This window comes from Perognathus longimembris, chromosome 6 (genome assembly GCF_023159225.1).
Source record: "Perognathus longimembris pacificus isolate PPM17 chromosome 6, ASM2315922v1, whole genome shotgun sequence".
NCBI lineage: Eukaryota > Metazoa > Chordata > Mammalia > Rodentia > Heteromyidae > Perognathus > Perognathus longimembris.
Window position 1 is genome coordinate 1746038 of NC_063166.1, and position 144179 is coordinate 1890216.

The following is a 144179-nucleotide window of genomic DNA, read 5'->3' on the forward strand; positions in this document are numbered from 1 at the left end:
TCCGGGGCGGGCAGTGGGGGGCTCTCGGAGCCCACGGAAAATGGACTTGTTGTGTGACGATCAGACAAACCCAAATGCTTCATCACCGGAAGGCACTGGTATCTTACCATCGCTCTGCATGGCAGGAAAGCCCAGCCCCTCCTGTCATTACAACCATTGGCACTATTTACAATTGTAAATCGGGGGCACTGGTCAATCAAAATGTGAAAATACCACTTGAAAGGAAGGTACAAATGGATCTCCTAGGTTTTCAGTAGTTACGTCAGAAACACGAATAGACCTAGATATTAGACTGGATGTCCAGAATGTACACAGAACTGGCATGTTAAAGTTAGTCATCTGTACATACATCAGAAGCAAGCTGTGGGTATACAAAGGAAGATTTTATGTGAACGTGGCTGTTTTCTGATCGTAGTTGTGTTTGTAGCCAGATGTAAAATTTTAGAAACCATTCGCACAGTATTTTCTCTATGATGTCTCTACTACTTCTGCTATAGGTATAAATACCAAATGACCCATTACCTGCAGCATGGGTAGTTATAAATAGTTACATAATATACTTCATAGATGGATTCATGCAATTTACATGCACTAGACGTAAAAGTTATAATTTTATAAAAACTTTATGATCTTACTGTTCACATTTCAATCTGACCATGTTCCCTAAGTAAAGCTTTAACTCTCTTATTTTAAAAGCCTATGCCCTGTCCTGCAATAATTACAGACCACTGTAGTACGTATCTGTATTAAGGCTGTGTTTATTGCAATGGACTATCTGCAGAGGGAACTTTGTAGAGGCTCATTCAATGACGTAAAGTTTTGGGGTGCAGCCGGTATGGTCTGAACACACCCTGAAACCCAGAGGAGGCACTCGGAGTACCCTGAGCAGCTCTGGTACAGGGAGAATGTCAGCTCAACGTTCTTAGCAACGCGAGAGGGAAACGATTGGCCATTTTACAAGAGGACACATGGCATTTAAAGTGGCACAGTCATCTTTTTGCCCATCTGCCCTTTAGATTGTATCCTGGGGTTTGTGGACCTCACCGTTATGACTGTTCTAAAAAAGAAAGGAAGGAAGACATCTGTTTACCCTGGAAATAACTCGTATTCATTTCACCGTCCATGGCAGTCAGTAGGACGCCTGTGTTAATGGGGCCCCTGTCTCTTCCTAAAGGGGAGGGGCCCCGGCACCGGGAGAGCCTCAGAGCCCCCGCGCGCCTTCCGTCCCCACGGTCCTTCCCCCGACGTGACAGCGCAGGGCTCTGCCCCCGGCCTGGGGAGGAGGCAGTACCGGGGATTCCATGGGGGAAGCCCGTCGGGGCCCCTTCCACGGAGGGGCCTTCGTGAGCTCTGCCACCCAGCAATCCCGGTGCCCCGCCCTCCCCCGCGCCGTTCCACGGAGCTCGATCCCACGTGCCATCGGCCCGACGCGGGGTCCGGCCGACGCCCAGGCCGCGTGTGGCGTCTGGGAATCGCGCGGTCCCGAGCTGGAGTCGACGCCCGTCAGGGGCCCCGGGAAGCAGGGCAGCCTCCTGGCCCAGCGAGGAGCAGAGCTCAGTCTCCATGCGGGGAGGGTTTGTGCCGTGGGGGGCGGCTGTGGGGAGAACCACAGGGGGCAGCGCCAAGGAAACCTCTCCTGGCTGCCAGAGAAGAGATTCCCGGGGGGAAAGGCCACGCGGGTAGAAACCACGGAGAGGAACGTGGGCCCAGGAGGACCTCACAAGGGGGGGTGGGGTCCATCCGCCACAGTCGGCCGTGGCCGAGACTGGCTGGAAACCAGAGCAGCCGGAGGGGCACCAAGGCCGCCTCATCGGACGCCGCTGTCGCCACTCGGGCTTCTGTATTTGAAAAACTGTACTCCGGCCATCCGACGGGGAAAGGTTTATTCCAGTCACCCGACCGGGTTGTCTACGTTAGCCGCTCTGGGTGACACGCCAGCGGTAGCAAATGTATGAACTGAAATGTGGCGAACTCGGGGGGGGGGGGGGGTTCTAACACTATAATTCCTTAGAAAGGCAAAGTAAAAGGTTTGGAAGAATAAAACACCAGGAAGCGGGTGGGGTGGGGTCAAGGGGGAAGAGGGGGAGGAGAGAGGAGGAGAAGGGGGAAGGAAGTCAAGAATCCAGTGTATCGCCTACCACATGGGGAAGAGGGGGGGGAAGGGGCGGGGAGGGGGAGAGAGGGGAGAGAGGGTGGAAACAGTGACGCGATCGAGACAGAGCGCATCTGTAATTTGCTTTGTAAAATGGCAACTCCTTTGCACAACTACTCAAAGATAATTTTTTTAAAAAAAGAACATCTGGGGGCTGGGGATATAGCCTAGTGGCAAGAGTGCCTGCCTCGGATACACGAGGCGAGGCCCTAGGTTCGATTCCCCAGCACCACATATACAGAAAACGGCCAGAAGTGGCGCTGTGGCTCCAGTGGCAGAGTGCTAGCCTTGAGCAAAAGGAAGCCAGGGACAGTGCTCAGGCCCTGAGTCCAAGGCCCAGGACTGGCCAAAAAAAAAAAAAAGAACATCTGTGCCATTAGGTCATAGTTTGTGTCTTTAGGGGAAGGTTCCTCTCCACACTGCTGGGCAGGGCCCCGGGGGTTCAGAGCCCCCCGCCCCAGGGGCCGGCACTCGGGGGGCCTCCACCAGAGTCTCCTATCAAACAAAGCATCCCTGTGGATAACAGGCCTGGCAATGAAAACGTTCAAAGACAACGTAAAGTCACCGAAATGACAACTGTGCTTTCTGCGACTCTCTAACCCCAATAGTATTCACACCAGGCCCAAACTCACTGTATATAAAATGGTAATGAACGTATTTTATTATTGTAGAGGCTCATAAAATGCTAGGGGAAAAAAATCACAAGTAGAGTGTTACTGCAGTGTAATTACCCTTTTGCGGGCAGGAAGATCGCAGATTACCAAAGTAAAATTCAAAAGCATTCAAATTTGAGGATGTGAAGATGTCATTTTATTTCTAAGACTCATGGTCTAACCAAACATGCTGAGAAATGTAAAATCTATGATAATAATTTAACCAATATTTTGAAAATACAAAAAAAAACGTGCAACCATGCTGAATATCTTTATTCATGTTCTTAGGGAAAGTTCATGGAAACCTACATCGTATGACGTTACAAGTAGTTAATATTATATATATATAGCTATGGTATTCAAAGCAAAAGGTAAGTTTGGGTAACACTTTTAGCCATTCTGGGAAATTTAATTCTCAACTCATCCAAGGTACCAGATGTTTTCCTTCAATATCCTATTAAGGAAAATAAATCTGAGTCCATCATACCCTATTGCTATTCTCCTATTAAGATACGCAGTGATTCGCTGTTTGTCGCTGTCCTTGTTCAGATGACGTGCTGTTCTGTGGAGCGACTACAGAAGGAGTCCCTGGTGGCTGACAGCCCTGGGTCCGTGGAGGTCTCCTCCGGGGCGTTGGGCGGGTGGGGAAGTTCTCTTCCGCACGGAGGGCCTGGAAACACATATGCAAATTGTATCCTTGACTGAAGACCAACCCTCAGGCCGTGAGCGGAGCCTGAGGCCGTCAGGAGCCCCCCTCCCCCCCTCCCTCCCCCCCTCCCTCCCTCCCGCTCGCTCTCTCTCCAGATGCGGGTACCGTGGGTTCCGTGGATGAGGCTCATGTTTCCTTTTGCCATGTCCATGATGGCTTTTGCGTTTCCCTTTCCCTAACCATGGCTCTGGAAGGGACATGGCGCTGCACACACGATTCTCAACTGTCTGGAAACTAACGGGCTTCGCAATGTGAGTGGTTTGCCTCCACGCCGTCTCGCTTTCCTACGGAGTGCCGGCGTGCAGGGCGGAGGCGGGAGCCGCCCGCTCACGGGGCCGCGTGCCCAGCCGTGCGTGCACCCCGGGGGCAGCCTCGTCTGTGAAGGCTCAGCGGCTGGAGGTGAACTGCACACACGCTGCACACACGCTGCACACACACTGCACGCACACTGCACGCACACTGCACACACACTGCACGTGGAGCCCAGAGCAGAGCTGCAAAGCTAACGGACTTTCCAGGCCAGAAAATGGCGTTTCTCTAGAACAATGGGTTTGTCCTGTCCGAGCTCGGCAAGCTGGGTAACTGAGCTGTGCTCTCAAATACGTTAAAAAAAACGCACCCCAAAACAAAGGAACAGTGTAATACATTCCAAATGCGATTTTCCTCCCTTAGAAATGGACTCTTCTTGGCCTTCAAACCGCCTGCTGGAGCGCAGGGATAATTTCCCATGCAGATATAAATTTTAAAGCCTTGGAGAACACGCAGCTTGTTTTGGTACTGGGTTTGGTAAATGTCAAATTAAATGTTTAGATGGGTGGGAGCCAGCAAGGGGATATGTTTTCTTTAGCTCTGCTGCATTTAACAATAAACAGAATCGAATGTCCTCCGGCAGGGAACACCCTCGCCGGCCCGCGGCCCCTGGCTCGGGCCTCGGCCTCTCCGCCGCCATCTTGTGTGCCTTCTGCCCGGTTTCAAGGCCCGCCGGGCTGGCCTTTCTCCGGCCGGCCCTGCAGGCACGCTGTGCACACACACACCAGCCGGTGGACCCAGGCTGCTCACTGAGCTGACACAATCGGCCACCCAGGCTGCTCACTGAGCTGACACAATCGGCGTTCTCCTGCCTGCCCCCCAGCGTCCTGGTCTCAGAGAAATGGGCGCTGCTCAGCGTCGACCTTCACCAAGAAGAACCGTGTGGGTACACTCACGCCCGCGTGCGTGTCTGTCCCGAGACACGTCTTCATCTTGGTGACCGCGGTGGCGTGTCTACACAGCCGTGGTAGGAGGGATCGAGTGGATGTGCTCGGTATTCGAATGTGAGGTCGTGTTCACGCTGAAAACCATTTTGTATCTATTCATCCTTCCCACGCACGTGAAGACAGACAGAGCCCCTGGCGCGTGGAGACGGACGGGCTGGCGTGTCTCAGATCGTCACGCCGCAGCGCGTGCGAGCCCCAGCAAGGCGTGGCGCGTGGGTCACGTCGACACGCAGACACTCCCGGACCATCGGCACGCCTCCCTCCTAACCCCCCCCCCCCCCGCGTGGCGCGGCCGCACTCCCTGCCGTGGGAAGCCAGGAATCAGGCATCAGAGCCCCGTCCCCCGTCACGGGCGACCGGGGAGGAGGACGGGGACCCCGCCCTCCGCAGACCGTCTCTCCCAGACGCTGGTGAAGCTTGGAAGATGGCGGCCCTCCCCCCCCCCCCCAGCTCCCGCAGTTACCTCAGCTTGATGATGAGAAGCAAGGCGAGTGCGCCGCAGGGCGCCAGCACGCACAGGGCGGCGTACAGCGCTTCTCCTGCCAAGAAACCGCCAGGAGCACGCTGGGTTTAATCGAGAAGGGGCAGTGGGCATCTTAGCCGGAAGTGACTTGCTTACTGACCCCCGAAGGCGGGACGGGCTCCGGAGGGAGGGACTTCCTTCGCCTGGCGTCTGTCCTGGGGGGTCGTGCCTTTCCTGCGCGAGGGGGCGGAGTAGTCTGAAAAACAACCATGAAATGAGAGCAGAAGGGTTTTTTTTTTTTTAATATTATCAGGTATTTTAACTAAACACTTTGTAATTTGTTTAAAAGACAGTCGATTGTTTTTATTTAGTTTTTCCTAGCGTATTGCCGTTGTACAGTTGAGCCCCTTCTGCTTGCAGCTGGACTCCAGTCTCCACTCTTGAGACCTTTCCTCCTTTTCTCTCGAAGGGCGAAGGCCGGCCGCCCTTGGGCCCTGATCTCTTCAGCCAGCTCTGAAAAACACACGTGTGTAAATGAGCTCCTAACACTCCACAAAGCATACTTCAGGGAAGCCAGATCACTCCGTGTTGCTGGCTCACGCCCGTAATCCCAGCCACTCAAGGAGGCTGAGATCTGAGGGTCACAGGTCCAGGCCAGCCCAGGTATAAAAGTACGTAAGGCTCTTATCTCCAATAGACAACTCAAAAATGTATATGTGTACTCAAAAACAACGTAAGCCAAGAAGACTGGAGGCATGGCCAAAGTAGTAGAGCGCCTGCCTAAACATGGAGACCCCAATTGACATCCCAATACGGGAGGGGGGGGTAGAGGAAGGAGAATGAGGAAGAGGGAGGAGGAGGAGGAGGAGGAAGAAGGAGGAAGAAGAGGAGGAGGAGGAGGAGGAAGAGGGAGGAAGAAGAGGAGGAGGAGGAGGAGGAGGAGGAAAAGGAGCAGGAGGAGGAGGAGGAGGAGGAGGAAGAGGAGGAGGAGTCCCTTTCTAGAAGACTTGATCAAATTGAGGTTTGGCTTCTTATTATATTCTACAGGGTTCTGTGCTGCTTTAGGCAATTTCATAGCCTGAGTGTAAATACATAATTTACAAAGGCTGACGCAACATTCAAATGATGTTTTGGTTTCCCTTTAAGACTTCCCTAGATACACAGGGCCTGAGCACAATTTCATTCATCTTTCCATAAGGAAACACATTGTTATAGGGTGAGTTTACCTAGCTTTGCGTAGTTAACTGTTCACCTGCTACTCCCCTCACAGAACAGAGCGAGAGTCAATTCCTTGACTGGGTTTCACTCATACGGAACTCATTACCAAAGTCCTAATAGATCAGTGACAGAAGTGCTCGGCAAGGATCCCAGTGAAGATCTAAATGTGTCTAGCAGTCACTTCACCATCTTAAATGTTGCGCTGGGGGAGGAAACCAGGATCAGCAGGAGAGACAAACACTGCCGAGGACTTGGCTACCGAAGCCCAGTGGAGATCCTGACTTGTGGAAATGGTGAGGTGTACAGTGTTTCATGACCATGGAAGTAAGGTCAGCAGCGTTGATAATGAACCCCAGTCCCTTCCCACCGGCTGGATTCACCGATAAACACTGTCAGTGACTTGTTTGTTTCAACTTCTACCCTAGAGGTATCAAACATGACTATGAACTATATAATAAAATCCCTGTGCATTTGATAGGAAATCAAGATTAATTTCAATGTGGTGTTATGAAAAAATTTAAATAATATTCTCTCCCAGTTATAATGGCTTCTATTTCTTTGTCATTGAAAGTCTCTTGTTCAACTTAATTGAGAGATGATGGAGACTGAAAGTTTATTTGTTATGTTTTTATGAACTTACAAACGTCCTGTAATAGACATGGTAAATATAGATGAGACCCAGAAAAGTAATTGAAAAATTGGCACAACATATTTGAAAAATAATTTTTCAAAATAGAAATTGAAGATATCACAGACTGTAAATTTGTTAAGCCTTTCATTTTGTCTCATTTTAATTAGAACATAACTTAGAAAGGCCATCATGGACACATATCCAGACAAAGAAATGTCCCCCATATTGAACAGTAAGTTCTCCAATGAAATGATATACGAGCACTGGGAAGTGCATGTTAAAGAAGATAAACGTAAGATAAGAATAGGACGCATTTGCACTGTATCTGGAACTTCGTATTTCATACTAAAGCACACAAATGTTTTCAATAAAAAGTATGTAAGTGACAGTCCTAATGATCGTCCAAATATGTTTCTGATATCTTCATTTGAAATTGAATGATTCACTAATGAATACCCTTTGGGAAATGCGTAAGGTTTTCTCTGCTGGCTTACATTAGGTTGGATACACTGATTGGAAACATCAGGGCAAGAGAATAAGGAATAAAGAATGAAGAAGATAAAGAACTTCAATACATGCCATTTGAAGGGGCAGGATGATCTAGTAGGTTTTGTTGCATAGAGTGTTTTGATTAGAGAAGTATGTTTTGATAGTGGTGACAATCAGCATCAATTATGAAGCGCTTAGGATGACTAAGTCCTCGTACGGGGGAGTGATTTGCTTAGTAGGCCCAGGAGGAGGTGGAGATGAAGTCCCGGGCATGTGTAAATTCCCTCTGCAGACCCTCCGAGACCAGGCAGGATGAAGAACCACTGGGACCGAATGGACAGTGGTGTTCTCGAAAGGAGAAATCAGATTGTAAGCCATGTTCTGGTGGGTCAGGTAATAACACAGAAGCTCTTAGTGACAGAGAGGAAGAGAGAAAGGAGAGGCTGGCAAATAGGATGAATATATCTATCAAAATATGCGATCGATGGGCAATGACTAGGTACGAAGCTTCACAGCTAGTCTTGCCGATGAAAAAACAACCACCGTGTAGCTTTTGGATCGGTAAGGGATGCTACCACTTTAAAAGTTCCCTTACAGCAAGCTACCTGGCAGTATTCAAAGAGCAAAAACCATTAGGAGCAACAATCGTTCCAGTGTCGGGTCAGGGTGCTGGAATGGAAACGTGGGCCAAGGAATGGTGGGAGAAAAAGTCGAAGCAGCCACGAGGAAGTGTTGGAGCAGCTCTTAGGGGTGTAGACATACGCGTCAGTGTATCCTGTCAAGGTAATAACTACCACATGTGGTTTAAACAAAACACCATTGTGTAAGGTTTAGTCTGCCTGTTAGACTGAGCCCTGTGAATGAAGAGCCCTGCGGGTACTGAGTTACAGCTGCCCTGGGTACTGAAAGCACCAGCACCACGGCCTTCTGCAGACCCCAGGAACACCCCACAGCCCACCACCAGCCGACGGTGGGAATCCAAGCCCTGGGCGCCCACCTCTCAGAGAGGCTGTCCCAAAGCCCATGTTCTAGCAGGACCCAAGGCAAGGTCGCCGGGCCGGAGCACCTCCGGCAACCGCCCGCTTTCTGGAGTTTCTCCCCGGCCTACCCAGGCGGCTGGGCCACGCGTGCAGGAGAACCCGAGGCCCAGAGCCACAACACGCTGGGAGCGCGGGGGTGCTCGTGAAGACACCAGCAACCCGGGACGGCCCGTGGACACCTTCGCCCCGGAAGCAGAAACAGGAACAGGAAGAGACGAGGGGAAACAGACCCTGCCAGGAGGCCGCAGCCTCGGGGCGTTTTTGCAAGCTCCCCCCGGGGTGAAGAGACGGCTTTTGTGGACCTCACGCTGTTTCCTCCAGTTCCGAAACAAGCTGAGTTGCTGAGCCGGAAACCCCAAGCCTTTGAAAATGAGAGCACTGAGTAAGAGGAGTGCACACCGTGCCACACGCCTCCATGGCTCAGTGGATGGCAACGGGGTTCAAGGCAACCTTGCCACCTTCAGACAGAATAGATACTCAGGCCCGCCACGTGTCCCGGAACCCACGAGAAGACGCGCTGTCCCATTCTGACAGAGACAAGCGAAGCGTCGCCGTCACCAGTGGCTTCCTAGCAGGTCTTCACTGGTGGGTCACCCACCTCCTCCTGGGACTTCCTGTGTCTGCATCAAACGTTCTTTGCCCCCTCCCCGCTCCCCTGCCCCCCCCCCCCCCGCCAACCCCAGGACAGGGTACCTCAGCAGATCGGTGCCAGGGCAGAAACCGCCCACATCTGGCATTTTATGGGGAAAACATCTGATGCTATTATATTGTTGTCACAAGAAGAGGTTGGCTCTTTTAGCCAGGACTACACATGCTCATAATAAATGACTTTTATGACTTCACATACACAGCCATGATGCACAAGACGTGTATGGGAATGACTGCTTGTTTTATGTGGGCTTGGCGCTGACTCCTTCCCCAATTACAGGCAACAAGGGGCTTTCAGGAGGCCAAAGAAAGCAGAAGGGCGGGAAGTGGAAAAGATAGAGCAATCCCTTCACATCTGAAAGCCTGCTATTGTTCAAACGGTGACCATGTGGTCTTGGGGTGCTCACTTCCAGACCCTTCTCCACAGATGCCGAAATGTGCCTTGTCTCGCCCATCCGTGGCGACTCGAATCCTCCCTCCCTGGCGTAGAAGGGAGTCGTGGATCGTTCAGATGACATTTCGTGCTCAGTGGCCGACACCCCCATCCCCCCACCTTGACCATCCCCAAGCCTCGACGAGCGGAGCTGGGAGAAAGTGGACGGAAGGGGCTGCGGTTGCGTTGTCTCTGTGGAAGGCTGGGTGTTTCGGTACTTCCAGATTCCTGCCATGTGAAACCTTTACTACAAACTAGGAAGTCCAGCCAGCATTTGCTGGGCTTCAGGTCTGCAGACGAAATGCGAAGCAGCTGGCCTTTCTGGGGAACTTGGGTGTGCAAGGAAACACGGTGGTGAAACCCGAGCGCACATTTCTACCCCCAGTGTGGCAATTCGTGAGGGCCGGCTCAGACCTCCCTTCTCTGGAGACGAGTCTGAACTTTGGAAGGATGGAAGACCCAGCGGGGCTGGATGAACCCTGAGAACGTGTGCCTAGGTTCTAAGCCGACAAAGGTGGGAGACGCAGGCGGATGTAACACATCTGTCAGTGGAGATTTCAGAGAGCTAAGAGGAAACTTGGTCTCTCTCTGCCAGCTAAATTACCTGTACAAATGGATTTTAAAAAGTGAGCGCCAATGGACACACATTCGCTTGACTCAGACTCGCACACCACAGGGTCCCGTCAACGCGCAGAACGGCCAACTCATCGGATTTGCACACGGCCAAATTCTACTCGTACCCTGAGGATGCTCTAGACGGAAATCGTGTGTGTTCTTTATTGAACGCGTCCGCGGCTTTAGAGATTTAACTCTGTGAAGAGCAGGAGCAAAGAGAATCTGCTCCAGGATGAGCCTGCAATTCCTTATTCCCGATCTTCTCACGACTCGGAGAGCCAGCACTGAAAGCTAAAGCAGTACGAGGAAATCCCAGCGCGATACCTGGAAGCGCGAGTCTCTTTCTAAGGACAGAGAAGTGATGCCGGCTTGCGTAGACGTGTGGTATCAACCTCGGGAGGAAAAAGCACTCGGCTGTTTTCCCAGGTGGAGCGTTGGGGTTGCAGGTCTCAACGGCCAGGGCCGAGGTGTTTGCCGGAGTCACGGCCGTTACGGGGGAACGTGACCTGCTGAAACAGGCCCAGGTTTCCTTTTCTTTACCGATAAGTCCAAACAGGCAAGCCCGCCTCTGACGAGCGCGCTTCCCTCAGGCCTGACTTCATCCCGGCGGCCATCCGCCCTGAAGGTGGTGAGCCACACGATAAACCCAGCGGTGACACCTTTATGACACTTTCTGGCTCCAAACTTTTATCCGTGCTGTCAGTGGTTAGCCATGTGGACGTTTCCACGCTTAAACACGCGGGAGTTTTAATGCAAACACACACTGGATGCATCAATCACTTACTGGTACCTAAGAAACGCGCACGCCAGCTCCCTTTAATTAAAACCAGCATACCTCTTCCTGTTGCATGTGGAGATGTGTTCTTGTCTTGGGATAAATGCTCCACTGACCGGTAAACAAATGTGAGAATAATGAAGGACCGACCGTGGCTCTGGAGCTGGTACCGCAAAGCCGTCAGTACCAGAGCGCCTCCCATGACCCACCGCGCATGCGTCCACGGAGACCCCAGAGAACGTTTGTAGGCTTGGGCTGGCTTCCAGGAAAGAACCCATATGTCCGTTAAGCCAGGGCTTCTAGAGGTTGTGCTGGCCCATTTGGAAACTCGTTAGAAATGCAAATGTTCCTAGGCCCATCGAAGTCAGAAACTCTGGGGGAGGGGGTGGAGGTTGGATAAAATCATTCAATGCTTATTGTTATTGTTAAGTAGTTGTACAAAGGGGTTACAGCTCCTTAGTACAATGCTTCTTGGACCTCGTCACCTCTTTCTTGGTTTTCCCCATTGCACGCCCATCCCTCGATTCTGATGTAGCGACAATCGAGGCCCGCCACTCTCGGCTGAAATCCCAAGCGTTTTAGGAAGCTTTAAGATCCTGAGTTCTTTCCTGGCACGGGGACAACCGATGCGCATGGAAAAGCAGATTGCCAGGCCATCACCCTACAGCCCGTCAGCCAGGCTGGTGTAGTCTTCAGTACTAAAGAAGTCATTCCACATATTAAATACCCTCTCACCGGTGTGTGATCATCCCCCCCCGCCCCGGCCCCAGAGGCCCACGGAGCTTGCATAGGTCCTGGCTACCCTCAGAGGGCTTCCCTAAGCCCGCAGCAGCCTGAAACGAGAGCCTCAGACCCCTCCCCGGCCTTCTGAACCCAAATCCATACGTAAAACCATTTCTAAAACCCGCGGGGTTCTCGCGCACCGCGAAGCTTGTGATGGATGGCCCTGGTCGAGCGTTTGCCGTGACGTCATTCAAAGTTCAGTCACTTACCCTGGGGGATTACAGCACCTTCACTCCTCCAGAAAGTTCCGTCTTCCCACAGCATCTGTAACACTGTATCAACTATGCGAAACCTCCCGATCTCCCGGATTCCCCAAAATACCTCAACATCTACAGCAAGAGCAGCACTTCCTTCCACTGAGCTTTACTATGTCGCAGACACTGTCCATCCATTAGCTGCATAATCTTTGCACCAGCACTCTGGATTAGAGATGATTATAATTTCCATCTCAGGCACACTAGTGGTACACTGCCTGTCCAGAGTGCCATTCTCTAAGAAGGCCTATCGACACTTCCAAACACGGCATTTTGACTGTTAGAGCAGCTTGGTTAATCTGATTTTTAATCAAAATTCAAACGTTGGCCGAGGGAGTGGAAGAGGAGGCTCTGTTTATATTTTAGATTTGGAAGCTAATAAAGGTTAAATACAGTGATTTATCCCAGAGGACCAACCCTAAAGAAATATCCAGAATTCTAAGTCAATAAATTAAAGAGCATGAAAGCCAAAAGCAACATAACTTACCCTGGATGTGCAGTTCTCCATCGCATGGTAACTAAACTCACTTTAAATAGATGGTTTATTTGTTTTTATTATTCTTTTTATTGTTAACTTAAAATGCACATGCCTGCTCTCTAAAGAATTCCAAAGAGTTTGCAAATAATGAAAAGCAAGATCCTAAAGGAGCAATCACTGACTTCTGAAAGGTAAAACATACATTTATAAGTGAGTGTCTACGAATTTGATGGTCTACAAATTCACCCTGGAGCCAGGTTAATCCAGAAAACACAAAATACTGGACAGTTTAGAGGCTACATTATAAATATGAATACAGAGTAGAGAATGCTGTTGAATGTTCCTTGGAAAACCAGGAGACGATTTTAGCACCTGGACTGAATTTGAAGGAAACTAGACTTGAATTAAAGTTTTGTGTAGAAACCAAGAAAGAGTCAGTGGTTTTGGCTAGATGAAGTGATTTATTTAAAGCCAAAACTTAACATAAAGCTCCTGGAACACTAGCATATGAGTTGGCTAAAAGAAAAGGTTTCGTGTGCGCGTGTGTGTGTGTGTGTGTCACAGAAAGAGAGAGAGAGAGAGAGAGAGAGAGAGACAGAGACAGAGACAGGAGTTTTGCAGTGGAAATTCCTCTCACTTTTATTTATAGTTTATAATAATCCTTTCTCAGGCAGCCAGCGATCAGAGGATGACGAAAATTAAGAAAAAAAATGTGAAAAAAAGATAGCTTGAGCTTATATTAGCTCTTTTCCGCCTTTAAATTATTTGCTAAAAATAGACGTAAGATTTCATACAGATTAGAAAAAATGACAGAATGTGATGCGCTGTCATACCTACGTGGGTGTGTTTAAGACGTCCTATAAAAACACTCACGAACGGAATGCTGTTTCAGATCCAGGCTTTCGCTGGGAATAGACAGATGAAATGCTGTAAGGCCAGATGAAATGCAGCCAAATAAATCAACCGTCCTCTGAGTGCCGGCAAGTGAGATGAACAGAACAGTCTTGCTGGCATCTTGGTGTCTGCCACGCGGGACTGGTAGACGAGCAAGCACAGAGCAGGAGGAGCGACAGGCAAGCGGAAAGCGGGCGGCGGGGCCACGCAGGAGCCGCGAGCTCTCCCCTAAGACGGAACCCATGTCAGACGTGGGCACATTCGCTAGCTCCCCGCCGGGGTGGCGGGCGCGGCCTTCCGTCCGCCTCGCACCAGGGGAAGGAGATGCCCTGCCGCTTCCCTACCACCGAGTCCAGACACGTGGGGGCGGGGGGGGGGGGCGGGGAGGGAATGCAGGGAGACCTGAGGGCGGTCGCTCACTTGCAGCATCGACGCTGCTCCGTGGCGACCTCAGAACTCCCAAAAGCCCAGCCATACAAGGAAACGCGTCAGAAGATAAAGGGAGCTCAGAATGCCCCCTCCTGTGAACTTCTGGCTCTTGTGGTTAAATAAATTGGGAATTCCAGTGTGTGTGGAAACATGAAAGACTGAAATGTATACTCAAGAGGCTGTATTATTATTATTATTATTATCATTATTGTTATAGAGCTCTAACAAAAGAAAGAAACACCATTGTACTATATTCAAGGACAGTGCTGACACCGAGAGAAATGTTAAATATTCCTCGCTCTCCTTCTCCCTCCCACTTCTCCGTGTGTCTGAATCTCTCTCTCTCTCTCTCTCTCTCTCTCTCTCTCTCTCTCTCTCTCATTGACCAGCTAACGTCCACCCCTCATTTCCTGGGAGCACTGGGGTCCCACAGGCCACGAGAGAGCCTCATGGCCTTGCTTTCTCTGAGGGGGGAAGTTCCTCACCCCCTGCAAGGCGAGAGTGAAAAGAGACTTTGGGCCAAAGCCTGGTGATGGTCTCGCTCACATGTGGATTTGAGAGAGCATGCTTCCCCAACTTGGCTAGCATTGCAAGCAGATGGGTCGTTTTTTTAAAATGCAGATTTCTGAGCTCTGTCCCAGCCAACAGAGTCAGAGTTCTGAGAGAGACACAGAGAGATTCTAATATAGAGTTTCTGCTATATATAGTATCTAATATACACATACGTCTGTGACTATCTCTCTAAATTATTTGGGCTTGAGAAGCAGAGGTCCCCCCTGCATGGCTTGGGCTTGGTGCTGGGGTCCCAGGCCTCTCATTTGTAACAGAAGACCATTCTGAGTAGAACTGGATAAACAGCTGGCTCTTGAGGAAGCTTCCCAGAATTTCCTTAGGAATACGCAGAGTCTGCATCGAGCATAGAAGTCAAACATGAAGCCAGACACACAGCAGAGACCCGGGGCCACGGGCGGCCCCTGGAGTCGCGCTGGGTAAGTGATGTCTGGGTCAGGTTCCTGCCTGGTAGCAGAGGGTCTCCGTCACAGACAGCCAGCAAGAACAGAGGCCCCAGAGGGGCGGCAAGGGTCTCTGCCGAGCCGCCCCGCACTTGTGCAGTGAAAACGCCCCTCTGGCTCTGCTCACGATCCGCACTGCTCGCGCGGAAGGGAGAATCCCCCGCCATCGCAAAGACACAGGCGCAGCCCGCACTCGGGCAGACGAGCCACGGGCTGCGGTCACCGTATGACCTGTTGACCTTGAGACAGTCACCGACGCCTCCGACAGGCGTTTGCCCTGCTCTGGACAGGGATTTGTCTTCTTCTCTGACCAACACATGCCTCCTATAGCATCCAATCCCACCCATCTTTGCGTGGACGCTCCTCACCAAGGAAACACTTCCGCGCTGCTGACGTCTCAACCACCCAGCACGCACCACACACAACCTCCACAAATCAAGTTCCTGGGGCTCCTGCGGGAGGAGGAGGCCAACCTGCAACTCGCCGTGCTTTGTCCTTCCTTGTCCTGTGAAGAAGCATCTCACCAAGCATCCTAGAAGGATCCCAAAGGAGGCCGCTCGGCCCCAGAGGTGGAAGAAACCTCCACCCAGAACAGCACAGTTGTCATCCACACAGCAGCCTCTGCTCCTCCTTCAAAATGGCTCCCACCTGAGAAGCTAGGCGCGAGCCCCGGTCCATTCCCTGCATTATGACTCAGAAAGGACACTTATTCGGAGACAAGTTTAAGTGTTCCAGCATATGCTCAGCCCCGGTGTTCATTCCATAGGAGGAGTTTTAGAGAGCCAGCACTTTATATGTACTAGTGCCAGGGACTGACTTGCTATGCGTCAAAGACAATCCCCTTCCTACCGGACACCGCGTCCCAGGGTCCCAGTGCCACTAGCAAGGGGGTAGAAATGGAAGTGATTTATGATCCACTCGCCACTGGCTCATGGAAGGATCCAGTGCGGCCGATTATTCTGCACATGCAGGATAGGAGAACCCATGAACTCACAGGAGGGCACGGCAACACAGGGAGAGACTCTGAAATCACGAAGCAGCTATGCGAATTTAGCGTTCCAGTCTCACCCTAATTCCTCCCTCACACCTATGTTTATGTCGTGGGTGAGTCTACTGAGAGCAGACTGTATGTCCCTCGTGTCTATCCTCAGCCGGTGTAAGAATGTGTACCTTGAGGTGCGGGTGACACACACAGGATTAGGGGGCGGGCCCGGTGTTCCTGGGGGGCTGGCAGGGCGGCGGACCGGACAATGTGCAGGGAGGTCGGGCTGCTCAAGCCTGCGGCATCGTGTGAGGCCGTTTGGAGCAGCAGGCGGATCCCGTGGGATCAGACAACACTGCGCGAGAGCTTTGGCCGTAAGACAAGCTTGAGACGGAAAAAAAATGATTTGTTTGTTCAAGCAGAGATGGGAAAGATTAAAATGAGGACTCTCTCATGCTACCAGGGCTATTGCTGCATGCCAAGCAGGGAGAGATAAAAGGAAATATTATTTCTGATCATAAGAGGCCCAAGTACACAGACAGACTCAACGCGGTAGCTAAATCCAGATGGAAGGTGTACTTCTCACTCACGCTGACCGTTTGGGTGATTGTGTGCCCATCCTCACTGCTGTGAGCTGTGCCCCCTCCTTCCTCCTCATTTCAGAGTTGATGGCCAGCAGGCTATGCCGACAGGTCCACCGTGGGTAAGTGGGGGGGGGGGGGGGGGGGAGCTGGGCCTTTGTGTTGACTGCTAAGACAGCAAGCGGTCTTTAATTCGCAGGTTGCTGGTCTCCTCCGGAGCCCTGGGTCATCTAGTTTGCAAATTGCATGGGATCCTGCCTTGAGACTGGATGAGAATTTGGAAGAGTTTAGTAGACACTTGACAGCCCTGCTCTTTCGGGCCTAGCTACAAGAGATTCTCTGTCATGTAGGAGTCTCAGGGCGGATGACTCGAAGGGTCCGGGCCAGAGAGCGTGGCTGCCCAGCCGTGAGGCTGCCGGGGCCAGGCTGGACCCTCCGGTCTGGGTCGAAGCCCCGGACGGCCGGCCCCACGAGGGGTCCAAACCCCACCCACGGAATGACGGGTCCAGTAAGCACATCTTCCGCATCGGCTACCGGTCGTGTAGGTAACAGGCATCTTACATACTCTGCTCTCTGACAAGTGACATGTCTTGTGCTTTTGGTACCCAAAGCAACAAACGATATTTGGTATTGCTCTAAGGCAGCACTGGCTGTCAGGTGAGCAAGTCATCAGCCACACAGAACATAAGGAGAGGAGAGCAAATGCACGTGGGGTTGCGAAGCAGTTCTCTGGGTTAGATGACCAGTGGGCGATCAATAGTCAGTCACAAGCAGACAGGAAGAGAGGAAGGAAGATGGGTGGGCAGGTAGATGGAGACACAGGTGGATGGATGGATGGATGGGTTGGGTGGGTGACAGACAGGCAGATACACGGTTGACAGACAGACAGAGATGGCAGTCTTTCCTGGAGGACTCACTGAAGCACGACGTCCTCTGAAGCAGGTGCTGGAAGGTCCTACACGCGGCCTCTTCACTCTGCGCCGCGGCCCGGCAGGTGCACTGCTCTTGAAGGACCGTGCCCAGCGTCCCCACGAAGGCGGCTTTGCACGCGTCATTTCCGGAGCAACGCAGGTCCTGTTTGCTCAACAGACCGATGCAAGCCTCGTCCTCCTGGCACTTCCCCGCCACCTGGGGCCAGCACGCCGACTGAAATGCCTGATAGCGCCCTCTGCAGGAAGAGTGAAGGAATGCAATTAGCCTCAGAGCCCTTTAAATCGTCTTTTCCCTTGTGTTGGGCCTCGGGCCTGGGAGCTGTCCCTGAACTGTTTTTGCTCAAGGCTTGGTGCCCTGTCACTTGAGCCACAGCTTCACTTCCAGCTCTTTTGGGTGCTTAAAGTCTCCCAGACCCCCAGATCTCAGCCTCCTGACTTGCTAGGACTGCAGGCGTGAGCCACTGGCTCTGAGTAGTAGTATTTCACATTAATATGGGAGGACCATTCCCCTCAATGAAAGACAGGTGTACAGGAAGATAGACCCCGATACCCGTGCATAGCAGCAAACTAAGGAGCACAGGCAGAAAAGAAACATCTGGAGAGTGCCTGAAGCTGTGAGTGAAAGATAAGGGCCTGTTCCGGAAGGATTTTCCCTCATTGCTAATTTTGCTTCAGTGAGCGATTTACACTAAAATGCTCGAGAGATTTATTAGCACTTTTGAAGCCACATAAACAGAAAATGCCAGAAGTGGCGCTGTGGCTCAAGAGGTAGAGTGCTCACCTTGAGCAAAAAGAAGCCAGGGACAGTGCTCAGGCCCTGAGTCCAAGCCCCAGGACTGGCCAAAAAATAAGACACAAAAGCAAAAACCAAGCACCCTGATCTTCTGTAGAAAGAAGTGATAAGGGGTTTTTCATTTTTATCCTTATTGTCATCTGAATTACAGTAACAACAATTTAATATGAATGCTGGAAACGCCCCTGAGGCAAAATTTGCTCAGGATTTATCCTTTCGTGTTGAGTACTCATATTGTATAATATTTTCATCACTTCTATAAAAGAAAGTACATATCATTAAGGAAGTATTTGCACGAAGTGAAAGGAAATTGGAGTCACACGGCCCTGAACTCATCTAGGAAGGACAGAAATTACACAAAAGAAATGTGTATTTGTACATAAAATAGAAAATGTAGAGAGCACGGGTTTAACATCATTAGAGAGCCGGTGGCCCTTGGGCCCCTGCACCAAACGCTTCGGAGAGGAAGTTCATCCTCACCGTGAATACGTCCGGATGTTACCAGGTACAGCAAGTGCACATCTTAGGATGGTGAAATGCAGTATTTTACTAATGACGACTTTGGAGTTGGTAAATGCATTTGAAAAGTGTAAATTGACGCACAAAACTGTTTTCAACGTTGCTTTGATTGTTCACTCAGAGGAATTAAGCCATATGCTCTAAAATAATGGAGGTGAGGCTGTGCATTCGCACAAGAAGACTCCACCATTAAACTCCTCTGAGAACCTTGGTCTACTCGACCTTCTTGACGCAATGAATCCATCAAAGTTTCACTATTGTGCCGGGAGTTTTCCCCACTCCCTCATAGCATATGGCCAACAGGGAAGAGTTTATCTTACGGCACAAGTGTGTGTCAGGTCTGAAACCATTTTGCAAGTTAAAATGGAGACAATCAGCTAGATGGAAGCAGCTGACATCACATAATTGTTCAGTCTTCGGCCGGCGGTGGACCGCAAGGTGAGAGTGTAGCAAGCTCTGTCTCCCTAAACCCCCAGGGTGCTCCTTGCTCTTTGTTTGATAAAAGTGTTTGTGTTAGTACAAGGGGGTGGAGTAGGGAGATTTCATGTAACACTTCCACACATCTGACACACCTGATCAAAAGCCAAAGCATGCGTGTTTTCACTCATCAGGGAATCCAGGCCTGCCGGGCACCTTTACACACGTTTACGTAAGCATGGAGCCAACGGGGAGGTACCTGGGCCGGCTGGGGCGGAGGAGGTTGAAGGGAATGGAGGGGGTGAACACACACAGAGATGGGGTTCCTGCATGAGGACACGCAGTGAACAGTGCCGGAGGGGAGGAGACAGGGTGGTGGATGACAGCGAGCTGACCCAGCCATACTAGTTCTGAGTCCTGGTCACTGATGGCTAGGGTCACAGTACATGCTTCATCAGTGTATTTTTTGGATGGACTGCCCCAGGTCAGTTACTAAGTGCTCCACCCCGGGTGGGAAGAGGGAGTCGGGGTGCCCGGTGCTGGAATCATGGCAGACACAGGGGCAGGCCATGTGCCCCCTACACCCAAGCTGCCCAGGCCTTCACCACACCCAGCCCCGGGCAGAAAGGACGGCCGCCGGGGATCCCTGGGCCGCCTCACAGCCGGTGTCATTGCCCCGGGCAGGGCAGAAAGCGCCAAGGAAACCCCGAGTGCACCTGGAACGCATGATTTCACGGCAGTCGTCCCTGGCTGCCAAACCTTGACATCCCGAAAGGCTGCGTTCCAGATTCCTGCGCTCCATTTGCATTTCAGAAAAATAAAAGGAGAGGAGCGCACATGCGTGGCAGATGTGGAGACGAGCGGCCTGGCTCGGCCCGGGGCGCACGGCCTGGGTGTGCACGGCCTGGGTGTGCACTCGGGCCCTGTGGACGGGAGAGGGCGGGGCGCGCGCGGGGGGAGGAGCCTCACCTGCACAGCCCGTCGCGGGCGCACTGGCGGGCCACCTGCAGGCAGCGCGGGGCGGGGCGCGGGGCGGGGCGCGGGGCGGGGCGCGGGGCGGGGCGCGGGGCGGGGCGCGGGGCGGGGCGGGGCGCGCGGGGGGGGGGAGGCGCCTCACCTGCACAGCCCGTCGCGCGCGCACTGGCGGGCCACCTGCAGGCAGGCGGGGCGCGGGGCGGGGCGCGCGCAGCGCAGCCCGTGCACGGCCTCCCGCGCCGGGCGGCAGAGCGCGTCGCGGTCGTCGGGGCCCTCGCAGCCGCACAGGGCCAGCGCCCGGGCCGTGGCCGGCGGCGAGCTCCGGTAGAAGCGCCTGGCGGCGGCCCGGCACCGCTCCGGGTCGCAGGGGCGCCCGCCGGCCGGGCAGGCCTGGAGGAAGGGGGCCAGCCGCGTGTTGCAGCGCGCGTCCTCCAAGCACGCCCGCGCCGCGTCCCAGCACGACCCGCTCCGCCCGCGTCCTGCGGAAGGGACAGGGCCGGTGGCCGGGCTGCGTCCGGAGAGGCCCGGGGGGGGGGGGGCGGCCGCGGCCTGGCCTGGCGTCCCCCACCCCGGGCCCAGGCCTGGCTGGCGACGACACAACGCTAAGCCCCAGGCTCGCAGGCGGCCGCTGAGCTGCCCGGCCCGAGCCCCAGCTGATGGGGACCTGGGTACAAGGGGTGAGTGAGCCACGTCACCACGGGGCTGTTCCACGAGGTAAATAGAGAGTCTAGAAAATAGACAACTGTGAAGACCCCCTCACACACGCACACACACACACACAGCGTGCGCCCTGGAAAGGCTCGCCCTCCAGTGCGGTGTGTGTGTGTGTGTGTGTGTGTGTGTGTGTGATGGCTTTGCACGCTTTGCCTCAGGGGAGCTGCTCACCCCCGCAGCCTGTTCTACACCCACCCAGAGCTCTGACAATGCAGCTGAAAATGACCATGAACGAGCATTACCGAGAGGAGGGGCCGTAGCCAGATCCCGTTTCAATGTATCGTCCTCTCTCACAGTGTCTGGAAGGAAAACAAAGAGATGAGTTCAGTTTCCCAGGAGAATTTGTGAAAGAGGAGCCAAGCGTGTAACACGTAACCCTGAGCACTGTCCGTGGCTTCTTCTTGCTCAAGGCTAGCACTCCGCCACTTGAGCCACAGCGCCACGTCTGGCCTTTTCTATACATGTGGTGCTGGGGAATTGAACCCAGGGCTTCGTGTACGTGAGGTGAGCACTCTTGCCACTAGGCCACATTCCCAGCCCCATGCTAGGCTTTATTAACTTAAAATCCTATGTTGTTCTACACCCCATGAGTCATTTTGAAATGCTTCTTACTTGTGTCAACTGGAAGCAATGCAACCAATGTCATGCTCTGAAAGAAGGAAATAGTTCCTCTCTCGCCTCCAAAGGGCATTAGCCATGTAACCAACAAAGCAAAGAAGTTATAAGAAAAAAAAAACCCACCAAAATCCTGCATGAATACAGACATCAACAACAGAATAAAAACAACATCAATTAGCATCCAGCAGCGTGTAACAGAACCACACAGCGTTCTGGAGCAGGTCTGAGCTTTGAAGGAACAGCTCCCTCCACACATCTTACCTGCGCTATGGATGCATTTCTGTCCAAGAAACTTGTTCACAGGACACTAGAGCTCGCCAGTGCAGAGACACTCGTTAAGCTGGGGTGGCTTTCCACCCCAGCCAGGATGCGCACCACACAGTGCCAAGAATTCCTCACCGTGCAGGGGTCGCCTGGATTTCAGTCAAACATAGCACATCACAGATAGGAGCTGGAATAAAGCTTTGGGGTTCTCCTCTCCAAAGTGTTTTCAAACATATCAACCGGAATCATCGGCACACCAAGATTATCGGGGAATCAGTGCAGGATACCGACAGGACACCTTTTAAAATAATGTCTATTTTTACAGTATTTTTCCCATAAGTGATTCTTCTAAACTAGTTTTAAGTTTCTACATTTTACGATCACTGTATCACCACACACTATGTCAGTGTTTGGCCCCCTCGTTTTCAAAGCTGTTCTTACTCAAGTGACCAGAGTGCTATGTAGTTTATTTTGCTCCACTGGCTTTTTTATTCAATATTTTGTCTTCATCGGCTGTTTTATTTTACATGTCACTCTAAGATTATAGCAAAAGTATGCGTGGGACCCCAAGTGTGTTATAAGAAATAAAGTGTCCATGACACCTAGGAAGCACTCAATATATATTGTTGAATAAATGAGTCATTCATAAGCAACAATAGTTCATTTTCTGCTTTAATTTAAAAAGCCACATTCCTCTCCCTGACAACTTCTTGTATTCATTATTCTGAAGAAAACGATTTGAGTTCAATCTACTTGTGGTGCATTTGAGAATATTTCCATTTCAGTTTTATGCATGAAATAATTATGCAAATATGATGGCAATTTACTGCAAATGACTTGCTCTCTGTATACGAAGATACATAAATAACTTATAATTCACCATACCAAGACTGTCATTTTATCCATACACATTTCAAATTGCCTTATAAAATACAGCAAGACGTTTCATCATCAAAACAAAGAACAGATTCTTTTTGGCCATCCTCTGCTCTTCAAAGGCAAATGATGCCTTGGGAATTATTTTTCCTTGAATAGTAATATGTCTGTTAGACTAGATAGCCAGAGCACTCTTTCAGTGTGAATAGTCCGTGTATCTAATCAGGGGCGGAGGTGGAGAAATGGCCTCATGGCCGATGCCTCCGCAGCCGCTGTGATCCGGCCAGGTCCGGCTGCCGGAGGAGGTCTGAGGGCTCACTCTCCGAGCTACCCTGAGGAACCGGGAGCGCCCCCCCTCCCCCGCCTTTAACCCGACGCCTGAGGGCGGTGAGAATGAGCCTCACAGAACCCAATCCTTGTGAAATGGGTGAAAGAACGGTGACTCATGAAAAAAACCATTTTTCACATTTTTTTCCATTCTGAGTTTGTCTTACAGAATATTCCATACGGCTCATCACAGTTCTAGAGTATTACTGTGGTTGTGATGCATGACTGGTAAATTGTCATTAGAATACGGGTTTTAAAAATAAATTTGATGTAACAATATTAAAGAATGTCTCACTCTTTGATATATCTATTGTATTGAGATGAAGTCGTCCTCTGATGCTTTCATTCCGTGTTGATCAGTGACATGAATATGCCCACATTATTTTCTTTATAGGAATATCCTGTCCTTGCTCCTCTCTTTGAACAGCTCCTCAAATTTGGGGGCTACATAGGACTAGTGAACAATAGAATTGTTTGCTTTTATCTTTGACCCATTTGGAATAAAACCTATAGGTTGCAAGAATGTAAAATGAATAGTATAAATGTGCAAATAAATAAAAATTGTTATCACACATGTTTACATCACTGACAAGTTAACTTCTGAGTGATGTGGTATTTTGTGAGGAAGACGTGGAGCCACGGCTCTGGGAAGCACGCATGGAATTGTAGCCTTCTGCACAGTGTGATGAGCAAGAAAATCATCTGAGCATTGGCACAAGACTGTGCTCAGAGTGAACTGGGAGGAGCCCCCACCCCCCAAGCTCAGGGTGAACCGGGAGGAGCCCCCACCCCCACCCCCCCCACCCCCCACCCAGCTCAGGGTGAACTTGGAGGAGCCTCCCAGAGCTGGACACCGCCCCTCCCCCTTGCCGGAGCTGGCACGGCCTCTCGGAGCTCAGTCTACCTGGTGCTGTGCAGGCTTCCTCCACCGCGCTCCGCACGTGCTCAGGCCCAGTCCCCGCGCGGGCCAAGCCGCCGGCGCCCGCCCCGGAGCCATCTTCCAAGCTCAGTCCTGCAGCTGGAGCAACAGCAACCAGAAACAGTGAGCAGCAGGTGACCGCCTGCCGGTACCCTCCTCCCATCGAAGCCGGCCATGGGGAAGAACACAGTCACGGGGCACCAACATGGCAGGAATGTGCTACGGTTGGAAGGCACCTTTACTCCCTCCTTTCTGTGCTACTCCTGTACAAGACGCTTACACGGGGGCTGTGCATTTGTTCTCCTCATTCTCCCTCCCTGGTTGCTCCTCCAGCCATAGTTAGGGATTTGACTCTTTCCGACTCACTCTTCAGATGTCGCCGTTTGCATCCTTAACATCAGACTTTATGATTTTTAAGACTCGATCTATACCTCCTTTAACCACTGTTCATTTAAAACTGTTTCTAAGACTGTCCTTTCCTTTGTCAGCCTTTCCTTTTACAGTGTGTGTGTGTGTGTGTGTGTGTGTGTGTGTGTGTGTGTGTGTGTGTGTGTTCATGACTGGTCTCCCTGGCCAAGGTTTTGTGCCTGGTGAGCATAGAGAAAATCCTTTCCGTACTGGACCTGAGTTACTGAGACTAACCCACTTCTTCAAAGTTTCTAACACTGGAATTGCTTGATCACTTATCAGAAACTGTCATTGTTTTGTGCCATTTATTATTGCTTCTTTTGTGGCTGTTTCTAGTTTAGTTCTGTTTTGCAGCAGACTCTCAGTGTGCTGTCAAGGCTGACTTTGCCTGGAAATCTTCCTGTCTCATTCTCACTAGCCCCCATTTGACTAAGGTTGTCTTTCATGTTGAACATTAAAGTTACAGAAATCAAGTATCTACTTCACAAATATCAAACCTTAAACATTATAAAAATTGAGGAATTCAGGGCTTGGAATATGGCCTAGTGGTAGAGTGCTTGCCTCACATACATGAAGCCCTAGGTTCAATTCCTCAGCACCACATATTTAGAAAAAGCTAGAAATGGTGCTGTAGCTCAAGTGGCAGAGTGCTAGCCTTCAGCAAAAAGAAGCCAGGGACAGTGCTCAGGTTCTGAGTTCAAGCCCCAGGACTGGAAAAAAAAGTTGAGGGATTCAAATTAATAGAAACTTCCTCATTTTTTTAGCTCACAAATGTGCCTTTATTCATTATTATCTACTAGCCTGGCACAAACCCAACGTATCCTGGCTTTGTTTATTCATACCCAGAAATCAGAGATTAACAAAATCATCACTTTCCCTTTTCCTGGTCACAGCTTACAGATTCTATCAAATATTGTAGCATAGTGGTTGAACATTTCCTCAACACCCACAATTCCAGGGTCAATTCCTAGCACTGAAAAAAAAAACAGCCAACAGACCACCAAGTGCATCCCTGCAAACTGCCGAAGATATCAAAGCTTTACAATCACACAAGGAAATTTATTTTTTTTGCCAGTCCTGGGGCTTGGACTCAGGGCCTGAGCACTGTCCCTGGCTTCTTTTTGCTCAAGGCTAGCACTCTGCCACTTGAGCCACAGCACCACTTCTGGCCTTTTCTATATATGTGGTGCTGAGGAATCGAACCCAGGGCTTCATGTATATGAGGCGAGCACTCTACCACTAGGCCATATTCCTAGCCCCACACAAGGAAATTTTTGTGGATTTCTTTTACCAACGTCTTATAATACATTCATAAAATCTAACACATTAGAAATAAATCCTATGTTCTCCCTAGGTCATAATGAAAAGAATTTGCTATTGTTTACTCTGCCAAATGGCTCCTAGTTAGCAAATATCAGTATTTAAAATTACAGAAACTGAGTACATAGTCACTAAACATTAAACTTTAAAACTATAGGAACTGAATAATTAAAACTGATCTGATGTATGTTTAACCCTAAAGCAAAGTGGCTAATTGAAGATTCAATATCCCATAACGTGTGGACAGATTCTGGGAGGTTCTAGCATATATATCAATACCACAAGTCTTAGCACAACTCAGTCTGTGGGTTACCGTACAATAAAACCAAGACAGCACGAGTGACTCCTGCCCTTCTCATTTCCTATAGAACTAGAGACGAGCGCGCGAGGAAGCAGGTCTGGTGGCGCGAGAGTCCCACCCGGTGTTTCGCATTTGTGCTCTAGTCTGCCGTTCCTATCACAAGCCCCTGCTCCACATGGGCTGGCGGGACTTCATCCCATGAATCTGGGCAGACCCGAGACCCCGTCCACTTACCCAGGAGGAGGAGCAGCAGCATCCTTCAGGCCCGCGCCGCGCGCCTGGGGTCAGGCAGAGGCTCTGGTGCCTCCCAGCCCCTGCTGACAGACAAGGCTGTACCTCGGTCACCTGCCACGCCTGTCAACACCTCGGGCTCTCAGGTCCTCACTCCCTCCGTCACTGCCGCAGCAATCGCCCTGAGCTGAGAACTTCTGCTCATATCCAGATTCAATTACTGTCCTCCCTGTGTTCACCTCAGACATTGCACTTCTAAGAAAGCCAGGAGGCCGCCGGCTCTAATCTACCCTGCAGTCCCTCTGCAGTGCAGGGTTAGTGGGTGGGAAGTGTTGCCTTGTCCAGAAGCTAAGTAGGGGTGAAAGAAAGGGACCTGAAGCGTTTCTGATGGAGCATTGTTCTTGCTTAGCCGACATTAGTACGGAGGTTATACTGTTTCTACAGTGAGAGATGGACAAGCACAGACTGAGGGTCTGCCAAGTAGACTTGCAGCACATTTGCTTTCTAGCTGTAGGCAGATGAGAGGAGGAGAGGGCAGCCACTGAGTTGCGAGATGAGCTGGCTGGATTTGTGGGCGCTGCGGATACACCTCAGTGAGGTTTTGTATCATGGAGGTTTACAAACACTGACATACACCCAGAAACTTCAATCATCCTAAACAAAAGAATTACAGTAGCAGAGGATTCATCTTTTCTTTTTAATTTTGAGGGCATCAAATGAATAATTGTTTTATAACCTCTACTGAGATGATGCTATGTTTGATATAAGCCAATACTGAATGGTTTGTGGTAGAAACAGAGTTGCTAGCTCCTATAGTTGGAGAATCTGGGGCAAATAATTGATTTCAAGCATTGTCTAATACTTATTTTTAAGCTATGTCATTAGTGTCCCTTCCTCCATCTCTTCTTCCCCTGATCTCTCCTCCTCCCCTTTCTCCTTCTTCTCCTCTCCTTCCTCCTCTCCTCCTTCCTCCTCTCCTTCCTCCTCTTCATCCTCCTCTCCTCCTTCCCCTCTCCTTCCTCCCTTTTTTCCTTCTTCCCCTCTCCTCCTCCCCTTTCTCCTTCTCCCCCCTCCTTCTCCTCTCCTTCCCCTCTCCTTCTTCCCCTCTCCTCCTTCCCCTCTCCTTCTTCCCCTCTCCTCCTCCTCCTCCTCCTCTCCTTCTTCCCCTCTCCTCCTCCTCTCCTTCCCCTCTCCTTCCTCCCCTCCTCCTTCCCCTCTCCTTCCTCCCTTTTCTCCTCCTTCCACTCTCCTTCTTCCCCTCTCCTCCTCCTCTCCTTCTTCCCCTCTCCTCCTCCTCTCCTTCTTCCCCTCTCCTCCTCCTCTCCTTCCCCTCTCCTTCCTCCTCTCCCAGCTTCCCTCTGTGTCCCAGGAAGTTTCTTCTGCTTTGCTGCTGCTTGGACGTGGCTGGGAAGCTCTGGCCTGCGTCCCCGCCCGTCCTTACGGGGTGGGAGCATGGCTTTCCCCATCCCAGCCCACGTACCCTCCTCAGCCTCCCTTCTAGAATGGCCGTCAGTGTGGCTACCGGGCGGGAGGAACGGCGAGCCTATGGGAGCAAGCTCAGGCAACTGCAGCTGAGTTTAAGTAGGGCAATTGCAAGAAAAGCAAACATAAACACAGAGAATTTCCTGCTCGTGAGGGATGATAATCAGAGCCATATTTCCAAAGACATTACATTTTTAAAGAGATTACAGAGGCAAGGATCATATTGAAGTACATTTATCAAAATACAAAAAAAAAAAAACCCAACCCAGCTAGTAACAAGGTAATAAATATGCTTCTTTATTAAGGGAATAAACATCAAGATCTAAACTGTTCTGATCAGATTGCAGTAACGTGGCTGAGCGAAGACTACAGGTTGTGATTTGAGACTCATTCCACAAATCAGCACTGAATAAAAATATCTGAACTAGAAATGACTCCCAGTGAAGAAGCTACGGCAGGAAGCTCTCAATTTCAATGAGTTCAATAGAAAGACAATGCAATTTTGCCACAAGCAAACTTATAAACATTACAGATTAGTAAACCCTAATCAATGTCAGCAGAAACAATGCTCTCAATTATATATTCCAGTGGAAGTGTCTACCGAATTGGTGTGTTCTAGAAGTAGGAGAGAATGAGAAAACCACCAATTCTGGTGGCTTCCGCCGATGACACATGGGATTTAAAATGTATCCTGTGCTTGGAATAAAATGCTGCGGTGAACTGAGACAGAGCGAGGTGGGATTGTTGGGGGGGGGAGTACAGATGAAAACACAAGTCAAAACGAAACGCCGCTTGAGGGTAAAGCCGGGGTGAACCAGTGAACACCGCTGTTTCACCCCTGCGTTCAGTTACATGTGACCTTCTCTTTCTGTGGGAGGGAGGGGAGGAAGGGGGAGGAGAGTAGGGGGGGAGGGGAAGGAGGGAGGGGAAGAGGATAGGCCCCGGACGCCGTGTTGGCGCTGGGTGGTGGCAGGTCCTGACGGCAGGGCCCGCAGGGGGGTGGGCAGTGGGGAAGATGGAGGACAGGAGCCCACCCAGGGGGAGTCAGCCTCCACTGGGATCACAACCTGGCCCTGTCAGCACAGGCTGAACCGGAGCAGAACCAGTCCAGGAAGGCACTTCAACACGTGGAGGGCAAGGGTGGAGGGCTGATAATGCAGACGGGGCTGTGATCCGCTGTAAATAGAGCTCACATTAACGGCTTCACTCCTACCCCACCACACTGCATCCCAATCTCAAGCCCGCAGTTTACTTCTCCGCCCCAATGCCACTACCTTGGTTTGGATCTGAACTCTGCTCCTTAAGAACAAATATCTATCAAAACCTGCAGCGTCCAGTTCTCAGATTCACTGGCTCGGGGCTGTTAATATCTCTGGTGCAGAATCCTAGGCCACTCCTCCATAGAGGATTCTGGAATAGGTCTCCCATACATAGCGCAATGTTCAGACTTCCCACAATAGCATCCAAAGCGCTTTACCATCTACTGCTTCCCACACACACAATGCCAGGCTCTGCCAGGACCCCATTTGCCCTGTATGGGAAACTCTTTTGTTCTGTTGGGGGAGGAGGGGGTGGGGAGGAGGAGGAAGAAGAGGGGGAGGGAAGGAGGAAGGAAGCATCCAGACTCTGCTCATGAGACCTGTGCCTCTGAGCAGAGCAGACGGCCTGTATCCACCTGCACGCCACCGAAGCTTTTCACAAAGCCACTTTTTCTGCGCGGAGCCACGCGTTTCATTGTGTGCAATCTCTGGCACCTAAAAACATGGCTTCCTTAAAGCCATGGTGGAAACTGCGTCTCACACGGTTGTTGGCATGAGGAGTGGAGCCGGGCTCAGGGCCCTCTGTGTCCGTCACTTCTTGGTGTGCTGTCTAGGACACGAGGAAACGGTGTATTTTTCCCTTTACTCTTGGTGGCTTACACGGCTCCTATCACTTTTCCGTGAGGGCGGTCCTGGGCGGGTCCGTTCCTTTGCGTCTGCAATCCCTCGAGCTCTCGGGGCTCTGGTACTTTGTACACACCGCATTGAGCTAGGGTGTGGCACACAAATCTGTCCTTAAATGTCACCTCCTTCCCCTCCTCAGATCACTTAAAGCAAACGCCAGATCTGCCATGAACGGAGAGGAAAACTGCTGCTGCATTCTGACAACATAGCTAAGAGATGATGGGATTCGGTGTTTTTGAGGAGACAATTATTTATATTTAGGACTGTTTCCTCTTCCCGTCTTCAGGAGTCAGTCTATACTCGTGGTGTTCAATGGAAATAAATGGATATGATGTCTCACAATGCTTTGTGGAGGCCCTTTCTGAATAGAGATGATGAAAGTCGTCAGTTGCGATTTGGGGGGTGCCCCTGGTTGTAAGCTACAGGAAGAGGGGGGCGAGCTCCTGGGAAGGCCTGGGAGCTCAGAGCACTCGGCCCTCAGGGATGAGCAGCGCCCTCCAACTCTTCCGCATCCACAGCCTGGGAAACCGAGTCTCCAAACCTTACCTGGGTCTTGTGAACATATTCAAAGGTCATGGCCTTCGTGCGAGTAAGTTTCAAAGAAAATATCATTTGCTCAAATCATACATGTTAAAAGTAATGGGCGGCTTCCTTCTCAGCTTTGCTTGCCATTCATCTTCTTCCAGCACTCTTACTCTTTCTACTTTCTAGCGGACTTTCTATTTGTCTGATCCAAGTGTCTTTTTTTTTTTAAACCACCAAATGGAACTTACAAAATGGTGAGGCAGCAGAAGGAGGTAAATAGGGAGGGAAACCAGGAGCAGAAAGGAGTGTGGGCCAGGACACCTGGCCTTCTGGCAAAGTTGGATTCCAGAGTGTCCAGAGTAATCTGAGAAGCAAGCGCAGTCCGAAGAAAAACAAACCTAGCACACTGTAAAATGTTCTTAAGATAAAAGCAAGAAAACCTAAGTCTACCTGACACCAAATCCAGGCAGAAATCTTCCCATACACTCTGTCATGGGACTTGGGAATTCCAGGGGCGAATTCCCCGACACCCTTAAGTGATACAATATGGCTGGAGTGTTTCTCTAACGCGATCTCATTATAGCCGGAAGAATGTGCGGGGCTAGGGACCAAGCCCTGAGTGCAGCTGGGTCCGCAGTGACGAGCACGGGACTCAGCTCTTATGAAAATGTGATGATGTTGACATTTCCTGAGTGTTGGGCAGGCAGAGAAGGACCAGGACCCAAGAGAAAGACCTATGTCTCAAGTTAGAAGCGGGCGGACAGATGCACCAACCACAGATATTCTCCTCAAGGTATGAGGGGCTGAGCCAGCTGCTGACCCCCCAAAGGCCCTGTCTACACCAGGAGACCCAGAATCTCTGCATTCCACCCCCCTCTAACCCAAACCAAGTGCTGGAAGAGGCATCAGTGGGTCACATTTCTAGTGAGAATCTCAGGGAAAAAGGATCGGCTGTCCCCCACACCCCAGAAGCCTGGCTAGAATGATGCTAACATGGAAAGCAAGTTGGCTCACACACACAACTCCCTAAAGCATTCACAGAATGCCCCGCTGGCCCAAAGAAGACCTTCTCGAAGAATAAGTATGAGGGGGAGGAGGGCAGCTATGGGGAGCGGGAGGAGGGCAGCTATGGGGAGAGGGACAGCTAGCAGACATGGCTGCTCTACTCACAACGCATGCACGCAGAGCCACAATGCCTGGGGAAGTTGCTCTAAGAACTCGGAGGGAGGGGGAAGAGATGGAGGGGGGAGTTGGCTGAAGGACCTTCTGTGTGTGATGGAACGGTCACAGGGAAATCCCTCCTTTTACCACTGACATAGGCAAATAAATTATTTTAAAATAAAAAGCAGCATTTTAATTGCTTATGCACAACTGGATTTATGCTAGCTACTGGTAAGTTGATGTCTCTATTGGGGTATAATAATGCAAAATATAATCATCCTTATTTAACTATGTTATCAAAAAAAACTCTTACGATCACAGTAGTTCGCTGCTTCAGTGGCTGAGTCCAGGTCTCTCTAGTGGAAGCGTAATACTGCTGTGCTTTTAAAAGATTCCCTAGTAGAAAAGGCTCTAAATTCCTCAGATTGAAATGTTCTGTTAAGCTTTTGCCAGCTATTTAAAGAAGTTTTTTTACCTCATTGGAAAGTCTTGTTAAGGGGCATCTCACAAGACCATGCTCTTAACAAAACAGGAAGCTTTACAATCAGTGTAATCTAAAAGAACTAGGCTGGTCTGCGCAGGGACCCATGGACAAAGGGACGATTTCCTGAACAAGCTGTCCACAGGGTTAGGATTAACTTGACGCCACTGAGTGACCAGTAAGGAGGCACCTCGCACAGGCGTGCCCAGAATGTTGTTAACCTGAAACAGATTGCTGCTTTCCTTGGTTTTGTGGCACAGGAGTTTGAACTCGGGGCTGGGGTATCCTTAGAAGGTGCTCTACCACTTGAGCCATGCCTCCAGCCCTTTTGCCTCAATTCCGCTTGGGATAGGGTCTCATGTGTGCTCAGATCCCACCATAGACCGCCCTTCTCCTGACTTCTGCCTCCCACGTATTTGGAATTACCGAGCTGAGTCATGACACCTGGACTGTGGAAACAGAAATTTCCTTTCAGGGAATAAGGAAAATGCTTTCGGTCTCCAGCTTCTGAACTCTTCTTTGATCCCAAAGAAACACAACATAAGTGAAAAGGAGGGCACAATTTAGGGGGAGGAAGTGATAGTCCTGCCACTCTTGACAGCAGGCCTGTGACATCCTTGGGGTAAGATACAAATCCCAATATTCAGATTGTGTGTGTGTGTGTGTGTGTGTGTGTGTGTGTGTGTGTGTGTGTGTGTTGTAAAAATAAATCACGATTTCTTATAACAGTATGCCTAAAAGGACGAGAATAGATCTCCATGCAAGGAAGTAGACGGCTCAGAGCTAGTGGAACCTAGTTAACTAGAGACTGTCCGACCTTATAGAGAGAAAGGCAATATTCTACTAGAAATATTTTAGTTACTGTAGTTGATTCTTACAAGCCATAGCTCATGGCAGAAGTTCTTCATAGAGGAAGGAAAATACCACACCACTGTTTTCATAATCAGAGAGGAGTTCTCTTATCTTTCCCAGATTCAGTAAGTACAGTCAATGCAGCAACTATAATTCTCAATAGATGAATGAAACCAGAGGATACATATGGTAAAAAAGAAAAAGATAGAAACAGACAATAAAAACCTGCCCAGTTGTAACTGCCTTCAAAATGGGCAACTCATTATTTAAAACAATGAATAAAGATGTCTAAGTTATTAAAAGTGAAGACAAGATGGTGGGTGGAATAGGAATGGAATGTGTAGTCAAGACCCTTTGCTTCTTAAGAAATAGTGCCATAGAATTTTGACCATATACAAGTAGTACTGTGCCCTTGCTCCAAATCACTATAACTTTATGAATGCTACTAGAAATATGCCAAACAAAAACCAATACAAAGAGGGAGGGAGGGAGGGAGGGAGGAAGGAAGGAAGGAAGGAAGGAAGGAAGGAAGGAAGGAAGGAAGGAAGGAAGGAAGGAAGGAAGGAAGGAAGGGAGGGAAGGAGGGAAAGACAAAGAGGGAAAAATAAATCAGGAGACAGACTCTAGAATAGCACAAGTATAAAATCTGAATATTTTTAAGAGTGCAGAGAACTAGTTACCCAGGTGGAAAGTAAGGAGAGGGAGCTAGATGAAGAAAGGAAACCTTTCAAAGACTGAGATGGAAATGAATACTCATTGCATGAGAGTCTCTGCTGGAGGCCTGTGCAGGAGTGGATAGGCACCCTGGAATTGGTACATTTTTGGACCCTGTGCTGGTAATGCTCTAGTGGTGCCTTTCCCATTCCAGGATGAATATTTTGCATGGTAACAACAAAGATTTGATCCATAAAGACCATGCAAATAAGAGGCATTTACATAACCCGATATAAACTGAAAATCATGCAATCATCACTTTCTAAGTCAAAACCAGATTATTTTCTTTTTCTCCACGACACCCCCTTGGTTTATTCCCTTTTGTCACTGTTTTTGATTTCTGTACCCTTTGTCTTGTATATAAGTTTATCTGATTTGGGAATGGACAGGGAATCACAGAAATGGTGGGGCCACGGTAACAGTGATACTCCCTAGACACCATGTTGGAAATGAACTTTGCAACTTGGAGGGGTGGAGGGAGGGGGTAACACCGTTCAAAAAGAAATAGACTCATTACCTGACTTATGTAAGGTTAACCACTTTGTCTATCACCTTTATAATAAAATTTAAATTAAAAAAAAAGATTAAACCTCTGACTCAGATAAAAGATATGTGGGTGATGTTACCTAACTTTCATGAAATATTTTGGTATTCGTCTTGACCTTTTATTATGTTATCCCCTCTTAGAAACAATATTAAAAAATCTTCTGTGTCATGATTAGTCTTGGTTATATAAACTTATGGGGAAAATATTTGAATATTGAATACTGCCCCTGAGAGCTTAAATCAGTCCTTACCTGTAAATGTTTGACACCAATTATGAGCAAGTAACCAATATGTGTAACCAACACCAGCAAGACTTCAGACAACAGAGGACAGAGCGAGTGTAACTGTTGTTCCCAGAGGGCAGAGCCGCTGTGACTGTTATTCCCAGAGGGCAGAGCCGGTGTGACTGTTGTTCCCAGAGGGCAGAGCCGGTGTGACTGTTATTCCCAGAGGGCAGAGCCGGTGTGACTGTTACTCCCAGTGTCGTGTTCAACACTGACCACCCTCGCTGACCACCCTCTCAGCAGCACAAGCGCAACGCACCCCACTGCACCTTCACGGTGTGCGTGGGTGTGAGCACCTCGGATCTGACGAGAGACCTCGTCACAGAGACGCGGACCAGCCAGGCATAGAGCACTTTGCAATGTAATTGTTGGAGAGTCAACATGTCACAGACGTAGATACAACAGTTATAGAAACACATTGCATGAGAAACTGAGAAGACATTCGAACTCCAAAGCTTCTGAAGAAAATTTAAAAGAATACAAATACGTGGCAAGTTAGGGGGGTGGTCATGTCTTGGCTCCACCCCCCCACTTTTAGTAGGAGTAATTAGGTAGAAAAAGATTCCCAGTGAGCTTTGAGAGAAAATAGCACTTTTCATGCCTTTGTACTTTGTAGTGGGTGCTCCCTAAGGTAACGGAATAGACCTAAATTAATAATATTTCCCTGCTTATATATTGGTCCTAAAAGTCTTTTATTTTGCTTCATGCAATTTGAGAACTATTGGAACATAACCTAGTGAAACTCATTTTTTTTGTTTGACTTGTGACTTGTAGGAAGTAGAAAAATCATCTCTTCTAAAACCTTTCTTATTGTAATGGCTAGTCTGATATTGTTGAAGTGCAGCTGGCTACTATTGTGATTTATATTGAGTGTGAAAAACAGTATTATTATACTGGTTTCAAAGTAATCATAGCCCTCTTTATATCTGGTTCGAGAAACAAGTCAGGTTTTGACCTTCTGTTATCTCAGTTTTAAAAATACTCAGATTGTTGAGATCCAAATATGACCAGCGTATATACCATATTCATGAAAACTGTGTGCTGAGAGCAAAAGTTAGCATTCTTATCCCTAACCCATTTACAATTAACTTCTCAAAAATTTGTCACAAGTATCTAATATCCAAGAATTCCACAAACTTCAAAATGTTTAAAGTATTTTTTTTCTCACAAAGAGAGGGTCATCTTTTTCCCAGGAGTGTACAGAGTAAAACATACCCAGGTTTTAATGGTTTTGTAGAAATCTAAAAATAAGGAAGTTCAAATATGTTCTCCTCCAGCACGTAAAATCATTATAGCATCGTTACAACAGAATGTCAGAGACATTGACGTCTTACATTAAATCATTGAAACATAGCAGAAAAAAGAGAGGTACAAATTTGATGGACACCGTAACTAAGTTCCAACGAAAGCTCTTTTGTAAGAAGTCTTCTCATTTGTGTGACTAGCACATAATGAGGTCAGAGGTTGGCCCTTTTATTTCCCAGTGATGCTGACAGAAGTTAGAGCCTCCTCGGTCTCCCCCCTTTGTCTTGGGAAGAAAACCAGACCGACTCCTGGTCTCCTCCTGCCCCTCGCCTGGCTTTCCAGTCCCCGAGCTGCTTTGAAGTGTTTCTGTACATTGCTTTCCTTCCAGCAAATGCCCACGCTTCAAAGCTATCTGCTTCCACAAAACTCAAAGCTGAGCCGATGAAATGAGAGATGGACACGTGACCGGAGCAGCAGAAGTCCTCCAGATCGCCCCGCCGAGCCTCGGGGCCCCGGGGCCGTCTCTCCCACACCGCTGCCAGCCTGACGCGCTAAGCGAGGTGGCTGCATTCGTCTCGCCCTTCCGATCTCCAACCAGGTGGGTGGGAGAGACCTGTGTGGTAAGAAACCCCATTTCACATGGGCTAATAAGTGGATGCTAGGAGAGCTACAGTGGTCTCAGATCTTAAAAAACACCCCCCCCCCAATCACGTGCCATCGCACCCCGAGGCTTCTGGCTGTGAGGGCTTGGGCCGTGTAGAATCTGCCTGTTTAATAAGTTCTAGGAGAAGCAGACCCTGCTGGTTACGGTAATCACACTTTGGAAATCATTGCATTAGAACAAATTAATTCTGACCTGGTCTGTCATGCCCATGTTTCTCTGTTGTTCTCCCTCCCCTCCTTTCTCTCTCCCTCTCTCTCTTTCCTCTCTCTCCCGCCCTCCCCTTAGCTCTCCCAGAGCCTCTCAATTTTTGGTCAGTAACAAGGACTGCACATATAAAGTTTAAATTCCTATTTATTCTTACTCTAGCCTGCTGCTTGGCTATTAAGGCATATTACTAACATAATTCGAAGTTATCTTCGAATTAAAGTGCTAACTTTCATCACACTCTGAGAACTGCAACTCTCCTTTCATGCAGCATACATGAGACAAAAAAATAATATTCTCGAATGTCCAAGGGGAGAAAGGAGAGATTTATAAAGTCTTGCTTTGATTGATGGAGTGCGGATACTTAGCAGTGCAATTTCAATAAGCCTCATGTAAGACGGCAGTCTTTTTTCCTTGAGTACTAAAAGGCACAAGGTAATAAACCCTACATTCTGAGACAGAGAACAAATGGTGGATAATTTTGTTGTACGACTTTCCTCTGAGATGAGAACAAGGATTTGGAAAAATTAAGAGGTACGTCTTGAGCGGATGGCTCTGTATTGGGTCACTGCCTCGTTCCAGGACAACGTAGAAAACATCTTTTCCTGAACACTGTTGTACGGCGACTACTCGAGTCAGAAAAATTGTGCAGGACTTCCTTCAGATTTCCTCAGATTTGAAGCACTCAGTGCTTTGAACTCTGGACTTCACTTGCACACAAGATACGTCACGTTCGCCTCACTTCCGGAAGCTAAGAGCGAGGCCCTCTGCCCCTGACCACCTGGCTCCCAGCCCCCGGCGCAGAGCCGAGCCACTGAACGGGGGCAGAGCACAGCCGCCGGGGCCGGGCCCTGGTGTGCCGGCTGGGGCCACTCTCCTCCGCTGCTCCATTGCTCCACCAGGGGCAAGGCCCAACCTCTCCAGGGTCTGGGCCCCTGTGCCCGACTGCTGATCGTCTCAGGGGGGTGGGGGGGTCAAACCTGCCAGATCAGAGCACAGAGGACGAGTCTGTGAGCACCCCTCCTTAGTCCCTGCCACTTGGCACGGAGGTCCATTCTATTCAGCCCAGCAATCTCATGGGTGGGTTAGAAGAACATTACAGCGTGAGATTTCCTTGGCGGTGGCAATTCACGTGCGTCTTAGTGGTCCCTACACAATTTTTATGTTGACATAGATTCTTACTGGTTGTGTGTCGGACAAGAAATGTGAGAGATGACGGAGCTTCAGACCTGAGAGAAGAGAGTGAATGGTGGTGACAGCAGCAGAAAGTAAAGTTGACGAGGACCTTGCCTATGTGCTGTGGAAGGAAAGCACTCGAGCGTCTACGAATAGCAAGCTTCCCTGTGTAACTATCCTCTCGGAAGTCACTTTGTAATGCCACTCCTGGACGTTTGGACATGTGGGTGTGTTGCTAACAGGAGATTCACAATGGCTACGTCCTTTGGCAGCCAAGAGTCCATCATGGAATCACCGATCCCAGCGGGTATGTTTAAAAATAACAAGGGACCCTAAAAAGAACGAGGAATGTTAACTGAAGTGACGCAGACTTCCACGCTTGAAAAGCAAACGTGAAGTAGCCGAAGCTTGACGGGATGTGTTGAAGCCAAACGGGGAGGAATGGTTTTCAACTGATTCCTTCCTTTTGAAAATTTCCACAGAGCAACAGTCAAAGTGGGGCTCAGCCACCGCCTCGGCCGCGGGTGGCAGGGATCGTAAAGGTATTTACAGCGCCGTGCGGGGGGCCTCGCGCTCCGGGCCGGGCCGGAGCCCCAGGCCGCCTCCGCTCTACCAGGTCTGCAGCGGCCCCGCGCCGTTGGCCGCGGGCAGCGCGCTCATGCTGGTGAGCAGGACCTGCTCCGAGAGTCTCGACAGGTTCTCAAAGTTGCTGATCTGGGTGGTCAGGGACTTGCGGCTCTCCGTGCTGGTCCTCCCCCTGGCTAGCCGGTCCTCCTGGCCGTGGGGGACGCCCAGGCAGCAGCACGAAAACGCGGCTTTGAATTCCTCCCGAAACTTTCCTGGCAAACCAGGGAGAGAGGAAGAAAGAGGAAAGAGGATGAAGGTTTCCGCCGACGGCGGGCGGGCCACAAGCAAACGCTCCCGCGAGCCACACTAACCCTGGCTACGGCTAGGATGCTCCGCAGAGGTGGAGGGACAGGAGGGAGGGCGATGAGTGTGTGTGTGCGTGCGCGTGTGCGCGTGTGTGAGCTTGGTCTGCTCATGAAACACTGACACAGTCATAAGGCTCCTTCTCTGTCACGCTGGCAGCCTACTTCATTCCTTCAGAGCCAGGCCTCGCGCTTGCGAATGAGGAACACATCCGCGGGTAGCTGCGACAATCATGGGCCTCCGAGAAGCAGGACCGGGAATACCGAGGTCTCTCAACCACCAGGCGAGAGGGGAGGAAAGGGAACCACGGGGCCGGGACAGTAGCAGCCTCCGCCTGCATGGCTCCTGAGTCCCTGGGTACCAGCGGCCGCTCCCTCAGCCTTAACCTCAGCTGAACTTTGACCCAACTCTACATCTTCTGCTTCTATCTCCTCACAACTTCCTGGGAGGTTTCCCCTGGGCAGGCTGGGGTCAGAGCTCTGTCCACTGCAGAGCAATCTCAGTAAAAAAAAAAAAATTTAAAAAAAAAGACAAAGTTATTTTTATAGTAAGCGAAATTGATTGTGCTTTTTATCATTTTCGGGGCTTTCTAAATTTATTTTTAACTGACATATGGAAATTATGCCTATTTATGAAATACAGTGTGAGGTTTGCTTCGTGTGTCTGTTGGGCCCTGTTTAAATCAGGCTAAATATACCCCAGGTCCTCCTCAAACATTTCTCCTTTCTTTATAGCAAAAACCACGTCACATTCCTTTTTTCTAGCTGTGTAAATGAGGCAGTACAGTACCGTCACCCACAGTTACCCTAATGTGTGGCAGGACGTCCTTTAAAACAAAACCAAACAAAAGCAAAATACATGCTCAACCAGAAAGCCAACGATGAAGTTGGAAGGTGCGGATAATTGATTAAATGTGTAATAAAGTGAATTTCTATTCTGACACGCAAAATTACTATCCCCTTGGAAATCTAAGAAGCAGAGTGGAGACAGAGATAATGCCAAAAGAAATGTGGCTAATGAAAACACAATTATAAAAATCAATCGAGCAAAATTTAAGTAAAGAAAGTGTCGTTTAAGTGTTCAGATTAGATGGAGTCTCTATGGACTTGTGTTGAATGTAGCTCACGTGCGTGTGTGGGTGGCATTTTTGCTACATGCTATCTTGGAAGGCCAGGCCTTGTGGTCAGTGAGAATTCTTGAGGTAAGCGAGCCCACAGGAGAACCGTGAATGCAGAAGACTATGTCCAGGTGGCGAAGGTGCAGCTCAGTGCTCCCGAGGCTGCACTTGGTGAAAGGTCAGCGCCACAGGACCAACCAGAAGCATGGAACATCTTTTCAGCCAGGGTGCTGAATTATGACGTGGAAATTTACTGCATTAATTTCTCACAACGTTCAGTCTGCGTCTCGTGCTAACCCTTTTTGGGGGTTTTACAGTGATAGATCAACTTGGGTGATTTTCTCTCCCATTTCCTGAAGGAAGAAGCTCTCCCGAAGGGAGGCCTGGCGGTGCATGCCTGTAATCCCAGCTCGCGGGAGGCTGACGTGGAAGGATTTTGAGCTTGGCACCCGTTTGGACTACATAGTGAGAGAGACCCTCTCTTGAAAATCAAAAGCAGAAAACAAGAACAAAAAACTTTGCATACAAATCGAGTCAGGGCAAGGCACGATTCCAAGTCGCAATGAAGCTTTGCCCGCAGTTCAAGACTCTCCCGCGCCCTTGGTGAGAAGGGAGACCGCGGAGACACTTACCACTGAGGAAATTGTAAATGATGGGGTTCGCAGCGCTGTTGGCGTAGACGAGCCAGTGAGAGAAGGTGAACCAGGCGTACACGGTCTCTCTGTCCTCTGTATGGGCGAACATCCCAAAGACTCTGGGGGAGGAAGAGGAAACGGGAGTGTGGCGGTGTGCGGGTGCCCCTCGTCCGTAATTGTACCCCGACGAGAGCCGGGCTGGACACAGAGGGAACATGAACTTGGTTCAGAGTTAGTATTGACAGTCACAGCTTGGGAGCCACCTTCTGGCTGTCCAGAAAGCTTCCCAGTTGAGTCCCCAGCGTAATGGATCATGCAGCTTCTTCCCTCACTGGGGAAATGCGCCATTACCAGTGTTCACAGTGAGTTTGTCTCAGTGACAACACCGACAATGCTAGGATGTGCTTTGGTGACTTATGTTTAATGCTCACAACTAAAAACTAAACATTCTTATCTCGGTGTGTGTGTGTGTGTGTGTGTGTGTGTGTGTGTGTCAGTCCTGGGGTTTGAACTCAGGGCACTTGAGCCACAGCTCCACTTTTGGATTTTTTTTACTGTTAATTGGAGATAAGAGTTTCACTACCTTTCCTGCCTGGGCTGGATTTGAACCCTGATCCTCAGAACTCAGCCTCCTGAGTAGCTGAGATGACAGGAGAAAGCCCCTGGGGCCCAGCCTGTTTGTTATTCTTTAGAAAAAATTATTTCATGTCTGTTTGAGAACCAAGTTGGAAAACTATTTTTCTCTTCCCAAAATAATTTAGAAAAAGAAAGAAATCTGTCCGCCGGAAGCTGTTTGTGTGTGGCTTTCGTCTGCTCGTTCTGCCGTTGAGCCCGGCAGTCTGCCTGGGTCTGCGCGCTCTGCGAGGAGCAATGGCTCGACCCAAGCGTTGGGCCGGGCCGTGTGTGCAGGCGGTGTGTGCGGTGTCCCCACCGCAGCCCCTCTGGGCCCCGGGGGCGGCTCTCCAGGGCAGGGGCTCCTGACCTTTTCAGCACGTTGAGGACGCTGATGGGCAGGTAGCACACCGCAAACACCAGCAGCACCACCATGAGCATACGCGCCGTTTTCCTGCGGGCTTTGATCTGCTTGATCTCGGCGGCCACGGCGCTGACCCGGGGTCTGGGCTGGTGCCCCGGCCCCTGAGGCTGCGACACCGGGTGCAGGGGCTTCCATTTCCTCTGAACCACAGAGGAGGCTCCGGGAATCTGAAAGCAGAGAGGCCCTTCAGGGGTGCTGGACTGAGTACCCCTCCACTGGAGAGAAGCACAGTCGCCCCGACACGGACATGGGAGAGCTGGAGCAGCACTTAAAGGCTGGCAATGCTGTCAGGCTTAAAGAAAAGAGCAGTTTTTAACAAAAAGGAAGGAGGGGTGGGTGCTCAGGAAACGGTGGCTGCATTCCAATCCTAGGTCCCACAGTCCTCCCTAAATTTTTTGAGCGAGAAGGAAAACCCAGTACGGAACTGAGAAAGTACCAGAAGTGGTCTTCCTTCCAAGCAGCACAGCTGCCCCCTGCTGCCGGGTGGAGACAGGGCTTTCAGCTCACTGCCTGGTCTCAGCTGCTCCCCTGTGGACAAAGCCAGCCTTGGACCGGAAGGGGCAAACATCGAGGACACTGCCGAGGGTTCACGCTTGGTGCCCACGGCACTGTCGGTCTGTTCACACACGCAGGCAGACTGAGAAGCGGCCCTCGGCTCCCATCGCCTGCTGTGCGTAACTCACTAGAAATTGCCACCACTCTGACGCAGCCTGGGCCTTTTTTGTCTCCGTTCATGGTGACGGCAAGGATGGTGTGATCTCGGTGGTACGCTCGTGGAGACGTGGCAGGGAAAGCGAGCGAGCCCAGCACGTGCCGCTGGGGAGGGGAAAGCGGGCCAGCGAACCGGCCACCGGCTGCCTGGGTGCCATGTAGATCACCCAGCCGTCAGTCTGCCTTTGGGCAGCGCCGTGGGAAGGACTCCCAGAACGGATAACAGATAGGGCTGGCTTATTGTCAACACCATGAGAGCAAAGTCCACCAGCTAACCTTTAGTTTTAGGACGAGAATGTTACCTTGCTGTGCCATCTTTTATCCTGAAGAGTGGGCCTATGGTGCCGATGGGAACCCTCATGGAGGGAGTGAGAGTTCTCCTCCTCCTCCTCCTCCTCCTGCAGGTCCTGGCACCCGGGCGATGCCCCTGCACAGTGCCAAGCCAGCTCAGGCCCCCGAGCCGAGCCGTAGTGAGCACGGAGCTGACTATTTTCCCCCCTCTGCATCCCTCTTTTTAAAGCGTATTCTAAGACAACCAAGGAGAAGCAGCAGAGGCCGGGAAGAGATCTGCAGCATGAAAGCTGCGGAATGGCCTCCCACGCTTTGATAACAGCGATCTCAGGGAGATGGCGGAAGCTTCCGTGGCTCCATCACTCACTGAGTGCTACCGGAAGGAGAGGGCGGCGTTCGGCAGCTGAGGACTCCTGCCACCATCAGGAATGGTGACTATGAGGAGAACCCGTCCGCGGCCGCAGAGTCAGGGTCCCAGCGGTCAGCAATGCAATGGACCTGTGCTTGGCTTTAGGTGACGTCCTTCACTAGGACAGGGAGGCTTCACCCTGCAGCTCCTGAGCGTCTCCCACATACGCCCTGCAGGAAAATGGAGTCACTGGAGGAACGTTTGGTCTGAAGTGAATAGGGAGTCCCGTTTCATACCCACACGTAAAGCACCTGAGGACTCAGTCCTTTCTAAACCTATTTTCTTAGTAGTGTTACTGGGGATTACAATGAGCAGCTCAGTGGAAACAAGCTACTACGACTGATGCCTGTTCCATCTCAACAGTATATGTAATAACAATCTCTGCTCTAATATAGCTCTCTCCCTCCCCCCACCCCCCGCTTTCCTAGGTAAATCATCACCTGAACCTTCGCAATTTTATACCTATAGCTTTATGTGATTGCCTTTTAATTTGCATATAAAAGAATTACAAACAGATATGTATATATACTCTCTTTCGTATTTATCTTTGCTCATGCTCTATTTCTGCATGTGATTTGAATTACTGCCTTTTGATTCTGTCTGTGTAAAATCATAAGGTTCTCTCTATCTCCTCCCATCCTTGTGATCCCTGTGTTAGTTTAACTCCTCTGAGAAGGCCACTGAGGAATGCAGAGCAGAGCAAGGGGTTGTGGGAAGGGCTGAGATGAGCCAAGGTCTTTCACGGTCTTCAGAAAGTTGAAATGACTCTCGGAGCCTAACAGGCTTCTAGCCCAGCTCCGTTCCCGCTCCGTCCCTTTGCTAAATACCTCTAGCACAGATTGACAGGAGTTCTCGCAACGGTTCAGCTTTAGGTACCACATTCTCCGGAGGCTTAGGCCTGGAGAACACGCTGACGTGTGCACAGGAGTCCAAACCAACCCAAGAATAAGAAGTTCTTTAAAACAGGAGTTTTAGAGAATGGGCTGTAGTTTTCTGACTGAGGTTTCTGCATCTTATTGTCAAAGAGAGAATTTAAATAGCTGGTTCTAGCAAAGAAGGAACTGATTCTTCTAATGAGGCCTGGAATTTGCAAGGAAGTCAATCCAGGACTCACAGTTTGCTCTAAAAGTCTCAGCGTAGACGGCAGATTCCCCGAACCTCTGTAATTTTAAGCAAGTAGGACAGGCCTTCCATGTGACAGTGTGCTCTCTGGATCAGTGCTCACTGAACAGCTCTCAACTCTGTTTATAACACCAGCAGTTGGAAATTGAGAATTGCTCAAGCAGAATTCTACATAACGACCCATTTGGGGTGAAGTGAAGTGAGCTCAGATAAACTTGCTATTATCCTTTCCAATCTGCTTTGTAAATATTTCAGTTTCATCGTCTGGGTGCTGGTACTGCAAATCTTCTGAACAGGATGGTTTGTGCTGAGTGGAACAAGTCATCCGAGAGAGAATGAAGGGGACTTCTAAACCTGTGATGCCATTTCGAATTTATTCTAGAATTGGCAACGTGGAACACCCTAAGTTTTCAAGAGAAAGAAAACTGGGATGGTGAGAGTATGTTCAGAAGGCCACCGCGTCCCGGGGCAGGTGAAGGGGAGGAAGCAGAGGACAGCGCAAACGTTTTCGTAGTATTTTTCCAGATCATCTGCCCACGGCTCATCAACCGTCTCCACTGCCCAGGGACGGGCGGATGCCTGCCAAAGAAATGTTTCCCTTCCTGGGAGTCAAGCTTCGTTCTAAGTTAGGCCTGATCCCTCGGCTTTTCTAGAAATGAAATCTTTGAAATTAGAGATTTAACTCACGGGCTAAAAGATGTGATATAAAATCTCCTAAAACCCAAACCTTTTAGACTTAGAGAGTCGGAATAGGTTAAGTGGATTTTTATTCGCTGTTGCTCATAAAAAGCTAAATGAATCATGTGACTCCTAGACTAAAGTCAACTCACATCATCGGGGAGACTGGAATTTTTACGATTCCTCATTTCAAGTCCTGACGGCCAGGCTGAAGCCCGTCGGGGGCAGAGCCGAGGCGCGGGCTCCGTCCAGCGCGGCCGCCCGGGGCAGGGGCCAGCGAGTCTCACCCACCTGCCGGCACCAGAGCTTCCGGAATATCTGCAGATACGCCAGCACCATGAGGCACAGCGGGGCCATGTAGGTCACCAGGAAGAAGCAGGTGTGGTACATCCTCGGGTAGACGTCGCCTGGGGCGGAAGGCAAAGGCATCAGTCAGCTGCCACGCGACAGTCACGTGTCTTTTTTAAAATCCAGAGACCTTCCTGAGCGTTTTCCTTCAGCTACGGGCCTGCCTTCTGCATGACATTACTAGCATGCCACAGGCAGAAGCAGAAAATAACTCACACCCGGGACCACGGATCTTCCCGTACCACGCAGGAGTGCAAGGCCGGATGCTGAGGTCTAAGCTCCTTCACCATAGGAGCTTCCCATGTATCCTAGTGCATGAGAATAGCACAGCATGCTGTGGCCTTTACCACAACCGAGTGCTGGGAACAGCGTATCCCAGTCACCCACCACCGAAACAGTGTATCCCAGACACGCACCACCGATATTGACGCCAATCACTCAGTATAACGGGAACTGTAATGCAAGACAGTTTGCTCTTGTTTTGCTCTGCTTTGTCTTATTTGACCCTGGTATTGGCATGGGCTTTTTGTTCCATTTCACGACTATTGTGTCCGTGGATTTTAGCTTTTCATTACCCCGGAAAAGTTAAAGAATGAAGGCTGGATTTTATAATCACATTAATGATAATGGCTAGCCGGGCTGCACCGGCAGCTACTGTGATACTAGGCATAATGATGGATCACATTTATTTAAGAAGCTTGCAGTAATGCTCACTGATTACATTTTCTGCATATTGATGAGCCTTATTTCTCATATGCTTATGAGTTTTTGCCCCCTACGGTCTTGATTCCATAGTTTGTCATCTAGTCAGTTGAGTGTGAGTCAAATATTCCCTGTCTAAACTTCTATCTTTCTCCTCAGTGCTCTGTCTTGTTGCAGTCTCAGTAGGGCCCTGGGGGTGCTTGTACCCTTGAGGTCCCAGAGACCCAGGAGGGGCAGGGTGTCTTTTCTTAGCCTCTCTCTCACCCACCAGGTGCACCCCTATCTCTTCAGTTCCTAACCTGCTTTCAAGTTTGCCCTGTAAAACTGCACAGTTGAATGAACTGCGATGGCACGGAAGCAGCTCAGGGGCCGGAGCTGCACAGGCTCTCTGGAGACTTTGAAGAGCTCCAGGCCCAGCAGCATTTGGTAGGCCAACTCCAAAGGGTCGGGAAGGTGACCTCAGCCCTCCCCAGGCACCTGAAGGGCTTTGAACTTTTATTTATTTGGAACAAAGTCTGACATGAGCTTTCTGCATAAAATAATACTCCTTTGAAGCCTGCTCCCTGTGAAGTCCTGAAGTCTGCCTCAGACTGACTGAGATTTGATAGGCGATGCTTGGTCCTCCTCCCCATTACTGCCCTAGTTTGGAGTTCTGAACAGAGAGGAGCAGAAGCCACGCCGGGGCTGGCGTATTTCCATGTCATCAGGGGGCATGCAATTGGCTATTGACTGTGCATTACCACAAGGAGCCCTCGTGGGGAAATGTGGAAATGTCGATCCAGCAAAATGACCGTGCAGGTGAGGAGAGAGAGAGTTGTAATGAGGAGATCACGATATCAAATGCATGGGGCGGGGGGGGGGGGGGGGATGGTGCTTCAGGTCGACACAAATTAAAATCTTGAGAGGTTGCCACTGAAAATTTAAGGGTTGCATGTTGAAAGCATCTTTGAATTCTATCTGCGCCTGACAAGCCATGTCCTCCATGAGTTTCATGACATTTATACACAGCCTAGAATGTCGTCCCATAGAATTTATACTGAAAGTGCACTGAGTTTCTCTCCTTCAGTTTTTCCAATGCCAACAGTGAGGGTGCACAGATCTGGATACATTGTCCTCATTTTACAATTTCTTTTAAGGTAAAGTTGTGCATCTTTTTTTTTTGTTACAGTTTATTGTGAAGGTAAATTAAACACACAAATATACATTATGGCTAAGGATGGCAGAAGTAATCTTGTAGCTTAAGACAGGTTTTAAAATGGAGGCGAATTTGGAAAACGTGATGCAGTGATGTGATTTTCTTTAAATATTTCTTAAAATATGAAATTGCATCCATAACTTTAAAAATGTAGTTTCCAAAGGCTTCACTATTAGAGAAAAAAAAGGCTTATGATTTTAATGCCAGCATTAAGACAGACAAGTAGTACAATGCTACATGATAGGAAGATTTCAGTATTTATAGAAAGATGGCAACAGGAACACAATAACAACTGAATTTATTTACTGACAGACTGAAGCCCTTGAACAGAAGAATGTAGCAACATCGTGTTAACTTTTTTTTTTAAAGTATGTGCAGAATGTCAAATTGCAACTTTTTAAAAATATAAAACTGGAAAAAGTGCTGTCATTTGGCACATCCTCACAAATACCTTTCATGGTAACATTCATTAAATGTCACGACTATATTTATAGGCTTTTTGCAAAAATGTATTTAATCGTAATGGAATGGCATTATGTAAAAGAATTTGACAAACTGACAGTTCAGAAAATGAAGCCTACATTAAAAAAAAACATACAAACATACTTGATTGGTGAAGGAGGGGTGGCTGTTATTGTATGTAGAGGTCTCATGGGTCTTAAACAGGTTCCTGTATCTCAGAGTGAAAATACCTGTCATCTCTGTGAAGTCATGCATGGTAAGGCGTGTGTCTACATTGTCAACCGTGCATCCTAACGGGCCATGGTGATCTTGTGTAATGCATCTTTTTGAGGAGCACAACTGTACACCGTTCTGATGAAGGCTGGCGCTTCCACTGCTTCTGCAGCCCCTCGGGGCGAGCCTTCGAGACGCACGCAACGAGGAGGATGGACGAGTCTCTTCCAATGTCACGCGGTGACTCTGCTACCAGTGTGCGCTGGGCTAACGGGCAAGGCGGTTTCCCGCCACTCTCTGCCACGCCCGGGCTCCAGTCACCGGCCAGCGTGGGTGGAGAGGTGAGCATTCCAGAACCTACGCCCCGAGGTGCAAATGGCCCCCCGGGGGACAGTGGTCGTGGGAATGTACCTAAGAGCAAACGGAGCTGGCATGACCTGCGGGACCTCGTAGGCCCCCGCACGTCCGGTCACGTTCCGGGGGCTCTGACCCTTGGCCGTGTGTGGGACGGGGGGTCTGGCACGCGAGACACAGCAGCCCCCGGTGGGGCGGGTCACGCGGCCCGGCGCGCCCACTCACCTCCCCAGCGCTCGTCGCACACGGTGAACAGCATGGTCTTGTTGGCCAGGCCGGGGAGCATGCTGCTGCACTCCATGACCACGGCCTGCGGGATCATGATGACGCACGACACGACCCAGATGATCACGATGCTGTTGCGGGCCCGCTTGGCTGTGCTCTTGAACATCAGCGGGTGACAGATGGCGTACCACCGGTCCAGGGCGATGCAGCTCAGGGTGAGCACCGACACGGACACCGACACCGTCTGGGGGAAGAGAACACGGGCCCCGGGCAGCCTCGGACCACGGTCCACTTCAGACCGCGGTCCACCTTGAATCACGCTCTGCCTCGGACCACGGTCTACCTCGGATCACAGTCCACCTCAGACCACAGTCGACTTCGGATCACAGTCCGCCTCAGACCATGGTCTACCTCAGATCACAGTCTGCCTCGGACCATGGTCCACCTCAGACCACGGTCCACTTCAGACCAGGGTCTGCCTCGGACCACGGTCTGCCTCGGACCATGGTCCACCTCAGACCATGGTCCACTTCAGACCAGGGTCTGCCTCGGACCACGGTCTGCCTCGGACCATGGTCCACCTCAGACCACGGTCCACTTCAGGCCGCAGTCCACCTTGGACCATGGGCCACCTCAGACCGCAGTCCAGCTTGGATCACAGTCTGCCTCGGACCACGGTCCACCTCGGGCCAGGGTCCACCTCAGACCACAGTCCACCTCAGAGTCTGCTCATGCCCAAGAGGCCACAGTCAACCCGATTCCTACTCTAAAAGGACTACGTCCAAAAGAGAGTAGAAAATGATGTCTTTCCTCAGAGATATGAAAAAGACGCTAGGCAAACATGGCAATCGTGTTAAATGTCTTCATGGAGAATAGGACTTCCTTTGTGGAATGAATAAGTCTTGTTTTTCACCTTTGCTACTCATAGGGGAGTCAGTTGTCAGGTAGAAAGAGAGAAGATGCAGATGTTTACTCTGAACCATAAAACTCCTTTTTACTTAGAGAGTATGATCTGAGGTGTCTTTGCTTGTAATTGTCACGTGGGAATTTGACAGGAATTATCTTTATTTACCGTGTATGGATCAGGGGTGTGTCATTTCCTATTTTCAAACAGAAAGGGGTATTTGTACATTTGTTGCTGTCTGGTATAGTGCATGCAAAGAAAGGAATGATTCATGCTTGAAAGAATTCTGTGTAGAAATCCCTGGGCCACCGTCTGCTCTCTAATAATAAAATCAACTTTCCTTGGAAAACCAGACAGGTGCCCTGGGCAGCACAAATAATTCTTTCCTTTGGAACAATATTAACGTTTTAAACATGCCCACCCATATCTAGTCAGTTTCTGTAATTATGTTTAATGTTTTGTTCTACACCGATGGAATGTGAAATCCTAGATAGTTGAGATGTTAAAAGCCTGGCCCCAACTCAGGCTGTATACATGCCCGTGTTTGCTATTATTTATTATAATTATTATAACGATAATGATGGTGACAATGTTACTATCAATTCTCTCTTTCATTCTGGAGTCTGGAGTTCTATACACTCATTGAAGCAGGGAGCTTAAGCAATCACAGAAGAATATTTACTTAGCCCAAGTCTTTCATATTCCTGGATGTTAGTTTCATTCTAAGCATCGTGTTAAATGGAGGAACTTGGCTAGAGAGGCTCTGGCCTGTCTACGACTCCCCAGAATTCCCTAGTGCCATCGTGAGCTCCTGTCTCTGTCTCTAGCTCTATGGCTGTCTCCATCTCTCTCCTCTCTCTTAAATCAGCACCACGCCTAACTCCCACCCAACTCCAAGCCTTCCCAGCACATTCTGGTGCACCTTTGGCCTCTGGATCCCCTTCAAACCTGGGAAGAGGACAGGGCAGCCCAGATGGGCCCAGCTGCCCTGGGTAGCTAGTGGGCTGTCTTTATCCTCCCACACTACAAGTGTGAGGTGTTCGTCAGGCTTAGTAGTGCGTTACGAGCTCTAACCAGCCTGTGTGAATCAATGCTAGTGCTCCCCGCCGCTGGTGGACGGCAGCAGTTGGGTCTTGTCGGCTCACGGACACCCAGCCCCTGCGGTGGCCCTCGAGCGGCTCTGCCTCTGTCACTCCGCGGAGTGAGACAACACGCTGGTCTCTGAACAGTGTAACGTGTACTTGCAGGCGTATGAGACACATTACTGTGCGATTCTCACCCAATTCATAGGAGGCTTTTGTGTGGGGGATGCAAAATTTCATCCTATTGTTAGTGATTATAAACAAGGACTTTGCCCCTGCTTGCAGAATCAATGAGTGCACTTCTGGGCGTCTTTGTCATTTAGATTCCGACATGATCTTATGACAGCTCCGTAGTCAATCATGTGAGAAGCGGGGACTGCGAAGGTTGAGAGCGTAGTGAGGTGGTAGGGTTGCCTCAGCCTCTGCCACGGTTACCCTGTGCGCAGCAGGACCTGCAGATGTCCCTGGGAGGGGACCACCTTGCTACCCTGTGCACACAGCGGGACCTGCAGATGTCCCTGGGAGGGGACCACCTTGCTACCCTGTGCACACAGCAGGACCTGCAGATGTCCCGGGGAGGGGACCGCCTTGCTACCCTGTGCACACAGCGGGACCTGCAGATGTGATCGGGCCCACCTTGCTTTATGATAGCCTCTAGGGAGACCAAAATGATCTCAGGGATACACCAGAGATGGGCTCAGAAAATCTGTCAAAGCGTACATTTGGATGGCAGGCGCTAATAGATTTGATCTTGTTAAAATCTCACGGAGAGAACAGGACAGCCTCCCTGGCCGTCCGCCATCTACCACCTATATTTTACTTGGGTTTTGTTCTTCATTTCCTGGAATTTTCTATGCTTGGCCGATTCCCCAGTTAAAAAATAATTCACTCCCTACAAGTAGTCAACTACTCTCATCAGTGACTGAAATACATGATAATTATTCAGCTAATAGCCTAATAAATGTTAATGGTCTTGGAATTATAGAATTATTAAAGATCTAAAAGGGTCATTTTCATTATGCAGCTAAGCTTTATTTCATTTGTGAGATTTTAAGCTGGTTGAGTACTTGCCAGAATGTTATAGCGTATCACTCATAAATCTAAAGCTTGCCTTATATTTAGGAGAAAAAATAGCACATAAAATATATCAAACTAGCAATTGCCCAAAGAATTTTAAATATGCCGAAATAACCTGAAAAATTGTCTGGGTATTACATAATATAGATTTCAATTACAGGGGAAAGGAGCAACTCGTGTAGATAATTGACCAGTGCATGGTTTTTCTTTGTGCATTTACAACTTTCTACCAAGAGGAAATGCTGGGTAAGATAATGGATGGATCCATTCTTTTCCATTCCGTGCTTCCTTATTAGTTTTATACTTGGCCCGAGGAGGAGCAATAATCTATAGAGTCAATTAGACTGAATATTGTCTAAGCAGTTGCAGACAGAATTTTTCCGGAGATGAAGATGTCCCTTTGGCTGTAGGGTTTTTAATAAGCTATACAGTGTAAAAGAATTTCAGACAGCCTCATGCCTTAGACCATTCATTGGTTAGGCACTGCTTGGGGCATATTGTCCTTCGGTGCTCAAAGGAGAGCACAACGCTTGCTCAACAGCACAGTCCTGCTGTGTGTTGGAACAAGATCTGTGACACCGGGCTACTGGATCCACCCCGTAACTTAACACGATCCCCAGCTTTCCCCAACAGGGGAATCAGTGGAGCCAAGACAAGGAAATTTGCTGGACGTCCCGCTGAATGAGAGGTGTACACCTTCCCCGGAGTCTCTACGCGAATGCCACTGAAAGCATCCATTTATAACTGGTTTTAGGAACGTTCCCCCTGACTAGTCTTCATAGTTTCTCTCTCAGATTTGCCACACTCATTTGTGCAATACATCTCTGGCATCCAGTAGGGGTTCCCAAGTTAACCTTCCAGTTAAAAATAATGTATGCATGCCCGCGGCTTATAGCTTCCTTGGTGCAAGTAGACAATGGCTGCCATTTCACTTGCTAACCGGCTCTTACAGGCAGTCACCACTCCATGGCTTGACCCTGGCCGCCTCCTCGTGAATCTCTTTTCATTCCCAGAGGTTTGAGATCACTACAAATAGTTTTGTGAAGTGCTCTCGCAAAACACTTGCTCTTGGTTTCTTATGCAACAATGAGAGGCAGAAAGAGTGCTTTTGTTCTTGGCCAACAAAAAATCTAATGGCCCTATTGATCACTGATGTTTGTCACAAACGCGTTGTTTACAATATCACCAGAAGGTCATCGCTGAGCAAAAACATATGTAAGTGTCCTGTGCAAACTGTCAAAACAACCATTGAAATATATCCCACTAAAGTCAGAATTCTCAAAGAGGTGAACTGCGAAGTGTCTGGGTCTGTGGCCCTCTGGGAATGGAAGGGGATTTTAGAACAGGTCGATGTAGAAATGACAGCAAAAATCCCATTCCTGCTTTGACCACAGACCTCAAACCCCTCGGAACGACAGAAGAAAGCAAAGCAGAGATCTTCCGTGGCTCGCGCTGGGAGAGGCCGTCCTTCGTGCCTCGTGTAGCAACGAGGAAATCAACCGCCCCAGACTTCCAGTACTTACACGACATTCTAAGTTCTGCCAGTCTGATGCTTTATTTGCACCCAGATTTTAACCTGTTTCTCCAGAGTAAAATACTACTAAGTATTACCTTCTGTACCTTTGCCGATGGCGAGGCAAATGCGTTTCTTTACCCGTAACCAGTTTCCCAGAGAGCACCGACTCCGACAGACACTAACGCGTCGGGAGGTTTCCGAGCCTCACCTGTAAGTACGGGATCACCTTGCAGAGGGACCGCCCGAAGAACCAGGTCTCGGTGATGTCCACCACGAGCGTGGCCGGGAGGCAGGTGATGGTCACCAGCACGTCGGCCAGGGACAGGTTGACGATGAAGTAGTTGGTGACGGTCCTCATGTGCTGGTTCTTCCATACCGCCACACACACTGGAGGGGGCAAGAAGGACAGTGAGCGGGGCAGGCAGGGGGCGCCACGGCCGTGCCGTGGACTCCAAGCCCGACGGCTTCTTGGAGGTGGATGGAAAGACCGCGACGTGAAGGATGCGAGGCGGTGGGTGCCTATCGGGCTGACCTGCACAAGCGACCGGGGTGAAGGCTAAAGAGATGCCTGGAATCAATGCGTCTACTTTGCTAGGCGTTTCTCTCTGGGTCCTCGGGCCTGTGTTTGTTTTTACTGGATTTTCCGTCGCAGGGCCCGGGAGTCCCCAGCCACCTCTAGCTGCTCTGTCCACGCCTGTGGCGTGAGGGAGAACATACGGCCCACGGAGCCCACAAGTATTTCCTGGGGCTTGGCTGCGTCTCCCCACGGGCCGTCTCCTTTGGTGACACGGGAGGGGGCTGTCACAAAGCCGGGCTCCCTTCCGGACACTCGCTCCCCGTCCCGTGTGCCGCGTGGCCCCAGTGTCGCCCTCACGCCAAGCACCCTGGGCCACGGTGACCCCAGCCCCTGCCTTCACCGTGAGGCACGAGCCCCGAGTCTGGGGCCGCACGCCCCGCACCGCTCCCCACCGCGAGGGCTCGGCCTCCTTGACTGGGCACCAGGGCGCCCCGAGCGGTGGCCGCGCGGGCGCCGGAATACGAGAGCTAAGATTCCTTCTGACAGCCGGGCACCGTGTATGCAGGGCTTGGCGTGCTGGACAATAAACGCGTTTACTGCTCTTAATGCGGAAATTGGCCATCGACTGCCAGGGAATGCCAATTTAATAACATACGTAGTTTCTGAGGTTTCAGTGTGAAATACCTGACATCGTTCTCCTACTCAGAGCCCCGGGTGAGCCTTCGAGACGCCACATGGCAGTCCATCTTTACATGTGAAAACGATGTTGCTGAGTAGTAGATCTCCAATGGACAACTGAAACGCACACACACACACACACACACACACACACACACACACGTCCTAACAATTGACAAATGCAGTCTCATGGTTCGATATGAAAATAGGCAACAACATCACATTCCTGGAACTTGCATCATTTGGCTAAGGGGTTAAAATGTAGATGAAGAAGACATCGCAGGACGTCCACAGTGCCATTCGTTCTGTTTGCCTCTGAGCTCTGCCCACTCAGGAGCTGAGGAAGAGGTGGGGGAGGGGGAGACGAGGGGGAGAGGCCTTGCATCTAATCGCCATTCAGGCCGACCGACGGTCCACAAGCATCTCAGAGCTTACTGCATGCCTCGTTCTGTGCCACACACTCAACGTTATCAACGGCCCTACCGGGAATAACACGTGAAGCGAATTCTATGAACACACTTTCTAATTGGTGGGTAAGTACGGAGAGGAAAAGCTTATGAATGCTAGAACTTATTTTTGAAGGTTACCCTTCCTCCTGTGTCATCTTTCTGTATACTTGATTGACGCAGAAAATGTAAATAGTGCTAGGTTCTGTATTATGAGAGTGTAACACAGCAACCATTTTTAAGTTGGAAATTATTCCACCTAACCTATTATTTGATGCACGAATTGTCACCTCTGCCAAGTCACTCATTTGCCCTTTCTAATCATTTACTATACCAGAGAATATATGACTTTCTGCAGTCCTTGAGTTCATTTTTCTGATCGTTGTAGCTGCTGGCAAGCTCTCGTTCATGCTGAGTTGAAATCTGTTCCTGTCTCCTATCTGCTTACGAGTTCTTAATTTCTTCTTAGAAATCCAAGGATAAACACTACCTACCTGATTTGTTTTTGCCTTGTGCTACATTCTGTGCTTGTGCTGATGTAGACATGCATGGTAAAGTCGACATGGTGACAGAGTGCAGGTAGAGTCTTACAGCTCTGACATAAGGTGCGGGCAGAGGTTTGCGACCCCAGCCTCAAGAGTCGCCTTCCTTCCTCTCCCCGGCTCCCCGGGCTTCCTGGCCTTCGCCGTCAGCCACCTCTGAGCTGCTCGGGTCTAGTTTGTCCTTGTGGTCACAGGACTCTCTCTGTGCTTCCGCCTGCACACGCCATCTCCTTACACCAATGGGCATCACACCAGGCAAGGTTTTGCCCCCACGCGCACAGACGTCACCTCCACTGACCCCCTCGGCAGCCCCCACAATCACAGACGTCACCTCCACTGACCCCCTCGGCAGCCCCCACAATCACAGACGTCACCTCCACTGACCCCCTCGGCAGCCCCCACAATCACAGACGTCACCTCCACTGACCCCCTCGGCATCCCCCACAATCACAGACGTCACCTCCACTGACCCCCTCGGCAGCCCCGGGCCCCCGCCAGGCCCCTCTCCCAGGCGACGGAGGTCGGCGCTTCACCAGGTCCTGCCTGGGAAGCAGAAACAACCCAACCCCTAGCAGCATTCGCCCAACTGCTTCAGGAGCCAGGGCGGAACCATGCTTCTGGTCTTGGCTTCTCTGGGGTCAGGAGCCTCAGCAACACCCTACGCACCCGCAGGACTGTCCATCCCGCGTCGCCCTCCCCACTCCCTTCTCCACAGGCTCCAGACAATCGACGATGGCCACAAGAGAGCCAGCCATCTGTGCTTCGGGGCTCGGGGGGGGGAGGTCGGGAGGGGACCCCCACAGCAGCCAGGGGCAGGGGGCCGACCCCCTCCCTCCCTGTCGGGACAGCCTGGGATCTGACAAGCCTTCTTAGCAGCCGGGATCCTCGTTTTTTGGTCATCCGTGTATCTGATTATTAGAATTATTTTCTTGGGTTGTAGGTGAAGTCTTTCCCTTAGACTCCCAGCAAGGCAAGGAAAGAGGAAATGGGAACTCTGTCAAGGATATTATTGGAGATGCTGGAGAATGTGGAGCACATGGTGTTTGATGTTAGACTGTGTGACCATGCCGTGTTAAAGTAGGTTAATCGTATGTGCTACGTTACCTCTATTCTGATATTTATAGGAGGCTTCTGCCCTTCCATTGAAGCAGCAGAGAGTTTTCTCTCGTCATCCCGTCTCTCCATTTTGAACACATTGCAGATGACTGGTACCGGTTAGACCTATCTCCAGGTACAGATTTCCTATGGGGTGCCAGTCCAATATCCCTTTTATTTGTTCTTCCATTCACCCGTTGAAGTGCTTGGGAACCAAAAGAACACTGGCATTTCCTCGTCGCAGGCCGCGTTCAATCCATCGTCTCTTCCTGGATTTTGTATTTCTCTCAGGAGCAATCTTCTTCCTTCTTCCCCCCTCCAGTGAACGGTGCTTGACATCTCCTGAGGCTCTCCTGTCCCTGTCCCATTTGCTTCATTTCTACTCCAAGCACGTGGTACCGGATGAACGACATGAACCACAGACGATGTCCCGGCCTCTGACAGTCCGCGTTATCGCCGTCCTCTCATTGACTTACACTCATTTCTTTTGCATATTTTAAAACCTCCCTACTAATATAAAGGGAGACTTTTCCTTTCCATTACTTTCCTTGGCTTCCACACATTTCTGCCCCAAACAACAAGAAGTACCTCCTAAGACGCACTTGACTTCCAAATAAACGTGTGCTTCACTTGCTCATACAGAAACGTCTAGGATGCTCTTGATTTGGGGTATTCTCCCCTGAGAAAATGGAGAGGAGGGTTGTGGAAAGAGCATTTGCTCCCTCCGTTTCTTTTGAGTGAAATGTGCGTGTCCCGATCTCTTGGACGCAGTGAGGAAACAGTTGCTCTCGTTCTCTGCACGCTACCTCCTGCTGCGCGTCGGCAGGTCCCTAGCCCCGAAGCCCGCTCCGTGAAGGACCGCGTGGCCCAGGGCCCCGGCCGCCCCCACTGTGGCCTCCACAACAGAGCCTGCCTGTCAGTGGAGCAGGAAGCAGTGAGGAGCAGCTGAGCCTGGAAGTCAAGGGAGAGAAGAGAAGGCACGAAAGCGGAGCCGATGAAGCTCCGTCTGCAACATGGATTTGACTCAACTAGAGATCCTGAGAGGCAGAATGGACAAGAAGATGAACATCAACGTCTCCTCTTCCGCGGTGCCCCCACACCCACCCTTCTTTCTCGGTGAGGCAGGATCTACAGAAAGGCTCCTGTATTTCTCTGCAGAGAAGAGATGGGAACTGCTCAAGCCGCTGGTGAAAACCTGCAGAAGACTAAGCTGACTTTCCCAATATGAATTGATCCTTTCTACAAAGGCATTGTGGCCATTATTAGTTTCACTTAGAACAAGTTGGCTTTTGTTTTAATATCTGTCAACACACATATGGACAAAGATGAATTCTCATACTGATCATGTCACTTAGAGAAGTTTAAAGGGATACGCTGTTTATGTGCCAGAGCTCTGAATCTGCCACGATTCAAACACCGTCAACAGCATGGGTAGGATTATTTAATGTACAGTTGGACCCTGGAGTGTCGAGTAGTAGCTGATTATAAAACATAATATCAAAATACAATTTGTTACTGTATTACCACACCTCTAAAAATCTGTACTAAATATGTCAAGTTTATTTTAAGGCTTTATAAACGTATTTGATCTCTGTAATGTCAAAACGGAGAGGAGACATTATGCTGAGGAAATGAGCCAAATGGAGAAGGAGAATGACTCTATGACTGCATTTCCATCTGTCACAAGAGTCAGAATCAGAAGGACAGAAGGAGGATTTCCATTTGTTTTGTTTCATTGGTTGATTGGTTGGGTGATTTCTTTTGAGACAGCATCTCTCTATTTGTCCCAAACTGAGCACAAACTCAATACCTAGTCAAGGCTGGCTCCTAAAATCATTCATTTTCCTGTTCAGTTCCCAAGTTGGGGGATTGTAAGCATGTCACACCCTATACAGAATTCTTAAAATAAATTTAAAATTAATCAGCACATATTAATTGTGCAAGGGGTCTCAATGTGACATTGATGTATCAAATACACCCTGGCCAGATGGAGCTTCTTCATTTCTCTCCCTCGTCGCCACCTTTCTTTTCTGATGGGAGGTAGGGAGAGGTAAGGAGAGGATTGTATCTAGTGAGTAACGAATACCCACTTCAGAAAGCAGCAGTTTGGAAGATGGCGGATGGCAGATGCAGCACTAACCGAAGTATTGCGGTTGAACTACACATGTAAACGGGGCCAAGACCAGCCAGGTCCTGCTCAGCTCCACCGACGTCCCGGAATCTGACCAGCAGAGGCAAAATGGGGCTACCCAGGAGACCTGGTCTCCCCAAACCAGGAAGACGGCGGGGTGCATGTTGTTTATACTTCATCATGGTGTGAACATGCTTTCTGTAGAAGGGGAGCTGCGGCTCAAGCGGTGGCGTGTCGGCCTCGCGTGACAAAGCTAAGGAGCAGTGCCCGGGCCTCCGGTTCAAGCCCCATATAAGAAAGAACATACATGCTTTAAAAAAAAAAAAAGTTGACCAATAATAAAACCACGTCTCACAATTTCCCACAGGACTGAGTGTTGTCAAGCTGGTCCGTGGAAACAAAGCTATCGATGTGATTGGAGACCCAGCGCACGTGGACGAGGACGAACCCCAGAGACGTCTGCGTGGCGGCCAGCAGGTCTCACGCTCGGCACCTGCTCCCCCCTTGCGGTAAAACTTCTTCCCCACGTTCCTTGGGTTTGGGGAAATGGACCGTTTTACGACTGGCCAAGGTAGCCCCACGCGGCAGTCTCACCCTCCCGCCCTGCCCTCCGCTCCCTTCGCTCCCTGCGCCCCGGTGGAGGACCCTGTGTGCCCGCTGGCGATGAGGACATCGGTTGTACACCGCACACACTGGTGAGCGCATCTCTCTGTGCTTGGCCTGTTCCCTGTGGAAATCGCCGGTTCTATCCGCGCTCTCACAACGGACAGGACTTCACACTCCCTCGCGGCTGAGGACTGGAGGGCACCTTCCGAATCGGTGTCATGTCTTTGTTGGCAGGGGTTCTGTCTCCGTTGCTGACGAAGTCAACGCGGAAGTGTGTGTATTTCTTAGGAAGCTGGTTCCGTTTACTCTGGGTGGAAGGCCTGTAGCAGGATTTCTGCATAATATGGCAGGTCTACGTTTAGAACTCCAAGGGTCCACCTTACAGTGCTCTGCAATGGCTCGACCAAATGCCATGCCCATCGGCAGGGTGTGCATGCAAATCCTCCAGTGTCCACCTTCTCACTCGTGATGCTGTTGTTCCCCAGAGTTCCTACGGACAGAGCAGAAATGCCTAGGAATAACCTTAGAGGCCACTGTATGGAGACGGTTGTCAAATCTATTTACAGTTAAAATAGTCAAATCAACGTTCTAGTGTATTAAGGTAGCACCAAAGACAGCAACCTTGTGATTTTTCACAGAAATCTTATTTGTAAAGTAAAAGTGTCTGTGATGCATCCATAATAAACTCATACGTGTTAAGGTAATATTTAGAGTTAGGGTTGAGGTTTATTTATTTTGCATATCTATGAATATATCTGTGTCAAAGATATTTATGATAATAATATCTGTTGTTATATATTACACAAGGCAATAAAACTATGCTTAGGAAACTTGTTGGAAATGCTGTAGTTCCCTCCCTGGCCACACAGTGTCAGTGGAAGACCTAGAAACCACTCTCCCACGCTATCCGGTCCGATGCAATCCCTGTGAGGGCGAAGTGAAGACAGCGGTTTCAAGTCAGACCTCCTGGCCTGCAGAAAGCAAGGTGGCCCACGCCCAGCCCAGTGGACGCAGATTTTCTTTCCTCGTGAGCTTCATGGCATTTTCAAAGAAAGAGAGAAATCAAGGCAAGGAGGGAGGAAGAAAAAAGAGAGAAGAGGGGTCCGTGGTTGTCGGGGGGGGGGGGGGCAGACAGGGCGGGGGGTGGGGGGGACAGGAGGGAAGGAGGCAGGGAGGGAGGGCAGCGCAGCCAGGATTGATGGCACTGAAATGTGGAGGAGCGAGCCACCGCGAAGAGAAAGGTTTTACTGAATGAAAACCAAAAGGAGAGAGGCAACCGAACCCGAGCTCACCCAGGGCCAGAGGCCGGGACGGGCTCCTGGGAGGGGTGTAGATGGAGAACTGAGAAGGGGCCTGGCCCCCCGAAACGGGAGGACACGCCTCCTGCCATGACCATGGCGTTTGCTGCCCTCATCCCCTCCCCACGGTGACCCCGAGACACGAGTCCCCCTCATTTCCACCAGGACACCGCTCTCGGGGACGCAGGGGCTGGGTCCACCCCGCGTCCACAGACGGGCTCACCTCTCCCCATCTCAGAAGAAGAGGGCGCAGATGTGCTACTTCTCTTTCTACCTGACTGACGGGGGATGGGGGGGCCAGGAAATGCACCTGTGTGCTGGAATGTGCCACCAGGATGGCTCCCTAATACTCGCAGAAAGAACTGGCTCCAAGCAAGTCGCCATGGCTACACAACTGCACGTATAAAATGTGCTCCAGTTTCTATTTGCTCCATAATGGACATCTGCGACCCGACGTAGGCCTTGCGTGTCTGTGGGTGGGATCGCTCTCCAGCTGTGGGTGGAAGCACTCTCCAGCTGTGGTGGGAGCACTCTCCAGCTGTGGGTGGGAGCACTCTCCAGCTGTGGGTGGGAGCACTCTCCAGCTGTGGGTGGGAGCACTCTCCAGCTGTGGTGGGATCAATCTCCAGCTGTGGTGAGATCACTCTCCAGCTGTGGGTGGGAGCGCTCTCCAGCTGTGGGTGGGATCTCTCTCCAGCTGGGGGTGGGATTGCTCTCCAGCTGTGGGTGGGAGCACTCTCCAGCTGTGGGTGGGATCACTCTCCACCTGGGGGTGGGATTGCTCTCCAGCTGTGGGTGGGAGCGCTCTCCAGCTGTGGGTGGGAGCACTCTCCAGCTGTGGGTGGGAGCACTCTCCAGCTGTGGTGGGAGCACTCTCCAGCTGTGGGTGGGAGCACTCTCCAGCTGTGGGTGGGAGCACTCTCCAGCTGTGGGTGGGAGCACTCTCCAGCTGTGGTGGGAGCACTCTCCAGCTGTGGGTGGGAGCACTCTCCAGCTGTGGGTGGGATTGCTCTCCAGCTGTGGGTGGGAGCACTCTCCAGCTGTGGGTACCACCGCGGCCCTGGGCTCCCAGGCACCCTGGCAGTCACTAGGATGCCTGTCTGGAGAGATGCAGAAAGCCGATTATCCACACCCACAGGTGTGCAGGGAGGAGATGCACACGGAGTGTTATAAAATGAAAGCTCCGGGGAAATGAGACACTACAGGAATCAAACCCAAACAAGTCCTCCAGAGAGGAAAAGGACCGCGAGGAAGGGGAGCCTGAGCCCCTCACCTGCCTGGGCGAGGCAGAGACGCCCCAGTGGAGAGGCCTGGGTCTGGAGTTGGCCCCGGCCTTCCTGCAGGGCGCGGGGAGCAGGCCAGGTCGAGAAGAAGGCTGGGGCGGGGGGCCTCTGCCCTGGGGCCTGGGGAGGGATCGAGCCCACCCTGCCATCGTCCCAGGGGAAATAGCAACTTCATCCGCCGTGTGTTTTTCCCCCTCTACAGGTAAATAAGTTCACGTCCCTGTCTCTAGCTCAGCCTCTCCGAATTCACCCAGGTTTCTGTTGGGTCCCCAGGGACCTGCGGGTGTGTTCCCGCCTCTTGTAGTAATTGCACACGTACTCGAGCCGTCCTTACACAGGATCCCATCCATCTCATAGGCCGCTGAACTTAGGGTTGGGGGTCCCGTGAAATGCTTCCCTCTTTCAACATACACGCACACACACATGCGCACGCACACACACACACACACCTTTGGCACTCTATTTGGTTAACTCTCACAACTCCGGTTCTCATCTCCGGGCGCTGAACCCACAAGTTACAATGAAAATGTGAACACTCCTGGTGGCTCGTTCTCACGCTCACGACAGAGCGTCAACTACGACGTAGACATTACAGCTTGAGCGGTGTCCACCGACCGGGAAAATGACTGAAGGATTTTAACCAAGGGGATGACAATTCCTTGCTTCTACTTTGTGTTTCAGAATAACCTGGGGAGCATGTGGAACCAGGGATACTTGGATGCTGATTTTGCATCTTATTTATTTACAATGCACGACGAAGATCCGCCACGGGGACAGCAGAGAGAAGACGCAGACAGGCCTCACGCCGAGACCAAGGCGCTGGGACTGAGGATCCCACCCGGGAATCGCCAGATGCGCAGCCGCCGCCTGGAACCCCAGCGTCTCAGTGCCTGCTCTACAGGACTTGTGCTTCACGTGTACAGGGTAAGGTCTAGGTCTGGTCGTGGAGGATAAGCTCGCCACTGAACAAATGTCCCACTGGAAGCACCCAGGAACATGGCGCCGTCTCCCCAGGACACAGGGCAGCTCCCAGGGCAGCGAGAACAGGAAGGGCGGGTGCCCTGGAGGAGAGCCAGGAGGCAGGAGGGCGGCGGCGGCACGGAGGCCCCGGGTGAGGCTGGGAGCTGAGATGCGCGCACGGCAGACGGAGTGAAGACAGAATGCCGACAGCCTGCTGTCTGCACAGTTGGCTGACGACCTGGGCTTTGGGCATGACCTTGAACTGTCCTTACAGCAGCACACCCAAGTTCAAATGATTTGATTGGCTGAATGAATACAGACTTTTTTTTTCTCTTAAAGTCACTGAGTGCAAAAGAAAAGCAAATTCTCTTCAAAGGGAGACACCGTCGACTGGAATATCAAATAATTTCGGCATTTTTTTCATGCAAAGTGTCATGTGTCCAATAAAACACCATCTACAATTATTCACAAAAGTAATAGCACATGACCAAAATCTACTGAAAAAAAATGGTAAGATATTTCTCAGAAAATTAAAAACAATTCAAGAAAACTGTATGTTATCATGGAGAATAACCGGTAGTAACTGGAAAAGATTATAGATAATTGTAGAACTAAAAATGCCTCATTTTATTGAATCTTTAACTCTTATTTATTTTTTTTAGTCACAGAAAAAATAAACCACTTAGTTAACCCCTTGCATGCTTTAGGTAGTACCAGCAATTTTCCAATTAAAAATTCCTTAATTGGCTAGGCATTGGTAGGTCACGCCTGTAATCCTAACCTGAGATCTGAAGATTGTGGTTCAAAGCCAGACAAGGGGAAGAAAATCTATGAGACTCTTTTTTTTTTTTTTTTGCCAGTCCTGGGGCTTTGGACTTGGGCCTGAGCACTGTTCCTGGCTTCTTTTTGCTCAAGGCTAGCACTCTGCCACTTGAGCCACAGTGCCCCTTCTGGCCATTTTCTGAATATGTGGTGCTGGGGAATTGAACCCAGGGCTTCATGTATACAAGGCAAGCACTCTTTGCCACTAGGCCATATCCCCAGCCCCTCTATGAGACTCTTATCTCCAATAAACTACTCAGAAAAAAGCCAAACGTGGCTCTGCGACTCAAATGGTAGAGCACTAGCCTTGAGCACAAGGAAGCTCATAGACAGTGACCAGGCCCTGAGTTCAAGGCCCAGGACAGCAAAAAAGAAAAGGAAAGATCTTAACTGGAAACATAAGAAAATAACAAATTAGGAACAACCATCTAGTAATAATATCTAAGCTAAAGAACAAAAAGAAAAATCTGAAAATGCAGAAGAGAAAAAGAGTGAGATAGTAAAACTGCTGAAATGTAGGTAGCTGAATTCCTAATACATGTATGGAAAAGTAAAAAGAGACAGAAGCAATGTTAAAAAGTATTAGTCAGAAAGGTATATTAGCCAAGAATTTTGCAAGCTGATTAATCTGTGGCCCCTAGCCCCTGAGTCAATAAGTATGCTACAAGTCTCAAACCGAATACATATTGAAGAAAATAACAGACCCTATTATAATCTAAAGCTGCTTAAAAAATCCAATTATTATTATTATTGCAGAAGCTGATCTTTATCCAATACAAGGGACTTGTAATCAGATCCTAACAAATGCACCCTAATGTTAAGCTGAGATCCTTGCAGACTTTGTGTCAGAGAAAATGTCAGGATTTTTTTCCTCTGTAATTTCATCTCTATACAAGGAAAAAAAATATAAGTCCACTTAGCTTCGTTAGAACACAAGATCATGGCACAAGGGGCTGCAGCTGCTCCAAATTCACACACCATGGATCCAGGAGAACAACCAAGGAGACAGGAGCTGCGTGATGCATTTTAATAAGTGAATATGTAAAGATTATATTAATTAATTGCCCATTGGACTAAGTAATATCCATACCCAATGAATGGGCATGAAAGTGAATTACATGCAAATTGATGTAAATAGTTGCACATGGACAAAGACAGGACGCTCGGTGAAGCAACTATTAGTATTGTTAAGTTTTTAATTATAGGTTCAGGCTAAATGTTTCTGTCAGAATAGATCTTTGAAATTAAAAAAAAATCATTTGCATCTAGTGAAGTGGGTTAGGACACATCTGCTCCACAGAAGATGATGGACAAATAACAAAAACTAGAGGAATGAGTCACCGTGGGAGGAGATGATACATTTCATTTTAAACATGTTAAATCTGATGCTCATGAGGAGTGTCCATCAGGAAAAGCTCTGAGGCAGACTGAAATTTAGAGCAGAAACGCACATGATGAAGGACAGAGACCTGGCTAGGTTGACATAGCATCAGAGTTGCCATCAGAATAGTCTACCGACCTCAGCTCAGAGACTCAGCTGGCACCATTGATTCTGCGTCCAGGTGAGGCAGAGTATCATAGCAATGGGGCCTGACTTCCAGATAGGTAGATAGTAGATAGATAGATAGATAGATAGACAGACTGATAGGACAGAGAATAGGTAGGTGATAGATAGACGATGGGTAGATAGATAATAGACAGACACATGGATACATGCTAGATATAGGTTAGATAGATGGATAAGAGTAAACAGATATAGATAGATACAGAAATATGAATAGATGGCAGATGGATTGAGAAATAGAAACAGAGAAGTGATAGGCTGACAAGATCACAATCATGAATGACTCCCTTCTTCCCACACCTGGTGAAAACGATTTTACAAGTATCGTCGGTTTCTGAAAGTCAACCGAGGGTCCGGGAGCTCCAGACCCGGCTCAGAACTGCTTGCGTGACTTGCGGCAGCCCCTTGCCTGAGCCCGGGCGCAGAGCCACGGGCCATCGGACGCTCTCTGCTAGCTAGCAAGTCTGCTGCTGCACCCGTGTCCACCCTGGTAAACAGTGCCGCCCCTCAGGTACCATTCTTAATGAGCAGTTATCCTGTGGGTTCGGTCCATGCACGTCTGGTGCCAATCACTGGGACAAAACTCATCATGAAGACCGTCTCAAGCTACCTAAAAGCATCCACGATTGCCTTCCGTTACAGATGGAATCCGAAGGTCCCGAGCCCGGGTCCTAGGATGAGGAAATGAGGCAGCCGACGCGGGCTCGGAAGATAAAGTTCAGCTTCGTCCCCGTGAGTCAGAGCGGCACTCCGCTGACCGCACGCCTGCTGCCCGAGTGGACCGTGTGGCGGCGGACCCGAGCTCGCCACGGGGCCAGCAAGCGTGCGTTTGCGACACGCCCCTGAGTGGAGGCTTCGAGATACAACACGGCCCCGCTCCTCCCGTGCAACTCAGAAAGGCCTCTCGTGTCAAAGAGGCAACGCGTTCTCATTAAGGTGTCCATCCGGGGCTGTTCAAAGCGTGACCAAACATAACTCTCCCTCCGCTCCACAGAACCACGTCCTCGAGGGCAGAGATGTCCCGGGGAGCTGTGCGAAAGCCTGAAGGCTGGCCTCATTTCAAATGCTAACTTTGTTCTGGGATCAGAGAGATGACACACTCTGTCTTGCCATATCTGTAATTGAGCCGATCTTTAACAAGTTCCTGGGCTATTTTCACATTTTAACAGTGGGTTATTGGGTGCCTGCTTTGGTGATCTATATACTCTTAGAAGACAGAAAGAAAAACTTGAGTTGTGTCATTTTAGTATTAGAAGAAACTGGATCGGTCACTGTGTCTCATCTACCCGTGACAGAAAATCTCTGCTACAGTCGTGTTATTATTGTTCAGGAAATTGCTAAAACGTTCCATGTATGTCGGGGCAGATGGCATCATTTCAGCCTGTTCTGTCATCTTACAATCCTTTCCCCTTCTCCCATGTCATCAGCAGTCATTTCCTACCTGTTGTTTGGACCCTCCTGTCACAATACAACCTGACAAAAGTGTCCGTGGGGTCTGCATCCCGTGGGCGCATGGTTTAGCTGGAGTTTTAGGTTCGTTTCAACGGCGGGATTTAAGGCAAATCAATCCCTAGTTCAGTCTTGACCTAGAAGCTATTGAAATGGGAGGCGATAATTATGAGGTTCAAGGAAAATGCAAATCTTCAGCTTATTACATTTCGACATTTGGCTGAGTTCATCACAAAGAAACCCTTCTGATCCACATATTACATAAATTTGATTTAGAATGCCAACCAATGCTTTCATCACAGAGTTTATTTTACAACCGGGAAGGTACTCATAAAATAAAATTTCTTTACCTCATCAGTGATGTATATTCAAGTACAGATCAATATAACTGGGTAGAATTTACCATTTATTTCCATTCCTACTCTAAAGTATTGTAAGAAGATTCGGTCTCAGTCACCTGTGAATGGTCATCTCTCAACTCAAGGGATATTAGCTTACAGGATAATTTGGAAGTTATCATCAGTCCCCCCACTGTATAGAAAAGCAAGCCAAGCTACAAAGGTTAAGCATATTTTATAAGGCTTCACATCAATTAATAATAACGACAGGAATGTAATGAACTCTCCTGTCTTCTGATCAAGTGTATAAGCCATGAATTTAGAAACTGATCTGAGTCAAGGTTAATACTTGCATTAAATTATTCCATAAGAACCATTAAATTATCTGTTGAGTTTTCTAATGAAGTATTTTCCAGAGAAATTTAGACAGCAACACCTTTTAAAAACTAAATGGTAAATTTTCTGATCTAGAAAGCAGAATACTCATGTTTTCATAAATACCACATATCTTATTTTTGCCTCGATTTTTTCTATCTAATTAAGATAAGCCAAGAACATGACCATTATTTCCTATTATGGAGATATTTTTAGAAGGACCAGGGACTTGGCCAGTCTTGATAGCTGAGTGCTGTTTTTTTTAACCATACTTCTGGCATTTATTTTCTTTTTAAAATAAACTAGAAACTTATTAAACTAATATTCTCATACCGTTTCCAATAGCTCTAGTGTCTGCCTGGAAAGCTAAACCAACTCCTGTGACTTATCTCAGGATGTTTCACAAGGTCAATATAAGATTGAACAATCTTAATCAAAAATTCAAAAACCTCAGAAGAGATAAAGGCAATGTCCTGGAGCAGGGTCTCAGTCAGGAGAACCGTTTGTGAGAGTTATAATTATTTTTCAATTTTCATAATTATCATTGGTGTTTCTCCAGTTTGTCAAACTTCAACATGATGAATTCAAATAGGTACACCAAATAGCTACATATAATGTTTATACGCCAAGTCAAAATGGAAACGACTGGACTTGCGATTCATCCAGGCTGGTCCGTGGAGGGGACCCCCGGCCCCCGGGGCCCCCCGACTCCCACTCCCCACTGTCTGAGCTCAGCTGCTCAAAGGGTAAGAAAAATGTTTGGGGAAAAGGTAGGGCAGGCTTTTTATTTTTTTTTGCAAGTGTTCCCCAGAAACACCGTGGGGAAATGAAAAACGGCGGTGAAGTGGAGAGGAAATTAATAAAGACTGCTATCTAGATTCAGCTAGAAAAAAAAATGAAGACCTTAAGATATGCGTTTTCAGAAGCCTTTATCTCTGTAATGCGATGTGCTTGGCCAGCTCCCCGGGGGCTCTGGTGGAAGGGCACCCCCCCGGGCGCATGCACACACACACACACACACACACACACACACACACACACACACACACACACACACACACACGGTCCGCAGTGCTCAGCCCCTAGGCTAGCCACAAGAGCCCCCGCCCCAGGCCAGGTCAGTCGAGCTCAGAGCAGGGGATGCAGATTTCCTCAAGGCATTCATGGGGTCTGAACACCCTATGGCGCCAAGAGGACATGTTTGGATGGAGTTAGATTAGGGACTGGCCGATTGGATCTTTCCTTTAGGGATTTTTCATTTCCTCCATGCAGACAGGAGAGGATCTCCATACACTATGTTTGCCAAGCCCTCAACGACCGTGGTTTCCCCCTCCCCCCCACACACTCTCAGCCTTAAGTGATCCCCAAATTACAAGTACTCGCTAATTTTTTCAAACTACAACAAATGCAATTATTGTGAAGGTCGCCTAAGAGATATGGCCAGCTGATTTCACCCAGTGCGCAGTGGTGTTTTGCGCTTCCTTCCCTGTTTCTGCACAGTTCTGGGGCCTGAACCCAGGACGGCCTCTTGCTGGGGCACAGGCCTGCAGGAGCGCCACCGCAAAGCCCTTTCTGCTCTGGTCATCCTTCATACAGGATCTTGTCTCTCACCCTCATCTACATGGCCTGCAGTAGCTGGGAAGACATTTGTGCGTCAGCACGCTCAAGTATTATTTGAGATAGACGTCCCACGAACTTTTCCCCAGGCTGATCTGGGACTGGTGCCCTTTGAATCCCAGCCTCCGGGGCTGGGAAGAGAGGTAAGAGTCGCTGCACCAGACGCCTACGGATGTCTTGCTACCCGGGCTGTGCTGCAAGGCAGGCGGCAGAGGCAGAATTGTAGCAGAGTTTAGGCTCAGGTTCAGAGGTAAGGGTCCAAATTCGGAGCAAATGGAATCGAAATTAATATTATGGGGGTACTGAGAGTTACAGTTAAAAGTTAAGCTTGGAAGTAGAATTGTTGGCGCTAGATATTTTTAGGGCTACAAGCAGTTGGGGTGCAGTAGTCTGTGTTACAGCTCGGCGAGGACTCATGTGCCAGTGGAGCCCGTCAGAGCTCTGAGGGTCGGTAGCACTCATCACCGTCCGTAATCCTCCGAGACGGGGAAATCATACACCCAGAGCCCCGGGGCCTGTGGTGATTGTTATCTTGCTGTCCCTGGTGTGTAAATTACCCTGCATCATAGATAACGTATGTGGAGTAAAAATATGTGGTGTATGCAGCCTGTGCGCACACTGAGCGTCCCGGGACCTTCCGGGACATCCCCATCACACTCCCTCTCCTACGCCCTGCGACGGCGCTTCCTCATTCATTCTTTCCACTTCCTGTCCTTTCCTCTGAAAGAAAATAGCTTCATCGCTACCCCTGTCGTCGCGATTTTGGTAAAAAGGTTCCTGGGTTCTAGAGGAACCAACGCGATTTTGTCAGTGCTTTGAGGCCTTAAAAATATAAACTTTGGGGCTGGGGATATAGCCTAGTGGCAAGAGTGCCTGCCTCGGATACACGAGGCCCTAGGTTCGATTCCCCAGCACCACATATACAGAAAACGGCCAGAAGCGGCGCTGTGGCTCAAGTGGCAGAGTGCTAGCCTTGAGCGGGAAGAAGCCAGGGACAGTGCTCAGGCCCTGAGTCCAAGGCCCAGGACTGGCAAAAAAAAAAAAATATATATATATATATATATAAACTTTTTACTCAATCACTCTATGTTTGATTTTTAATCTAATCGTGTCTTTCCATGTACTTGCATGTTATTTAAGAGCTATTTTTTATTTTACAGAAATCCAAACAAGCTAAATCCTTTTCATTTCAAAGGTTCAAGATTCAACCATAAGGCACTGCCCAGCTCTTTTATTGCTTTGGTATCACACGCGGTCGTCATAGTCCCAGCCGATTCTGTGACACCCACGTGTAATGAGGTACCAAACCGGCAGGACACCCAGTAGTATCCCCGATAGAAAATAGGGCAAAATCTCCCCTCTCAATTTTCCTATGAATTTACCTCTCACGTTTATTAGAAAACGAAACTCCCATGACAACCTTTCAGTCTTGAGGTAGTCAAATAATGGTACTGAGGCTAGCTAGACTTTCAGTGGGCTCCCTAATTTGAAATTTGAAGATGGAAAATACTTAGAGATCCATATTAAATTCTACACAGAGCTGTTTCAAAGCTCCACGAATCTGGCTTTCCAGATGATACGCCTGCTATTTTGTAAACGCAATAATAGGAAGTAATACGAGAGTACATGCCGGGAAAAAATCTTGATGGCTTTGCTATTACTTAGAGCATAATACTGTGGTCTCTTCAAGGAAAATGTTTTCTCCAATTAGGAGTTGGAATGAGTGAATTTGTCCCTTGTCATCTGAGGTGCAGTCTGCAGATAAGCAACACGTACAAAGAGACGACAGCACAATTCCGTGGCACTCATGCTTAGTGCTGAAGTTCCAACTTACTATGCTAATTACCACAGGGAACAGAGAAACGGACACTGCACATGGCAACACGATTTCCTGGGCCACATGGATGTGCGGGTTTCCGTGCCTAACGATCGCCTTCCCAAGCGGGGAGGCGATGAGATTCCGTCGAGAGCAGTGAGCTTCGTTTCAATAACCAATACTTTCATCAATAATGCCACCACTGCTTCCCAGGTGGGGAAAACGTATGCCCAGCGGTGCCGAAATAATCATTTCTCAGAGGGCCCAAGAGAGATGCAAAACATGTTCCCGGGGATAAATACCATAGCATCAAATTTTAACTGCCTGAATGAAAAGAGAAGAGATTCCGGTGAGCTGATAACGGCAGCAGCAGCTCCCCTGAGGACACAGGGCGCAGCCTGGAATTTATAGACACGTATCGCTGCTGCCTGCATCTTTGCCACGTCTAGAAAAAGCCCAAGCGTGCGCCTCACCAGTGCCAGCTGACTTACTACGGTTCAAAGCAAAAGCTTCTCTTCTCCAGCCTACCGCAGCCAAATCCATCGCAAGCCTCAAGCCTCACACAGTGGGGTGCTCGCATCTTCTCCTGGGAGGAGGGTGATTTGCCAGCTCTGGGAGATGGAAGGGAAGGGCAACTTAGCCGTCGTCCCATCTGCAGCGGATCAGGTGCCGCTAGCTGGAATCTCAGTGTCCTTTTGTCCTGCCATAAAGGATTAAGGACTTTTCCGTGAAAATCGCATCTCTGAAATCTCAGTGTGGACAAGCCCTCAGAAGGGATGCTTCAGACTCCCTGTCATCATCCCTTTCCTCGCAGTGTTATCGTACCATCTATGCCATAGCTGGAATTTTGATGTTTACTGATGTGCTTGAAACCCTAGTATATATCTAGGGACCAAATTCTGACATTTGTGTCTTAATAAATCACAGGCGCTAGGCCTGAATCATAGGCAGGTTTTCTCTAGGCTTTGGTTTGGGGTGAACTACTTCTCATCTTCATAACAGTCCTGCAGTCCTCCCTCCGCTCTTACCTGCTCACCGAGCTTGTTGTATAGAGCAATATGTGTGTGGGATTTTGCCTAGTGTTTTAAAGGATGCACAGAAAAAGAAAGTGACTTCCTCTATTGGAAATCATACACTAGGGAATATAGAATAACACTATGTGGTATTAATTGTCCTATGAAGTGAATTTTACTCATCTTCCCAGCCTCCCGAAATGTACCTTTTTTGTAATAGTATATTAATTAAAAGCATATTTTTTAAAGCATGGTGGGAGGTGAAGTAATCCTTCTAAGTAAATATATTGAGATCATTTTGCAGAAAAGAAAGTCAAGCACAAAATAATCTGTAGGACAGAAATTGTTTATACTCTCACATATTCAATACATACTTCATTCTGTGGCCTTGGGTGTCCATGAATACGATGTAAAGATAAAATAGAATATTGGTTTGTACTTTGGGCTTATTTTACCAGACCTGCCTTCTTATCTAAACTCCTGGCTTCAGATTCTAATTTTCACCATAAAACTTACTGCACCAAACTTACCATAGCCAAACCCAAACATTTATTTTCTTTTTACCTCAATTCCAAACTCGCTTGACTCCAGGGTCCCACGGCTCAGTAACTGCGAGCAACCTGTACTGATTTAGCGAGGAAACGTTGAGTGCTCTTTTCTTCTTATGCCCATTTACTATCATCAGCAGAACCTCAGGTCCTGATCTCAAAGGACAAATCCCATCTACCACCACCAGACTACAAGCTCTCTAAGCAAAGAAAGTTCGGCTGTTTTAATTTTTGCTGCTATGAGCAATAACTCCTTTTTGACCCAGTGGATTTGTTTCCTGTGGGAAAATGTCTTGTCACATGGAGTGACCTAGCCGTTAAGGCTGCTTGTTACGTAAGCACACACACACACGCCCGTTCTATTCCTATTGCTTATCCACACAGGAAAACACCAGCTACCAAATTTGTTATCCATGGCACGTTGGGCAAGCACCAACTCCTGCTACATGAACGTCCACGGATTTTTCTCTAGCAACCCAACGCAACTTGCCTTTGAGATTCCTGCACCCACGACACCTGATTTTCTTGCTATGTTCCCCATCCGTGTAAAGGAAAAGGAGGACAGCAGCTGAACTTCCCTTGGCCAAAGCCTGGGACAAGCCAAAGCCATCCATGGCACTTGTGCTCCTTTCACTCCCCGCATCTTCTAAGTTGCCAACTTCTCTCTCCAGAATCTCTTTTACATGGGGTTTATTAATTTTTTTAATCTATATTCAATTCCATTGCCCTGACTTTAATTATCATGGTGCCGAGGAATCTCAACAGGCTGCTCACTAGTCAGTTTTTCAGTGTACGGACGCTCACATCCTCAATCCACTGACCTACATTAGTTTTCCTTTAAGAGGTTCTGATATATTAGGCCAAAGTTACTTTAAAAAAAAAATCCAAGATTTTCACAACTCCCTAACCAAAGACACACGCGGCAGACCAAACTAGGGCAGAGGCCCAAAACACCAGGGCACTGAAGCGACGCAAACCGCCTGGCGAGCTGATGCTACTACTACTTGAAATTGCTCAGGAGAGCTTTCGGAGACGTGTTTTACAGACATTCTCTGAATAACATTTTTGGCATGGTTTGCGGCCCAATTATTTGCAGATCTCCAAGCTATTACAAGTGCATGACTTCAACAAATTAGGGAAGCACAACTTCTTTTCACTTTTGGGACTTTCCAAAATTACATTCGTAAGTAAGCAAAGGCGAGACCCAACCTTCCTCCTCTCGGGAGGCAAACTTCCCATCCGCCTCCCATGCAGCTCCTCTCCCTGCGACCCGGGAAAGCCAAGTCCCTTCCATGCTCGCGTCTCGGTCTCTGCCACACGAGTAGGGACCCCTCCATGGACCCAGCCTCTATTTCCTCCATACCACGTGAGAGAACAGATTACATGCTGCTGGTGTTCAAGAAATACTGGCTATATGAAATAAGAAAAGGAAGTCGCTCCCAACTAGCTAAGCCCCGGGAACGCCCTGTGCTGGCTCATGGGCTCCACTTTTCCGCGTGCCTCTCATGGAAACAGAGGGGGCCCTTTGCTCTTCTGCCGCTTTGGCCTCTGGTTGGTTGATAATGGTGTTTGGATAAGACATCAAACCCCCAAGTTCAGGGATTTCGGCGCCGCTGCTGCTAGCACGATGTTTAGAGAGGGGTTCTATATAGTCTCATTGACCAAAAGGGTAAGAGAACCCCACTAGCTTGCCTCTAGATCTCCAATTCCTCCTTCTGCCTTCCCTGCTGTAGCTGTGAGCAGGCCCTGCAATGAGTTCTCCACCACTGCGGCCTCCTGGTGAATCCGGGCTTCCTGGTGACCCCCGGCCTCCTGGTGAACCCAGACTCCTGGCTCATCCACCAAAACGTCCATGTGAAGCGCTGAGATTCCCACTGTTTCACAGACCTTGCGTTGCAGCTTGCTGTGAAAACCAGCACACGCACACACGCACACACACACAGTGAAAGGAGGAAAGGAAACCCAACACACAGCACAGTGCGTGTTCGCTGTTTGTTTAAGGATTCCAAGCTGAGGGGATATTCTGTACTACGGCTCCACTACTACAGTGAGCTGGTGAGGAGAAGGCACAGAGAAGAGCGGAGCACACCATCTGCCGCAGGAGTGAGACAGTCTGCCCACAAACACTTCTGGGGGAGCAGGTGGGTGGCCCTTGGGCGGAGTCCAGGGTCCCCGCACGGGGCTCTATTTCCTTTTTCCTTTTTCTCTTTGCCTCAGTTGCCTTTGGGGCAGGGCCACACCTTGTCCCTGGGTGTGTGCCCCAGAACACCATAGCCTCTTGTGTAGTTGGGGTGACAAGTGCAAACTGCACCCCCCCCACCCCCAGTGTATTGGCTGAGATGGTGTCTTGCTAGCCTCGTGGTCAGGGCCTTGACTCTCGGCCTTCCCATCTCTGGGTCCACAGTAGCTGGAACTGCAGCTATGAGCCACGGCCCTGCACCTCCGGCAGATACTTCTGTGGAAGAGTTCTGTGATTAGGGAACTGCAACCACTCCAGAAAGCTGGGTAAGTAAGTTCTATTGCAATTACCTTGTCACAACTAAAAAGAGCACTGGTAAAGTTGATTTGATTGTTCCAAGGTCTGCCAGAATCAACAAGGCTGCCTATCTTGGAACAAGATTGCCCTTTGGTGTTTTACCCCTCTTCATCCTTCCCTTTGTCCCTTCATCCTCCTCTTCTCTTGCGTGCATATGCACATGTGCCAGTGCATGTGTGTGAGTGCGTGTGCATATTGTGCATTTGTACATGCATGTGTACACGTGCATGTGGTGTGTGATGTGGTGTGGTGTGGTGTGTGGATAAGTGCGTGCATGTGTTGCACATGTGTGTTTGCCTGTGCGTGCATGTGTGTATGTGTATGTGTGTGCATGATCACGTGTGCATGTGTGTGCGTGTGGCGGTGTGCAAAGCCTCCATGAGCTTCCTGAGACACACTGAGTTGTGGTCAGGGTCTGCTCAGTTCTCCACACTGCAAAAAGTGTAGTCATGGCAGCATTTAATCCGGGGTCTCTTCCCTCGCCCAGAACGGGGAAAGCCACGCCTTTCCTTAGACTTTAGAAACCAGGGATTACTTTTGAAGTAGAGGTAGTCTAAGTAGAAGCCTAGCACATTACATGTTCTTTTCAGTGATTGCGGAAATAGAGCATTTATTTCCAAGGATCTTTGTGTTCTTTCCTTGAAAAAATAAAAGGCGGCAAGACTACAGCTTAGAAATCACATTTTCTGTTCATGAGAAGCATGAGAAGGTGGTTTCACGGTGTCCGGCACTGAGCAATGGCACAGGGTTCACAAGGCTGGGGCGCTATCTTCAAACTTATCTCAGAGCTATTTAATAATTGTAACATGCTTATTTTGACTTAACGTATTGACCAACATATGTCCAGGGTGTGGCTCAGTGCTTGTCCTATTCAAGGCCATAGGGCCAACCCCCAACAACCACAAACAGGAGTAAGTAGGCTGCATATACCAGTGATCACAAACATCACTCCAATGATTGGGACTTTGTTTTCGGTAATTACATGGAGGAAAATGTGAAGCCTGCAATCTGTACTTTAGGGAATGTATTTGTGTCTAGCATAAATAGTCCTCCTACTAGAGAGCGAACATGAACTCGTTGGGTAGCTAACACAGGCTGCATTCTTGGAATCACTGTAGACTCTGGGGGTGTGCTTTCAAGTAAGAGGAGGAGAAAAAAAGTCAACCTGCAAATACCACTGCACAAAGAGAAGAGTCTGGTGATGGCAATGAAGGAGGACCTGACGGGGCGGGGGTGGGCGGGGGCATCGGGAGGAGCAGAGATGCCTTCAGGGGCTCTGTGGAAAAGCAACCCTGGCTGGAGCCAGCTGAGGGGCCCTGTCTAGATTGACAACTGTGAGGATTTCAAAGCAGGGATTCGGTGAGCGTGAAAAGGAGATGGGATCCTCCTGCCACTGTCAGTCCCCCAGGGAAACAGCTCCCTTCTGCGCGGAGGGCACTCCCGGGCCCTCTGCCTCCCTGCCCCTCTTCCCTGCACAACACCCGGCGTTCCCAGGGGAATCGTCTGTGTCCCACGTGTTATATATGAAGAGCCACTTCCTAATCCTGCAGGAAGAAGCCTAGAGTGCATCAGTCACAGCATTCACAACACCCAACATCAAGACGTGCTTGTGTATCCAGGCATGGTGTGCGCAAGCGTTTTTTTGTGTGTGTGTTTTTAGGTTCTTTTGTTGTTGATTTCGCCTTTCCTCGGGATATTTTGGGTTCTTGCCAGTGAGCAACGGCAAATTTAATAAACTTGGTGGGGGAGGGGGGTGAAGCCACAAATTTATAAACTAAAATAATCATACTGGCTTCCTGGAATCTCGGAGCCATTATCAGTAACAACCTCCTCTTGTTTTGTTTTGTTTTTGTGTGTGTGTGTAAAGTAAAAAGCAAGTCTAAGTGCATAAATATCCTAGCAATTATTAAGCCCCTGTCTCAGTTGATAAAAAATATATCGACGTATTTGTTTATAGGATTTCTGAGGACTTTTGTATAGTGGATCTACGTGAAGAGAGTGAGTTCCTGACCATTTTTCATGATGAAAAGTAGACTCAATGGTAAGATGGCTTCTTAATCACCTAGCCACACCTCCCTAGGTCTGCCATAGATATTAATGCACCTTCACTGTCTAAGGAAGATAAATTGCTTTAAGAATGTGGGGTATCAGCAATGTGATTCCCTACTTGAGGGAATCCTTTGTACTTGAGAGTCCTTCGTGCCTGTGTTTGCCCTGAACCCCATCCCCACCAAAGTAGGAACCGAGTTCAGACTTCATGTGGCTATGAACCACGTGACCCTTAAGTATATTTTAGGTACTGAATCGAGATAAAGGCTTTCTGATAACCTCGAAGTTTGATCAGTGCTATAATTTCATCATGGCCCAGGAACCACAAGTATGGTTTGAAACCACCGACACCTTTAGAAAACCTGAAGCATGTCACCATGGCAACTACAGAGAAAAGATCCCCGGCGCTCCCGAGAGCTGACCCGGAGTCCACTGATTATTTGAATGGTATAGAGATATCATACAGCACTGAAAACTACTTTCCAAATGCGATTTGAAAACTATCTCCTGGGCATCCGGACTGTGGACTCGCACACTGCAGGCCACAACGCTCCCAGCGGGGCTGCCCCCTCAGAATGTGCATGGAAATATTTAGAAAGGGATAAGTAATTTAGAAAAAGTAAGTGGGGTTTAGTTGGGAAAACACGAAAAGTTTTAAATCTTTGTTTCCCACTCTTACGTCACACTCCGAACGACAAATGCAAGATAAATGGGACTCTAATGAGCCGTCGCGGCTCAAATAGGTAATTACGTCTCTGCAGAAAAGAGTTCAGCGGAACTCTGTGTAGAATCTTGGGAAATACAGATAAGGCTAGGGGGAACAAGATTTATAATTATGTCTACCAGAAAAGAAAGAGCAAAATTGCATTCCAAATGCACGTACTGGCAAAGTGTGAACAGCCACATTTTTCATAAGCACGCATGCGTGCACCCATATGCCTCTTCCACCTTTCCTCTTCACTTTCTCCGTCTTACTTTCTCCAGTAATGCATCTGGGGGGCGGTTGTCCGTCTCTGGAATCCTGATAACATTCCTCTTCGGCAGGCTTATTCCTCTTTAAAGTGGACCAAAACAGGACACACATCCCAGTACAAGAACTCACTAGCCCTTCTACCGACGGATTGTTCTCTCCGTCATTTCCAGAAGGCTCTCATGGAAAACGGGAAGCAAAGATGGTCCTCTCCTTAAAATGCTCTAATGGCCCCTGGAATCAACGGCCGCCTCGGCACGCTTCATAAAGCCACTCGGGGCACAGCCCTTATCTGTGGCTCCAGCCCATCCCCGGCCTCTCCTCGTCCAGACGCGCGCAGAATTACCCAATCGCTTAGCATTCTCTCCACAGCCCCTGCTATTTCATGCCTCTTTGCTTTTGCATCTGTTTTCTTTGCCTGGAACATCCGTACCCAATTTTCTTCACCCGGGTAACTTGAATCCATCCATTAAACCTCATCTTCGGTGTCGTGTTCTCCTCCTGTATCTCCATGGACTCCGTGGAACAGGGCTCAGCGTGGTTCTCCTCAGCTCCTGCTGCATCTCTGTGCCCCTCTGCCTGCACTCAGGCCGCGACTTCTTGTTCCACTTCTGTCTCGCTCTCTTTACTCACAATCCTCACACAGGACTTGGCAAAATCCTCCTGACACTATCAGCTCCTTTGACCGTCAGATATGCAAAACATCAGCTGTCCATAGATACCTTGCTCCTCTCAACTCACTTTTCTGAGTGTATGTGAATTCAAAGGACCTTCGGGTGCAGTACAGTTTCAGCTACGGAGACCACACGGCTCCCAGCCTCCCTTGTAGCCCGACTGGTAACCATATCCCATCATAGTATACCAACGGCAGGATACACACACCCTACCCCGGCAAAAGAGCCAGTACTTTCTGTTTTCCAGTCTCCTCTTAGCCTACCATGAAAACCTTAGGATCTGTACCCGTTTCTGTCCAAATACAGCACCTTAACTCAACCCAAATGCATTCTGTTAGACCTTCCGGGCCAGCAAGCTCCTGGAAGCTCAGTTGGACCACTCAGCAAAGCACCTGTCACGTGGGGAGGCACCGGGCTCTGAGGGCCATCGAGGCCATCGCAAAGCTCAGCCGGCATCCAAGGACTTGCTTCCAAGCTGGCTGCGAGGCTGGGAGCAGACCGCACGTCCCGACAGCTGGACAGCTCAGCTCCTCAGTGACACAGGCCGCCCGCTCACCGTCACACCGCTCGCCTGGCTCAGAGGAAACCGTTTCGGAGCAGGAGACAGCACTCCAGCAAGAACCCATTACAGTTCTTGTCATGCAATCCTGGATGTGACTTCTAGAAGTGTCCCACATCTGGGCCAATTCTGCGATAATGCGAGAAGAGAACGGACGGTGTGGCGATGGATGGGGTGAGGGCAGTCTTAGAAGCCATCTTGCTCATGTTTTCTTCCACAGTAAATTTAATTCTTCAGTGCTTGGGTTTCATACTTCCAGGCACCCCTCCATTTGAGCCACAGACCGTCCCTGTGTTGCTTCGGTTATTTCTGTTTTTTCCCAGGGTGGGTTTGGAGTAGTACTCTCCTACCTTTGCTCTCTGGTGGAGCTGGAACTAGAGGCCGAGCAATCACAAGCGGCTGTTGATAAGGATTGCGTCTGGTTAATGTTTCGCTCGGGGCGCCTTGGACTGTAGCATTCCTACCTACGGATAGATTTTAAATCTCACCCCAGCCCGTTTACTGGTTGGAAAGATCACCTCGCACTGGGAACAATGAGATGGAGAAATGTGGGTGCCAGAGATATTGAGACGACTAACCCAGTATCACCTGTGGTGCATTCAACCACATCGCAGGGGTGGACAGTCAGGGTCTAGAGGTGGTCGCTTACGCAGGGAGAGCTAGGGCTCCTCCTACTCAAACGGCATCCTTCTGGATGAAGTCCACTGAGAGCAGAAAGATGAGGCTTTTTAGTAAAATCAGCAGGAACTTAAGCTTTGAAGTATTTGTCCATTTTTTTTAATGTATGACTATATTCGAAAACAGAAAGAAAGCAACCAAACGCTTTAGATCATGTCAGGTCTAAAGTGTTCAGCCCTCGATCTTAAATCAGGCCTCAAGATAACACTTTCATAAAATATATGACCCCAGGCCACAAGGACCAACCTTTCTCTCTTCCCAGTGAGTCATCTCCTACCCTAGAACCGGCAAAGGCGTGCTGACAGCACCTGCCCTACCTTGGAGTCGTCTCTCATACAGTAACGGAGCCTGACCTGGATTAGCACATCCAGTGAGCTCATCCCCGAGCCCAGGACCACAGTCCATCAGAGAGGGAGCAGGCAGCCAGCCAGGACGGCTCCGGAGCTGTCTAGAGGGCACCAGACACTGCCTGCCCTCCCTTCCGCGGCCTCGTCGGCCTCAGAAGACACAGCAGAGGGAGGAAGAGGAGCAGCGCGGAGCAGGGATTCGGATGCGCTCACCTCGTGCAGTCCCAGGAAAGAGCATCATCATGGTGGAGGTTGACCCCAGAAAACTACTGTGAGAATAAAGCAACAGGGGCTTGGAGCATGGCGTGGCTCAAGTGTTAGGGCATCTACCTTGCAACTGTGCCGCTCTAAGTTCAAACCCCGGCAGTGCCAAGCAAACAAATAGATAAATGAAGTGTCTCCTAGGTAGGGAAACAGCAGGGATGTGGGTAACGGTCACTTCCATTTCCGAGTCAGAACGCTATCTTTGCAGAAAGCAATTCTAATGTCAACCCTTCCTTTACACCAGACATCCAGTTTATCTTCAGTTTTATTGGAAAATACTTTTTTTTTGTTTTTTGGCCAGTCCTGGGCCTTGGACTCAGGGCCTGAGCACTGTCCCTGGCTTCTTCCCGCTCAAGGCTAGCACTCTACCACCTGAGCCACAGCACCCCTTCTGGCCATTTTCCATATATGTGGTGCTGGGGAATCGGACCAAGAGCTTCATGTGTAGGAGGCAAGCGCTCTTGCCACTAGGCCATATCCCCAGCCCCTACTTTTTTGTTGTTGTTGCCAGTCCTGGGGCTTGAACTCAGGGCCTGAGCACTGTCCCTGGCTTCTTTTTGCTCAAGGCTAGAACTCTACCTCTTGAGCCATAGCACCACTTCTGGCTTTTTCTATGTATGTGGTGCTTGAGGAATTGACCCCAGGGCTTTGTGCATGCTAGGCAAGCAGTCTACAGCTAAGCTGCATTCCCAGCCTGGGAAAATTCTTTAACTGACAGTGGACTTGCCTTTTTTTTGACTGAGTTTAATCCACTCATTGCAAGTGTTATGGAGAGCACTATAGTGGTAGATGAAATGCTGAGCAATGACTAAGAACATAGAAGTGAATGAGGCCCAGTGTGGAGATTTAAATAGCAAGAAGCAGAATGGAAAGCGGCCCTCTACTTAGGATTTCATGGGCAAGCGGTAGCCACAACTACACAGCATTATGAGGAGTCTGGGAGGCAGATCTGGTATGAAAGGTGAGAGTAACCAAAACAAAAACAAAAGCACCCCAAACCCATTTACCCACACCCCTTGGAAATGTCCCCTTTGGGAAATGGTGGGATTGGAGGCCATGAAGCGCTCCAGGGGCAGGGATGTGGCGGGGCCAGAGCAGCAGACAGCACTTCGGGGCGTGGGAAGGCGGACGTGGTGTATGAGAGTTGCCCGGCATGGTCACCGAGGGGACATCCACGGGCTGCTCTACAATTCCCAACCTCCATTCCGAGCCAGAAACAGAAGAGCTCAGAAACCTGCTAGTGATCACATGATGAGCAGAAAGCACCGCGAGACTACAGTGCCTATTTAGGGGTTGCTTTTCCTTTTCCCATGTGGACATACTTTTGGGGAAGGTGGAGGCGTGCCAGGTGAGGCACCGTGTGTCGTTGGATTGGAAGGGAGAAGGGCAGCGATCTGACCTGCTCCCCTGGCATGGAAAGTTAGCAGCAGCCACAAATGTCTTCATCTCCAATTCCCTCCTAGTTACTGGCAGGAGACATTGCACCAAACCAATAACCCTGCCACTTCCCATACACAATTACTTTAAAAACACAAAATTGCTCAAAAGCTATGGGTCAAATAATAGTAACTTGATACATCTACTTGACTGTAATAGAAGATATTCTTAGGAGCAGGCTATATGTGGTTTTGTCTGGAAACTACTGCTAAAAAAAAATACCTCCTTCCAAAAGACATTTCCCATGCGTTCTTCCCGTGGGCTTGAGAACCCCACAAACAGTCACGCGTAGAGCTTTTCATTAGGACATGCATACGCAGGTAGTCTCATTGACAGTAATTTGTGCTTTCTTGTGAATGGCCTCGTCATTTCTTTCCTGGAAATTGTGCTCTGCCTCTGTAATGAGCATCTCACGGTGAAGGGAAAGTGGGGAAAGGTTTGAGAGGGACGGTGTGGAGAGGAGACGGGTGGGGTACCCAGGCTTTGTCGACCTGTGTGGAGTGGGTCCTATGAAGTGACCTCCCACGGGGGCTTGGGAAGAGATGACCTTGAGTGGCCACCTTGTGCCTGTGAGTTCAGCAAGGCAGTGGGTTAGGGGAGGGTGCGTGCGTGGTAGCCACACCTGCAGAGGCCGAGCCCCGGGGCCTCGGGGACCTCCAGCATGCCAGCTCGCCTTCCCAGCCATGGTGCCTCTTTATCCTGCAGGAATCGTCTGACATCCTGTCCTGATGCTGTGCATGCAATTACCTCTACGGGGAGGGGTGGAAAAAAAGGCGATTCTCAATTTAATCTCTTTTGCACATTTGACAGCGACATCAAAGCACAGAGGTTGCCTGTGAATAATGACACTGCTCATTTGTTTAAATGTCAACCCCAAACCTCCTCAGGGGAGGGAGTGCATCAGTGGAGGACCAGTTTCTGCGGGGTTGAAGAGGATTTCCGTGCTACTCAGTCCTGAGAAGAGCTGCCTGTATCTTGAGAGCAGAGAGCCTTGAGCAAATCTCTCCTTTTAAGCTGGATGGAGCTGACTATTTCAGCACTAGGGGCTGTGGACAGCGCTCGCGCCCTTGATGTTCTAAAACAAGTTCCTCTTGGAAACTGAAACTGGCAGGTCGGGTCTGCGACCTGTCCTCAGGACACGAAGCCTGGGCATTATAAGTCTGTGCAGAGCAAAAATGAAATAACAGCAAATAAGAGCACATTTTACTGCAAAGATGAAGCATGAAATAAAATTAGGGAAGGGAAGTAGTTCCTGCTAAATGGATAAGAGTCATTCTCTTTTGGATGGCAACGCAATCATAGTCCTCTCTCGCCAGGGTTCTGGTGGGCAGAATGGCAGTGCGAGTCAGAGCTGCACTCCACTGGCTGTGGACCCAGATCCGGGTGGACAGGAAGCCCCCCCACCCCCGCCGTCCTGGGCAGTGGCCATAGAGCTGGGCCACAGGAAGCCCTCCCCCCCCCCCCCCGCCCCCAGCTCGCAGACTCTCCAGAGGAAGGAGCGCATGGTTAGATGCTTCCCAGATCCGACGGAATAGCAATGAGGAATTTGGGATCTGAGGTCAGAAAGAAACAGACTCTCAGTCATGTCCTTTAACCAGCCAGGTCATCCTTCTGACTCTCTATGTTCTTCTAACGTGGCTTATTCGGGAGGAGTCTGGCAATAAATAGTAGCTAGCCACCATATAGGTGGTCTTGGTTCTTCACCTAAAGGCAGGCATAGGCACAGTAGAGTCTAGTATGTCTATGCTGGTGGCCCATGTGCCTGGATCACTTATCCCCAGGGGGGGGGGAAGTGTCATTCACAGACTTTCTCTTATCACCAGTCTTCTGTGGTCCTACTTCCACTTACTTTGTATCCCACAAAGGTGCTCCGCATTTTTACCTCAAGCATCCACAAACAGTAACCCGAAACAATGTAGAAAAGGCAACAGAAGTTCGCACAGATCTGTTATCTCTCGGCCAGAGACTCTCTGGAGCATTTCTACCCAGCAGGTTGGATCAGCTCGCCTGCCTGCAGAACTGACCGCGAGAGGCAGCCGGGAGCCCCACCCCCTCCGGCCGCTTGGGAGGGGAGGCGAGGCCCAGGTGAGCAGCCCACCGCACCCCAGTCATGCACCGCCCGTGGCTGGGGGGGGGGAGGGGGTCTTTGCTTCTGGCTCACCCCATCCCTCCCCGCCATCAGTCGCATCTTTGCCCGGCCCGTCCTTTCCCACAGCTTTCCTCCACACTGCCGGCTGCATTTGCAAAGCCGGCCTCCTCCTGGCGCCTGCCATTCAAGGTGCGTGCTGCCTCCATTCACAATTCCAGCCCTGCCTCCCAGCCAGGGCTCCTTTTCCTGAGGACGATTCTCCACCTGCCCAAATACACTCCATCACAGCCCCGCACTCCCCCACCCCTCCCCAGTCCTGGAAGCCGGGCAGGGCAGAGGTCCGGGGTGCGCACAGACCAGGCAATCGGACAAGCGCCGCTTAGTCTCATTGGGGAGAAAGAAGCAGTGGATGCGAATATTTCCTGAGCCTGACACCGCGCGCGTCCTCGGAGAGAAAAAGAATCCGGGTTGAATGGAAGACAGAAAACTGAATGGAGGGAGGAGGTCCCCGGGACGGGAGGAGGGCCGAGGTCCAGGGCGGGGGTTGGGGGGCCCTCCCCTGCCCCCGCTCGGGCTCCGGTGGGTCCCTTCGCCCCTCGTCTGGCCCGCGGAGGAGGCTCCATGCAAAGGGCACCGCGCCGGCCAGGCAGCTGTGCATTCTGCATTCTGCCAGCGGTGCCTCTCCCGGCCCCGGGGCGCCCCTGCCCCGCGCCGCCCTCCCTGCCGAGACCCCGCCGCCCCCGCGCCCCGAGGCCGGGCCTCCCTCCCAGACACCGGGGGAGCCGGAAAACTTTCTTCTCTTGGCATCAAATCAATCTTCCTTGCCAAGCCCACTGAGAGCGGGGTGCGGCCCTCTCTGCCTGCGGGAGGGGTCTCGGGTCCCGGGGCGCAGTGGGGAGGGGTCTGGGGTTCCCGGGGCGCAGTGGGGAGGGGTCTCGCGTCCCCGGGGCGCAGTGGGGAGGGGCCTGGGGTTCCCGGGGCGCAGTGGGGAGGGGTCCCGGGTCCCGGGGCGCAGTGGGGAGGGGTCCCGGGTCCCAGGGCGCAGTGGGGATGGGTCTCACGTCCCCGGGGCGCAGTGGGGAGGGGTCTCGGGTTCCCGGGGCGCAGTGGGGAGGGGTCTCGGGTTCCCGGGGCGCAGTGGGGAGGGGTCTCGGGTCCCGGGGCGCAGTGGGGAGGGGGTCTCGAGTCCCCGGAGACGCGAGGGGCGCTCACCCAGGACGTTCCCGACCAGGGCCACCACGAACACGATGATGTAGCCGGCAATGAGCACCCACTCGTACTCCTTGGGGTGCAGGTACTCCCTCCACAGGTACCGCAGGAATTCCTCGTCCTCGTAGTCGCTGGGCCCCAGCGGCTCGCGGGTCCCGTTCAGCTCGGGGCCCCACGTCCAGTTCCGGCGGGGGAGGGGGACGGGGTCCTCCAGTCTCGGGCTGGACATGTCGGGTTCAGGTCCCAGTGGGCTCAGGGCTCCGCCTGCTCCATCAGCCTGAGAGGAGCAAGCGCGCGAGGGGGAACGGCCAGGGGGAGAGGCAGGAGAGGAGAGCGGAGGAGAGGGAGGGACGGAGAAAGGAGAGGAGAGGAGAGGGAGAGGGCGGGAGGGGGAGGAGAGGGAGGGAGGGGAGGGGGGAGAGGGAGGGAGGGGCGGGGGGGCAGGCGACGGGGGCTCCGGAGCAGAAAATGACGTGAAAAGTTCTGGAGCCAATGCCTCCTTGGAGCCGCTGCCCAGTGACTCGCACCGCGCGGGGCTGGGCGGGCGGCTGGGCGCGGGGCGGGCGGCTCTGCGCGGAGCTGGGCGGGCGGCTCTGCGCGGGGCGGGCGGCTGGGTGCGGGGCTGGGCGGGCGGCTGGGCGCGGGGCGGGCGGCTCTGCGCTGGGCGGGTGGCTGGGCGCGGGGCGGGCGGCTCTGCACGGAGCTGGGCGGGCGGCTCTGCGCGGGGCGGGCGGCTGGGTGCGGGGCTGGGCGGGCGGCTGGGCGCGGGGCGGGCGGCTCTGCGCGGGGCTGCAGCAGTGAGGAGCGGGGAGGTGGAGAGGGGAGACCGGGCACGCCGGTGCCGCCGGCCGCAGCCCCCTCGCTGTGCACCGGGCGGCAGCCCCGCGCCCCCCCACCCCCGCGCGCCACAAGCTCGCCCTCGCCCGCCGGTCCACACCAGCCGCCCCCCTCTGGTTCGGGGCCGCGGTCCGCGGTCTGGCCAGGGCCTGGCACCGGGGCAGGGAGGAAGGAGCCAGCATCCGGGCGGCGTGGTCTGTGCCCTGTCTCGGAGCACACACGCGGAGAGGGGCGCGGGGAGCACACGCGCGCGGAGAGGGGCGCGGGGAGCACACGCGCGGAGAGGGGCGCGGGGAGCACACGCCTGGAGAGGGGCGCGGGGAGCACACGCGCGGAGAGGGGCGCGGGGAGCACACGCCTGGAGAGGGGCGCGGGGAGCACACACGCGCGGAGAGGGGCGCGGGGAGCACACACGGGCAGAGAGGGGCGCGGGGAGCACACACGCGCGGAGAGGGGCGCGGGGGTCGTTTCGGGCCGGGGCTGCGATCACTGCGGGCCGACCACGCTCCGGGATGCCACGTGGGCGCTCGCGGGGCGGTGGGCGCCGGCTGCCCCTCTTCTCAGACGGGGGTGGGGGGACGCGGAGGGGCTTGTCAGGGGCGCCTGGAGGGACACGGGGAACCCAGGGCGCCAGGGGCCCCAAAGCAGTGGGCAGCGCTCCCCAGTCCTGTGGAGGCCGCACCCCGCCCGCTCACCAACCGCCCTGTCTTTCTCGCCGAGCACCGAGCACCGAGCACCGGGTACTGGACGTGCCTGGGATCCTGCGGTCTGAACCCCGGCGAGGACTGGAGGCCTCCGGTGGCCCGGCCTAGCCGCCCACGGGGCGGCACGGTGAAAGGCGACCTCCCCAACGTGGTGCCTGGCATCAGGACAGCCCCAAGTTACAAACCCGCCTCCCAAGAACCCAGAATCTTAGGCCGCCATCCGAAACGGCGCCGGTGGTTGTACCAGCAGGCCGGGGTGGCGGAAAAGGAGCTGGGGTCAAGCGCCCCGCTCCAGCGCCCCGCTCCTGCGCCCCGTCCTGCGCTCCTGTGCCCGGCTCCTGCGCCCCCTTCCTGCCTCCAACCGAGACTTGGTTTCTAAACATGGCTTTTGGATTGTTCAAGCTCAGGAGAGCCTTTTCTCATGCATCATTTGGAAGCCCCGGGACTGGCCATTGTGAGCTCTGTTTACTAGATGAGGAATGGGGCGGGGGGCGGGGAGGGGGTGAGGGCTCACTAAGGATGAAATTATCCATCAACAACAAGTCTCAGTGCAGTGCCCGGCCGCCTGAGTGGAGCCCCGCGGGCATCTCACAGGAAGTACTAGGCCTGTGCCTCTCCAGCCCACCCCCCCCCCCCCAACCACTCACGCCTGTCTTTTAAGATGGACCCATGAACGGACGCTTTCCTGTTTACCCAGAATAGATGGAGAGACTTTCTCCCACTCTGAGACTGAGTGGTCACTGTTTTCTTCATTTTTTAGTGAAGGCAGAGGGGGAAATAAATGCGCCAGTAAATGCGTAAGGAAGGCTGGAGGGAGGAATGAATGCTAGGATGAGAACCAGCCAGTGTGAAATGGTGGCGAGTCAAGATTCCGAAGGTCACATTTGAGAGGATGCTGGCGGGCTCTGTGGAGAGAGGCACGTGTTCGTTTTATTTTCTTTATTTGAGGTTTAAACAGGTCCCTTAAACGTCCATGTCGGTTCCCAGAGCACAAGCCGCGCTTGCAGAGGTCGGGAGGCCTGGTCCAAGGTCATTCTCTCCAATCTGCACACTTCTCGCACGCAGCCTAGCCTCTTCCTCTCACTTATTCCCATTCTTCTGCTGAAATGAATCACCGCAGTTTGTCAAAGTCGCGAACGAGGAGGGGTGAAAACATTTTCCAGGTTTGTTCTGGTGCCTGCTGTATTTTAGACTTTCAATTGGCTCATGTTAATTGTGCACAGTCATGAAATCCTGTGTACAGTATCGATCAAATCCAGTACTAGCATTCATATAATGTTTCATACTTAGCTCCGAAATAGTATACTCACAGAGTTTAATATAACTTTGTGGTGAGCACATTCAAAATCTTCCTTTAGATTTGATATGCAAAATCAATTATTGTTTAACTACGGCCTATTATTGTTAACTCTGCTAAGGAGCTGGAGAAGTTGTACCTTGTAGTGTCTGTGATTTCCTGCATGCAAATCACTCTCTCTCCAGACTCTTCCCTCACCTGGACCCTTTCCAGAGACTGGAAGCCACTCCCCTCCTATCTCCCTGTGTGAAATGCTATTTTGAATAGAGGAAGGGTAATGTCCCACTGTTGACTTCCTGGTATTTGAAACACAGTTGCTTTTCTTTCTTCTCTGTTGGAAGGAGAATAAATCAAGAATGAGCATGCTCAGTAATACTGAACTGAGAATGTGTGCTCCTAGCACAAATATATTCGATTTGCAAGAAGTTATTTGACATCTCTAGACTTCAAAAACCACACTTTCTTACAATATGCCCTCAAGCTAAATCCTTCTGGAAAAGTCTTGAATTGCAGAGACTCCAGCAGTCTGTTAGAGTCAGAGAGGGAACTGATAAAATGTGTTACCAGTGAAACTCAATGGAAAATCAAATAACCCCATGTGCTTAAAAATTTAGCCATGAATAACCAAAGCCACTTGTCAGAAATTACTGTGAAACATTTCTGTCTCCTCTCTCTCTCTCTTTCTCTCTCTGCCCCATCTCTACATCTCTTTCTCTCTCACACACTTAATTTCATCACCACTCTCTCTGTTCTTCATTGCCTCTGTCCTTCATGTCACATCTGATGTTTCAGCCCATGAATATTCCACTATACTCCTTCTCTTCTTTGAGCATAGACAGACATATTCCTATGTGTTTCAGTCTTTGTCCCTTAAAAGGCATTGAAAAATAGAGAGGCAATTTAATTTGGTAAGGTAAATATTCGAAGCTGTACACTTAAAAGGGTCTAGAAGTCAAAGAAACGTCTACCCTTCCAACATGGAGATCTCATGTGGAGGTCTCAGTGGATATCGAAGGAGAGGCCTGGTAGCCTTGGAACTGAAGGAGGAAGGATGACTCTGGGCAGATGGGGAGACAGCCAGGCCACCTGGAAGTAAGTGAATTGTTAAAAGAGACAGCAAAAAGTCAATTGTCACCAAGTAATGACATGGGCTGAGCTTCTCCGAGGTGTTCTGGGTTACTATTATTTCAGTTTTGTACATGAAGAGGTTGAGGCACAAGCGGAAGGAGGGAGAGAGACAGAGTCAGAGACAGAGAAAGAGAAATGACACACAGAGAGACAGAGCATGTGGCCTGAGTTCTTGAATTATTCATTAACTTATTTTATCATCATAATACTCTAAAGAAGTTGTTGGTTTTCATGTGAAGATAGTAACTGAAATTCAGATGACTTTTTCAAGATTGCACAGTTGAGAAGTCTTTTAAAAAACCTAGTTAAACCAGGCTCCTGGGTTCACACCTGTCATCCTAGCTACTCAGGAGACTTAACTCTGAGGGTCTCGGTTCAAAGCTAGCCCGGGCAGTTAAGTCTGTGAGACTCTTATCTCTAGTCAGTCACCAGAAAACCAGAAGTGGTGCTGTGGTTCAAGTGGTAGAGTGCCAGCTTTGAGCTGAAGAGCTCAGGAACAGTACCCAAGCCCAGAGTTCAAGCCCCACAACTGACAAACAGCAACAACAATAAAACTCTAGTTAATTCTACAACATATTAATTGGCTGGAAGCAAGTAGTTTCTTGGGCATCCAGGAACTGCTCTTGTGTTTACAAGAATAAGATAAATTAAATTTTGATGACATATTCTTCCAAACCAACATTCTTTTCCTGAAATAATCAATGGGTTTAAACTCAAATAAAAAGAATGATTAATCTATCTTTTTCTATTACCTTGAAAATTAACTTCTTTGCGAACTTTTTTTTCTTTAATGCCTGGATGAATTAGCACTTTGAGTATTCAAAGGTCTACCCACCACCCCCACACACTTCTGCAATGAATAGCCAGAAGGCCTTGGCAGTTCGGAGAAGTGCTTCTGAAATAAAACACCATACATTTATATAAACCATTGAATACTAATGACTGAACAGACATTTCCCTGAAAGACACCGCCAGTGCCATTACCTGATATTTACTTTGTTGAGCTTGCAATGAATGATACAAATCGGTGTTGTTGTTGGCTCTTTTCTGTGCTATCATATGACATTATTTAATTACAACTAAGAATCTATGAATCGACTTTAATGCTCACTATTTTGTGTAACAATTAGGAACTAAGATTTGACATTTAATTGAGGAGCATGCAGAAAAATAAAGAGAACTCTGCCCCCCCCCCCATTCTGGCTACTAACCATGAATTATGTTATCTTGACACCAATCAAGATGCATTCTATCCACCAACAACTTTGTGAAATGACAACTCTTCTGTATCACCACTCAAAAATAATTTAAAAATTCAATAGAATCTCGATAGGAAATATACTGACTTATAGATTGTTCTGGATGGTATCAACATTTTAGTAGTATTTATTGTTGCACTCTGCACTAGATTAGTATCTTTTCATTTATCTGTCATTAGTTCCGTTCATTAGTGCTCCTTTCCTGTGTCAGTTTATTCTTAAGCAGTTTATTATTTTTATATGAATACAAGTGGGATTCTTTTCCTAATTTTCATTTCAATTAGCTGTGTTGCTTTATAGCAATGTAATTTTCTATGTTGATTTTCATATCCTGTGACTTTACTAAATGTATTTCTTAATTCTAACCATTTTGAAGGGAATGGTCTTTAAATTTTCTACACATAAGACCTTGTCACCCACCAGCAGAGGTTAGATGATATTATTTCATTTAATATGAATGCCTTTTCTTTTTCTTGCCTAATTGCTCTGTTTGAAATTTCAAATGCCCTCTTGAGTGATATTTTAAAGATTTCCAGTTTTGTTCTGAGGGCAAAATTGTTCTCTTTTCCTTCCATTTACACTATTGAATACAATAGTAGCTGGGGACTTTAAGGTATGCTACCTTGTGCTGAAGTAAATTACTTATTTGCCCAATTTGTTAATAATTCTTAAAATCAAAAGATATTGAATGAATCAAATGCTTTTTATGATCTGTTGACATAACCACAGGATTTTAATCCTTTGCAGCCACGCAAAATTTTTCAATGAGCTTCATCTACAAGTAATCAGCCCAAAAGCTGGACTGGAGGCAGGGATCAAGATGGTAGTCCTCTAAGGTAAACAGAGAGAGCCAAGCAAAAGAGCGAGGCCCTTTGTTCAAGCCTCCATAACAGAAAAAGGATGGAAAAGAGTAGGTCTTACAAGAATTGCTCTTATCAGTGGTGAAGGGATGGCTGTGCTTACTTCACTGACTGAGACATGATGTTCCAGGATTATGCTTGGCTTCAAAGTCTTCAGGCTGAACACATTGATCACATACAGTTTTCAATGGTATGACGATGTCTGTCATATGTCATTCATAAACTTAACAAATTAAATGTATGTCATTAGTGTGTTGCCTCAAAAAAAAAAAAAAAGAAAAACACAACAGGACCTAAGTGGAATTGCAATCACCATTTTGCATTTTCAATAAAATGTTCTCAGAATTGAAAAACTTCAAGTTAAGTGGTGTTCAACTTTTAAATTATTTAAATTTACCAATCGTTCTAAGTGATTTCCAGTCAGAAGTTCTGAAAGCCAAATACACTTGTCTTACTTAAGCACTATGTAACAAACATATCTGAAAGAGTCCTCGGACATGCATACTGACATAACTAAAGATGACTAGGAATTCAAAATAGGTAAAGTCACTTCTAGAACATATTTAAATTTACTTTAACAGCTGTTTAGACGGTTGAAAGGTTGATATCAGAATGTCAGTATATGTTATAAATGTTGTTTGGTGCACTTTATTGAAAATATTCATTAAGGGGTTGACATTTAATTTCAGGGTATTGTACGTTTTTAGAGAACCTGTTTGGCTTTGTTGAGATGTTTTGATATGTCCTCGATTGGCCTTTCTTGCATTTGTGCTTGATAGAGGAAAGGGAACAGAAAGAACAGCTAATATTAATCACAGTGGCAATCTTCCCATCTCGCTTCTCCCCCGTGGCTCTGCCCACTTGGATTTGTTGGTCAGAGCCTAGAGACGAGGTGTTGTAGCCGCACAATGTCAGAGCATAGCCCTGCTGTGCAGGACTGAAAAGCCTATTGGGTACCTATCCTGGCCCAAATACGGCACACCGAGGGCTACTTTTGAAATATAAAGGAACAATTAGGAAAGGAACAGACTTGGACTCTAAGTGTTAACATGATCTTCCTAGAAAAAAAAAAGACTATACTCATTTGAGATGAGATAAAGCATAACTTGAGAAGAATTAGAAGGAAGAAATGTCAGGGAATAGAAGATCAGAATGGCCTCTGGGGCAGGGGCATCTCCTGTTTGTCCTGTGGATTTCTGGCTATGAACACGTCAGTCAACCCGATACTTGTCCAAGGCTACAAGTATTCACACAAGCGTGTGGAATGCAGGGTACTATTAACTTTGCCCACTTCGTAAGTCCACAACTAAAACTCAAACTATGGACAAAGAAATGTTTATTGAGTAATAAGACACATGGTATTCATGAACTCCCTCACAGAATGATAACTCCTTTGTTCAGCTACTTAAAGATAATAAAAGCATAATTTAAAAACAGAAGTCTTTGTCCCCAGGAATGGCCACTTTACTTCCTTAGAATTCAGAGTCTTTTGTAACTTGAGCGAGTTGTCCTTTTCAGTGGCGGTCCTTACAATTGGGTGGTTGCTATATATCTTTAAGCATTTAGTGAAAAGTCAGTAAACCTTATCCACATGAAAATAATCGCACAAACATTATGCACAGACTTGAAGTTCAGCATTGGAACTTGGTAGGCTTGTGATTAAAGGCCATAAACTAAGGTGCACTAACAAATACAACTTCAGCAGAAAAGAGGATTCGCTTTTCATTCTGGCCCTAAGGTTGACTTCCTACCACACACTGAGCGGTTCACACTAGTCACTGGTCTCTGGAATAAACGTTACCTGCGAGTTTGTGGTAAACCCTGAGGAAGTTGGTGAGCATAGGAAATGTGTTATCCTTGGTGCCTTTCACTGGATATTTTGAAATCAGAACAATCAGAATGGTTTTCGGGTTGGAGTTTGAAATATGACTCAATTAGAAGAGAAAGAGAGAGTTACTCTGAACAAACACACACAAGCATATGGGTGTTTTTGTTTTTTTAAATTTGTTTTTGGTTCTTATTCTTTTGACGTATCAGAATAGGTTCCCTAGGATTATTTTGGTCACTATTAACCTTTAAAACAGGTGGTTGGATTTCCTACAAATTACAGGAATGGAAACACCCAAACAAACACACATTCATAGATACATCTCTTGTAGACAGATGTGTATATATATGCATATTCACAGATATAGCAATTATAGATGACAGGTAGACAGACCGACAAAAGGATAGAAAAGAAATCAATAAAAAGACTAAGCAGTACAGAGAGTATTTCTTCTTGAGGATTTTACGTTGCACAGGAAGGACCTTTGCTGCGGATTTCTGGGGTGGGCGCAGGGAAGCCGCTGCTGCACGCAGGGGGCCAGAGCCCTGCCCAGAGCCGCGCCTCCGGCCCCCTCCTCCCCACTTCACCTGCCCTGTAATGTCGGAGCATTTCACTACTTTAAAGCAAAGCGCTCCAAACCTTGGTGTGCCTCACTGTTGGAAATATAAGCGACTTATTTCCGTTAGAAAAGGAATAATGTCCAATAACTCACGGCCCCCTTCTTGGTGACTCTAAATCCATCCTCTCTTCCGGCATCATCAGTTCAACCCTCTTGCCAGTGCTCAACTGTCCACGTTTACTCTGAGGTCAGGGAAAGCACATCGACTTTTTTCTTTTTTGATAGCGCGTATAACTACGTATCATTTTTTAAGATACTAAGTTCAAAGAGAGTATCTGTTTAAAAAAAGACAAAGTATCATGCTTAGTGGACAGAGTGTTCAAATGAATTATCACAATCTATACATAAAATGAATCAAATAAGCAGGTTTACAAGTAGATTTGTGAAGATATCAGAGGAAACTTTCCATCTGTGAGATATAGAAGAGTCTAAGAGTTTTAAACATCTTCTAGGATGCTGGCTTCCCAGATTGTCTGCATTTTGGAACTATCTGGGTGTTTTTTTTGTTGTTTTTCTTAAAATCTCTGTGTCCTGACCACATCAATATGTCCAGCTGTGAGAACCGCACTGGACAGCTCTTGAAGATGATAGAGATAACAAAGATAAGAATGGTCCTCACACAGTCCATGCTTGCCTAGCAATGTCCTGACAAGCCCCGCGTGCGCATGCGTGAATGTACACCGATGAGAGGATTTCTAAAGGCCTGGCATGTGCAGCGCGGTCTGCAGCTGGCTTATTCAGAGTGTGCTCTGCACTCAGGGAGCGGCAGTGACCAGGGAGCTGCAGTGCAGAGCCTGGGCCCCCCCGGACCCCCACTGCTCAGTCTCCAGAGTCAGCAGGATTCCGCAGTGACTCACACGCATGAGACGTATGAAAAGCACCATCTGAAGTGTGAAAGAGAAATTTCAGAAGGATAATACACAGAACCTAGTTCTAGAAAATACTTTGGCATCAGAAAGTCACTGTGACAATCTTTAAGAGAGAAGAAAAGCATATTTTTCCCAGTAACCTTTGCCCTTACCTGATATTCTGGTTTTTATTAATCAGGCATCTGGGATTTTTTTTTTATCTGTAATGATAATTATTCCAGCTTCTTTCCATTAAGGCATCTGGCCTTTGCCCAGGGCTCAATTAGCATTTTTGACCTTGAAATGTCAGTTTGGCTATAGATATATATTTTGAAAATGAATGGCTACGAGTCTTTTTCTGACAGTTATAAGAATTTTTATAATGATGCAGCACTTTTGCTATCATTTGAATAAATTACTACTTTCGCATTAATGCCAGGGTGCTTTGCCCAATGCAGCCAAGGGAGACGTCTCAGGTTGACATCACCCCTTTCTGAGGCAGACATTAAATGTAGACAACTGTGCACAAATCATCATTATTCCCCACAATTCAATCACTTACTAGCTTGGTCACATTTGTTTGAGGTGTAGTACGTGTTAACTAATTTTACAGGGGAGTTCTTTTCTTTTTACAAATTCTGCATAACTAATAGGATACATTACTCAGTGTGATATTTAGGTTTCACAAAACACATACATTGATTAAAAAAAAAAAATCCCTGACAACAAACTGCAAGTGTGGATGAAGAGAGAAGGAGGGGGGACTGCTTCTCCTGCCTCTAGCCTTCTCTGGACAGACAAGTCACTGGCTTTTTACCAGAGGCTCTGAGAGGGTCCATTGTACTGTTTTCAACCGTGGACTCTAGTAAGGTGCTTGTCCAGCATGCCTGAGGCACTGATTTCAATCATCAGAGACAAAAGGCAGAGGGTATCCAGTCACTGGTAGAGAAAAGTGGGACTCCCGGCAAAGTGCAGGGAGGGAGAGGAAAGGAGGAGAAAGTAGCAGGTGGATCACACTTGTTGAATGGACCGCGTGTGCTACCTGGGAAGGCCGGCTCTTTCCTGGAGACCTGGGGAGTGGTTGGATCGTAACATCCCAGGAGGTCCCAGGTGGGGAGGTGCCCCTTCCGTTTGCCTGTCTGGGGAAAGAACAGTGGGTTTGAAGGGGAAGATGGAACACGTTTGAGGAAAAAGACGATAGGAGACCAATTACAGGACTCTGAATACACTCCACATTTCAGAATATAAGTCAGAAGGTAAAAAGAAAACAACAACAACAGAGTCTCCAGGACTTGGCGCCCTTCCGGATATAAAGGGGAAAGTGGAGCTGTAGCTCAAGTGATGAGAGTCGGCCGTGAACAAGCCGAAGGATGGTGCTAAGCCCTGAGTTCAAACCTCAGCACTGGCACATGCAACTGTATCTACTTACATCTGTGAAAGAGAGAGACCCTACTCCCCGTCGGTAGGGCTCGTGCAGAAAACTCACCGTCAGCCGCCCCACAGAGTGGTGTGAATCAAGAGAAGTGCTACAGCCAGCGTGTGGGAAGCGTCTGCAAAGCACACCTTGCTATGCGTGTTAGGTATCATGAAAAGGGAACCTTGTTGATCATGATGGGCAAGGACCTGACAGGTCTATTGGTCACGCAGACAAGCAAGGAAACAAAAAACAATCTACAAAGAAATGGAAGTCATTTTCTAAGCAAGCCAATAACTTGACCTTGGGCAAACTCCCAGAATTAATTAGTTGTAAGTTTACCTTGAAAAAGCCAGAGCCAGGCCTGTGGTTCTGTTTTCATGGTGAAGTGCTTTCTGGGGGGGGGGGGGGTGGCCCGGTAGAGGCTTCAGTCCCCGCGGGAGCAATCAGAGAGATCGGAATGGGAGTTTCAGTAGTAGAACCCAAACACTGGAGCTGCAAGACCCACGAGAGTGGAAAGCATTATAGTAACTGGAGGAAAGCATTTTTATTCTGACTTTTAGGGGAAAATGTTGAAGATGACATTGTAAATGAGAATGGCAGAGTACACACACACACACACACACACACACACACACACACACACACACATACAAGCCAACTATTCGGAACGTATTATGAGAAGCCAGGAGAATTTGAGGATTGCGCTTCTTGATGAAAACTGATAAATACTAGAAGCTGTTATTATTAATTTTAAAATCACAGAATACTTAGAAAGTGTAGTATTTGGTCCAATACTTTTAAATGCCCTTTGGTTATCTATCAAGTCATTTTATGTATACTACTTTACATATAATGCAAAGTCTTATCTATTTATCTATCAACTATCTGTCATAATTTACCTCCATCCATCTACTTATTCATTGTAAGTTCTAAGAATGAGAATAGAACATGTATATTTTAATAGTATTTATCCTCACCCCAAGATATTTATTCTTTCTACTGATCACATTTAATGAGCTTGAATCATAGGTGTTTCCTTCACTATAAATAGTGTGGAAGACTCAGAATTATGCATGTGGCGACACATGCAGCTGGAAGAGAATTCGTTATTACTACACCACAGTCTCTGCACTTTAGCTCAGTTCTAGTTCTTTAATTTAAGAGAAATAATTGTTAAGGCAAACACTTGGAGAGCTATATGCTGTACAAGGAAGGAAAGCAATATTCTCTGTCACCTGCTCACATAAATATACTCATATATTAAGATTCAAAATCTCAGACTGAGAAAGAAATAAGGAAAGCGATTGCTCAAACATATCTGGAAATAAGCTTAACTAAGGAGGTGAAAGACTTCTACAATGCAACTTATTTTTTAAAGAAAAGAAGCTGGAGATGGTTTTGTGTTCATGTATCAGAAGAATTACTGTTCTGAAAGTGGCTGATTTACTATTCTGAAAGCAGCTGTATTACCTCGAGTAATGTACGGGTTCAGTCCAGTTCCCTTAAAAACCCCAGTGTCACGCAACACAGAAGAAATGCAGAAAGATCAATCCCAAAATTAATATGCAAAGGCAAATAATCCTAAATACTGGAAGCAACCCTGAGTAAAAACAACAGTGTTCACGTCCTTTCAATATCAGACTTAAAATCACACCACAAGAGTGATAGTAACAAAACAGCATGGTACAAAGGCACATAGAAACATAAATGGCAAAGGAAAAATAAGAGTTATTAATAAACCTTTGTAGCCTCAGTCATCTGATTTTAAACAGAGGTGCAAAAAATATGCTGGAGAGAAAACAGCATTTTCCACAAATTGTGTTGGATATCCATAGGTAGAAGATGAAAAGTAATCCCAAACCACATAAAAACCAGTTTAAAATGGATCAAAGAACACAAAGCAAGACCAGAAACCTAGAAAACATAAGGAGAAAACATACAGTAATCATGTCAAGATACAGTAGCAGGCTGGAGGTCTTAGCATTTCAATATAACGAGGGAGAAAATGCAGAGCAAGCTGGGAAGACTGGCGAGGTACCCTGTGGTTTTTCTACTCCCTGGAAAAGATCTAGATTAAATTCTGCACAAGTCAAGAGCATCCTTTCATTGTGACTTTTTTCCTTGTTGCGTCAATAGAAGGCCAAGGTGCCGAAGCCCAGACAGGCGTGTTAAGGTTCTGAGATGGGCTTTTAGTAGATAATTAACCCACTGCGACTTTCATCATGATAAAAGAGACTTTTTTTTAAGGAATTAAAACTAGTTAATTTTCATGCTTCCTGAATTTCAAAGAAAAATTTCCTTCCTGAAAAAAAAACACTAACATTTTAACATATATCTTGGGATTTCTACCTACTTTACTTGGGGTGCTGGGTAGCCCGATTTCAGAATGTTGTCTGGCTCTCTCTAGCAATCTAGACGAGAAAGAAACCCCGGGTCTTTCTGGGAATGAAGTCGGGTCCAGAAATTATGCATAATGATGCTCGTGTTTGGACAGCATCCGCCGTGAAGTGTGTGGCTTTCCTCAAGTTCAAGTTTAGTCCCATCGCCTTGGTCCCTCTTGGGCTCCCCGCTCTGCTTAACTCGGTTCATCTGTCTTCCTCTTGAGTGAACCCCCGGGGTGCCTGGGACCTGGCGCTGGGCCCCTGCCCGCACAGGTGTCTCCTCGCTGGCCTCTCTGTCTCTGTCCTCGCTTGGCACTGGGATTATCCTGAAAACACAGATTTGGCTGTATCCCTAATCGCCTATCCAACAGCACCACCGGCTCGCATCACCACGAGTTCCCTTTCTCTTCTAGAAGCAAAGTCCCTTCCATCCTTCATCTTCCACACAGAGCAGCCTCATCTGCTTGTCTGTCTGTCTGTCTGTCTGTCTGACACACACACAGACACACACACACACACACACACACACACACACACACACACCAGAGCAATCTCCATTGGGTTTTGGGGTCCAGGCCCCAAACCCTCTTTCTAGGCACAAATTCAATCTGCTACTTGGAAGTGCCTACTTCCAACTTAGCATGGCTGAGGGATTTAGGTCTCTGCAGTTCTGGGTTCTTCTCCATATGTCGAGTCTCCCCAGATCCGACTCTCCCTTCGCCCTCCCATGCCTTCCTGTATTCCTCGCTGCTGGAAGAACGCCTGGGCCTTCCACGTACATCTGCACTGAGGATAAAAATGAATGCAGGGCTGTGTGCATCTGGTGGAGAAGAAAGAGGCGCAGCAAGGGTTGGGGTTGTGCCCAGGTTGGGCTCTCCATATGGGACGATTCGTGACAGGGCTGGAGACGGGCGCGACTCCAGAGCTCGTGAGCAATTCTTCCTGGGAAATATCTAGCCCTCTGGTGGCTTAGGCAGTTCAAAATGGCACGTGTTAAAACATTGTCTCTAAGTAAAATTTAAACGTGAGAATTATATTCTAGAAGGAATTGGTTTGTGTAAAGCAGTTACTGCAACCCCATCCTCCCCCCTGCCAACCCCCTCACACACATACACATACACACACACACGCACAAACACACACACACAGTTTTCAATGTGCTTCTCACTTAGCTTGAACTGAAATACCAGGACCTTAGTATGCATGGCGTGTACATGGCTTTGCAAAATCAGCGGTGCGTTTTCTGTAGTACAGACATACATTTAATGAATTAACAGTCTATTTATCAAATTATCCATTCATTTGTTCTAGTTCAGATTAGTAGTCAACATTGCAGGATCTCATACAGCCACAGTGTTCTTATTTCAAGGAGCTCAGATTCATTGCCAGAGGTAAACATACAAACTACGTTTTTCTTATAATGCATCAAATTTCATGACATCGTTCATATAAAATATCTTTATATACAAGTTGTTCATAAGAAAAACACAAATCTAAATATGTCACCTTTCCACTGTGCTTAGAAAACCAAAGCTCTCCTTTCCATCTTTGCTTCTTTCTTCCTTTTCTTCTCCTGCTTTCTTCATTGATCATATAAGAGAGATTGGGAGGGGGGGAGTTGTGAAAACTAAACTAAAAGTGATCTTTGTTCAATACAAGTTCTAAGTTTCTCTTACCTGTAATTGGGAAAGGAGAGCAAAGCATGCCATGTTTAAACCACAGACCAGCAGCATGTCCGGGAATGGAAACCATGTCCTCACTCCTAGCACCAAGACCCTCATTCTTATGCCTCATTGAATTTGGCCTTGGTTTTCTTATTCCCCCATATCAACCCTACAAGTCTGTGCTAAATGCGAAGCTTGTCCTTCCTTCTTTCCTTCCTTCCTTCCTTCCTTCCTTCCTTCCTTCCTTCCTTCCTTCCTTCCTTTTCTCATTCTTTCTTCTGTCTGTCCATCCATCCTTCTCTCTCTCTCTCTCTCTGCTTTACATTTTACAGACATTTCTGTGGAAACTGCTCTTCAGTTCCTCACAGTTATGACAGGTGTTCATTTTTACCGTGCTTGTTTCTGTCCAGCAGCTGAGCTTCCCCAAGGACCAGCTCAGGGACTCTTGTAGCTCACCCTCCTTCGCTGAGTTATAACGTCTCTTTGATTTCTAAGCTACAAAATGGATCAGGGCATTTGTGTAGCTGTATTCTTTCCCGTTTCTGGACTTCAAGACAACACTAAGTAGTATGTCTTCTTTATCCTTGCCAAATACTTGTGATTACACACACACAAAAATTTGTTACCTCTCTGAAGTACCACAATCGATCTTGGGAGATTCAACACATTGTTATGAGGGGAAATATTTAATTAATCAAATGATAAGCAAACCTGCAGCTAACATTTGTTAGTTCTCTTTGTTTTGACATCAGGAATATCATTTCTTCTCTCTGATTCATCTAAAATGTTTTTCTCTGAAAAAGAATTATCAGTAATTTCAAGGCAATACTGACGTATTTTCAGGACATAAGGAACATTTTAACTACCTGTCTTCAGGCTTTTGGCACTGTAAGTGTGGCTACATGATGTGTTTTGCATTTACTCTAGAGTTTTATACCTTGATTCTGTCATATCTGTCATCAAAATAGAAATTAATTCCAGGAAATCTATCTGGGGACTTGTTTCATAATGTGTTTTTGTACTTGATTATCAGACGTCCAAGGACAGAAAACTTCTACCGTTTACCCACCCATGGTTCTTCTTCTCTTCTTCCCGGCTCAGCGGAGAGCCAGGCTTCCCCGCAGGAAGCCCCATGTGGAGGACTCTGAGCAGGCGGAGGAGACCACGCAGCCCTCGCGGGTCAGGAGAGACACCGCAGTGTCTACCAGCCGTGGTGCTTCGCCACCAACGGGTGTCCGTCCAGGCAGGCCCATGGATGCTGGCCGTGGGTGCAGAGGCAGCCATCATGCCTGAGTTTCACACCCCTGTGTGGGCATTGCAGAACGCTTCGAAATGCATATGGCATTTTTACTTGAGCTATTTGTTGTTAATCATCTGATACAAATGGTTTCTAAATGTATGTGTATGTGTACATACCTCGCTATACACATACACACACACACGAGTCCAACCCACCTGTGGACAAAGGACTATGCTTGTGAGCTTCAGTTTTGTGTGCACAAAAGTGTGTGAGGGAAGGGACTGCAAACATAGGAGCAAAGAGACAGGAAAAGTCAAGCTTGATAGACTAGGCTGAGGAAAAGAATTACTCTAAAGATAAGTCCTACCATTAAACCTACTGGTATTAATTTGGTTTCATATTCCACATGATTATGCTGCCTACTAGCAGCTAAGCTCAGATTGTTGTTCCAACAATCTAAAACTATGTTGCTTGGGGGAGCTCAGCCCTCCAGAGTTCTTCATCTGTGATGACCATCTATGCCCGTTTTTAGAGGATTGTCTAAAATACCTGCACACGCTTTATCTTGTTTTCTTTTGCTGCCTAAAATTCTCCTACATTTTTTAAGTGTTCCATTATGAATCATTGATATTTAGGTTAAAAATTACTTGGTATACCCCCCCCCCAATCCTAACCAAATATAAAACAAACCACTTCCAAACTTTTGGTTTTTTGTTTTGTTTTGTTTTGTTTTGTTTTTTGGCCAGTCCTGGGCCTCGGACTCAGGGCCTGAGCAACTGTCCCTGGCTTCTTCCCGCTCAAGGCTAGCACTCTGCCGTGGTGCTGGGGAATTGAACCGAGAGCTTCATGTGTAGGAGGCAAGTGCTCTTGCCACTAGGCCATATTCCCAGCCACCACTTCCAAACTTTTGTTTGTTGTTTTCTCACGACCCCTTGGAAGATGAATGGAAATGGCCGGTGAACGAGGCAGACTGCTCTGCTGTCCACCTCTGCCGTGGGCCCAGGAGTGGACTCCGCTCTGAACGCGTGGCCTCGTGAGTCGGCTCACCTCTGAGTGGCTGTACACATGATGGTTTCCTTAGCACTTGACAGTGCCCCTCCTGCCCCTCCTCTTGGGGCTGGGTGGGTGCCGTCTCGATTGGAGAACACCAAGTGTGTGAACATCACCCTCTCTTAAGCCATGGAGGCAATCAGGAATGACACTCTGGCTTCTGACTAGAGGAGTCAGAAAGTGGAGCTTGGTGATTGGAAAGGGTATGGGGATTCATTACAGTAGTTTCAATTGCTCTTAGTTTAAAAAAAATTAGAGATTCAGGGGACCCGGGATGAATCCGTTGCTCGCTACTTAAGTAGTCGGAGCCGTTCTCCTCGAGCTTCCCCTTGTCCTGTGGAAAAGAATGACAGCCATGTTACTTTCCGGCTTAACTGGTCAGAAAGAGCTGTGATAAAATCAAACACAGCAATGGCTATTAAGTGGTTCAAAAGATCATAAATCTGTAGTTTAGTACCAATCACATTTACATTTCTATGTACTTTATAATATTTGACTTTTTTTTTTTTACCAGATTCCAGACTTTATCTGAAGAGGGGCCAAGTTCAGATAAAGATTCTTCTTGGCTTTTCTCAGTACATTTAATGAAGTTATAATTTGGTCGGCTCACATCATAGTAGAAGTGTGCTTTGTGCGGTTCAATTAGCCTTTTAGAAGCAACTTTTTTGTTTCTTTAAGCCCACTGTCCAATGAACATGGACAGTCGGCTACCAATGAGGGCGGTGAGATGCATGCAAGAGATGTACGTGAAATAGCAGTGGGGATCGCCCAGGATTTTGCTAGAACTTTCTTGATACCATTATCATGATGATATCTAAGAAATCTAAACTTGCAAAAAAAAAAAAAGTAAAAAGTTTGCTGGTTAATACCAATTTTAAAAATATTTGAAAATATTTGGTACTATTCTTTGTAAATCAAACTATCACCTAGGTCAACTTCTAAAATCATGGTGATTACTTAGTAAAGATTTGTTTAGTTGACTTTTAAATAAGCAGGAAAATCTACACAGTAAATGGATTCACGTATGCCAAGGGTCCCAGTGACACTGGCCACAGAGCTCTTCTGGGGCTGACCTTTTGATTTCTTTCCTCGGTTTAAACACCATGTTTCATCGTAGCTGGTGAGCTCTTTTGCAGTCACGTACACCATAGCTTGGAGCTCTCACACTGCTTTGATGGGTTGTCAGGGGAAGGTGCTGAGGTTAAACGCAAAGTTGAGCTGTTACCAATCTCTATTTAGCCCACAGAGGTAAATCCTGTACCCATAGTATAGGAAAGAAAGACATGAATGAAACACTCAAAACACATGGTCTTTTAATCCTCCTTTCCACCAAAGAAATTTTTGCTTCATCAATAAGATTTCACCCCTTCGAACGTGTTGTATTTATTTCTTCCTAAACATTTTGACCTAATGCCCTTCCTCAGACTCATCGATCTGCATGTTCAGACAGTTAAAGTGAACATACTGAATGTGGACAGCCCAACACAGCATCCATCTCCAAGTTCCCTCTCATTTTGTGCCAACAATACGGAATATATCTCAGTATCTTAGGTTATATAATATAATCCATTTGAAATTGTATACAAAGGCCTGGCAAGCCATTCAGCACCGCAGCGCATCTTAGAACTTCAAAAGAGAAGGGGAAAGCATGCAAATGGATTTGTTTTCCTTTGTTCTTGCATTCTTGAGTTGTGAAGAAAGAGGAGCTCACCGAGCCCCATCCAGAGTGACACCTGCAAACCACTGGGCCAGCAGCCGTGTCTGACACTGGTGCAGGAACGCCCGCACTCCTGGAGACAGGCGGTGGCGGCCGCTCCCGGAGCTCCCGCAGAGCACAGAGAAACACTTGCTCTGGAGAACTGAACTACTGACGGGCCCAGAGGCGTGGACCTGTAATCTTGGACCCGCAGGAGCTGGGGGCGGGAAGAGGGCTGTGCAAGGCCAGTTTAGGCAGAAAGTTCGCGAGGTCCCAGCTGGGTCTGTACCAGCCAGGGAGCGCGGTACATTCCTGCCACCCCAGGTCTGGAAAGCATAAATGGCAGGACTGTGGTTCAGGATGACCTTGGTATCGAAATGACCCACTATTAAAGAAGACAAGGAAAGCACGAAGGGCTGGGTGTGGGACTCACTCGAGTGACGGAGTTCTTGCTTATCAAGTCTAAAGACTTCACAGCCAACATCACCAAAACAAAACGATCTGCCAATGTTTGAATTAAAGACATTGCCGACTTTTTACCTCGTCTGCAAAGCCAGGTGCTTCGGCAGCTTGGACCCCAGGCCTGCAGGCGAAGGGCAGCCCTGGTGCTCGGGTCCGCAGCTCTCTTTCCCCAGCCTGCGTGGGGCCCGTCCCTCCTGCGGAGCAAATCCTTGCAAACCTTTGCATCGACTGCCCTGGACTTCACGCCGTCACATTTCCACGTCGCCCCTGGCAGCATGTCTTCCTAGCTTATGAGCAGGACGGCTTCGTGCCCGCATGACTGAGCTGGCTTTCTGTCTCTCCTTCCTGCCACCACCGCACACGTACGCCATCATTAACCACTGTTTTTCCTGCACAGCTCACCTCATTATTTCCCTGTCAGGGAACTTGGTGGTTGATTCTGGGCTTCATCGCTGAGGTACCTGGAGCCCTTTCCTCCTGGGTGAAATGTGGAAGCCACGCGATGGTGTTTGCCGCTTCACCCAGGGTGGGCTGGAAGTCGGTGGGGTTCCTTCCGTGTCCCGTTGTCTGGGTGCTTGCTTCTCCCCACACGCTGGAGGCGAGGCCTGGGCTGAGCCGTGCTAGTGTGAGTGGTTGCGTCCTGAGGGCGGAGTGCTCGTGAATGAGATCGCTGCTCCTAAAGATCGGGAGCTTCGCCCTTCCTTTCTACCAGGAGACACTGCCGGGACAGGCCAGGGGTCAGGGCGTCCGAGCCGCGGGGACCTCTGGCCTCCCGGCAGGTCATCCCAGAGCCGGAGACGGTCCCAGGTCGCGTTCTCCCGTGGATGCAGTCCCACGGGGAATTCTGACGAAGTGAAGTGTGTCATGAGCACTAGTCCCTGGATCAATTCTGATCAAGATCAAGAATCTTTTTTTTTTTTTTTGGCCTGTCCTGGGCCTTGAACTCAGGGCCTGAGCACTGTCCCTGGCTTCTTCCCGCTCAAGGCTAGCACTCTGCCACTTGAGCCACAGCGCCACTTCTGGCCATTTTCTGTATATGTGGTGCTGGGGAATCGAACCCAGGGTCTCATGTATACGAGGCAAGCTCTCTTGCCACTAGGCCATATCCCCAGCCCCAAGATCGGTGGGGGAGGGGCGAGGGGAGGGGTCCTCATTGCCCTCTGCTCTATGCTTGACCTTTTCTATTTTATTTTGGTGTCGCTGCCATAGGGACTTTTACAAATGAGCACCATGATGCAGAAAGGGTGGGCACAGTTTTCCGTTTATCCTTCATCTCTTTAGGGGCCATCTTGTCCCTGACCCCTAATCTAAGCGCTATCCATGACTTCCTATCCTGGGCGCCATGAGCAGAATTGCCATTGCCTTTTTTTTTTAATCGTTGAGGTATCATAAAATAAACTCAAAGAGAAAAACTGTTCGGTCCAAGTGAATGATATGGAGGCTGAGAAACCAAACCAAACCAAACCCTGCCCTTGAGGGGCAAACCTGATACCACGGATCTCAGAAACCTGAGCTCCTGGGGCTTCTCAGAGCAGCAGAGGGACCGGCTTACGGAGCCAGCCCCGCAGAAGTGGTAATTAGACGATCTTGTTACTGAGAATTACAATGCCCTGAGCCACCAGACAACAGTGATGGTTTTGACTGGAGACACAGAGAATAAAGAAAAGAAAAAGACAAAATACTGTGCAACAGAAAACAAAATTCAGAAAGAATTGAACATGTCATTCCTGTCTTTCCATTAAAACAGCTATAGTCAAACGGAAGACATTCCGCATACCTGACAGTCCTCCCCACGCACAGACTGGCTGAGCCTCACGTGATGAAGAAGGAGAATAAGAAAATAGATCTTTGTATTGACTTTTTTGTTTTGGTCACCATGGCCTTGGCATAAAGGCGGTGCTCACAGGCCTGTCCCCAGCACAGGTGGCATTCTCCATTATTCTGGGTTCCTGTCTTTCAGCACAGCTCCAGAGCAGTGCTACAGCTCTGCTCAGTCTGTCGGCGTTCCTGAGCCGGGCGGCCCTGGGCCCTGGCTCTCTCAGGCCTCCTGGTCCGGGCCTCCTACCACCATGTTAAACTAGACGTGGCCCAAGGAAAAGAATCACTTTTCTATCTCCATGCACCCTGTGATATTTTCCCTGAGTGAAACAATGCACTGGCAAAACATTGATCACCCTGAGTGCTCACAGGGTAACCATTACGTTTCCATCAATATCGCCACATGAAGTGTGGCACCCAAAGCCATCCCTTGCGTTCAGAAATGCCACATTTACTGGGGAAAATATTTTCCTCCCCCCCTCTTTGTTGACTAATAATGGGAATTTTTCCTAATTGATTTTTGTGGTAGCAAAAAAAATATGAACAAACCTGCCGTTGCCCAAAAGCTGAGGGAGTAGACTGTGCCCTTCATTATTGTCGGCGTTGAAATGAGAGGCATAAAGGAGAGGCGTTCCTCCAACGGCCTCCCCTAGTGCGTGATGCTTCCTGCGCGGCTGAGGAGAAATAATATTAATTAGTGCCTTCTAAATGGTGTTAACCAGCCAATTTAAATGAGCCATGCCTCTTTTTTTTTAAAGTTTTGCAAAGAAAATTTTTATTAGTGTGTATTAATTATACAACATACTATCAACCATTGCTTCATTACACACATGTACGTGATGTATTTTGCTCATACTCATCTGCCCCCTGCACGTGTGCATATGTATGCACACCCACACACATACACAAGTACACACATCCACACACAATGACAGCATGGCCAGCAGGTGCACTCATGTGTGCTCTAACTTGAATGCGTCCTACTTCCATTTCTACGTCAGATCTACCAAGAGGGCGGAAAAGAAACCTTCACTCTAGGCCTAGCAAACGCCTGGTCCTAAAGTCAAACTCCAACCCCACAAAAATAGTGTATGCTCTATTCTTTATCCAAACGTGGACCCCACATTCTTTTAGGCTATTTTGTTTGGCAACCGAGTGCCTAGTGACCAACACGCTGTCCTCCTGCGAGACCCGAGGAGTAGAAGCTGCGGGGACTCGGCCGTCCTGGCCGAAGGGGGCGTGCGTCAACGCTCCAGTGACACCTCGCACCGCACCGCCGGAAAGGCAATTACGTTATGTCTGGAAAGAACACATGGGGCGTGATGATCCTACAAGAAGCCCACGCCCTTAAAGGAAAGCCCCACTAACTTCCTCCTCAATGTAGCTTTATTTTGTTTTTAGGTCCAAGACCAGGACTTGAACTCAGCCCCTGACGCTTTCACTCACTGGCTAGCGCTCTACTGACTGAGCCGGGCCTCCAGTCCCGGGATGTAGCACAGGCAAGGTCACCTCCTGGTCTCAGGCATGCACACGGGCCTTCCTTTATCCCCACCAAGTAGGCCTCTGACCTGCTATGTGTGGTCTCGTCTCAAAATCAATTTCTGTACGTGTTTGCCAATCTATATAAATTAGGAAAGATTGCTTTGCAAAGTAGTTATAAAGATTTTCTATATCTAGCTTGGTTTTTCTTACATTACCTATACCATAGTATATACTACAAACATTCTTACATTTGCTCTAGCCTAACACTGTTATGTCAAAAATCAAGAAGAATAATCCAAAGAAGCAAGGAACAATGATATATCCATATACCTGTCTATTGTATCTATATATGGCTATATGTATACATATATACACATGAAATACACATGAAACAAAGATAGGTAGGTAGGTGGGTAGGTAGGTAGATAGATGATAGATAAGTTCATAGATAGATAGATATGACAGACCACAGTAATAAAATTCTTCCAACTATATGAATAAAAGGAGAAAGGACACAGGAATTGATATCTGTGAATCCAGATGTCAATAAGATTAGCAAAAGTAAGCAATGAAGAGAACCACGTCAATGATAACATTTACACACATTAAATACCTGTCGTGAATATTTATGCACAAAACAAACATGGCATCAAAATTCATGAGGCACACGAAACAAGGTGAGTGAATTCTGGAAATGGATGTTGCAAGTTTCCTCTGATTAAGAATCCATGGGTCCCTGGGAATACAACTGACACTCCGCTCCTACAGATGTCCACACTCGGGCCCTAAGAGCCCTGGCGGGGGTGGGGGGTGGGGGTGGGGGAGGCTTGCCACGGCCATGAGTGTCAACAACCCCTCGCCAAGGCCCCGAGCCCTCCTTCCTACCACCTTTCCTCGGGGTTTGACTATTTTTTAAGCGTCGTTTTTGGAAGAATGTGGCAGTGCCCTACCCTCACCTATTTTACGTATACCCGTCCATTTCCTAATCAACTATTCCCGTAGTGACCTTGCATTCACACGATAATGTGTGCTTGGCACTTTCAATGTACTCAGATGTTTCTGGAGAAAACGAAGATAACTTCCTTGCCCTAGGCCTGTAGCGGTATGTTTAAAATGGGCTTCGTGTTGTACTTCCTTACCAAAACTTGGTGACTGGATAGGAGGTCTGCCTTGTATCTCTCACCTGACCTTGCAGAGATGTTTGTCTCCTGCCTCCTTCCCTGCACACCTGCTGAGGCCGTCCGCTGCATGCCGTGGAAAGCAGAAAGCACGGAGGGCCGTTCCCAGGAAGGACCCGGCTACAGAGACCGCCGATCCCCGCGCCTTCCGTGGGAGGAGCGGCCGCCCTGACCCACGTGTGAGACGGAGCTCGTCTAGGTGTCTGGTCCACCGCGGTGCCCCACGAAGGACGTGAGAGGGACTCTCCGCTCTCCACGGCCGAGGCTTCTGAGACCTTCCGCGGGGCCCTTTCGCTCACCGTTCCGATGTTGTACCGGAGCAGACAGCAAAGAAAGCCGTCTGCACAGGACAGCACCGCACACCCGGGGAGTCCACGGTGCAGCGCCCCGAGACTCCATCGCAGCACAGGCGGAGAACCCAAGCTGTGTGCGTGGGGAACGGGTCCCAGTGAAGGTCACGTGAGCCAGGACCTGTGGAGGCCGAGCATCGGAGGAGAACTCTAGGTCATTTCAATGTGACGGTGTCCTCATTCCTTCGGTTGGAAAGCTTTTACTGTGCTTGGCTCTCGAAGGCGTCTGGGTGCAGCGAGACGTTGAGAGGAATGAGCAGAGATGTCACCTGAGTCGGTGGGGGCTTGCCTCCTCATTACCCCATCCAGGAGAGATACACCCCCACGTGCCCGAACCACCTGCGCCGTGGAGGCAGCAGGGCCCGAGGCCCACGGGGGTGCTGGGTCTGCTCGCCGTGTCCCACGCTTCACGGGGTACAGCGGGAAGACTCGGCTCCAGCACTGTGTGCCGCAGTCGCTCTGTGTGTGCGGCACCCGTTTAGCCCTCTCTTCCCAACGCTGGACAACCACCGGCCATTTCACTGTCTCTGGGACTCTGTCTTTTGGGAATAGGACACAGGAGAGGGTAGCGTGTGGTCGAGCTCAGGGAGCAGCCTCTTTCCCTGAGCTGCAACGCTAGCGGCTCGCTCCATCTCTTCCTGGCGGACTATGCGCAGACTCATTTAAGCACGGCTCTGTGTTCTGGAGGTGCTGACATTTATTCACCCCATTATTGAGGGACATCTCAGTTGCTTCCCTGTTCTGGCAATTAGAAGTAAAACTGCCATCAAGGGCTGGGGATATGGCCTAGTGGCAAGAGTGCCTGCCTCGGATACACGAGGCCCTAGGTTCGATTCCCCAGCACCATATATACAGAAAACGGCCAGAAGTGGCGCTGTGGCTCACGTGGCAGAGTGCTAGCCTTGAGCGGGAAGAAGCCAGGGACAGTGCTCAGGCCCTGAGTCCAAGGCCCAGGACTGGCCAAAAAAAAAAAAAAAAAACTGCCATCAATTCTTCTGTGGGAGGTTTGTGTGGACATGTGTTCACATCCTTTGGAGTGAAAGGAGTTAAGTCATTGGGCTGGACCATAGGCATAGTTTTGCGAGAAATTGCGTGTGAAGGTTGCCTCCGTCTCCCATGCCAGCGGTCTTTGTCCACACCGTGCCAGACTCTCACTCTGTGTTTCGTGTGTCCCTGGAGCACGCCCGTGGCACAGAGCAGCACCTCCCGTGTTCAAGTCTGGTCATTTCTGAAGTGTGTTGGCGATCTCATTCTTGGCTTTTCCAGGTCCTTTGGGTATTTGGATGGAAGTCTTCAGTCAGGAATTTTGAAAATCTTTCTCCCTGATCTGTGACTTTTCTCTTCATCTTCTTGGCAATGTCCTTTGGAGAGCAGCAGAAATGCTTTCACGCAAATGAATCAAGCTTGCCAAACTTTTTTTTTTAACAGGGGCATTCTTTTTTATTGTTACATTATTTAAAAAAAACAAACAAAAAAAACAGTTTCCAAACAGAAGGTCGTGTTGATTATCTCCTATGTTGCCCTTTGGGAGAATTACTCTTGTGTTTTTCATTAAGTCTATGATCATTGTTTGAGTTACATTTTGGGAAGAGTATGAAGTCTACTATAAATTCCTGTTCTTTTTTCTTTATATTTTAGTCTACAATTATGACTTGACAGCCAAACAAAATAAATTTCACTTTATCTTTTTCCAGGGCAAAGAGAATGCTTTCCACATAGATTTTGTGAAGCAAAAGGTTACATTAGTAATATAACATTACTTCTTAAATTATTAATATAACTGCAGAGGAAGGAAGGTAGGGCCTCTGTTTATAACTCTACAGATTTTAAAAAGTAAAGCGTGTGTCTAAATCTCTTTGCTACCTCAAATTCTTATGCTTCCATAATTTTTTAGTTGTGGTTAAAAAATTGAATGGTGCCCATTTTGCAAGATGAATTTTGTCAAATTCTTTTAAACATCTAATACAGTAAAAATGTTTCTCTTCATTAACCTATAAAGTGGTAGATTAAATTAGGTTATTTTTTAATGTTGAGCCAAGTTTCATGCCTGGGTTAAATTTTACTTGTTTATGTTGTATAGCTCTTTTTTTTTTTTCCTTTTTGTGGTACTTGGGCTTCAACCCAGAGCTTTTTATTTGCTAGTGCTCGATGATCCAAACCATACCTCAAACCTACTTTTTGCTGATTATTTTGCACATTTTCAAAATAATCTCATGGATTTCTCATAGGTTTCTCTGCCCAGGCTGGCTTTGAACATTGGTCCTTTAGATCTCAGCCTCTTGAGGAGGCTAGAATTATAGGCCGCTAGTTAGCTAGAATTCCTTTGTACAATGTTACATCCCATGAGCTGATATTCTGTTGAGAACTTTTGGGGATATGTCCATGAAACTATTGGCCAGCAGACTTTTTTCCCCCTATAATAACTTGATGTAGCTTCCAGCCTTGTGGTATATAAGGAAGTATTCTTTATCGTTTGATTTTTGTGAGCACAATTGTGGAAAATTTAAATATTTTATAGCATCCACCAGGGAATCCACTGGTTGTGTTGCTCTTTCCTGGGCAATAAACGGTGGTTAATTTGATTTCTTTAATAGGTTCAGGCCAGTTCCATGTGTTTGCTTCTTCTTGCATGAGTTGGGGCAGAATGTTGTCTTCCAGGTAGTTGACTCCATGCACAAAGGGAGCCAGAAATGTCAGGACAATGGGAAAGGAGAGAGGGGCCGTGGGAAAAGTGACGTACGTAAACAAGCAATGAGGATAACTGCAATGGACGCACTAGTCCACCAAGCCAATAAGAAATAATACCATGAACAAAGCAGATGAAAGGAGGAGAGAAGACATACCCCCCCATCTCCATGTATCCCTCTGTGCTACGGACCCCAGGGTTGGTTCCAGCATGGGCAGCTTCCCGTTTCTGGGAGAAGTATTTGCGCCAGATTCATTTCCACCCGTGGAGTGGTTGCCTTTGTTATCTTCTCTCTGGAAAGAGATGCGATAAACTGCCTGGTATTTATAGCAACATCGTTTCCCTTTTCCCTCCAAACAGCCTCTAAGTGAGAATTTTGATCCCTTTTCTCTCGAATACTGGGCTCTCGGTAGCATTTCTAAATTTGGGACCTGGTCTGCTGAACCTTTCTCTAGCACTGCGCTCAATGTCACCTTTCGGACCGCCTTTCAGCACGAAAGGTTTCTGCCACCTGTCCCCTGCCTGCTGCCAAGCCTGGGAGGTTAGAGGGTACTTTGTGTCTAGTCTTCTTCCTGGCAGGACTACTGAAGGTTTCACAGGGGACCTGCAACGTGGAGCCCGAAAGCCAGGAAAGCCGCCTTGCAAAAGGTGTCGGAGGGAAGGAAGGAACGTTACAAGTACAAATGTCAGGAAACAGCTCCTAAAACCTAGCTACGGCGCCATTGTCTTGAGAAATGGCTTTGGCCCTGGACATCATCACGACCCTGAGGACCTTCAGGAAGAGCATCACATTCAGCTCCCTCCACACACCCACACGTCTTGCACACACATGCCTGCACACACATGCACACACATGCACACACTCACCTTGAGGCGCTGACTTTTCTCCACTGTATTCTCACGGTCACTTCCGAGATTATCCACCCACGTGTCCTCCGTTTTGGCACACCTTGTGGTAGCTCATGGTCGAGTCACGGCTCTGTGAGTGTGACACGTCCTCGTGCAAAGCTGGGAAGGAGAGTCCCGCCCCGTCCCTCCACTGTTTTCCTGTCTGTCATCAGCTCACGCTCGTGGCTGGCTGTCGCGGGAGATGGCTGAGCCCGGCCGCGCCGAGGCTTCGTGCTCACGGAGAGCAACGGTCCCTCTGCTCTTCCTCCAGCATGCCCGACCTCTGAGCGACAGGAAGAAGGGGGGATCCTTTACAGCAATACGAGAAGGGGGGGGGGCCTATCAGCAGCCACACACACGACAAACCACATCCCCAACGCGGCAACCGGAAAGCTTTCACCAGAGGTCGATGGGAAAAGGAACCCGGAATATTCCCAAGGAAAACATTGTAGAAAAACGGTTGACTATTTGATAAACAATCGTGTCAAAGATACTGGGCCTGGGAGGGATTAAGAGACTGACGTGGAAAAAAAATTACATTTATTTTGGGAGAAGGATCTTAACACTTAATTCTCTACCTGGAAGATTGGAGATACTCAATAAATATTTATGGGATGAAGGAAGAGGAAAGGAATGGAGTTTTCAAGAAAAATATCTTCTCGAAGGATAAACAATTACATGTAATTGGAACTTTGTGTAGGCCAGAAGTCGTCAATATTGACTATGAATGTGTTTTATTTGGAATTATTATAAAGTAAAAAGCAAACTTCAAAAGCATAATAGCATCACACAGAGACTGCAGATGAAAGGCCCTTTGATTTCCTTTCTTACTTTAGCCCTCCTCCAACTATGAGAAAAGGCCAGTGCTACCATCGTTTGTTTATGTGATCTCTACACAAATTTGTAACAGTATATATTACAGTTTCATATATTTTAAAACACTTGTATAAGTTATACAGCGTGCATTATTTTGCAAAATGCAGTTTATGACAATCGTGAGATTATACTTATGAAAATTCTCCATGTGGGTAAGTATAATTTAGTTCATGTATTTTCATGGCTGTATAATACAGTACTACATAAAAATATCATAATCCAGTGGGTAATTTTCATATTTCTACTTGGAGTCTATTGCAGATGATGCAGCTATGGAAAAAGTTATAGTCTCTGTGAGTATATATCACAGTTTTTCTTTATGTAGTTTCTCTTAAGGAATGCCCTGGTATGACTTTTCCTGTTGGCTTATAAAATACTTTTCTTAATACTCTTCTAAAATTTTAAAAATTAATGGCTTTATTTACCTGGAATCAATTCTGATGTATGGTGTAAGAGAAAAATTAAGTTTCACTAGAGAGACACTAGCCATATCATCTCATATCAAAATATGATGTGTTTGCTATGGGTCAACTGTTTAGCTCCACAATCGACTCTCTTAGTCACTCGACTATGCTATTTTGCAAAATTGTCTTTTTAAAAAGGCAGGGGGGAGATTTTTTAAAGGAACAACTAACAAAGGGCCGTGTATGTGCTCCAGTACCTTCACTGGCAGGTCCAGAGGAGAAAGAAGAGGTTTACTCATCCATGTGCACTTCCATTACATCGCCAAGTGTCTACCAGGACCTCATCATCTCAAAATGTCATTTCCACAAGTGGTTTTGAAGCAGAGCGATTGCGTTTGTGTGAATAGCTGAGTCATTCATAATCAAAACAATCAATAAAACCTGGTAATTTTCATTAGCTGAAAAAAAAACAATCTAAGTAGATGGAAGGACAAGTTAAAGAACACACTCGCGCTCACACGCACACACGCGCACACACACAGAGTATGAACCAGGATGAGGGATGTGAACGTTGGCACTCACCTTTGAGAGCCAGGAACATCACAGAACCCCACACACTGTGGTGCAACTTCATGGTTTAAGTTATAAATTAGAAGGATGAATCATTTTATTTGGTGCCAGATTTCTTAGACACAAAACAGAAAATAACTGCAAGTGACTCCCTGAATTCTGCACAACCACCACAGGGAGAATCCATTAATGCACTTGAACTAAGACACCAGAATGGAGTCAGCACGCCATCAAGTTAGCCTGGAATGGAAATAGAAGAAAGAAATCTGCAGGGAGACGGAGGGCACCGATCCAGGAAGAGCTCTGAAGCCCTGCGACATTCACTGCCGCGCTCCTCCTTATTCAAATCCGCAAGAGACCACGTGGCATTTCCACAGCGTCCGATCTCCACCGTTTAATAGACGTGATCAAAGGTGGTGTGAAGCCAAATAGACAGAGAAAGAGTACAGAACAGTAAAAGAGTGGTCTAGGGTGACCTGCAATGACCTAAAGTGATCTACAGGGATCTACAGGGATCTGAACTGATCTAAAGTGACCTGTAGTGCCCTACAGTGATCTGCAATGAGCTACAGGGATCTGCAGTGATCTACAGCTAAGACCCCTCCTCCCCTCGGCTGATTGGCTCCTTATCCAACCAAAATACTCCTACAGTCATGGTTTCCAACCTTCCTGGACATAAGGAAATTTTAGGCGATTGATGGGATCGCAAAGCTTACAATAAAACCAAAAACAGCCGAATTAAAAGCTCTGAGTGCGGGCTCCATAATTAGCCTTATTTGAAGCTGTCAAGGTTGAAGAGTATCTCTGGGTGTGTCTCAAACTACAGCTTTCTGGGGCCTCAAAGCCCAGGTGCTCTGCTCCAGTCTGGGCTGGAACTCGAGTTTGACTTCCTGTCATCAGGTACTGGAGGTTTGCTGGCCCTGGAGACTGGGAGCTGTGCTCGATGAGGATTTGACCTGGTCTGTGGGGCCTAGATCTACTTTCCACGGCAATCTCACGAGAACGGAGACGGGCTTCCTCTGTAGCCTGGCGTGCGTGCACAGAGCCCCAGATTGCATCTCCACCAGCGCATTCAAATCATGTACTTGGCTTTCCCCACAGAGCACTCTCAGTATTTTGAAATGTACAGGTATTTTCTCAAGTGCACACCGATCTCACAGCCATTTAAAAACTCTCATATCTTCAACCTTCCCATGGCTTGTGTTTCATGGGGAACACTGTGAAGTAGACTAAAAGCTGACTTCAATGAAGTGCATTTTTAAAAGGCAAAGATACCGCAGGCTGGTTGTGGCACCTAAGCGGGATTGTACAAATCTAGATAAATAGTCCTTGTGTGGCAGGCTGAGTTCCGGGCAGCTCTCTCCTCACGCTGCAAACAGTTCGACTCAGGACAAGCTGCAGGACAGCAGAAGTCTGTGTTTGCTACCATGAACTCATCCTTTCCAAGAGGGGGGTATGCCTATCATTTCCTTCTAAAGACACAGACATGGGAGCAAATTGACAGTCTATTTGTCCCAGTCTTAGAAAGGAACTAAGTGCCTCAAGAAAGAGATTGAAAGGACATTTAATTAAGGAAAATTTTTCTAACTATGGTGAGATCCAAACACAAAGATAATGAAGATTATTTCTCATCATAATACAACCACATGGGCCTAAACTTTTAATAATATTTAAACCAATGAGGAGCATCTGAAATCTATGCAAACTTTTAAAAAAAAATAATGACTGCTCACAAGCAGGCTGTGAACTTCACCTGGGTACTATGACTGGCTCATCCAATAAAGTAGAAATTGAAGAAATTGTTTTTATGAGTGAAAGCCATTTTAAAACACTAAGTCCCGCCCTCTAGATGCGTGTGTCTGTGTGCTACGTGCACACATGGGTGAATTTTAAAATGCGCATTCTTTTCTCACCATTCTAGTTGATGAATCAGTTGCTTGAGTATTTCTCAGGGTTGTTTTTTTTTTTTGTTTTTTTTTTTTTTTTAAATACTGAACTTGATTCTTTGTTTCAAAGGCTTTGAATGTGCGGGTGAGACAATCGATAACCAAGCCACTGTCACAATGGTATTTTCATAAATGGGGACAGATCCCAGAAAACAAGGGACAGATCAGAAAGAATGACATTGCCCCATTCGTAAGGAAATGGAAGAACTTAGAAAAAATTATACTAAGTGAAGTGAGCCAGACCCAAAGAAACATGGACTCTATGGTCTCCCTCATAGGGAATAATTAGCACAGGTTTAGGCTAGTCACAGCAGAGGATCACAAGAGCCTAATAGCTATGCCCTTATGAATGCATAAGATGATGCTAAGTGAAATGAACTCCATGTTATGGAAACGAGTGTTATATCACTGTTGTAATTAATTTCAATATGCCATGTGAAACTGTAGCTTCTTTTGTTGATGATCCTCTTGTGTCCCCTGCCTGTAGTTGTCCCCACGCTATCACTGTATCTCATTTGAGTACACTGGATACTGTGGTATTATAACTAGGGAAATGAAAGGGAATATCAAAATAGAGAGACAAAGGATAAAAAGACAAATGACTCCAAAAGCAATACTTGCAAAACCATTTTGTGTAAACCAACTGAACAACTCATGGTGGAAGAGAGAAAGGGGGAGGGGGAGGGGGAAATGAGGGAGGAGGTAATAAATTGTACAAGAAATGTACCCATGGCCTAATGTATGTAACTGTGACCTCTCTGTACATCACTCTGACAATAAATAAGTAATAATAATAAAAAAGAGACACAAACTAAAAGAAAACAAGGGACAGGAATGTGTGAAACACAAACCCAATCTGTGGGACACTGGGCTTGGTCAGCGGTCGTATAATATTATTTCTGCATTCCTGTATCTAGTTCATCAACCAGCCCTTTCAAATCTATTTCTCACAATGGCTCAATCCATTGTTTAACTTATTACCATTTTCTCAATATTGTTTTATTTCTGGAGCCTTCCAACCCATCTCCTTGGCTGTGTGCCACACAGAAAGCAGAGTGACCTTTCTAAAATACGATTTTCCTTCACTTAAAACCCTTATAAACCCTTTTACTGGGCTTAGCATGAAATCTTACAAGGCCAGGAAAGACCTTCCTTCTCCTCATCTCTATAATTTCATTTCCAGCCAGATAAGCGGCTACTCGCTGAACTCCAGGCACCCTGATCTTTACTCCATTTCTGATCTCTCTCCCTCCCTCCTCTCCCTCCCCTCCCTGCCTCTCTCTCTTCTGGGCTTACCTGCTCCTCTAGCCTTCACTTTCAGGGATTTGCTTTATCATCCAGATCTAAAGGGGGTTATCATCTCTAGAGCTGCTTCCACACCCTGAAATATTCAGACTGGAGTTTTCTTTAGTCGTTATTTCATGGTGTGCTTCCTCATTGTGGTAATTACACTTTTGTTATTGGACCTTAGAAATCACGCTCCCAATCCCTCTGCCATGGTATTCAGCCTTAGCATTTTAAGTGTACGTTCCTACATTTGCTTACTCATTCCTCGTCCCTGTGATTCGATTATGGGCTTTCCCAGGCAGGGGACATGCCTCGTTAGCTCATTCATTTCTCTTTAGGAACTACTGTCCTGTCAGGCCCAATAACATATTGGCAAATGAAGAAATTTGAAGGCAGTCTTACAGCTACCACACATTCTATTTTTATCCAGCTCCTAAGAGTTCATTAAAACCTCTGAGGAAACAAAGCAAAACAAAACCCTCCACACTGTTCAGAAAGACTGAATCCTTTAAAGACAATCATTCCATGTGTTGATATAAAAGAGTATATTAATGTCTGTCAGCAGTAAAACTATTTGATCACTACTCACCATGTGCTGAGAGGCAGCACAAAGCCAAACCCTGATACTCTTCTCTTCCGTATCGTCCTGATCATATGCAGTAAACTGATTAATATTTCAGCTCCCGTGTGACTTTACGAGGCTACAGATGGCCTCACTAATACATAGCAGTACTGTATTTTTACCTCTGATATATTAGTGAGGCCATCTGTAGCAACATACGCCTCCTTTCCACTCTTCTTTTTTAAAAATAAAGTTTTATGGCACACAGAGGGGAAAAAAAGCTCTTATGAAATCAAGTATTTTTGGCATATTTTATGAAATATATATGTTCACAGATTCCTTACGTGCTTTAAAGTCACGACAGGTTGTATTATTTGGCAAGAAGAAATAAGAGTTCCCCCCGCCCCCTGTGGTATAGGATGCTACAGTTTCGTAAGATAAAACAAACCAAAACAAAACTTTGTTAAATTAAGGAGTAGGCTACAAGAAACAACTGGAATAAAATGTTATGTGACTCACTTATAATCTTTTACTACAAAAACACTATAAGCATACAATGGGGAGAATATTAAGACACAAATAAAAGACTCCATATTTCTGAGCTCAAGGCTGAACAGATAGGAGGTCCTGGAGAAAGACGTAAACATTTCACACAGTTTCTTCCTGGAAATATACAAATAGAAGATTCGACTGCCCATATCCTAGACAAGACTTCTCTGTGACTTCTCTGTAATTCGACAGCTGTATAATATGGATATAAAACAATAAAAAATGAAGATAAACATAAATAAAATGAGTGTTGACATCAGGCACAGAGGCAAATGAAGTCGTCTCAGCCCTTGGAAGGGAGAACACACCCACGTGAGCGAGTGCAAGACAAGCCTGGGCCACTAGAAGCATCTTCTGCCTGTCTCTGCTGTCTCCCTTCATCCCCATCTCCCTGCTCTGCCCCTCTCCTCCCTTCCCCCCTCGTCTTCCCTCTCCTCTCCCCTCCTCCATCTCTCCCTTTCCCCCTCTCCCTCAACCACAGCCACCCCTGAAAGAGTGCTTTTGCAGAATGAAGCCCGCCACGTCCTTCATAATACAATGGATTCTGCATAATACATGTTTTTACCTGGTGAGGATATGTCCTGGAGAAAGATGTCTCTCAAGTTGGTGTTTAGGGATGATTCGCTCTAAAATACTCAGATAACTTTTTTTGTTGTCTTCAGTTCTACCATCACTTCAATAAAAATAGATAGTACATATTATTTATTTTCGTATTTCAACAGTACCACACAAAGTACTTATTTTAAATGGACCAAACCAGACCAAGATACTTAAAAAGTTAAAACTATTGGAACAGATCTTTTCACTTTACACCCCATGCCGGTTCTCTCTGTAACTCGAGTGTTATAGCTGGGAACATCGTTTTTAAATTTTTTAATCTTTATTGAAAAGGTGATGAGCAGGGGGAGTTACAGTTACCTAAGTAAGGTAATGAGAACATTTGTTTTTAAACACTGTTACCCCGTCCCTCATTTTCTCCTGCTTGCTCCTCCCTACTCCTCCCCCCACATCAAGTTATAAAATTCATTTTCAACATAGTGTCAAGTGAGTATCAATGTTGCATTAGTTCATCCTTTGTCCTGCTGCTTCTGTAATTCCCTTTCCCTTCCACAGATCAACTAAAATGAAGGTACAGAAGATACAGAAAACTAAGAGAAAAGAAAAAAAATTAACAACATACAGAATATAAGGAACTCTTGTTTCCATATCTTGGAGTTCATGTTGATACGCTTCATTATATGTGGTCCTATACAAGTAGCAATTGGGTTATTGAGATCCCCTGTTAAGACTATCATAGACATTCTAGTTCTTACAAATGAGGGAAACTATGTAACCCGCTTTTCTTTGGGTCTGCCTTACTTCACTTAATGTAATTTTTTCCAGGTCTTACCATTTCCTTACAAATGGAGCAATGTCATTCTTTCTGATGGAAGCATAGAATTCCGTTGGGTGTATGTACCACATTTTCTTGAGCCATTCATCTCCTGAGAGGCATATCTTAGTGGTGGTAAATAATGCCACAATAAATTCCCCCGAAACAAACCTCCAAAGAAACAACTGCCCCATTAACAAGTGGGCTGAAGCCATCTTGAGAAGAGTCCTATCATTCGATACTGAGAACCTGAGGACCACAAAACCAACATGGAAGAGGAGAAAGAAATCTGACTACAATTCTGGAAATGTAAAGCTCAATAATTCAAATAAAAACACTTCTTTAAAAACGTTAAGAATAAACTAGGTCAAGTTGAAAAGAGAACCTGGGCTTGGAGAAATGGTACCCTAACTAGAATAATCAGACAATAACAAGAAAAATAAATAAATATAATATAAACAACATAAGCTACCCTAGGATGGCATTTTAAAAGACCAAAAGTCTGAATAATAGGCATAGAAGAAGAGTTGTGAGCAAAAAGCATGGAAAACACAACAATGTAAAAGAGGCAATTTCCCAAACCTTCAGCAAAACATTCATGCAAAGTACAGAAGAATTTCAGAATTCCAAACATAAAAGACTAGAAAAAGAATTTCTCGATGCAGGAAGGAAAACACAAATGTGAATCCATCCGAGTAACAGCAGATTTTTTTTTTTTTTCGAGAGAAACTCTCAAGGCAGGGTGATGTGTGATGATGCATTTCAAGCCCAGAAAGAATATAAATGCCAGCCTAGATTACTGTATCCAGGAAAGCTGTGCTTCATAATTGAAGGAGAAATTTAAATTTTTTTCCAGCATGAATAAGAACCAGCACCCATACCAGGTGCAGGCTCAGACTTTTAATCCCATCTACTCAGGAAATAAATGTGGATGTTTTGCTTCGGTGCCATCTCAAAGAGCTGAATGTTGTGTCTCATCCCTATCATCCCAGTGTCATAGGAAGCATAAACAGGATGATGGTGGTTTAGGCTGGCATGGTCAAAAATGTAAGACTCCCCTTCCCCAAATAAATAAATTAAGAATACCTAGGGGTGTGGATCAAATGCTATATACCTTCCTAATGGTCACATAACCCTGAGATCAACCTCAGTACCACAAAACAAAAGAGAAAAAGGGAAGAAGGAAGGAAGGATGGAGGGAAGGGGGGGAGAGAGGGAAGGTTGGAGGGAGGGAAATCAATGACTACTAAACCAGCACTGTATAAGATACTTAAAGTAATCCTACCTAGAGATGAGGAAGCTAAATACAACCATGATAATCCAGGAGAGAATAAATTTCACTAGATGAGTAGAAAAGTAAGTGAGGATTAGGAAAGAATCACAAGAAAAATGCCAAGTTACTTAAAAAGTTAAAGCTATTATGATAAAAGATTTCTAAGTAGGAACTCCAGAGACCAGAAAAGAATGAAATGAAATAAATCCCTGCAAGAATACTATTCACAGCAAAAGATATCCTTTAAAATTGAAAAGAAAATGAATACCTCTGTGATAAGCATAAAATAAAAGCAAGTCGTGCCCACTAAACCAGCATTGCAGAAGGTTCCTAAAGAAAGCCTACAGAGAAGAGGCAGAAAGATCTACATAAGCACAAGAGCTGGAGAAAGCGCAGTTCTCACTAGATGGGTAAATAATATATGAGAATCACCATTAATGTTGTTGTAACATTTATTTGAACAGGGGAGAAACATACAAAGCCCAGGTATCACTTTACATTTTACAATACCATAACTAGAACAAACATGGAATGACATAATAACCTCTCTCTGTTTATAGCATTTACTCTACCACAAAGAACTGTCAGTTTGCCCTTTGATGTATGAATATACTCTCCTAGCTGTATCACTGACCTAACATAAATTGTACAGCCGCAAAACATACAGATAAGATACAGCAAAAAAATCTATGCGAGCTTGGGGTTGAAGATTCTTGTTCAGATAAAGCACTGGCAGTACTGATGCATGAGTTCAATGAAATTAAAACACTCATTCGGCAAATGACATGTTTAGTATAAAAACCACCAACAGAAAAATATGAGCAAACAACAAACAAGTGCATGCTAAAAAATAAAATTGCTGAAAAACATTAAAAATCAAATTTTCAAATAGGAAAGTAGCCCAAAGAGATTCCTAACCAAAGGAGATACATAGCTGGCAAAACAAAACCAAAACCAAAACCAACCAACAAACAAGAATTTGAACAAAATCATTCAAAGCACAGGTAGAATAATGAAGACGCCAAGTCTGACAGTTCAGAGCGTGGGCTCCCATGTGGGACCACATGCCTTGTTTACAGCTGATGATAAACGGAAACGCCACGGCCAGTTCGGAGGATAGCAGGCAGCTTCTTTTGAAACAGTGTCAGAACCTGCGCTGACCACTGGCCTAGGAGGTTGACCTGTGAAAGCTCACGGCCACACCAAATCACCCTTTAGATGACTACAGCACTCCCTGCACAGCCACAACAGGTAGGCAACAAGGGATTTCTTCACACATGAGTAGAGAAAGTGTAACGTACGCACAGCACAACCTGGTAATCAAAGTAGAGCGGTGGATGGCACGAGACCCTGGAGCCAAAGGTGGCCCAGGAGGTCTGAGTAATTTATAACCATAGCACAAACCCCTCAATATCACCAAGAAACACTTTTCTTCCTAGTGGAAGACTAGTTTATTAATTTCAATAACCATATACCAAAAGGTTTAATTCAAACTATCTATGTTCAAAGAGACAACTTAATCTTTTACTTAAATATAAACATGTAGGTGCACAGTAACTAATGTTAGCTCTCAGTTTTAGATGTTAATTAAATTTTGGCAGATTCTGAAAACATAACAAATGTCAATTTTTGCTCTAATTATGTAGTAATTATTTTTTTAATATGATATGTCTTTGAGATGAATAAAATCACTCTGATGCTTCAAGTAAACACCCCGACGGGCCCAATAATTACAAAAGAACCATCTTTTCTATATTTATCAAAACAGCAGCAAAGAGCCTATGACATATTTTTGTATCCCAGCTATAAAATGATGCTCAATAAAGCAAGAGTTATTAGTGAGTTTCTTTCTGTTCACACTGGAATTTAAAAATGAGGCTGGTGTGGTTATCGTGGGTGATCCTTTACGGTGGAATAGACATCTTCCCACCTTAACTCATTATCTTACCCGGACTGAAGTTGCTCTTCCTCAAGAGGTAGAGGAGACAAATCTGCTAAGGGGCTGTGTAATTGTTTATTCACGCCACCTGCTGTCTTGTCGCCTCTCTGATTCATTACAGCCACCCCATGCAAGGCAATGAATCAGGAGGCCTGCTAGGAGCCGAGAAGGCGCGCCCCTGGGGAGCAGGGCTCCGGGAGGGACAGGAGCGGCGGCTTCAAGCCTTGCTCTCCAGCCGTCCTTTATCATCCTCCCCTCCCCTCTTGTCTCGCCACTCCCATGGAGAACCGGTCTTTGCTGGGCGTTCATAGACCAGGTGCCAAGTGTGGATACCAGATCGCAGCCCCTCTTGAAGCCTACAGATCATTCCGGGGCAGCCCCGAAAGCACCAAGTACAGCGCCATCCGGGATAATGACTTTTCCAGGTGGAGAAACCAAAGGGCTGCCAGCTGGCTTATGATTTCATTAAATGAGCAGCAAAAGGCAAATAGGCACAAATGAAAGGGAAAATGAACGTGGCATGACTTAAATTCCCAAAATGTAATAATGGAAACTTTGGAAAATCCAGCCTGGCTGCTACCGGTACCACAGGAAGGAAACGATGCATTCCCAAGTGTGTTCTGTCTGCTTCCAGCAAGTTAAGATAGGAACTCCCTCAATCGATGCAAAGCTTTATTATATTGTATGTAGGAGAAATGCATAAAGTGAATGTATTTTTTAGCCCTGCTAATTGCAAAACCCATTTGCACCTTTAATTTGCTCAGGAAATTTTAATATCATCTCTGTGATGCTCGCCCTTTACTATTCCAAAGGCACTGCTAGCATGTGAATAGCTATCAGCGTCAGCTCGAAGCCCATTTGTTCACAAGTCAGACAGCTACTTCTTCAACTGCCTTTTATTTATGAGGCCCCAGCCTCCAGTGTGATCTCTATAAATACAGAGTCTGCGAAGGGTGTGTGCGTCGGGATGCATCCAGAGCAGGCCGCGGCGTGACAGCGCAAAGGAGCTCATGCTCAGCTGTTCAACTTAAAGATAACTGGGTGTTTCCCCCATTTATTTTGTAGTATAAAATACGATAAACCTGGGTGCTGGCAGATCATACCTGTAATTCTAAGCTGTTAGGAGACTGAGATCTGAGAATCGTGGTTCAAAGCCAGCCTGGGCAGGAAAGTCTGTAACATTCTTATCTCCAATGAGCTTCTAAAAAGCCTGAAGTGGAGCTGTGAGTCAAGCGGTAGAGCACTAGTTTTGAGTAAGAAAGCTCAGGGACAGTACCCAGGCCCTGAGTTTAAGCCCCAGGACTGTGGGTCGCACGCACGCGTGCGCACACACACACAAAACACATGGTACACAATCAATTAGGCAACTCTCCTAAAGTACCTTAATGTTCTACCTAAATATATTTAAGTCTGGATATGAAAGCTTTAAAAACGAATGCTCAGGTAGACAACAACCATGCATTTTCAGTTTGGGTGATTCCAAATAGAACTATTGTGACTACTATGTTGAGAAAGAGCCAGTGCCGTGTGCACCATTGCAGTGTGTGCACAAAGTTCCTGGAAGAATTGTGGTACTGTTTTCTTCTTTTTAAACTGACCATTCTGCCAAGCACAAAGAATGATTCTGACTTCTGTATCCGTGTCTTCCATAGGGGTTTTAAGAATAAAAAGAGAGGTAAATAAATCTTAAGCTTTATTATTTCCATGTTTTCTAATACTATTATCATTGTTAGTCAATTGTTACATGAACATTTCGTGAAAAGTAGTTCTTTCAATGAAGTATTGTTTTAAATGAAGAAACATACTATTTCCTCAATATGACTGTAAACACTGCCTGTCTAATCTTTAAAATAATGCTGAATTTGTTCCTGGCCAGGAAAGAATATCCAAGTATACAATAGGCACACAGTAAAAGCCACAATGAAACTCTTTTCTGAAATTAAGTGAGGCTAATAAAAATGACTACATACACCATCCTATCGATCTTTCAAACAACTAAAAACAGAACCCAGATCAGTGAGAGAGTCGTGTTCGTCCACTGGGCCACAGGAGGCGTCGCCCGGCTCTCCCTGCGGGCCCGTGTGTGAAGACGCGTCTCCCCGCTCCAGGGCAAGCGGGATCCCCAGTGGAGTCACCTCACCAAAGCGACGAGAAGAGGATGAGATCTCGGACGGGCGGAGGCGCCCAGGATTGATGAGGCCGAGTCACACGGAGGAAGCTCCCGGGGGAACAGCTCCGGAGATGCCGGGGATGCTCTTGGGTGACTCGCCTGAGGAGTGAGCTGCGCACGCACGGGAAGGAATCACAGAGGGCTCAGAGGCCCGGCGGTCCCTCTGCTGAAGGAGCTCGTGTGGCTCCCAGGGGTGTCACCACGCCCGCCAGGGCAGGGCCCCGGGCTGGGCAACCAAAGCACCAGGGAAAAGAAGGGACTGGAGAGCCGGCTCTGGAATCGCGGTCTCCAATGCACTGCCGCCCTCCCAAACCGGTGTGAGGCCAAAGGGCAGTCCAACACCGCATCAGAAGGTGTGCTGGGACATGTTCATAACAATAAGGACCACACACTTGTTAACCCTTCCAGTGCCACCCCCTCACAGAGTGAGTCATGCACATCCGTTAGGCAAGTCCTGCCCTGTGGGAGGGGAGGGCTGGGGCTGGAGGGGAGGAGGAGACAACCCACCTTCCAAGGTCAGCTAGCAGATCGCAGCCTCCACTCCCCAGACGCTCTCCCCGACGTCTTGTTCCCGACACTGATTTGGAAAAAGGAAAGAAAAGAAACCACGCAACACCGTACGTTGGCTGCTCTGTGACGGGGCTCCAGCGTGTTCAGATCTCACGTTCCACTCATTCACCCGCAGACGCAACGGTTCATTTTTGCTCCCTGAGTAGCAGCTGAACTCGGTCTTGTGTCTAACGCCTGGCCTGGCTACTTCTGTCCCCTTCAGAGTGCCACCCTGGCCCTCCCGGGGCATCTCTGCACATTGCCCGGAGAGCCAGCAAGCGACGGCTGCTCACGGTGCTCCTCTCTGCCTCGATGAAGTCCTCCTTCTTGGCTCCGACGTGACCTGCCCCGCTGGACTCTGCTCACCAGCAATCCTTTTGCTTTCGTTTGTTCCCATCAGCATTTGTGAAGGTCACACACACACACACACACACACACACCCTTCACTGACAGGCAATTTGTTGTACTTTGTTCCTTTCTTGCACACTTACACTGCAGGTAGCAGACCCACTGGTGTGCGGAAGTAGCAAGGCCTGCAGCGTGATCTGACATTTGCTACATCAAGTGTTTCTGCACCTAGTGTCCGAGTGACCAAACGACTACTTCAGGCCGAGGGGAAGGGGCCTCCAAGACAAAGAATGCCGGAAAGGAGACACAGGGAGCGAGATCCAACCAACCGGTACCAATGGGCAGGAAGTACCTCAGATAGCAATGGTGAAAGACGGAGCTTGGGGTGATTACGACGAATCAAGAGGCCCTCGTGGTGAGCGGGAAGAAGAGCGGGGGAGAGCTGATGGGGGCTGGAAGTCATAATGAGCCCAGCCAGCACTAATTGTCCTGGAAGGCACAGCGGGGCTCTCAGAAGGGAGGGACCGTCATCCAATTGCTTTGTTTAGAAAGATCATTCTGGCTGCCAACCAGAAAATATCATGCATGGAAGCAAGATGGCCCTGGGGGAGCTGGGAGTGACACGGGGCCGAGGCCTGTCGCCACGCTGCCCGCCGGACTGAATACAACTTGGGTTCTTGCACAACTGATCGCACCCATGGGCTGCGATTTCCAAGAAGACTCGGGGGTAAGAAAGAAGACATTCAACTACACCATCCTAGGTTTGACGTGCCTGCGAGACTCAAGGTGGAGGCAGGAAGTGGGAAGTGGGTGTGTAACTCTGTAATCTGGAAGAATAATTCAGTTTAGGGAAACACATGTAGAAGATATTCACAATTGCATGGCAATTCAAGGCATGGGACCTGAAATAAACTGAAAAGGGGTGTAAGTCTTGTCAAACAGAACTTCTCCTTTTTCTCAGCTTTAACCTGTGTAAGTTCACATCATTCGAATTATTTCGAAGGCAGGATATCCAGTAATGATTAGTCTGTCCTTCCGGGCAGCTCTCCTCCGACGACTCCCCGCGCTATTCAAGGAAACCACCGGTATCCATTGATTTTGGTATTTTCTACTCTGAGTTGAACAGACATCTGAAATTAAGTGAATTAAACTGCACCAAAACAAGAAGATAATTGAACTGGAAGGTTTTTGTGAGTTATTTAATAAAAGCAGGCTTCCAAATTTTTTGTCTTCAAATCCAATAGAAAATAATAGGATTTAGATTGCAAAGGTATTCTGCTCAGCTTGGCAGGAAACAATTGTCCTTCCTTTGGGTCCCTCTCCTGTCTCCAGCCATGGTCTTCCTGCTAAAGCCCTGTGCCACCATTTCCCCAAACACTGGGGACGAGGCAGAAGGAGCTCCTGAACTCAGCTCGGAGCGGGAGCACTTTGTTGTGGAGGGAGTCCTGACGGGCCCAGCCGGGCAGAGAAGCAGGACAAGGAAGGCCAGGGGCCCCCAAGCCGGGTGACCCGTCATGCTGCTGTCTAGACCCGACGTTTCTGGGGAGAGTTTGAGGACAAGCCTTGAGTATTTAGCTCAGAGACAGAGGAGTGGGGGCATGCGTTCGCCTCCTGTGCTATTCCCTGGTCCGCGCTGAGCTCGGGCTGAGTAGTCTTGCACAGAGAGATTCTACCAACACAGGCCATGGTGGCCGCTGGAGGCTGGGTGTCGTGGCTGGAATGGCTGTCGGCCAGGGACATGGGGGGGGTGGCGGGCGGGCTGTGGGCAACATGATGATGACGATTGCTCTTACGAGCTAACCAGCCCACAACACGATCCTAACAAGAAATCTAAGTATTCCAGCATGCTAAGTGCCCACCAAGGACTCCCGTCTGTCTTCTGCCCCAAGTTGTGCTCTTGAAAGAAGAAGAAATAGTGAAAAAGTTGCTGTAAGACACAATTGTAAGCCTTTTAAAAAGAAGGTATGAGAGAAATAGGATAAGGAAGGCAGAATACTTGTGGTTTGAAATTCTGACCTAAGAATTGAATTTGAAAAAAAAAAAAAGAGGAAGTCACAACATTTATCTCCCTGTTTTTCTCATTTCAACACTAAGAAGAGACATGCCTAAGAAAAAAGACAGTGAGAATAAATAAATCATATTCAGTGACATGAGCCAGACCCAAAGAAACATAGGTTGCGTAGCTTCCCTCGCTTGTGGTAGCTAGAATGTACCTGCGAGTCTAGAAGCAAACACGGTAGGCGGTAAGCAAGGGGTTGCAAAGGCATTCACTGAAATGTAATAGACTCCACAGAGTTAAAAAGACGAAGTCAAAGCCCAACAGCGTAAGTACCAGGAGATGGGTACTTGCAAGAGGGGAGGATAGGGCCAAGGGGAGAGGGGAAGAAGAATGAAGGAGGGAAGAGGGAAGAATGCAGGCAAGAATGCGTTGTCTATCCCACAGAATTGAGAAATCTAGGGGAAGGGGCGGGTGGACGGCCGGTGAAGATCTGGAAGGGGTAACACAGAACACGACGCATCATATGCATAAACTGCTTCGTTAAATGGCAACAACAACAACAAAAATCAATGCATAGCCTCACGTTAAGATGAGGGAGGGAGGGGGTGGGTAAGAAAGTTGAAAGGAGTGGCGTTGATCAAGATGGGCTGGCTTCGTGAACTGCTTCTGCAAATAGCAATTCATTTGTACAACTACCTAAAGATAATTAAAAACAATTTTTTTCAACAAGAAAGAGGGAGATGAAAGCAACCCCGAGGAAGACCAGTCCTTGGCAGAGCGTGGGGTCGAAGCGCGACTCCGCAGTGCGGTATTTGACAGCAGAGCTGTGGCGAGGTGGTTCCGTTCGCACGGATCAGCTACCACAAAGGAGGAAAAGCCGACGAAACGCCCGGGCTTCCGCTTTCCGGCCTTTGGTATTTCGCTAGAGCAGCCTACATGGATAAGGAGAACAAGAAAAAAAATCACATCCTAAAATAATAAGTGACACTTCCCATACGGGTTTTCCTTCAGGCCCTGACGTTTATTGTAAAATATGCTACGATTAATAAAGCCTCCGGTCGATGCGTGAACTACTAAGACACGAAGGTCATGTCCAGTGTGCGGCCGAGCCCCTTGAAACAGCCAGCAATGCCCACCCGGAGAAGGGGCCAGCCAGGTCTCTCCTGAGGACGGAGCAGAAGCCGTCCTTCCGCGTGGGGTCACGGCCCGCGACGACTCGGAAGTCACACAGAACAACCACAGGAGCGTTTTAAACCACGCACCTTGCAAAGCAGGAAGAAGTATGTGACAGTGGTGATATCCTCTATGTTGCATCTAATTATGATTATTATTACTTTATAGCACTAAAGATTGAGCCCAGGGCTTCAGTGATCCTAGGGGTGTGCTCTACACACTTAAATGTTTACATTTAATTATTTTATTTTGCTGCTTATTTTGAGGTACAAAGAAGTGGCCTCAAAACTCATGATCCTGTGGTTTCAGCCTCCTGAGTAGCTGGGATTACAGGGATGTACAACCACACCCAGCTGCATGCTCTTTAACAGATTTTTCCTGTAATCTCACGCATACAATTTATTACCGTAAGTGGACACAGATTATTTTCCCCTGAGTCCTCAGGTTTAACTTCCTTTGGTTTCTTAAAGACCTCCACCCACCTGATGCCTGGCTCCTGGGTTTCTTGTGTCTTATCCTCTTTCTTACAATTGTTTTCAGCACATGGGGTCCAAGGGCTCCATCATTCAGACACCTGTTTGCTCCATGCCTTTTGCACATTTTGTCTTGGTGGTCGATGCAGTATTCTGTGTGAGGCTTTGGAAGCTCAAATCTCCCAGACTGTTCTGTTTCAAGTAATTCTTCAGAGAATCATTTTCTTACACCCATTGTCCTCATCAAGACAAGAAATAATAAATGCCCACTGTTCTTGTCTCAGTTATCTGCTTTTAATTGAGCATGCTGGCTTTACAACCAAGGAGTGTCTATTTTTATCACCCTTGACATTCATTTTAAGCAGGCATAAACTCCACGAAGCTGACTCTGGGAAGAGGCACCCCCTTGGCTCTTTGAAATCCACTTCCCTCTCTCTTCAAACATTCTTCTGCCTGTATTTACGAGACAGCCCGGTCCTGAGCCGCGTGTGCACAGGTGATCTATCACACATGGAAGGAGGGAGAGAGAAACCAGTGAATCTTATTTTTAATTCACCACTCATCATATACAAGTATGCTGTGTTTTCTTTTGTTACAATTAGACCACTGGCTTCTTAACCAAGTGTTTGGTGTTGGGAAGAAAAATCTGAGTGTAAGAATAAACGCTAAGGTGTCATGGGCCTGCTTGTGTTTGGTTTTCCTTGCCTATGTCATCATCACGCTAGAAATGTGGGTGTCACCTGTAAGTGTGACACTGGTGCCAGAGTTGTGCTGGAGGGATTTCTCTTTAAATTCCCCCTTGGCTTTTCCAGAGAGAAGGACCCCTTTAAGAAAAAAAAAAAGTGTCATGCATAAGTCACATCCCTGGTGTATGTTACTGCTGCTATAAAGGGTGAGAACTGGAACGCAGCCAGCTGGAAAATGGAATAAAAAATATATGAGCACCTCCGCAGCCCCACATAAAAATGATGCGGTGCACTCCAGGTAGCAAAGGGAAGCTCTTATCTCCTCGACCCCGGGCTAGAAAACACATCGCGTCCCGTGTGTGAAGGTCCCATGTGGAGACACATGAAGGATGAAGGGTCACTGTGACACTAATACCATTTCCTGGGACAAAAGCGAGGTGACTCGAGGGCAGAAGAAATCTCACCAAAGATTTCAATCTTATATTGACATTGAAGTAACAAAGGTAATAATTCTCATATGCAAAACCAAACCAAACCCTAAACCCCAGGCATCTCAAGATGCTGACACAGTGAACTGAAACCCCTTTGTACAGCTATTTAATGATAATGAAAAAAAATCAGAAATAGTCAATGACTAAAGAGCTCAGTTATTAGGAATATGGAGACAACTTACACATCTAGTTGAGAAGCATTTCCCACTCTCCTGTCAGCTTGGCATTTTCTGTTGAAATTATGAACAGAGGCAAGCAAGAAACAAATAAAGCTAGAAATAAGTCAGCAAGAAAAGGCTTGGTCTTTCTCAACACACTCCACGCACAATGCCATTCTCTGCTGTCCTTCCCGCTCTCCTCATTCCAGTCTTTTCTTTGCAGCCCTCTGAACCTCTCAAAAACTTATTCAGGGATAGGGTACAGCTCAGTGGTGCTGTCCTGAATATAAAATGCAAAGCTAAAGAAATGTGAGACACAGAGACTGTCTAGCCATTTATGATACCCCAAAATAGCAGCGTCAAGTCCTGTGATTATTGAAGATAAGATGATAAAGGGTGTTCTAGAGACCATATTTGAGACAGCTAGTTTACTAATCAATATTCAGCTCTTTTACAGTCTGTCTTAAAAGCGTTCTGAACACTTGAAAGATGTGTTTCAGTTTTATTCCATCTGCCCATCCATACTTGCCTGTGCACCTCACTTCTGTAACACTTCCAGAGCCTCACTGTTTTTCCTGGCTTCGGTTCTCCCTTGAGGACAATTGGTGGCCAGGCCCAGTTGTGTCCCGAGACGGGGAGGGGAGCAGCCGTCCTCCCCTCCTGTGACGTGTCCACGGAGGCGTGCTCTCCTCGCCTCGAGTGTGCACATGGCAGTGTTGCTTCAGGGGCCGCTCCAGAGGGCACGTCGGTCTTGGAGTCTGGTGACATTGGAGTCACTTTGGACAGTTATTTCTCCTTTCACTTTTATTTCCCAGCCACAACTTGTAAACGTCAGCTCATCAATTTTCAAAGGCAGCCGGTGCGGTGGTGGTGGGGGGGGGGGAACGATGGCGGAGTCCACAGTAAAACTTGTAGGAGGGAAAACTTATCAGCTAATGAGATGTTTGCAAGCATGGCTGGGAGAAAGATGTAGTTACAACTGAGAGTACACGGAGCTGTAGCACACGAGAGTTGTTTCCATACCCTAAGAACGTACTCCGCATTTCACTTTAGGACCATAATTTGGGAGGGGGGGGAACCCAAAACATCTGACTTTACTTGATGCAGGTCATTCAGTATTTTAAAAATTAATTTCTTTCCCGAGTGCTGTGTAGCGTTTCTGTGAATCACAACTGTCCTTAGCTTTTCATTACTGTAGAAAACACAAACCAGAGCACAAAGCAGAAAGAGACATATTTTAAAGCACAACTGGGGATCTGAAAGTTTCACATTTTGTGTTTCTGGTGCTTTGTTAGACAGACATCATGCCATCATTGGATTAGAAATTCTGCTCTCACTGGCTACTGTTTAGTAATGAATTCACCCCTTATGGGTCATTATTCTACTTCAGGTGCTCCACACACAGTGCTAATGTTCTCTGGCTAAGATCTTTGGAGCTAGACCAACAAACCTGCATTCAAATTTTCTCTCTACATCACAATTAGCAAGTTATTTAGTAGCCTGCTTTTCTTACTTCCTCATTCCTGATAACAAGAACAACAACAACAACAAACAATATACTTATGAGATTGTTCTAAAAATAAAACTAGCTGAATGACTTTGGTTGAGCTAGTATAGCATTAGACTAATTTATTAAGCTTTGTTTGTGTGTGTGTGTGTGTGTGTGCAAATGCCTTGAGAGCAAATATACACAAATCATAGGTACTAGAGGCTAGTGTTATAGCAATTAATGGAAATCCCCAACCTTTCTGGAGTTTATACTTTAGCATCAGCACATTTTCATTCCGCATCTCCTCATTTCCATCCGGCTGTTAAACGTCCACTTGAGGGGTAAAGAAACTGAGCTCTGAGCTCTGCTGTGGTTTATGCCCCCAGATAATCAAGCAAGGAGATAATGAGCAGAAGCAGTGGTCACGGGGAGACTGGTTCCGCTCTGGGAACGGTGGCCACCACCACACTCCACACCTTCAGTAAACAGTTCCTCCCCTGGGGCCTCAGGCCTCCAGGAATGTCACCAGGAATGTAGCCAGCCCCCCCCCCCCCGGGCCTGTCCAGGAGAGGCCCCGCAATTTCAGTGTGCAAGGCAATGTTTCTGGGCCTGACCATTACTTCTCCCCGGCAGAGCCCGGAACATGCAGGCACAGGCTATAAAAATGAGCTTGCAGCTCTGCTACACATATTTGTGACGGGGAAGAAATTAATTAAGAAGCAAATGATGTCTGCAGAAATGATTTGACCGAAGGAGGAAGGATTTGCATGGTGAGGAGAGAAAGGAAGAACTAAACCTCAGGCTGAAATCCAAGGGCGGAATCAATATTCCTGGAGGAACGCTGGAGTCCTTTCACTGCGGTGTTGTGTCTAAATATAACTCCCTTATTTTAATGGTCTGGCTGCACACAGGGAACAGAACATGCCGCTGATTAACTGAAGCAATGGATTTTCTCTCTGGCTCTCCTTTTTACTACAACTTAAACACCTCAGCATCCACATCGCTTTTCTTATTTGTGTCATGAGTTGAGAAGCTGAGGTATAGGGAAAGAGTTTATCTATACATGAATTGCTCAGGTCCAAGAGAGGAAAGTATTTGTTGAACCCCTTATCCAGGTTGCTCAGAAAAATAGACCATCCATTGAACTGAACATTCTGAAACTGTAAGTATCATGCACGACCTCTAAAAATAGGCCTCACGAAATGGTTCATACGTGTATCACCATAACCCTGCCTGAATTATTCATTGTTCGTTTAAAGGGAAATCCAGGGTTGGTAATGCCATAGTCATTTTTATTTTGAGGAGCTTTAGGTTTGCAGAACAACTGAGCAGGAAAGTACGGCGTCCATCACCCCCCCCACACACCCCCCCCACCCCGGGAACGCAGGGCATGTGTGGCAGATAAGACGCAGACGCTGACGCACTGTCAGTCTCTCCGTGTGTGCTCACAGGCAGGCCTGCTCTGCAGCCCCAGCTCGGGCCCGATTCCCACGGCTGCTGGACACGGACGGGTCTGACCGGCGTGTACTGACACACAGCGATCTGGGAGCGCGCCCTCTGCCCTCCGGTCTCTCCTCTCACGTCCTCTCTGCTGAGCCACACCCGCCCCAGGCCTCCCCAGTGCCACGGAGCTGGGCAACCACGCAGTCCGTGGCCTTTCCAGACTGGCCCCACGGACGTGGCAATGTGCACTTTCCTCGCTGCAGAGCTCACGCTCTGGGATCCCGGAACCTCATGCGCGGCACGGCTCCACCGCAGACGGGCACGCCACACCCTCAGCCATTTGCTGGTGGCTTCCAAATTTTGTCACTCACCAAAGAAGTAACAATCAGCCAAATTGTCACTGGGATTTGTTTTCATTTCACAGTCCTGTCGCTGTATGCATAAGAAGCTTAAGAGCTTTCCATAAATAAACGCCAGGGGCTGGCCACAAAGAACAAGTCCTTGGAAGGCACCATGTTTCAATGCACTGTGTCTCTCTCAACAGGGTGAAGCAGAATGATGATGAAGGCATTCTCCAGCAATTATCAATTCCTGATACATGAGGTTGAGTATGCGCCATAGACTCATCTAAAGATTAGCAATAACCGAAACAGTTCAAATTATAATAAATATACTAGCTACTCCTTCATGAATGAGCAAGTCAAGGCCATTTGCTGTATGACTTAGTTTACATGATAGAGGATGCTAATGTGTTGTTGCTGTGTGAAAAGGTACGTTTCCACCAGCATCGAGGCTGGCTTGCTTTCCAAGGACACTCACAAGCAAACCGCAGCAACCAAAGTAGTGCTCTGGATCACAAAGACATTATGGTCACATATTCATAGTAAAATAACCTTGAAATTCTCCTTGGAGCGACGGCTTAGTATTGACGAAATCCTTGTTCCCAGTGACATTGTAGAACATAGATAGCACGAACTGTAAGACTTGTGTGTGCAAATCCATATATATATATGCACCCGCATACATAAATATGTACAGATGCATACATATCTGTGCCTGTGAGCACATGTAGATTATTATTCATACACACACACACACACACACACACACACACACACTCCCCAGTCTGTTTCTGTTGCTGGAAAAGGAGCTCTCCTATGAATACATCAACACATGACATCCAAGATGAAGTTGGGGCTTCCCTTGAATGGCTTGCCCACCAGAAAATATTACCAGCTTCATCGATGTATGGATCTGGAAGTTTCCTTGTTATCATAAAACCTGACCTATCTTTTCAATTATACAGACAAATGGCACATCTTTTCTTTTGATTTACATTTCCCATCAAGTAGCATTCACTTTCTCTAACCCCTGCTAGGTGAAATCCTCTCTTTGGGGTTAGGTCATATTGAGGTGCCCTCAGGTTTTATTTCCTCAAACAATTCTTGTCCATTTCCAAACTGAACCTTAAGGATAGGAGCTTACTTAGTTATGCTAGTTTCTCTGTTGATCTTTTGGGACTCATTTTGCACAATTCTATAGAAATTCTTAGTTGAACTCTAAACTCTAAATTGAGAATATTTAAATAAACCTCACATAGGCAATTCATCTGGGTCTAGAAAAATTGTAAACTTCAGGTCTTTTTAATCAAATCATAAAGATGCCAACCCATTGCATTTACTGTGCGCAGATAGAATTCTGATTTCCATATAATCTCTGCCCTTTAAAGCTTTTTATCTTCTCCACTTTTGAAATTCATTATGTTTTTCACTGTACCTTGTGCCTTCTAAAATGTTACCACAGCGTGTGTAAGTTTGAAGATTTTTCCTCCCTCCCTCCCTCTGTTCCTCCCTCCCTCTTTTTCTTCCTTCCTTTCTTCCTTCCTTCCTCTCCCTCCCTCCCTCCCTCCCCCCTTCCTTTCTTCTTTTCCTCAATCTCCCCTGCCCTTTTCCCTTCCTCAGCATGTTAAATACTCAACCATATTAATGCATGCCTTTCTTTTCAATTCTGGAAGAGTTTATTATTTCTCCACTTACTAATTTGAGTATTCTGTGTGTTCTGAATTTCTTTCGGTAGATGCGCAAACTTGTCAACCATCCTCCTTGCTTCCTAAATTTTGTCTTCAAATACTTTACTTTGTCGTGCCCTTTCAGTAAAACTGGAAGGACTTATTTTGTTCTTCGCCAAATCATCCATCATCTGAGTTCATTCCAGTATCCAGTCTGTCCGTTGAGCTTTACTTTTTGTAACAGATTTTAGTGCTTCTGTGTTTTCTCGTTCATTTTTCTAGTGAGGTAAGGCTCATCGTCCTCCCTTTCAGGTCTTGGCTCTGTCAGTGTTCCACTGGGGTTCATTCTGTTCCCTGACCTTCAGCCTGGCTTCCTGTGGAGTGTGGTACCAAGCGCCCTTTCTTGCTGGCTCTCGGTGCTTGCGGTCTTCTTCAGGAGGCAATTTTCTGCTGTCAGGGTTTTTCCGGGTCCTCTGTTGTCTCCAGTCACCTGTGCGTGGCCTAGTGGCTCCTCCCTGGCCCCGAGGGCTCCGCTGGGCCTTGGGGTGTGAGGGGAGGGGGCCATGGGCCTTCCCAGGCAGCCGGCTGGTGTTTTCCTCTTGCACACGCGTGTCACACCTAAGTTTGGAGCTCCTCCCAGCTCCAGCCTCTGAGTCAGCTTGTTTCCCCCTCGGGAAGTTCCCTGGGCACAGCGTTGGTGGGGTGCCTTCCTTCTCCAGTGCACCCCACTGTCTGCCACCTTCCGGTGACTCACTTCCACTCCGTTTCTATTTCTAGTTCCACTCCATGCTTAAAAAAAAAAATACAGTTGTGAGAGAGAAGTAAGTTCTGGGGTTCTCTTCCATGCTAGGGTGGCTACAGAAAACAAAAACAACTACAGCAAAAATAAAAACTAACAACTGGGAGCAAAGGCTCCAGCTGTCGTCACTACAGACAAATAGCCAGTGTGTGAGGGGAAGACCGGGAAGAACCGCTCCTCGCGGCTCCCGGCTCCCGCTGGCCCCGCGGCTCCTCCCTGCTCCTTGGCCTAGGGAAGCATGGCTCTCGCGTCTGCCTCGGGTTGCAACTGCTGTTCCGCCTGTATCTTCACATAGATCTTCCGTCCGCCCAGGTCTTCTCCATGGACAGGCTACTGTGCTTTAGAAACAAACTGTTTCTTCGTATGAGGGCCCACCATAGTATAAGGATTTTATTCTAACTTCATTGCCCTTACACCTACTCCTCTTCTTTTTTGTTTTTAAGTGAAGTCTACTTCAGTGGTAGAGGGAATTAGGACTTGATATGTCTTTTGGGGGACATGATTCAAACCATAATCAATCAATAATGCTATACCTATATTTGTCTTCAAAAACTGTATTACATTTATACATCATCAAGTTAGAGTGTCTTTTCAATATGTTGGTGATTCCTTGTAGGAAAGGCTAGGAGTTAGGGTAATGTTAATGAAAGTACAGTAATTTCTCCTTAAAATTTTTTAAATTATCTTTAAATAGTTGTACAAAGGAGGTTCCATTTAACAAAACAGTTAGGAATACAATGCCTCTTGATCAGTGTTACCCTTTCAACATTTTCACCCTTCTTTGACCCGCCCCTTTCCTTACATAATTCTGCGGTATGTACAATAAATTCTCGACTACATTCTTCCCCTCACCTCACTTTCATGCATCTTCCCATCCCCTTACGTTCCCCCAACTTGTATGTGGATTTTGACCCAGTGTTTCTAAAATATGATGCATTTGAGTTTTTCCAAGACTCTATTATACTTCAGTTTATTGATCTGTAACCATTTGCATCTCACCGATGTGTTTATTTATAGACTTATAGGCACATTCTAGCTACCACAAATGAGGAAAAGCAAGAAAACATTGTCTCTGTGGGTCTGTCTTACTTTACTTAATACAATTTTTTCCAAGCTTTCCATATCTTTATGAATGGTACAAAATCATTCTTTCTAATAGGCAAGTAAACCTCCATTGTGTATATATAAACAAAAATTAAACTCTCAAAGAAACAACAACCCAACGAATAAATAGGCTAATGACTTAAAGAGAGACTCCTCAGAAAAAGAAGTAAAATTGGCCAAATGATTCAACATCTCTGTCCACGAAGGGAATGCAAATTAAAACAGCACTGAGATTCCACCTCACACCAGTCAGAATGTCCGCTATCAGGAAAAAAACCAACAGATGCTGGCAAGGGGGATGCAGCCAAAAGGAAACCCTACTACACTGTTGGTGGGAAAGTAAACCACTTAGGAAAGCAGTATGGAGTTTCCTCAAAAGACTAAACATAGAGCTTCCCTATGACCTAGCAATCCCACTCCTGGGCATTTACCCAACAGAATACAAACAAGGCCACACTAAAGCTACCAGCACAACCATGTCCCTTACAGCGTCATTTACCATAGCCAAGAAATGGAATCAGCCCAGATGCCCTTCAGTGGGTGGATGGATCAAAAAAATGAGGCACAGTATTATCTTATGAGCTCAGAACGTAGTGGCAAGCTGAATCTGTTCTGGCATCTGTCCACCTCCATCTCATAGAAGTGACAGACTGTTTCTGGCTTGGGAAGCAGATCCAGGCAGCCGTCATCACCTTGGCTCACTGGGGGTCACCGAGCCAGGAAAGGTCCAGGTTTACAGAGAGTCAGTGGCAGTGTCACCTTGGTAACAAAAGCCTGGGGACCCTTCAGTTTTCTTCTTGGTTTCACATTGTGGTATTTTGTTTAAAGAAACCTCTCCTGGAAGCAGTGGTAGTAATTTCAAAGTCGAAAATAACAGCGTGAAACCAGAATCAATTTCACTGTTTTCTTCCCAAAGTCTATATTCAAAAAATAAAAGAAGGGGAAATAAAGCACATACAATAAATACGATAATTTAGGTGTTCTAGATATTTTTCAGTGAGATGAACTGAACAAGGTATCAATTAAGTACTTAAGATTGACACTTGTGTTATCCATTCACTGAGTAAGTTATAGGTTTAATCTTCAAAGCAAATCTTTTTCTTATTTAATGTTTAAGATAGTAAGTGGGAAATCTGTGAGTAGAAAGCTATTATATAATTTTCTTCCAAACCCCTGTTTCTTATGGAGAGAACCATTCGGCTTTGCCTGATGAATTTACATTGAGGGAGACTTTTGATTTTTAAAGCTACAGTATCCGTTCTGTTGTTTAGAAGCAAACATTAGACTGCTAAGCACTTTAGCCTATCCACATTGTAAATGTGCATGTTGTCTGCAGCTGCATCTATAGGCAGACACCGAGGAACTAATTCCAGAGGTGGTCTAATCCATTACCCCAGCGAGACCTCGTGGCTCTGCTCTGATGGAAAACATTCTTCCTTTTAGGGACTGTTTTTGGCTCTGTCCAATCAAAGTTCATGAGGGCAGAATGAGTACTTGTGACACAGTGTTCCTTACAGCCAACTCCACATTGCAGTCTTGGATCCCCCGTGTGTAAACACCACTCTCCCTCCCTCCAAATGGAGGGTCTAAACTCGAACTCTCCCACATCTTGGTACTGTTATTATATTCAAGCCTAGACCGCCTTATGCCATCATCTTCACTTGTTTTATTCTGAGTGAAATGAAGATTTAATACGAAATATTCTTGGGTCTAAGTGCAATTCAAGCAAAACCGGCATCCTAAATAGGTCTCTGAAATTCCTATGCAGGCACTCTTGCAAGCTGCCAGAAAATCATTCCTGCCACAGACCTCTCCTCAGACTCTGTTTTCTTTCTGCTTTTTCTTTCTTTGTCTACCACACTGAATTCACAGGAATGGTGCCAGGTTTCTAAGAAAGGCCTGGGTGTTTTTCAGGGCCCACCATGTTTCTCAGCCTACCACTCCAGCATCAGCGTGTTTGTGGGGCCAATGTCCTAGGAGGTGCTTTGGTCATCTTCATTCTACCTTCACTACTCCCTTAGGCTGGATTCTCTGCTCTTGATTATTCTTAGTGAATAAGAATGCCCGTGTCTATTATTTTTTTAATCTGAAAGAGGAGTTCTTCAAATGTTGTTGGTGATTTCTCTTCCTTGTAGTGGAGATATCGAGTCCTAATTTATATCTCACCAGAATGACGTCCCCACTTCTCACCCTAATCTATGACAATACAATCACAAGGGAGATGATGGATTGTTGGCTTGGCAAAGGCTTTGAGCTGAGGTGCTGTTAGCTGATGATGTATTGTTTCATGCAGTGCTGTGCTTGCTATATATCTTTATATCCAGGAATTTACAACGAGATAAAGGGGAAAACAGACAGGCTCAGGGCTAAGGTTTGAGTCTTTAGAGTGGGTTGGACAAACTAGAGGTCACTCCCAGGGACTGAGACTGGAGTTCCCTAAAGAAAACTGTGTTCTGAGAAGGGCCATGTGGCCACCACCGTTATTGCTCTCGTGGAGGTGTAGCTGTTCACAGTGTGAGCAGTGTGGATTGCTCTCCTGCCTAGTTGCTTTCCACAGAGAGCAAGCGTGAAGGGCCTGAGGATGAAAGACCGTTGGTACAAATCGAGGCATTTCTGTGTAAGCACAGAGCCTAAAACGAGAACAAGCATTTCTCCCTGGAGCTTCTGCTATGTGGAAAGAATCATATGAAAATGAATATTGGTCTCTCCACTGTAGGGATAAAAATGCAGTATGGGCGTTGTAGTCATCATAATGACATTTTCTTGCATTTTTATAGATCATTTGTCTATAACAACATTGTGATTTTACTTCTTCAAGCTGAATATTATCTCCTTGAGATCAAGAACCAAAGTTTTTTGCATCTTTATGTTTATTATAACATAGTTAATTTTAGTAATTTGTCCATCGTGAACGGCTGATAAGTGGCTGTTGACAAAATGATACATCTAGTATATGTCATCTTTAAGATGTTTTGTGGTTCAAGATGTGCAGAAAAAGCTCTACAACTGAACAGGCACGTAGGTGTACTGAAGGCATTTTTTTTTTCCCTAAACCACAGGGAAATAAAGGGCTTGTCAGTAGCTAGTAATTGAGAGAATCAAAACTCAAGTCCAGGCTGGGATGCTGACTGTCTCCTGTCAGCCACTGCTGAAGGTGGTACCCGGGTAGTCTTCAAGCCAGATTTCGGACACAGACCTCCTCCTTTCTTAATTCTGAGTCACCACGTGATAAACAGTCTCTCTTAGTCGACCCCGGTGCTCATCCCTTGAGGTTAAGCCAGGCCTGGCGTCCGTCAGTGGCTAACTTGGTTTCTGGGCCTGGGCCCTCCACCCGGGTGTCCTCAACTTTACCATCTGTCAGAGCAGCATGGAGAGCCCCGATCCCAGCTCAGGGGCTTTCCCACAATTAAAAGAAACCATTAGCACTTAGGAGGAACCTCCTGAGCTAGGGAGAGCCCAAAACACTAGAGATGAAGAAGTTCTAGACCATGCCTTGAGAAGATCTCAATGGAGCCCGGATGCCAGTGCCACAGAAACCTCTTTTTTTAACTCAGAGTTACAAACCTTGAGGTCTGGTTGTAGGCAAAGACGTATTTGTTCTCTTGATGCCCTCGTCAAGACACACGCAGCATCGCAAGTGCGGAAGGGCCTCCCGAGGCCCGCAGCCTCTCAGCTAAGCCCCCTCTGCTCCCCACATCAGCTCGTGGGGGCTCAGTTCATTACATTTTTGTTCATATTCTGAAAGGAACTTGGTCCTCAGTAGTGCAAACTACAGGAGCTGTGCTTGAAAGTCACCAAAATCTTGTCAGCATCTGTCCAGTGAGGGCCATGGAGGGACCCGGAGTATCTACTTCACAGCGGGACCCCTGTGTGCAGTCCTGCCGTGAGCACACTCGACAGGTGTGCAGTCCCACTGTGCTCTGTGCTCCCCACCAGCTATGGGAAGAAAACCACGCCCACCTCCGGCTCAGAGCTGCTGGCTCAGGAGACGAATCCCAAACCAGGCCCGAAGTGGAGGCAGAACTAGTGGTAAATTCATAATGTGCAGAATTAAAGGAGAAACCATCATACTTGGCAAGTGTGTATCTCTATTTTCCTGACATTTCTGCCCTCTTTCTGCCCAAGCTCAGAGACAGGAAACACCCTTAATTTTCTTAAAAGAGGATGGATGTTCTGATTCACGCTGAGAGTCTTTTAATCACTGAATTGCCTTAAATTGTATCACTTTTATTAAAAGTCTGTTCCTGTCTCTTTCCATCTTCTCTAATCCTTGTGGCATTTTTCAACACTATATAAGAAGTCTGCAAGCTCCTTAAAGAGCCCTTTGGATAAAAGGTTCTTCATGTGGAAAATAGGTTTTTAAGATTTAAGGTTTTTTTCCCCTCTTCTGATCTATTGCTAGTACTCTGCCATGGCAGTTAGTTAAGAAGAGCTTTAGAAGAGTTTTGAGATCAATTTGTGTGTCTCTCTTTCTGTAGGCTTCAGAGAAAGAGTGAAAACAGAAAGGCCCAGGACCTGCTGGTCACTCGGATATTCTGTACAGGATCACACCGCTCATGTTTAACTTAGGCCCTTATCTCAGTAAAATAAATAAAAGTAAGGGCTGGGCCGACTCAGTCATGAAACGGACACTGCCCCTGGCAGGAACAACACCCTGGAACAATACGAGAGCGGGCGAAAGGTCAAGGGAAGCAAAGGCCAAATGTGGTCTGCTATCACCGGGCCGACCTGGCAAGACAGAGACTGAACTGTCAACGCAGAAGATCAGTCACCGCGATCAAAGGCGGAGTGCCTTGCTCAACAGTCCGTGCCCCGGCTCCTGCCTGCACTTTCTGCAAGGAAGCGCAGACGAGGGAGTGCAGCATGTGTGCGGGCAGAGGGCTGAGGGAGGCGCTGAGAGGAGGCCACGGCATGCAGGGAGAGGGCGCTCAGTGAGAAGCCAGCACCGGAGGAAGCTGGAGGATTGGTGAGGCATGTCACATCTGTGTGCTGCGGTGAAGGGCGGCCAGGCCTCGCGCAGTGGGGTGCGGCTCCGTGTCACCCACCGTCCTGGTGCTTCCGGAGCTGGGCTGCGGAGCTGGGGCGCGGAGCTGGGCGGATCCTCGGGGATCCGGTGAATCTCACCCCTGGGGCAGCACCCAGCGTCACTGAGCGCCGATCGGCTTCCTGGAGCCTGCCGGGGTGCGATTTTCACAGACCTGAACTGGGAGCCACTGTTTCCAACCCGATCCCCAGATCATGGCCATTGGTGGTGGCAACAGAGGACAGGATGCAATGACTGCCTAGCTCTGTCGCTCCGCAATCCGCTCCCCAGCCATGCCCGACGCCACCTTCAGCGCCATGCCTCGAACCAGCTGTGCTTTCTCCCTGTTCTCGCCTAGGAATGGCTTCACCGAGAGCTTTACTTGCGCCAGGAACCCATCGAATGGTTGTTAGGTGAATAAGGCCGTTGCCCTGCTCGTTGGAATCCTCTTCGTTTATCTTTGCCAGGAGTGTGATCTGAAATGTTGTTTCAACTATTAGAACACTGTTAATAAAAGAAGGGATGTAAGGTAAACACTGTCTGTGCAGGAAGACTAGATATAGTTCACTGTTGTATGAAAAGAAGAAAGATGGTGGATAGTTACCGGGGACTGGCATCTACGGGGGACAAATGTTTCTGGTGACTCAGTCGGCTAAGCAGCACCTGCAAAGCCTTCTCCTTGGGAATCCTGCAGCAGTATAACAATTACAGAGCTATCTGATTTAGACAGTGCTCTTGCTGGGAAAGTTTTCACATCTGATTTCTCGATACCTAAATCGGAATGTTAGGTATAAGGTATGTGACAGGAGAGAGCACGAAAATTATTTTAAAGGAGGAACCACGACTTTAACTTACTCTGTATTTCGGAGAAATGATTATCTCTGCCTTTGAAATGGACTTGCTTTTTCTAAAAAGAAATGTGAATGTGGTCAGTGAGTAGTGTACTTTCAATGCACTTCCATAATGAGGTGATATGTTATTTGTGTTTCATGTCCACATTTATGTAATTAAAATATGAAAACTATGTCTCTTAGTTTATTGGGAGAATGTGTGTGGTGAATGATGCATTTGCTGTAAAACATGTAACTTTTACAAGACATGGATTTGCTAACTCTATAGGCTAAAATATAATTTAACTGCTAGATATATATTATGGAAAAATATTTAAACAGATAATGCCTACATCATCAATATTACTAAGATATTTGTTTATGCCGTATGAATGCTGATACAGATATCTTATCCAATCCCATGAAAATAATTCATTTTCCGTCCTTAACTATGAATTCAGACATAATTTTAAACAACACACAATTTAATTAAATACAAGATCCTCAGCATACAATGCAAGATTGGGATTCATTGTTCTTTTCTATTGTGATTTCAGTCTTAGCAAAGCAGTGGAAGGAAGTGAGGTTTAAAGCTGCCTTGAAAATACAAATCGGTTTCCTTTCATTTATGCCTACGAGATACTTGTCAGGCTGCCTTCTTT

At 47.9% G+C, this 144179-nt stretch overlaps 2 protein-coding genes across 2 annotated transcripts; both read right to left on the minus strand.

Annotated features, from left to right (window-relative positions):
- Positions 1 to 16838: 16838 nt before the first annotated feature.
- Gfral (GDNF family receptor alpha like) lies at positions 16839 to 30111 on the minus strand. Its single transcript, XM_048347530.1, is given in 9 exon segments — positions 16839 to 17026; positions 17414 to 17664; positions 20275 to 20611; positions 21089 to 21145; positions 21726 to 21809; positions 21812 to 21877; positions 23836 to 23949; positions 29347 to 29461; positions 30082 to 30111. Coding segments are annotated over 9 exon segments (1242 nt in total).
- A 7885-nt stretch (positions 30112 to 37996) lies between these two features.
- Hcrtr2 (hypocretin receptor 2) lies at positions 37997 to 84533 on the minus strand. Its single transcript, XM_048347293.1, has 7 exons — positions 84308 to 84533; positions 52603 to 52781; positions 47816 to 48059; positions 44608 to 44723; positions 41052 to 41272; positions 40067 to 40188; positions 37997 to 38226 (listed from the first exon to the last, which is right to left on the minus strand). Exons 1-7 carry the CDS (start codon positions 84531 to 84533, stop codon positions 37997 to 37999), a joined length of 1338 nt encoding a protein of 445 aa, XP_048203250.1.
- Between the last annotated feature and the right edge of the window lie 59646 nt (positions 84534 to 144179).

Coding starts and splice junctions, on each gene's coding strand:
- Hcrtr2 (XM_048347293.1), bottom strand. CDS start 84,533: ATGTCCAGCCCGAGACTGGAGGACCCCGTCCCCCTCCCCCGCCGGAAC. Junction 41,273..44,607: donor GGAAGCTCTGGTGCCGGCAG/GTGGGTGAGACT, acceptor CTCTGCTTTCAG/ATTCCCGGAGCCTCCTCTGT. Junction 38,227..40,066: donor CATTTACAATTTCCTCAGTG/GTAAGTGTCTCC, acceptor CTGGTTTGCCAG/GAAAGTTTCGGGAGGAATTC.